Source organism: Aulostomus chinensis, chromosome 5 (genome assembly GCF_037954235.1).
Source record: "Aulostomus chinensis isolate RoL2024-O1b breed Wild chromosome 5, RoL_Achi_v1.0, whole genome shotgun sequence".
Lineage (NCBI taxonomy): Eukaryota > Metazoa > Chordata > Actinopteri > Syngnathiformes > Aulostomidae > Aulostomus > Aulostomus chinensis.
This window is the reverse complement of record NC_141324.1, coordinates 9,275,051-9,418,585: the sequence shown is the minus strand read 5'-3', so window position 1 is coordinate 9,418,585 and position 143,535 is coordinate 9,275,051. Positions and strand designations below refer to the sequence as shown.

General features: G+C 46.9%; 5 protein-coding genes across 7 annotated transcripts in view; 2 read left to right on the top strand and 3 right to left on the bottom strand.

The window, feature by feature from the left end:
• LOC147261117 (amyloid beta A4 precursor protein-binding family B member 1-interacting protein-like) overlaps window positions 1-15,591 on the bottom strand; it is a 22,906-nt gene extending 7,315 nt beyond the window's left edge. Inside the window, exons 1-11 of the mRNA XM_086204853.1 lie at window positions 15,503-15,591; window positions 10,782-10,841; window positions 10,658-10,729; window positions 9,610-9,700; window positions 7,430-7,593; window positions 7,281-7,352; window positions 7,052-7,211; window positions 5,311-5,432; window positions 5,168-5,242; window positions 4,952-5,095; window positions 3,638-3,748 (exon numbers count right to left, since the gene is read on the bottom strand). Coding sequence (XP_086060979.1) covers window positions 3,638-3,748; window positions 4,952-5,095; window positions 5,168-5,242; window positions 5,311-5,432; window positions 7,052-7,211; window positions 7,281-7,352; window positions 7,430-7,593; window positions 9,610-9,700; window positions 10,658-10,729; window positions 10,782-10,841; window positions 15,503-15,523 — 1,092 coding nt within the window. The 5' untranslated portion in view covers window positions 15,524-15,591. The remainder of the gene's footprint in view (window positions 1-3,637; window positions 3,749-4,951; window positions 5,096-5,167; window positions 5,243-5,310; window positions 5,433-7,051; window positions 7,212-7,280; window positions 7,353-7,429; window positions 7,594-9,609; window positions 9,701-10,657; window positions 10,730-10,781; window positions 10,842-15,502) is intronic.
• A 1,983-nt stretch (window positions 15,592-17,574) lies between these two features.
• Window positions 17,575-24,987, top strand: LOC147261116 (uncharacterized). The gene is made up of 6 exons (XM_086203002.1): window positions 17,575-18,544; window positions 18,631-18,836; window positions 18,977-19,147; window positions 20,067-20,219; window positions 20,404-20,470; window positions 21,561-24,987. The coding sequence occupies exons 1-6, from the start codon at window positions 17,890-17,892 to the stop codon at window positions 23,132-23,134; spliced, it is 2,826 nt and encodes a 941-aa protein (XP_086059128.1). The 5' UTR covers window positions 17,575-17,889; the 3' UTR covers window positions 23,135-24,987.
• A 3,537-nt stretch (window positions 24,988-28,524) lies between these two features.
• On the bottom strand, window positions 28,525-37,157 carry LOC147261115 (annexin A13-like). Its single transcript, XM_086203001.1, has 11 exons — window positions 37,006-37,157; window positions 36,522-36,597; window positions 35,319-35,413; window positions 35,071-35,241; window positions 33,255-33,288; window positions 32,905-32,984; window positions 31,763-31,831; window positions 30,028-30,129; window positions 29,829-29,904; window positions 29,562-29,674; window positions 28,525-28,836 (listed from the first exon to the last, which is right to left on the bottom strand). The coding sequence occupies exons 1-11, from the start codon at window positions 37,018-37,020 to the stop codon at window positions 28,717-28,719; spliced, it is 951 nt and encodes a 316-aa protein (XP_086059127.1). The 5' UTR covers window positions 37,021-37,157; the 3' UTR covers window positions 28,525-28,716.
• A 4,239-nt stretch (window positions 37,158-41,396) lies between these two features.
• gpr158b (G protein-coupled receptor 158b) lies at window positions 41,397-121,831 on the bottom strand. The gene is made up of 13 exons (XM_086203000.1): window positions 120,577-121,831; window positions 116,306-116,411; window positions 92,948-93,050; window positions 90,200-90,411; window positions 86,491-86,559; window positions 70,958-71,067; window positions 69,281-69,519; window positions 58,200-58,338; window positions 51,283-51,388; window positions 47,208-47,354; window positions 46,770-47,013; window positions 45,758-46,317; window positions 41,397-44,814 (listed from the first exon to the last, which is right to left on the bottom strand). Exons 1-13 carry the CDS (start codon window positions 121,479-121,481, stop codon window positions 43,879-43,881), a joined length of 3,876 nt encoding a protein of 1,291 aa, XP_086059126.1. The 5' UTR covers window positions 121,482-121,831; the 3' UTR covers window positions 41,397-43,878.
• A 4,229-nt stretch (window positions 121,832-126,060) lies between these two features.
• Window positions 126,061-140,518, top strand: dis3l2 (DIS3 like 3'-5' exoribonuclease 2). 3 transcript variants are annotated; one of them, XM_086202998.1, is made up of 21 exons: window positions 126,061-126,166; window positions 127,561-128,345; window positions 128,457-128,587; window positions 128,971-129,024; window positions 129,123-129,224; window positions 130,416-130,593; window positions 130,686-130,750; window positions 130,910-131,139; window positions 131,239-131,412; window positions 131,758-131,837; window positions 131,972-132,084; window positions 132,280-132,387; window positions 132,933-133,166; window positions 134,361-134,440; window positions 134,561-134,744; window positions 134,982-135,068; window positions 135,307-135,454; window positions 135,638-135,768; window positions 137,336-137,440; window positions 138,096-138,200; window positions 138,377-140,518. In XM_086202998.1, the coding sequence occupies exons 2-21, from the start codon at window positions 127,586-127,588 to the stop codon at window positions 138,476-138,478; spliced, it is 3,171 nt and encodes a 1,056-aa protein (XP_086059124.1). In that variant the 5' UTR covers window positions 126,061-126,166; window positions 127,561-127,585; the 3' UTR covers window positions 138,479-140,518. The 3 variants fall into 3 exon arrangements, with proteins under 3 accessions (XP_086059124.1, XP_086059123.1, XP_086059125.1); XM_086202997.1 differs by lacking the exon at window positions 126,061-126,166 and adding an exon at window positions 126,222-126,707; XM_086202999.1 differs by lacking the exon at window positions 126,061-126,166 and adding an exon at window positions 127,129-127,477.
• Window positions 140,519-143,535: the final 3,017 nt, after the last annotated feature.

Sequence of the window (143,535 nt, the reverse complement as noted above, 5' to 3'; positions counted from 1 at the left end):
ACCCTGAAACACCAGTAACATTTGAAGTGTCACCTGGACCGCCCGTTTGGATATCACAATATCCACCTAAGCCCGGTGCTGTCGGGCCCATCACTCAGATTATCAAGGACCTTGAACAAAAAGGTGTTCTGGAGGCTTCCACCTCTACTTGGAACACTCCTGTTCTACCAGAAGGGAAACCCAACGGAGATTGGAGAACGGCTCATGACTTGAGAGCTGTTAATGCACGTGTAATCACGCCTCCTATCCCGGTTCCAAATCCGCACACTGCCCTGTCTCAACTGTCTCCAACACTACAGTTTTTCACAGTGACTGATCAAGCAAACACATTCTTTTCAATACCTCTGCCAGTTGAACTGCGCAAGTACTTTGCATTCACGTGGAACGGACACAGATATCAGTACACTGTTCTACCTCAGGGATTCTCTCTCTCACCTGGCCTGTTCAATCGTGCGCTACATGAACATTTATCTAAAACCCTCCACCTCCCGCCAGGTTGCATGTTACTACAGTATGTAGATGATCTTCTCATTGCCGCACCCACTGAATCTGAGTGTCTACAAGCCACCCAGGCGTGCCTGAAATCCAAAATCCAAATTACAATGTGCGCGCTCCCAAGTAACATTTTTGGGAAGATTAGTCGCCGGTAACGCCACTTCCATTTCTGCAGAGCATCGTAACACCATTCTGAGATATCCCAAGCCTCAAACAGTTCGTGACATGATGTAATTTCTGGGCCTCACAGGCTACAGCCGTCATCATATTAGCGACTACACCCACAAGACGACCCCGCTTCGCCGGCTAGTTAACGAACAAGGACTGTGACTGAGTTGATTGAGTTACAAGACAAAGCTGCACCAGAGGAGAAGTCAATGTGGTTGGCTAGAGGAGCCAGGAAAGGTACAGACAAAACGTACGGACAGGAAAATGGTCAGGAATGATCAAGAGTGTCATATTTGGAGTATTGGTAGCATTGACAGTGTTGATCCTGGTTGGTTGTTGTTGTGTCCCACTCATCAGATCTATGTGTGAGCGTGTGATTTCAGCAGCAGTGGAGAAGAAAGTTAAGATGCAGAATGGGCCTCCGCCAGCATACCAGATGCTGTCCACCACTGAACCCTCAGCTCCTCCCCTGGATGAGGATGGACCTGAGCTCGTCTGGGTAGATGAGTACACTGACGAGACCCCACAATTGGACACTCAAATATAAATTTATCGGGCCCATCAAAAGGTGAGCACTTAGTAGTGCTCAACAGGGGTAAATGTAGATCAATGTATTGATAGATTTGCTTCAACTAGAGTGCAGGAAACACAAGGCAGTGAAGCACAGACCAGATTGTATAAGAGTGGACAGGTGAAAGGTCACCACAGGGACTAGCAGGAGTGTAGCTCATGCTAGCATCACTCCCTCAAGCTAATGAGGTCAGAACAGAGTCCCCAGAATTTCTACGGTAGCATGAAGTAGATAAGAGCAAGGTCATGAATCAGGACAAGAGAGGTTTTGATCTTCACAGCTGCAACAAGAAGTCTACGATGGGAACAGATGGTGCTGGCACGCGGGCAGACAGAAGAATCTGCAAAATAGCACGAAGATCAAAAATACACACTTGAAGCAGAAGCGATCACGTAAGCACCTCCTTGTAACACATAAAACTGGAGAGAGAGTGACATCATTGGACTTCTTGCCCCAACGCCAGAGACGACGCATCTGCGTATGCTGACTCCAGCATAGGGAGACAATCTCCAGAGCTCTGGACTTTCTGTAGATCTGAATAAATTCTTTTGAACTAACTGGAAGGTGTCCTCTCCAGATTTAGAACAGCGCAATATAGACTCTGTGGGTCCTTCTGATTGATTAATGATGACTTGTTGAAAAATTCCTACAACAGAGAGACAGAAGGAAAGAGAGGGACAGAGATAAAGAGGGAGAGAAAGGAGGAGAGACTGATGGATAGACAGGGACGTGAGCAGGTGGAGCTACGGGTGGCAGCTGGAGCCTCTTCAGGTCTGGAGCCTCCTCCAGAAGCACCAGGATCTAGGATGTGGGGAGCCCGAAGGCTCCGGAAAAGAAGAGGAGTTAGTCACACGTATGAGGACAGGAGGAGGAGAGAGAAGCCCAGTGCATCATGGGAGATCCCAGCAGTCTGAGCCTATGGCAGCAGATCTAAGGGCCAGCCTAAGCAGTCCTGACTATAAGCCTGATCAACAAGGAAGGTCTAAAGTCTGCTCTTAAACCTAGAGGGGGTCTGGGTCCTGGACTGAAACTGGGAGACGGTTCCACAGGAGGGGAGCCTGATAGCTGAAGGTTCTGGCTCCATTCTACTGTTAGAACTCTAGGAACCAGCAGGAACCCTGCATCCTGGGAGTGAAGGGTTCTAGCTGGATCATAGGGGACTAGGAGCTCTGTCAGGGATGAAGGAGCCTGAGGAGCCTGGTTTGGATGTTAATACTGTACATACATATAAACCATAGGCCTACATATATAAACCTAACCAGTACAATCAGAAAATCAACGTACTTCTGATGTGACGTGGCCTGAGGGATTTAGTAGGGGAGGGACTGAGCACCCTAAGGCCTGGTCCCAGAGCGGAACTCTCGGCTTAGCTGCAGTGCTCGAATCCTCCAGCAGATGGCGGTAAACATCCAGCGGTGGTGTGGCTGTGGTTCAAGAAGCTGGACCACCGCATTTCAGCCTTCATGTAAAGCAGGACAGTGAACAAGCAAGACGAGTGCTTTCACTGCAGACGTCACTTCTGCTGGCTCTTCTTCTTCTTCTTCTATCACCCCGCAAACATGACTCAGCACTCTCTGACCTCAACACTGGCGTTCTGGTGTTGTGTAGAACCGAACCCTCTCGGTTTATCCTCAGCTTGGTGTAGAAGACTTAGGGGGGTACGTACCAGAGCAGATAAGGATGCATTGATAATGGTTACTTAATGCTTAATTAACTATTAATTAGCGTGACTCCTAATCACTCAGTGGATGTGTTGGCGTTTGCTGGGGTCAGGGGGAAGGTGGTGAACGTTGAGCATTAATAAAGGCTTCATAATTCTTAAGTAATGCTTGTTGAACATTTCTTGATGTAACCGAGCATGAATACACCCTCACTATCAGGTTTCACCGCTGAACCTCCCCGCTTCAGTGAGAGCACTCAGTTCAGTACGTTGCTAAAAATAATGATCGTTGGAGTTCAATAAAAATGAGAAGGTCGATCTGATAAAAGCCTGCGTTGACCAATGGCTTCGTTGCCGCTGGTAATTACTTTTACATGTTCGTTTTCTGGCAAAATATGTTTCTATTTCATGATAGGCTGAATCTGATTTGGTCAAAAGCTAACAAGGGGGAATAAATCCAGCAGTTACTGGAAAATAATACGATCATTATCATGCGCCATGTTATAACATAACAAGAGGCAACGTTTTCATGACAGTTACATCCGTTGTCTGGACGCTCATCATCCAGTTTACATCTCCAGCTGGTCGCTCTTGTTGTTCGTTTATTTGTATTGTCTGTGTGGTTGTTTTTCATTTTAATTGTAATTGGGAGCAGTTTGACTCAAGAATTTGCTCTGTGATAAAATTCCGTCTCATGTTAATCATCTCCTCTCCTCGTCGGCTCCCTCGGCCTCGTTTCTTACCTTCAGGACGAAGCAGAAGTTGCTGGGAGCTCTGTATCTCTGCTTGTAGTTGCTGGTGGTGTAGATGTTGACTTTGTCAAAACGGAGGAAGCAGGCGAGGTTACTGGAAGTCTGATGGATGAAAAAAAACAGCCGAGTCAGCGTGACAGGCGTGACTGTGCTGAACGCTGCCTGTGTGTATGTGTGTGTGTGTGTGTGTGTGTGTGTGTGTGTGTGTGTGTGTGTGCGCGTGCGCAGCAGAGAGTGAAGGTTGGTTTTACAAACTAAGACATTCTACTTTTGTTTCAGTTCACAGTCTCCAGCATTTTTCTAGCAGACAAACCTGGTGCTCACACATGAAAGCCAATGTTTCTGACTGGAGGACCTCCACCTGTGCTTCCAGGAAGTGGATGGAGGTGATCCACGTTTGATTCTTTTCAGGTGTCTGGCTGACTTGCTCTCACCCTGTCATCCTTCATCCTCTGCAGCTCTGCAGGCTCCACGCTGGCAGCTGCTCCCCTCTGGATACAGTAGCCTTTGTCTCTCTTCATCCCATCCTTCAGCTGCATGTGGACGCGCGCGCCTGCTCAGATCCTCCTCTGTTCTGCTCTGATTTGTCCCTGACCTCAGATGATTCCTGCAGCTCCTTCTGATGTGCACATCTGCCTCACACAACTCTCCTCCCTCCCTCCTTTTTCTCCCTCGGACCTTTTTCTTCTTCTCAGAGTTCACGGGACAGCATTCTTCTGCTCCGTCTCAGTGACAAAACAACATGTTCCTCTCTAATAGCGGCCAGACCTCCGCTCACACTGTCTGTCTTCATTTCTGCAGCTCTTCCGCTGCCCCAGCTGCTGCAAGCTCTCACGTTTAAGTCATCGGCAACTTGGAAAAAATATCTCTCGTCTGTTAAAGAGAAGCTGCCATGTTTTCTCAGTGTTCTCATGAACTGGATAGTTGTTAATGTTCTAGGTGGGAAAAACAGCATGTATCCAAGTAAAAAGTGTGATGAAATGGTTGTTAAATATTAGCATTAACTAGCGCTCGAACAGCAGGGGGCCACAGGTCCTGCTGGGCCACCATCCTCAGAGCCTAAAAACATCCTAAAATGGGGCTTAAATCATAAACTGTAGCTTGTGCCCTCACAATATCCTTTTTTCTTTCTTTGCTCGACCAAAAACCAAAGCCGTTTCCGTGATCCTCCAGTTCATCGTGTGCTGACGTGGCTCTGCGTGCTAACATCTCCTCTTCCTGCCGTGACTTCAGCACATCAGTCATCTTTTTCATTGTTTTATTGATATTCGATCTCATGATGCAATAATTATTGCTGTTTCATACCTTTGTCTTTCCTTTGGGGACATAGTAGAGGCCCGAGGCTCTGAGCACAAAGTACCGAGGTTTCCAAAACTTCCTTCCATCCTCCTTCAGGTACAGCGTGCCCTCGAGGTCGGGGACGATCAGCGTGGAACCACAGAAATGTTCCTGCATCATCGGCACAGAAGCTGAAGCAGCAGTTTTGATCTTGGTAGTCATGATGCGGAGTCTGAGACTGACCTGGAGCAAGAGTTCCTTGGCCTCCTGGGAAATCTCTCCAGGGGACGGCGTCTTCTTCGTCCACAGGAAGAGCAACTGCAGGGTGAGAGAGGTGTTAACGTCACGGATCAAACCAGGGCGCGACCTCATGACCTGCTGCTCACCTGAGGCTCTGTGAACATCACGTACTTCTGAGGTCGGGACACAAAGTAGATCTTGTTCTCACTGTGGCAAGTCCACTCCGCCAGAGGCTCCACCAAAAGCTCGTGGTCCTCAAAGCTCCTCTCTGAGAGGACAGAGACTCACTCAGCTCTGAGCTCCTGATGTTCTCAGGTCCTCTGACATCGGACCGAAGCAAACTTACAAAGGGTTGCTCAATGGAAGCAAAGCCTCTGAAATGGACTCAGATCACATGAGCCAGGCTCAGCTTGGATGCTGATCACAGCATCCAAGCTGAGCCCAGCTGGAGGGAGGATTCAGGGGGAAACACAGCTTCAAGCACTGGCAAACCAAACTTCTGCATCAAGTAGTTCACACAAACTTAAATGTTGCACTTGATCTGTTGAGACTGAAGAAGTAGAGAGGTAATAAAGGGGAAATAAAGCTGCAGATTAACCCCTTAAACACAGCTTGAAAGACACATACATACATACATGCAAAAATACAAATACATACATGTAAAATACACAAATACAAACATGCAAAAATACAAATACATACATGTAAAATACACAAATACATACATGCAAAAATACACAAATACATACACGTAAAATGCACAAATACGAACATGAAAAATACACAAATACATACATGCAAAAATACAAATACATACATGCAAAAATACAAATACATACATGCAAAATACACAAATACATACATGTAAAATACACAAATACAAACATGTAAAATACACAAATACATACATGCAAAAATACAAATACATACATGCAAAATACACAAATACATACATGTAAAATACACAAATACAAACATGTAAAATACACAAATACATACATGCAAAAATACAAATACATACATGCAAAATACACAAATACATACATGTAAAGTACACAAATACATACATGTAAAATACAAATACAAACATGTAAAAATACAAATACATACATGTAAAATACACAAATACATACATGCAAAAATACAAATACATACATGTAAAATACAAATACATACGTGTAAAATACACAAATACATACATGTAAAATACACAAATACATGCATGTTGAATACACAAATACATGCATGTTGAATACACAAATACATACATGCAAAAATACAAATACATACATGTAAAATACACAAATACATACATGCAAAAATACAAAAATACATACATGCAAAAATACAAATACATGCAAAAATACAAATACATACGTGCAAAAATACAAATACAGACGTGCAAAAACACACAAATACATAAATAAAAAACACAAATGCAGACTTGCATATGGGGATGTTTGTAGGTGTTATATATTTGTCCTCTTGTGTTATTGATTGTTTTATCTTCCCTTCAGAATAAAAGCTCTCAAGTCTTCACTGGGACTTGATTTGATGGCTTTAGGGTTCTTTTTTGTTAGCTTGTTTCTGCATCAGAGTGATCCAATCCAGTATTGCTTTGATAGACTGCATACAAATTAGATGGATTAACTGATCCTGGATTACCAAAACTGGGATTTATGAATCCGGATCATCCTGATTCAGATTCTGTGTTTTTGAACAACAGCTTTGAAACATGTGTGTCCACTTACCATGATGATTGTCTGCATATGATTTGTGTGTGCGTGTGTGCGTGTATGTGAGTATGTGCATGTAGGTGTGTGCGTGTGTGTGTACATGTGTTTGTGTACGTGTGTGTGTGTGTGTATGTGTGTGTGTGGCTCTCACCTGTGTGCAGCTCAGGGTTCATTTCACACAGGCTCCAGCTGATGCTGCAGTCACAGTGTGTCTTCTCAAACAGTTTGTCCAGCACGTCTCGGACGGTCTGCCTCCCGTCCACCATCAGAGTCTTAAAGCCGCCGTCGGCCATCAGCACCTTGACGATCAGCTGGAGGAAGAGCTCACCTCAGCTGGACGCTTCACCTGGATATCTGCACACCTGCATGTTTGACTTTACCTTCCTCACATTGGCCTCCTTCAGCTTCTCCAGTGCCAGTTTGATCTTGTCTGTCTTGGTCTGAGGTTCACTCTGGAGGCACGACAGGACAAGGAGGTCACTTCCTGCTCATGACTTTGCTTCTGTCAACACTTATAGATTCTAGTTACCATCGGTGGGCCTCCAGAGGAGCCCGGCAGGTGGGTCTGGGCAGGCTGGTGGTTTGTGGGGCTGCTCTGCTTCTGTGGTGTCACCTCTGAAATGGCAGTGGACTCTGATCTCAGATCAGCCACCAGAGCATCCAGGTCCTGCTCCTCCAGTTCATTAAGAGACTCTGACAGGAGATGAGGAGCAGATGGTGTCACCCGGTCTGAGACTACCAGGACCTTATTAAATCTGCTGAAGCATCCAACAGACAACACTGAGAAAACACTGAGACAAAAATACTATATACATGACTTATTAACAGAATATACTGTATATATTCTTGGTGTTGAAAAAAGAAGTGATTTAACAACGTTCCTCTGCTCTGTTGTTGACTAGAAGCTAGTGTTATTATTTCTTCACTTCTGCTGACGTGGTTGTTTTCACCTCTGTTGTTTAGTGCGAGCTTCCGTCAGCAGGCTGAGGTCGAGACAGCCGCACCAGTCAGGGGAAACCTGGGAATGTGGCGTGGGTTTGAATGGGTTTGATTCATTTCAGGTTTTACTGATTTTGCTGATTGACCAATAAGATCCTACAGGAGAGGAAACTCAGCCTTCTAAAAATGCTGAATGTTTAAAGCTTCCAACCTTAACAAGAGAGTTTGCCATGGCCCCCTGGGAACTCTGCCGTGCTGCTGCTCTAAAGTTTATTTTAAGCACTGATGAAGTAACAGGTAATAAGGCCCCTATTATTTGTCACTAAACCATTTATTATGCTAGATTTAAAGTGAGAGCAGGGACATGTTAAGGTTAATAGACCATTTATTATACACTTGTTAACAACTCACTAATCTTTTAGTTGCTGTTGGATCTAGATGAGCAGATGTCTTGAGGACTCACGAACACTTAAATAGGCTCAAACATCTGGAAGAAACGTTACTTGTCGTTCGTCAGGTCAAGTCAGTACCAACAATTCTCCATCAGCAGCACATCCTGCAACAGCAGCCACCAGAACCTTCCTTTACCAGCAGGAAGGTGGAGCAGATCCAGGATCAGTGGGGACGGAGAGAGAGCAGGAGAGCAGGACAGAGACAAAGACAGAGAATGGCGGAAGACAGAGAGACAGAAGGAAAGAGAGGAACAGAGATAAAGAGAGAGAGACAGGAGGAGAGACTGATGGACAGAGACAAAGACAGAGAATGGAGGAACACAGAGAGACAGAAGGAAAGAGAGGGACAGAGATAAAGAGAGAGAGAAAGGGAAGAGACTGATGGACAGAGACAAAGACAGAGAATGAAGGAACACAGAGAGACAGAAGGAAAGAGAGGGACAGAGATAAAGAGAGAGAGAAAGGAGGAGAGACTGATGGACAGAGACAAAGACAGAGAATGGAGGAAGACAGAGAGACAGAAGGAAAGAGAGGGACAGAGATGAAGAGAGAGAGAAAGGAGGAGAGACTGATGGACAGACGTGGGGTTAGTCTTAACCATTAATTAATAGGTAACTAATGGATAATAACTACCCATTGATTAATGGTTATTAGGCCCCTAAACAAGCTCCTTAATATGAGGTGTTCCCATTTATTCAGTCTGCCCTGCTGCCAAAGGCTGGTTCGTATCTGAGCAGCTGGTTGTGTTCCGGCAGCCCAGAGGGGGAACCACACCCTGGTGGCCCCTTCCCATCCACGCTCATGGACAATTACTATCAAAAAAACACAGGAACAAACCAGGACCAGAGGCTGACCCTCTGACCAACGCGCCTCTGAACTTTTCACATATTCATTTGGTGAAATGTGGAATTTGCATTTCAAAGTGAGAGGTTCTGTGCTGGATGTTCTCATGGGACTTGGTGCAGACAGTACAGTGGTTCTACCTGAACTTTCCCTGCCCTTCGAAGCTAAAGCTTTACTCGGCCCGGAGCTGCTCTCAGGTCAGCGTGTCAGACACTCACCGGTCCAACCATTTGGTTTTCCTTAGAGAAGCATGAGCCCCCCCCCCCCCCCCCCCCACACACACACACACACATCCCACAGGGGACTAATTATCCTCAGTCTTACTCCTCCCCGATTTTAGGGGTTGCAGCGACCGTCTGACTCCCCCAGCCACCCAGCAGATGGTGGGGCCTTGACTCTTGGATGGGCACTTTGAACCTTTGCAGTGTAACCTTGCTATCTGAATTTATCTGTGTGGATGTGGACCTGTGCTCACCATCCAGGTCCCTGAAGCCAATGGAGAAGGGGGTTTCAGGGGGGGAGGTGGCGGGCTGCACCTCCTGAGGGTCCGCTGCAGGCCCCAGGGTCTGCGGGGAGAACATGTGACGTCTGAGAACTTCTCCTACTGGCTGTGCTCAGTATTAAACAGCTGAGATGAATCAAATGAGTTGCGTCCTAATCAAAGCGCAGGCGCTAAACGAAGAGCGCCATGTGTGTCTTTGAACTGCGGCGAGTTGCCTCTAATTGCGCTACTCGAGCCTGGCATTTATCAGACGTGGTTTCCGTGCACTTCATCAGACTCCTTTTTTAAAACTGTACCAGTAATGAAGAACACATTGCTCTCCGCCGCGGCTCCAACTATAAATCACGCGTCGGTTCGTTTAGAGTAACTTATTTGTCAGAGCTGCTGTGTTGTCATCTCGTTTCTCTTCAGTTTCCTTCAAAACATCTTTCTCTTTGCAACAAGGAAATGTCACTTGTGTGTTTCCATCACTGGGAGCTACACAAGGGGAGCGAGTGGAAGGTCTGTCTGGGCCGCCAGCTCCAGGAACAGCTGGGTTCCCGGTGCTGCGGGGAGGAGAAGCGTGCCGCGACCCCCCCCCCCCCCCCCCCCAGGTGTGATTAGCTGCATCAAGGTGGGAAGAGTTTGTGTAGACGTCACTGTGATGACGATCCAAGCAGACGGGTGCCTAAATCAGGTATTGGCCCATGTTCTGGTCCAGGTGTGACGTAATGCGGATGATTGATCCCTTGCATACATGGGCAGTGACGACCAGGCCCCGGGCCGCGGCTGCGTCAGCTCAGTCAGTGTAATGTTTCTCTTGGCGGGCTACACGTGTATGATGAGCAGCTTATGCGGGCTACACCAAGCAGCCGTGACCTCCTCTCGGTCCCGACCAGATGCAATGACGTCCTACCAGAGCGTCGTTTTACAGTAAAGCAAAGACCGCCATGTGTAACCAGATCAGTGCAGATTAGCGCGGCGAGCAACACAGATTCACTTCTCCTGACCCGCTTCTCCCTCCTAAGGGGGACCAGCTCACCTGGCCAGTTCTCAGAAAGAACGTGACCAAAGACGTGTCAGATCGTGCTGTACCTGCCTGTTTCACCTCCAACTGACATGCAAGAGAAACGTTTGTGTGAGGTTTCGATGAGGGAGCGACTCACCTGAGACAGGTGATCTATCTCTCCCAGGAGGTGACTGAACACAGCGTCTATGTCCTCCATCTGAGAACACACAGGAAGTCAAGAGACACGCTGATAAGAGTCTGGATCTCTGATGAAAAGTGTTTGTCCCTCCTGCATCACTTCTCTGTGAGTCCAGGATGCAGGAAGAGCCGGCCACGTGTTTGTAGCATGAGGCTAATGAGGCTAACAACAGCAAAGAGTCCAACAGTGAGTTTAAAAGCTAACGTTACACTTCCAGGCTGCTGCCATGTACAAACGCAGGAGCAGAGTGTTTGTTTGAGCTCAAATCAAAGTGTCAGTGGACTACAGAGCATCCAGCTGGATTAAGAAAGAGGACTACACCCATGATGCACCTAAGAATTCATTAAACTGAAACTTCGGGGCAGTTTTTGTGCTGTGAGCAATCAGCTGCAATTTTCTACAAGCTAAATAAATGTAGCTGGCTGTGGTCAGTCATACAGTAATGTCATTTGTAAATACATGAAAGGAAAAATATACTTTTATGGAGACGTATTGCTTTAATGATGTATTTTAAGTTTCCAGCCCCCCCCCCCCAGAACAGAGAGTTTGAACTCCATGAATTCATCTTTTTTTCAAACATCAACCATATAATGTTATGTTCTAATGTATTGACAGGGCTCCTGTCAGTTAGGGTTTCCTCACGTTTATGGTCCTGCGGCTCAAATACAGACTAAACATTCAATATTTCCATCTTCATGGGCTCAAGACACTTTCTGGGTGAAGTTGTGTTGATCAAAAATTAAATAAATATGGAAAGTATAAAAGATACAATCGAGCAAACAGCAGCAGCAACAGGAACTGAAAACTTGAGCCTAACTTCAGTTTCTAACAGCGAGAGGAGAGGTTTGAACACAAAGCCTGTGAAAGGCTCACAAAACAATGTGCATTCTTGTGGTATGGAATATGTAAAGACACACACACACACACACACACACACACACACACACACACACACACACACACACACACACACTGAGAGTTTGGATATGAGTGTCAAAGCCATAAAAACAGATCCAAAAATGGAAAGCTTGTGTTTTATCGTGCCGTAGAAAGCAGTAGAAATACGGCCCCGTCTCTCCGTGCTCATGCACACACGCCTGCGCACACACGCCTGCGCACACATGCCTGCACACACACATGCCTGCACACACACACACTTCCCAGTTACAAAACCACTGTTCAATCATTTTAAATAGGTCAAGAGAGCAAAAATGCAGAGTCCTAATCAGCTGTGCAACACGCAGCCATGAATTTCATGCAGCTTCAAGTGTCAAACCTGCTTCTTCTTGTTTTGCTGAGGCATCATGAGAGGCGACGACAGTCTGACACCCCTCAGTTTAAATTTAGCTGCTGAGAATCCCAGTTGATCCTAAATCACTGGATCATCTGAGCATGATGGAGCAGCCGAGACCAAACCTATCACATTCCTTATTAATAGCTGATCATTCCTTCAAAATTAAAAAAAAGCTCCATCCAGATCAAAGTCTTTCATCAGGCTCTGCATCTGAGTTTGTCCATATGGAGGCGGCATCCTGCCAACTATAGGGTCAAAAATACATCTGGCATGTGGAGCGCAAACGGAAGAATGAGGCGGGAGCTGCTCGCCAGCGCGGCGAGGCTGCTGCAGCGCCTGGTTATCGATGATACATGAGCAGAAGCTCCCACTCTGCTGAGCCTGGTCCTGGAACTTCAGCTCAGTTTTCTACACTGAACACCAGGGTTGCAGCGGTGCTATGCAGCGTTCACCAGTGCATCACCAGTGCTTCACCAGTGCGTCCCCAGTATTTCACCAGTGCTTCACCAGCGCTTCATCAGTGCTTCACCAGCGCTTCACCAGCGCTTCACCAGTGTGTCACCAGTGCTTCACCAGTGCGTCCCCAGTGCTTCACCAGTGCTTCACCAGCGCTTCACCAGTATTTCACCAGTGCTTCACCAGCGCTTCACCAGTGTGTCACCAGTGCTTCACCAGTGCGTCCCCAGTATTTCACCAGTGCTTCACCAGCGCTTCACCAGTACTTCACCAGCGCTTCACCAGTGCGTCCCCGGTGCTTCACCAGTGCGTCCCCAGTACTTCACCAGTGCTTCACCAGTGTGTCCCCAGTACTTCACCAATGGTTCACCAGTGCGTCCCCAGTGCTTCACCAGTACTTCACCAGTGCGTCACCAGTGTGTCCCCAGTGCTTCACCAGTGCGTCCCCAGTGCTTCACCAGTGCTTCACCAGTGCGTCCCCAGTGCTTCACCAGTGCGTCCCCAGTGCTTCACCAGTGCTTCACCAGTGCGTCCCCAGTGCTTCACCAGTTCCATAAAGTAGTAAATGTAAAGAACGCTAGAAGAGCAGCAGTACTTCATTGATCTCATCATCTCCGACCACTTTTGTTTTCTCCACGCAACGACAGTCAGAGCTGGAAGTTGGAGCGCGGCCTGGCTGAGCGGACGCTGATGGGACGGAGTCCTGATGAGGAGCAGTCGGTTCCTGTTCCTCGCTGATTCAAATGTCTGCAGGTCTTCTGAGTCCTGCCAACGGATTGTTGTTTGATGTAATCTCAGTTTTCATACTGTAGATGTTCTGTTTTTGTTGTTTTCCATCTTGCTGTTCTTAAATTCCAGCAGTCCACTTTGATTTTCCGTTTGCTGGCGACATCTTCGAGCGACTCATGCACACGTGTGTTTCTATCTGCTCAGTCCTGGTAGCTACGAGTATTGCCGTGTACCTCCATGGACGTTGTCTCTGTGTCTAACAATTGAAGCTTCAGCCGTCCCCCTGGTGCTTCCTCTTATCTACGCTCATGATGTTTTCCTGGGATCACTTTTATCCTGCTGGTTTGTATCTTCAGTCTTGAATCAAGAAATCTGAGGCCTGCGAGGTTGCAGCCGACATTTGTTCGTCTGTGTTTCATTTGACACTGAAGTGTTTTTAAGAACAAAATTGCAGCTGGAGCTGTGCTGAGGAGTGTTCACTCGACACACACACACACACACACACACACACACACACACACACATGCTCTAATCCTAATCCTAACCTCAACCTAAACTCAATTCACACTTAAACACTTTAACCAGGAACTCAGAAGAACGTTGTGCTGCATCAGGACGGGGTGTTGGTCCTCACTGGGACGAGAGTTCTGTTTCATTTATTTACTTAATCGTTTATTTAATTTATTGACAAAAGAAAAAAAAGAACAACATAGAATAAACACAAAAGTTTCTAAATCTTGAATCAAAGGAACAGAAAGACAAAAATACTTATGTTCTCTGACCTTTTAAACAAAGAAACCAACTGAGAGCAAAACAGAAACCCGACAGGGCTCGTGGTTACACCAGAAACAGTCCTCACTAGGTGAGAAAAAACAAGATGCACACACACACACACACATATATATATGCACATGTACAAATGCACGCACACACACACACACACACACACACACATCCTTTTAATTATAGCCTTGTAAGAACCTTCATCGATGTTCTGCATTCCCTGGACTCTTACCCAAACTTTAACCATCTCAACTAAATGACTGACCCTAACCCTGACCCTGACCCTGACTCTTGACCCTGACCCTGACCCTGACCCTTGACCCTGACGTATTTCTAACTCCACCCCTAAAAACAATTTTAACAGCAGTTTGATGTTGGAGGAGGACCAGCCCCAATGTCCTCACAAGTCAAGATGTCCTCACTAAGCTGTTAAAAATGCATTCACCTCCTCACTATGTAGCAAGTACAAGAACGCACACACACCGACACACGCTCACACACACACACACACACACACACACACACACACACACACACACACACACACACACACACACACACACACACTCCATACAGCTCTGTTCAGTCTCACTCTGTGTTTATGCTCAACAGTAAACAGACGATCCATTAAAGTGTAATGAGGTAAAAGGGGAAGGGGGAGAGGACGGTAGTGACTAACTATCGTTTCCATATGAAAGAGACATTTTTGGATCCAGAAATTGAACTTGTGGCATCTTTGGCTTCTGCGTTTCACGAGTGAAGGTCAGGCTCAACTTCTGTTTTCTTTGACTCATAAAACAAACTCAGCGACTTCCTTTTTGTCTGAATCTGAGAGTGCAGAAGGGGATGCGCCTCCATGGGGCAGTGGCTGGTGCCGATGGGTTGAGGGTGATGGAGCAGGGGCGCTGCAGCCTTCGGATCCACCATGGCGCCCCGGAGCTGCACCTTATTAAGACGTTTATGTTTTGCTGTAATTTGTCACCCGTCAATAACTTGCAGACCCATAAATGCATACATCCAAAACCACATTTGTTTCTAACTCGGCCTCATCACGCAGGTCCGCTCGCCGCTGCCGTCTCCCGCTGTGGTCTCGCACATCAACAAACACAGAGACAGACAGACGGACGAATGGGGGCCCAGCCAAAGCCTGAGTAAGAGGCCCGTTTATTGAGACTTCGATGCATGAAAGGAATCAGAGAGCTTCGCCTGCTGACACTAAACCAACATGTTTCCCTTTTCTGCTGGTTGAGCTTCTTACTGTTTTCTAATTACTTGCACAACCGTCCACTGGCTGCTGTGAGCCGACATGTGTTTGTCCTAAACAAAGCTGATGCGACTGCTCAAATATTTAACTCTTCCACAGACGCACACTTACATGTTGGATTCATAAGCGCGAGCATCGGAGACGCATTCTTACCTCCTCTGTGCCGAGCATCATGGAGTGGCGATGGTCAAACTCAGAGGTCACATTAACAGTAACCACTTCCAAATGTGGCCTTATCTCGCCGTGTACTGTGTTCTGAGCTTCCTGTGAAATCAGGAAGTAGATCGTGGTTCTTCTGGAGCAGCAGGTTGATGTGTCAGATCTGTGTTGTCGATTTATTCTTCTGAGCTCTGGTGCGGCTGCACGAGAGCACACCGGGAAGTGAAGCCCATTATGACACGAGCAGCAGTGAATGCAGGTGCTGGCGCTCATCGGGCTTTTAATCAAAAACGCGACACAACAGTAAATCTTAACTCTCTATTTTGAATTTGACAGTTATCAAAACATCTTTTACTTCACGCGATGTCTCAGGAAAACCTCGAGAGAATGTCTTTGAAGAAGAACTTAAACCTCTCTGGTGGGTCAAAGGTCAGTGTGATCTGGCAGAGGCATACAGTCGAGGTGCAGTACTTCAAGCTCCCCTATACTACTAAATATATTCATGACTCAGGATACATCGAAAAGCAAAAAATCTCCACTGGTTCCTTCAAAAAAGACGCAGATGTGTGCCAACATCAAACCATCACAGCGGCAAAAGAGAGAGAAAACTAATCGTGTGTTGCACATATTTCATAAAACGCTCCTGTCTATGCTGCTAAATGGCTTCATCCACTCTAAATTCAACACAGATAAAGTTGAGCAAAGCAGTGAAGACTTCCCTGCAGGAAACCACTCGCCTCGCCTGTCATCAATCAAACGTGCGCGTTACTGTCCGGGTGTTTACGACAACTTGAGAACGAGCTGTGAGCCGACGGCCGCTGGTTCAGCCGTCCTCTCCCTCCGCCATCTGCTGATGCCCAGTCGGACTTCTTAAGCAGCACAGAGGTGGTTCAGTTCTGGACTCGTGTGGTCTGGTCTCACTCTGGTCTGACTGTGAAAATTAGGACCTGAGTCCAGCCGGCTGCCACATGCTGCACACTGAGGCCCCCAACTGTCCTCAAAAACAAATCTACCCGCTGGATATTTCTGCCATGGCAGTAATAATTTCGGAGTGATTTATAATAAATTACTGCTGGGGGAGGATTTACTGACTGAGAGCGGGGGGGGGGGGGGGGGGGTGAGAAGGAAGTCCTGGCAGTACAGGACAGTAAATCACTCCACCTGAGGGTGAAGACCTGGTTTAGGTTTAAAGTAAGGTCAGGCGAGCAGTGGTTATTGTTAGTGTTATGTGTGTGTGTGTGTGTGTGTGTGTGTGTGTGTGTGTGTGTGTGTGTGTGTGTGTGTGTGTGTGTGTGTGCCCTTACTTAAACTGATACTTGTGTGGTCTGACATGCTTTGTGGGGCTACAATTCTGGGCCTCACAAGTTTAAAGATGTTTTTTTTTAGGGATTTGGTTTTTGTGTTAGAGTTGGGTTCTGGTTCGGTTCAGGGTCAGGATTAGGCCTGGTTCTGTGATGGTTCAGGGTCAGGATCTAGGGATGACAGTGACAGGGCTGAGTGGAACTGTTTTCCCTCTTTCCTTTCTCTGCCTGCCTGCCTGCCTGCCTGGGTGCGTGCGTGTGTGTGTGTGTGTGTGTCCGTTCATAGACTTGCCATGAAAAAGCAAAGCAGGAGAAACCCTCCAGTAAAGCTTTAATCAGAGCCATGTGGGGTCAGGCGGAGGAAGCCAGAGTGGCAATAAGCAGTAATAAAGTTTAGCTTTTCCAGGCGCGGCGGTTCTGGCTTCTCCTCGGGATCAGGGTCCAGTCCTGCTGCTGCTCGGCTGCTCCGGGCCACATCAAAGTGCTGGTGGCACCTCAGTCCGACACTTGGAGAGATTCTAATTCTGTCGGGGCTTGTTAAGAAGTCTGATCCTGTCATCAAAATGTGGGCCAAAAGAAAAAGAGCGAGCGGGAGCTCTTTGAGTAGAGACGCTTCACATCTGAAACGTCTTAAAGAAAATCTCTGAAATTCCTCTGGAGCGTTCGGGACTTGTCGTGATGGGGACGCGTCTCCTCTCAAAGCATAAATCCTGCCTGAGCGAACAGAGATATGAGAAGTAAATGCATAGATCGAGCAGAAATGGTGTGACTCGGCCGAGTGGTATGTCCGGGAAAGCTACGGGTTAATTTAAGACCAGCAGCGAAACCTGTTGCCAATTAGGAGCCGTGAGCGCCACATGTGGGCTACACGTAGCATCCGCGGAGGGGCAGAGGGGGCAGAAACCGCAGCGAGCGCTATGGAGACAGCTGAGGGCCTGCGCCGTTGCTCGCTCATCAGTCGGGAGTAGCTGCACGCATGCTGAGAGCTCAGCAGACGGATTCTCTCTGGAAGTCATGCTCAGCCTGGTGCAGGATTAACGCGGATACTTTCACTCCAGTTGCAGCCTCCGGCGTCGCACCATGGCTCGAGTCTCCGTGATATTCAGCCTCACATGTATTCTCAGCGGACTAGGGAGCGCATCCGAGACGTGCCGGGGGACGCGGTGCTTCCCTGAGCGGGACTGGAGCCCACCGTGCGTCGGAGCGCACTGTCAGCCCGCAGCAGCCGCTGCGCCCCGGCGGCAGCTTCACCGCGCAGCGCAACCCAGACAAGGGCAAGTCCAGCAGAGCTTCCAGCAGGACGCTCATTCCGGCCACAGCCTGGCCCAGAGCGCACCGCTGCCCCCCTACGCCTTCGTCCAGCCTCAGCACGGAGGCTTTGCCCAACACGCGGGTGCTGAAGGCACCAGACGGACGAACCCGAGGACCATCACGGCCGAGGTGTTCCACCCCGGCTGCGCCGGCGGGACCTGCCCGACCACCGTCTCTCATCACCCGACGAACGACGACAGCTCGGCGCGGGAGTGCAAAGGAATCGGATGCAAACTGCCGCGGACGCGCCAGAGGTCGAAGCCGTGTGTTGGAGACGCTTGTGGGACGCACGGAGGAGACGACGGGAAAAGCAGCTCCTCGCCGGTGCACGTCACCGACAGAGCGGCGCAGTTCCTAGATGAGCGTCAGGACTTCGGTCCCGAGCGAGGCGCGTGGATTCAGTTGACGTGCGACATGAAACCAGGTCAGTAGCGACGTTCTAGTCCGACTGAAACCCGCTCGGTGGCACGTGATCGGCACTGTTTGATGGATTTTTTGAATTTGCTGCAGGAACGAATGAGGTGCCCTCGGAGGATGCTGTCGTACTGCAGCTGCAGCTGTCCAGGAACCAGGAGAAGCTTGTTGAGGCCCTCAGGGGCCAGCAGGACGAGGTCCGAGAGCTGCAGAGGCTCCTGAGTGAGCAGCAGGGGACGCTGGTGAGCCAGCAGAGAGAAATCCTGGAGCAACAGAGGAGGATGTACGAGCACATGGAGCAAGTAAGACTGCTGGGAGGATGGTGAGGATGGATGAGTGCACGTCTCACCTCCATCTGACCTCCTAGAGCCGTCACACGTTCATTCAGCTACTATATGACGTCATCACGAGGAAGGACAAACACTGTTATTCTGTGTTCCAGGTGAAGGCTCAGTACAACATACTGATGGACACCGTCAAGCAAACGTCCCCCCAGAACTTTCAGCGGGGGCCGGACAGTCACATGGAGTCCTTGAGTGAGCAGGTTCGAGCCCACCAAGCTCAGCAGGCCCTCTCTCTGCACAAGGTGGACATGGAGGCCAGCGTCATGGAGGTGAAACCATCCTGCATGAACATCCACACCGTCTGTCCCACGTCAATGTGTCCTCTCAGCTAGTTTGACTATCTCTGCCACATTTTTGCTAGTTTTTAATTATAAAATTCGACCTCAGATGTTCTAAGGCATACAAAAACACTTGGTTTGAATGCAGATGTGTCAGGTTTTCATGAGGAGAAGCTGTGAATGTTATTCATTACTGAAGTTTTAACTGCTGGACGCAAGCTGCTGCGCTTCACTGTATCAAGATCGCACACATCACCAGCAGGATTCATGACAGCCCAACTCCTCCTCTGGAGCCCTGGAGTGGCCTGAGAGACGTATACATTTATGCTGCACACACATTCACGGTGAGAAACATCCAATTTCGGGGGGCACGGTGCTGGGAGGCCACAGTGCTGACCACTGTGGCCTCCCAGCAAGAAGGTTGTGGGTGGAGCCCCAGCTGGAGCACGGGGTCTTTCTGGGTAAGTCTCCATGTTCTCCCTGTTCCTGCTGGGTTCTCTCTGGTACTCCAGCTTCCTCCACAGTCCAAAGACATCAAGAGGGGACCAGGTTAATCCAGACTCTAAATTGACCGTAGGTGTGGCTGGGAGAGCCAATGGTTGTCTGTCTCTGTATGTTGGCCCTGCCATGGACTGGTGACCCATCCAGGGTGAACCCCGCCTCTCACCCGTAGCTGTTGGGATAGGCTCCACCCCCCACCCCCTTAACAGGATAAGAAGTAGAAAATGGATGGATGGAAACATCCCAGTTCCTGCTGATGTGAAACGTATTAACACAGTCTTCTAAAAGCGCTTCACAAACAGAAGAAGTCACTTTATTGAGAACCACATGGGCAGTTTGAGGAGTCCTCCTGTGGCCACTGGCCGGGTTACGAGTAACAATATCACTGCGATGTGTTTGATGCCCCCAGTTGGGCAGGTCCCTGCTGGCCTGTGGGAGCTGCGGTCCCGAGGAGTACTGTGGCTTCAGCAGTGGTCACCCTCGCTGCGAGAGGTGCACCATCTGCCCCCCCGGCTTCTTCCTGGTGGCCCAGTGTTCTGTCCACGCTGACAGAATCTGCCAGGTAAGCATTTAGAGGTGGTGGGGTGGGGTGGGGTGGGGGGTGGTCTCTAGGGGTTTGTAACCAGAAACAGGAAGAGCATACAGAAACAAATGATCTTTAACCATGGAGATGAAGAGAGGAGAAATGCAATCTGGTTTAAGTTTGAACCCCTTTAGGTAACCTTAGTTCCTGTTTGCTATTCCAGGACAGAGATGAATGCCTGGAAATACCTGACCTCTGTGGAGATCAGCAAAGATGTCTCAACACACCAGGTAACATGACGAGAACCGTTGTCAAAATGTTTTGCAAATGATAAATTGTAGCTGCTGGCGCCAGCTGACTGAATGTTAGACTAAACTACTGAGCACCGTCGTGGTGATAAATGTTTTTGAACCACGAGATTCTTTTGAACGGCTGATCTGCATTTCACCAGGGCCTCAAAATCTATGCAAACCTGCAGACACATCGGGAGTAGCAAGTGAGCGCTGAGTGCAAGGTCCCAGAGAGCCATGAGGATCTGGAGGGCACCTCCGTGGTCGGGTGCCCGCTATGTTCTGGAGGCTCATCACTCAGGATAATTGTGCCAAAAAATGCAAATGAACCCAAATTCAGATAAAAAAAAGTGTCTTGAACTTCTCCCTAACATCCATCTGCCATCAAAGAGCCCTATGTCTCGTCACCATAGCAGTTTGGGCCCAAGACGAACCTCTTCAGGTTTTGGGCAGATCCTTTTCACACAGTGAAATCAGCTTTTCACCTTTACATTGGCTTCAGTCTCTTAGACAGTACGTGGTCAGCAATGACCTGGTGATACTGCTCGTGTGCTGGTGGCCCGTACAGTAACATTGTCTGTGGTTCAACAACATCTCATGTGGTGACTGTTATTAAAGGTCACGGAAGTCCAGATCAGGGGCCTGGAGGTTGGTACCGTCAAACATGGGACTTTGCAGACGGATGTTCATGTCTTGTTTACAGCTATACGCACCACAACCAACGTTCCCCAAACCTTAAGCCACCAGTTTTTTTCTTCCTAAATGTAACCTAATTAAATAGAATGTTTCCTACCAACAAAAGACCATCAACCACCTCTTATTGCAGAGACTTCGCATGCCCACTATGAAATGATCCCATTTGAATTTCACTGGCATTGTTGCTTTGGTTTTATTGTGTCACCACCACATAAAACAGTGCGCTGGTCACGGTTCCTGACTTGATCATTACAAGTATATCCGTGAGGTGTGCTTGGCCTTGGTGGACGTACGCGCCCGACTGATGTAGATTCTATTCAGGCAGGACGTGCACATCTACGAACTGACATAAGATTTGGGTCTTGTTGTGCTTCCTCCACTGTGGTGTCACCAGGTGGATTCAGGTGTCAGGACATGACAGAGCAAGACGCCAGGTCAGGAATGTGTGGCCATGGCTACTTCTACAACGTGGACATGGATGAATGTCAGGCCTGTACTGAGTGCGATGGAGAACCTGTCACCTCGCCATGTACATATACAACAGACACCCTCTGCTCTGGGACTGCAGCCAGCGGTGGTGCTCTCTCTCAGTCCTGGGCTGGGCGTGTGAGTCTACCTGGTGCTAAGGGCCACTTTGAGACTCACACCTTTTCCAATGTGCTGCTCCACATTCAGGGAAGGGGCGACGCTAGCCTGGTGTCGGCTGAGGATGGACACTTGCTGCTGAGGCAGCACGGCCTGGTCTGGCTGGATGAGAATCTCTCGGTGAACCACGGATGCCGCAGCTTCATCCAGGTGGGTTTGCGTATGAATGACACCAGTGGCTCTGATGGTCGGGACCTCAGCGGTGTCAGGATCGAGCAACGGGAGATGAGGTCACTTCAGAGCATCAGCATCAGTGGAGTAGCAGAGGTCTCCCCAGGTCACATGATCTCCCTGTACCTTCGCAGTGCCAGCCTCCACTGCAACCAAAGCAACGAAGGTCTCCAACTCTATGACCCTTCGGCAGCCCCACTTAGTCTCCTCTGGCTCTCCCATGACACTGGGGCTGTTGCCATGACAGCACAGGCGACAGTGTCTGCACAGTACCATACCAACTATCGTCCGGTCTTTCGCACCACCTCCACCTCTGACCCCTACGTCGTGGGGATGACTCACGATGGCCGTGGGGTACGATTTGCAGAAAGTGGCACTGTGCGCTTCGTATTTCAGCAGGCGTTGTACTCCATGGGTCAGGCATGTGTGAGTGAGGGCTTCCAAATGTTGGCGTACCTCAACCGTAATGGAACCAGCATGGAGCTCTGCCGGTCCTTCAAACCTGGTGTCCACTACCGAGACACATCCATCTCTGTCTCTGGAGCGGCCAGGGTCGGCTCTGGAGACACACTGGGCTTTGAGATCCTCTCTCCTGCCCAGTGCAACGTACGCTTCTTTGGTGATGAGACAGGCATCAGCATCCTCAGCTTGGTGTGGGTCCCTGCCGGTATCTCCTCCTCTCTCTCTGCCGCCTTGGCTCAAACTGGGCTTCCCTCAGGAGCCATTAGAAACAAGCCACTGTTCTTCCACCAGACCAGTCCTCAGGTACCCCAGATGGGGCTGCCAGGGAGGGCGTCTACAGAACCGAGCCGAGAGTTTGTCTTCAGGGAGAGCGGGACAGCCAGTGTAGCTCTGGACCTCAAGCTCATTCACTCCTGCAACCTAGTCAAGGTGACTCTGCTCAGGCGAAGTGATCCAGGGAGGCTGAAAGCAGGCAGAGAGGCTGAGAGAGCGCAGTCGGTCCCCCTGGCCCAGCAGGTGGGTGGCCAGATACCTGAGGGTAGCCAGTGGGCCAGCGTGAGCCTGCGAGTGTCCTTCCAGGTACATAACGGCACGACAGTGTTCTTCACACTGGACTGCGTACGTGGCCGGGTCAACCAGATCAGCCACCACACAGGAAGCGGCGTGTCAATCCTTTGGGTGGCGGCATAAAAGGAAAAATAAAACTGTTTATTCTTCATTCCAGCTCAAGACCAGATGTTAAGCCTTTCACAGACCAGACTAATTTCATTGGTTTGATTCTTTTTTTTTTGGTGAACTACACTTCTTTGCTTTCCTGCCAATAGTAGAGGGGAAGACATATAGCATGGCATATCATCTCGTACGTGTTCTACATTGAGCTAGAGCCTCTGACATTTAGCTTAGCATTAAGACTGAGAGCAGCAGGGAACATTTAACCTGGTATGAAAACACAGCCATCATTTTACACTTCCTCACATAGTAAGCAAATGAAGGTGGTCACTTGTGAGATTTAACAGCACTGGCAAGAGAGCTCGTTTTGCCCCTCCTGCCAGTCTCATTGCTATGCTAGTGTAGGGTTGGGTACCAAACATTGCTGCAGATTTCTGTTTCACATCAAATCAATCACTGCCACATTTCGGTGTGTGACAGCACATCTGGTAGGACGGTGAACTACCACATGATGTTTCCAGCCATCTGCCTCCCTTTCAACATGAACTGAGACAAAGTGATGGGACCTGCACAGCAGTGTAGCAGAGGTCTCCTCCCACCTGGGGATGAATCGCAGGTCCAGGCAGCAGCACAGGGTGAAACCGATTGCGAAGCCAGATTTGAGCGGTCGTTTGTGTCCGTACCTTCTGCTGTCGCACCAAGCTTTGCCTGCCGGCCAAGGTTCGGAGAACAGCGGCACCTCCCAGGAGCACGCACAATGAAAGCAGAAGCTAAATACTGCTTATAAAAGACATCGTCTCCTTTCTTCGGTTGATTGGAGAAGGTAAAACATCTGAAGTCTATAGAGAATGAATGTTAGGAGTCATCGCTCTAACCTCATCTCCCTTTATGTAAGACGTTGAACTGTGCCGTGTTCTTTATCCTTGTCCTTTTAGGTGTTTGTGTTCTAAATCTACAGCTAGTAGGGCGGTAAAAAGAATCACGAAAATGAAGAAGTATATCCAGGAATTACCATTCCAGCCACAGTGGATGTCTGTGTCTGCAAATCAGACACATTTGTCTCTTTGTCATGTGGAACATGTTGAAAATGCGGAAACACCTGGTCCCCCTGGAACACCTTAAAACTGAAGTGTTAATCGTCTCATCTGGATATTGGGATGTTTGCACTGTTTTTTAGGACTGAAATTACATTTTGTTCATAAGGAGAAAGTAAAGTACTAAAAAAACCAACCCTCCCATCCGAGCTCTCATCTGTTCAGCTGCTAATGGTACCCAACCCAGCTAAGCCACACCAAAAAGAGAGATATGATCCGTTCTGTTTATTGTGTTCGTAATTTGACTTTTTAAAAATGCTATTTTGTGTATAAAAACTGAAACATTGACCTTTATTTAAAAAGTGGCATTAAATCAGATGTTAATTGATTACTGCAAAGGGAAAGATGGCTTCTTGCAGGCATGAGTTGAGCTTGTTTAGCTAGTTTTCTGTGTTCTTGTGTCTGTCATTTATTTAAAGTAATGTAGTTACTCTGTTGACGCCAAAGGACTTTTGTATCATTCCTGCAACATTTCTGCTGTCACAAAAAGTGGATAGCTGGTGCTGGTTTTGTTCAGGAGTGTGTTTTTCTTTAAGAGCATGTGTTTCATGTTAGCCACCATTTTCTAATGTGAATATCTACTGCATGCCTTGTTTAATGACCACGTTCTGCATCTTAAAGAGACTCATGTGTTTCACGAAGGCCTCAATAACATCCAACTGTCCTGGAGAGACATTCTAAATATTACACCCTTAAGATACAGTTGTTGTTAACGCAAACTAAACCGTAATAAGTGTATATTTGATATTGATGTAAATCAAATAAAAGCCCTTTGTGTTGCCAGTGTACTCATCTCTTCATGAGCTTTTTGGTAGCGAGTCAGAGAGGCAGGGACTGTTTGCTCTTGGCAGAAGCTGCCAGGTGTCTCCTATTACCTAACCATGAAAGAACAGGGGTCTTTTTCATGAATTTCAAACCGTTGAAATTATATTAGCAGAATCGTTAACCCGCTAGTGGCCTCCCCCTGCACCTCTGCCACAACCTTCTCATTTCCAGTGTGCTAACCTGCGTTGGCACGAGATCAAAAGATCACGCTTGTATTTCTTTGAAAACCAGTTCACCAGTTGATGTGATTATTGGAATCTTTCCAGTTATGACCCCTCAGATTAGTGTTTGGCTGCCATAATTTATGAGTTAAAAGACATGAGTGCCATTGATTAACAGGTTTGTGCGCTCTGCCTTGAGGATGATATTTCCCCTCTTCAACAGTTGAACTTCCCGTAGTTCATGTTTTTTAACCGCACTCTTCCCATGAATAAATCATTTATAGCACCGCGACCTCTGACAGCAGCCAGGCGCGAGTCGAGGAACGGAAGAGAAACAGAAACCACTCCTGAGCTCATGATGGCTGACCAGGTGACTTCTGGTAGACTGCAGGTGAGCAAACTGAAGGAAAGAAGTCAGAACCCCCAGTAGAGAGCAGCTGGACTCTTAGCTGGCTAGACCAGTAGCATGCTGGGTAATAGAGTCCAGCAGGTGCGAATCTGTCAAGGGTGTGAGGGAGCTTTCATGTCTTTGTGCAGACAGCAATTTGATTTTGGTTAAAGTTGAATTTCATGTAAATGAATGACACTAAAAACTAAAGAATAGTAAACTTCTTATTGCTGTGACATAGAACCACCTATTGGCTTTTATTTAGAAATGAATCAGGAAATCATGCAAAACGACCCTGCCTTACTTCGACGCCCCCCACCCTGACACACACACTTGTGCGCATGCACACACCCAAGCACCACACACACACACACACACACACACACACACACACACACACACTTCTCCTATTGTTATTTGAGCCAAAGAGAAGTGCTGCCACAAGGCTGCCCACCATAAGGTTTATTATTGTTGTTGTTGTTTTTCATAATAATAATAAGAAGAAGAAGAAGAAGAAGAAGAAGAAGAAGAATTTACTCACCCTCTCACCACTGGAAGGTAAAAAGTTTGTTTTCCTCACAACATTGCTGGAGTTTCACCGGAAAAGGTTGTTGTAATAGTCGCTACACAATTAAAGTGATTGGAGGCCAATTTTCATCGTTAGAAAAGGAATGAGAGGGTAAATTACCTCCATACTGCTGTCCGAAGTCATCCAAGTATCCTGGGCCCTTGACATGCCAAGTTTTTTTTCTGAAAACTCCCCTGCCGCCATGTTTGCGACTCACTGTAACACCAACCACCTCAACTGTCTGGGAGCTACTGCGACACGTCTTTGAGGGAAACTTCAGTGTTTTATTGGCTACAAAACTTCACCTGAGCTGCAGGAAGGTGAGTCGACGATGACCTCTTGACCCTGTGGCACCTGGAGAAACACACTTGATTCGTGCATGAGTTGGCATCAACTCGTAGTGAAGTTTTGATGTTTAAATCAAAATCCTGTGACCAGTAAACTGAACTGAAACTCCAGATGTAACAGGAAGGATGCAAAGCCAAGCTCATGTTGGTCTTAATCGTCTCTATTTTTTGGTCAGGAGATCCAATTCACGCAGCAGTTTGAAAACATGTCAAATTCCTGTCAGTTATCTGGTGGCCCAGGATTTACAAGGTTAAACTGAATCCTTAATAATCGCGTTTTCATGGATTTATCCAGAGTCAGACTTTGAGCAGGTCTTCAGTTTTGCACAAATGAAGACTCACAAGGGTTGGGGTTACACTGACGAAAGAAGCATTTTAAACAGGACAACATGTGGTTGCTTTACAGCGCTCAGTCTGAGACAGGCAGACGTGTACTTAGCCGAGCGTGACTAATAGTACTGTTACAAACCTTCAGAGCTCATGAAAACACTGGAACAGAGAACCAGAAGAATCCCGCTGTAGTCTGTCTCTTATCTTGAACCAGATCACAGACACAAGGTTGCTGTCATGTTCACCTCCAACCATCAACCTCCCCTGAAGCGCCTGGAGGCCTCCCAGAACGAAGTACACTGAAAACCATCACACTGAATAAATGTGATCCACCATCTTCGTCTTGTGCTGAAGGGAAAGTTGGGGCCGATTTCTGAGGGTTGTTGTAGGTTCGTCTGGGCACAGGCGGCAGGAACGCACAGAGAGCTCTAACGAACAGACTCGATATGGAGGCAGGAGACACGGGAGAGTAAAACAGAGAGCCGAAGACGAAGCTGGTGAAGATGCAAGAGCCTGGGAAAGAATATTGTGTTGGTGCATCTGGAAGCGGTTCCCACTTTTTTTGAACCTCTCTTCTGTCTCCCCCCCGGAGGCATCCCACAGTCTGTGTGCTTGGTAGTGAGTCACACTGTTGGAGGGGTGAGGTTGTTAAAACTAACTGTTGTGGGACTTTAAATCACAGACCATCAAAACAAACTTTACGACATCGTAACCAACCGAAACTTTCTTTCTCTGAAGCGTCTGATCAACGGCTCCTTAATCAAACACATCCTGATGTTAAATGCAGGGTCTGTTCAACCACACTAAAAAATATTGCTTCATAAATCAGATGAAGTATCTACTCATACATCCTATTAACATGTTTAATCACTGATTTCACTTCAACTACACACAGCGCCGCGTGCTTCCCCCTCAGAGAAACCAGGTGCAATACTGCCCTCTAGAGGAAATGAAGAGAACACAACCATCTTTTAATTGGGTTAAAATTTATTATCTCTATGTATGGATGCCACATTTTGTATGCAAGTACAACAGCTTAACAGTTTCTTTTATAGTTTAGTGCCTCACGTTGCTATATGAATTCTACCTACAATCAGAGATCGTTTCTCAGCGGGTGAAGTCAAACATCGTTGGCGGCATCGTCTAACGTTCCTAAACCAGGAGTTTACCCTGATACGTGAATAGAAGTGTGGAAACCCGGAGAAGGTTCAAGCTCTAATCAAGTGTGGATGTGAGAAAAAGGCAACTGTGATTAAAGTAAGCAGTTAAAAATCCCACATGGCATTCAGGGATCTGACTACAAAAAACACCGCACTGCAAAGAGTTTGATATCAGAGTAAAAATACTGTGGTGTCGCGTTTATCCTGGAGGCATTCAGATGTCAGAGATCAGGTGTGGCAGTCGGGCACTTACGTGTTGAGTGTTGCTGCTTAAAGGAATTTGTATCGCTCGTATCTTAATAAAGACGTCTGAGAGGCAAAGAGGAGGGACGGGGACGCTGGACAGCTGCAGCCTTGCAGTTAAAGCTCAGTGGATTATCTCACGCTGTCAAGCTGCTGATTACCAATAAATGACTACATGAGAGGAATACGTTACACACCGCTGCTATAATATTGTCACACAGACGCACCTCTGATATGTAAACAGGATATAATATTCTTGGAGAACTGTAGGCTTTAGAAGTCGGGTACCACTGTGAACAACGACTTGTTTTATTGGTCCACACAGCCGAGACGACTGCCTGTAAAAGAGGAGGGAGGTTATGGATACATGAAAGGCAGGAAGACGCCTAATCCAGTAACAGTGAAGGAGTGAGACAGATGGGTGGAGGAGGTAGACAGAAGGACAGGTGAGGAGGTCAAGAGGTGGCAAATAAGCAGTTGAAGTGTTTTAGTGCAGGATCGCGATGAGGAGGCGTTTGAAGTCTCCGCCGCACTCGGAATCCAGGGCGTCTTTCAGGGTCACGTCGTACTTCTCCAGGTACATTTCCTTCACCGTCTCCAGGTCCATCTGTTGGACAAAGCTGCCGTCAGCATGAATTCCTGCAATTTTCTGGTTAATTTCTGAATTTGAAAAAAATAAATAAATTATGCTGCATTTTTCAACTAGTTGAAACCAGGAAATACAGTAAAATAATACTTTACCCAGAAAAGTCTTCTTTGCCTTTCAGGTACTCGTTATTTGGTGCCTTGAGCTCACAAATGTGGTTTCCCTCCTGCTGTTCTTCTGTGTGACTCCAGCCTGCAGAGAGCAGCCATGTCCACATCAGCTTGCAGCTAAACACGCGTGGCTGGCTCTCTGCAGGCTAGAGATGAGCGACGCAGGAGGAAAAACACCTCCTGAGCCCGAGCAGTGAGTACTTAAGAAACACAGCTCACTTTCTGGGGAAGTACTGCTTTACCTCATTTCCTGGTTGTAGCTCATTGGTCTGTTTATTTTGTGCATTTCAGTGTCGCTGTTAACGTTTTTATTCAGTAGCAGCTCTATGTTAACATGATTTGAAATCCATCCATCCCTTCATCCATTTTCTGTCACGCTTATTTGGGAGGGGGGGTGGAGCCTAACCCAGATGACATTGGGTGAGAGGCGGGGTTCACCCTGGACGGGTCACCAGTCCATGGCAGGGCCATCAGGAGCAATTAGGGCTTCAGTATCTTGCTCAAGGACCCTTTGACATGGTCACCAGGGAGGTCTCAAGCACACACACACACACACACAGACACAGACACACACACCTCTGAACGGGTTATGATGATGCGGATCAGTGTATCCTCGTCAGTGCCCAGTCCCTTCATAGCAGCATTGAGGCGCCGGGCAAAATACAGCTGCGGGTTCTTTGCACACCTTACTACAAATCACACACACACACACACACACACACACACACACACACACACACACACACACACACACACACACACACACACACACAGAGGCATCAGCTGTTATGAAAAAGGGTTTGACTGATTATATGTGAAGGATCTGTGTGTAAGCGAACCTACCCAGAGTGATGTAACAGTCCTTCAGCGTTCCTGTGGCCTCAGAGCCGATGGTGTCCAAGATGTCCGTCCCTGAAAGCTGCAAAACCACATCAGATTCATCGCATCAGATATGACACCAAAAACATTAAGAACAGTTTAATTCTGGGCCACTGGTACTGTTGAAGCTGTGTATTCCTGCAGGCTTGAGCACAGCACTCACCGACTCGTAGGCCTTGAAGGTGGCCTGAAGCTGCAGGTAGTTCCTGTGAGAGAGGATGTAGCTGAAGGTCGACTCATCGGTGCCAAACCTGCCTTCCCCTGCCTGGTGGTTCCCGAGCGAGAAGGAACAATGAGGGGCATTAGTGAGCTCTGACACAAGCAGCCAGACCAGGGGTAGTTACAGGTGGGGGGATAAGGTGCTGGTCCAGTGAAAACACCGGACCTTCTTCCAACCACCAGCCCACATAAGACTGACGGACTGAGTGGAGACAGTGTTTCTACAAACGTGTCTCGGGCGTTCAAACAGGATTTCATTGGGTCTTTTATGTCACTTGAGCCTAAAAAACGGGCTTACAGGTTGAGGATGTCTGGACACAATAATCCTGATTGAATCACCTTCAAATAGCAGCATGGAAGATCTGATTTGAGATAAATCTGATTTGAGAGAACAAATCAGATTTGCCGCCCTCCAAACGAGGCCACAAGACATGAGTGTAAGAGGACGTGGCTGGAAACTGGGACAATACCAGAGCAACAATGTTCCTTTATCTAGTAGAAGGGCGGCAGCAGACCAGAAGCTCAGAGCTGGGACTCTTTCAGCCACTAACTCGGCCTCGTGCTCGTAGCTGAGGGCTGGAATGTCTCTGCGGCGCTCTGGCGATACGCTGCCCCCGCAGTGCCCATTTGGAGCGCAAGACAAACAGACTAGTTTGCTGAAATCTCCTTCAAATCCATCCATTGTTTTCCGCTTATTCTTGTTAACGGTAGCGGGGGGCTGGAGCCTATCCCAGCGACTACGGCCGAGAGGCGGGGTTCACCCTGGACAGGTCACCAGTCCATTGCAGGGCCAACACATAGAGACAGACAATCATTGGCTCTCACAGTCACACCTACGGTCAATTTAGAGTATCAATCAGCCTCGTCCCTAAATTGATGTCTTTGGACTGTGGGAGGAAGCTGGAGTACCAGAGAGAACCCACACAGGTACAGGGAGAACACGGAGACTCACACAGAAAGATCCCGTGATGGAGCCCAGAACCTTCTTGCTGTGAGGCCACAGTGCTGACCACTGCACCAACTTTATGAGCTGTTGGCAAATCATTTTTCATTAATAACAACCTCGATCCTAAAAGACCAGCGAAGTGATCCATCGTCAGGCCTCACCTCCCACGCTGACCACGTCTACACACCTATGAGCAAGACCCCGAGCAGCTGGTCGCCATCGAGTGTGAACGAGGCAACACTGTTCAGCACTTTTGAGTACCAGCACCAGAGAAAGAGGCTACATAGAAACGGTTCCTTTACTTTTCTCTCAACACACTAATGAACAACATTCCTTACCCTCGGCGCCGGTGAGTGCTGAGTTCCAGAGGTACAACGTTATCATGACCAGTGCTGGTGGACCGAGACTGTTCAAATACAACTACGTTAGCCGGCAGCGTTAGCTTTGAGCTAAATGTAAGTGTCTGGCTCTTTATGCATTCTGGACTCACAAAGTAAGGAAGGACGGGAAAAAATATTTCTGTTAGTACTTGAAAGACAAAATATACTTTCTGGTTGAAGTAAATTAGTTTAGTATGTGAGTTGACGTGAACATCCACTCAGCATAGCAAGTTCACTTCGGTGGTTCTGAGGTGGAACAGGAGACTCCCCAGTCGTCCTGGACCACATTACCGTGTGATTTCAAGAGCAAATTGTGAATAAGAGCTGTAATTTGACCACATTTAAGAACGTACCTCAAACAAAGCTGTGGCGTCCTGCTCAGCTAAACCCTCATCCACCTCAAAGCCCTCGTCTCTGCTCGCCTGTGGATGACGACAGATACAGGAGAAGGTGCGAGGGTGAGAATGAGAGGAAAGGTTTAAGAGCAAGTGAGGGAAGCGTTTTAGGAAGTGCAGACAAGGTCAAAGAGATGGATTACAAAAGTAATCTCTGGCTTTTGGTGGGATAACAATCATCTGCAGCACATTAAGAGGAATATTTGTGGCTTAGCTCTCTGGATGGGTGTTGCTCTAGAACGTGAGTCACACTGTGTTTGTCTTGTCTTTACAGGAGAAGGAAACCAAAAAGGGTGGGGGCACTGAAAGGGCCAGAGCTGGTACCAGGCCCAAGAATGCCAAACAATGATGTCATGTGTCAAAAATGTCTCAGCAGGCGGATTAAACTGTGTAGAAGAATTCTGTGGAAGTGATCAGTTCGGAAAACACTTCTTCTATTGTCATGGCAGCCCGACATCCTCGCCACCGACTGTACAGACCTGGGTGTTGCCAGTGTGATGTCACACAGTGGTTTGGGGACACCGGGTCTGAAGTGAGTCATCTAGGCCATCTTGTTTTTTTCAACAGGAGGTGACCATATTTAGATGGTTTGGTGGAATTGTAGAGGAGGAAACATCGTTGGGTCACCATGGTAGCAGCTCTGAGTCACAGGGTAGCCCCGCCCTAAACCACACCCTGCTTCTTCTTCGTCTGTTTGACACTAAATGTGACCATGTTACAAAATGAACATTGAGCAGCATTTAAGATGTGAAACCACGCCTCGAATGTGAAGTGGCGCACTGAGGTGATGAATCCAGGGCAGTTGGGTCATTCTCCAGACGGCAGCGAGCAAACCGCAAACAAAAGAATTATATGCATGATTTTGTGATATCAAAATAAAAGGTGCTTGATTGACGTGGTCGAAGTTCATCGGGCCCCTGAGAACTTCCATCAGAAAGGAAGTAAAATAAAGGAACTTCATGAAGCTCTGTCCACTTGTTTCTACTCTCTACGATCCTCATTAAATCTGAGGTCAAGCTTACATGTGGTCCTGGTCTAACTCTGGATCTTTGGAATTCTCACCTTCACGCGAGTTTTGTGGTTAAATCAACAGTGTTTACCTGCAGCAGTGACATCAGCAGGTTCCTCACATCGCCACTGGTGTCGTCCTCGATGTCTGCCTCCAGGTCTCGCTCATTCACTGTAAGCCACAAGCAGGAACTTTCAAAGCCTTCCCAAAACGTCTACACATCCACAGTATCTGCCTTGAATTCAGTTCTTTTCAATATGACAGGAAAGGTGGTGATACAGAAGATTTGACAGCAAGATGGATGAATCCAGGCTGTGTGTCAGGACAGAGAGAGAATCCTCCCCCACACCATGACAAAGGCTGCTCCATGAACTGGTTAAACAGTTCCACCCTCCAGTTCGAGAGCCCCTTCAAACATGAGCCCCATGGATGAAAACCTACCCTGAGCGTAAGCCTCCTTGTAGCTGACGATATCCTGTTGAGGAGAGGCAGACGAGACTCCGTTAGCTAGATAGATTGTAATAATAATGATCCCTGATGAATGAATGGTGTCCCTCTTTTGACAACAATGATTTGATGATGTGCCAGTGCCATGAATGAGGTCTGACTGGAGCTCCACACAGAAATCACCTGGACGAGTCCAGCGAGGGGTTCAGAGTTCCTCCTTCAACACCAGCATCACATTACCTTTACATGTTGTCTTGCCTTCTGTGCTTTGTGTTACATTGAGTTACATTTGATGAGGTTACATTATAGTCAGTTATGTTATTTTAGGCTACATTACATCATGTTACGTTATCTTAGTGGTTACATTATGCTACATTACGCTCTGCTACATTCAGTCACTTCACATGACGTTGCACTCTATCGCTACTAGAGGAGGGTTAAAAATGTCTATATACCAATATTTTATCGATATACATTTGTAGGAAAGATTATCGATACATAAATCCCAGTATCGATCTTTTAAAATGCATTAGATTTTACCCGTTTATATTTTGTTCTTGTTTGCCCCTTTAGACTGGCGTGATTTAGTGCGTAGTGCAACGTTACTGCAGTCAGATGACCAGATCTCGCCAGATCCAGGCCATGTGCCTCCGATCAGAGAACAACAAGATGGCGGAAGCGCAACTTTAATCTCCGGCAAATTTAAGAGCCGATGTCTGGCAGCACTTCGGCTTTAAGAAGCAAGAAAACGGCGCCCAACTTGACAAAAATAATGCTGTGCGCAAAATGTGCAAAGTAGAGTTTAAGTACAACAGAAATACAACTAATCTCTGGGGCCATTTGACGAGGCATCACCCAGAGGACACTCAGCAACCAGGAAACTACAAGTCACTGCAACAACCCTCGCTGGAGAAAGCATTCGCTACATGATGTCACGCTACATGATGTCACACTACATGATGTCACGCTACATGATGTCACGCTACATGATGTCACACTACATGATGTCACGCTACATGATGTCACGCTACATGATGTCACGCTACATGATGTCACACTACATGATGTCACACCATTATGTTCCATAACATTCCACTATGCCTCACTACATTATGCTATGCTACCTTACCTTAGCTTTCCCGATGTTACATCACATTATATACGACAGTAATTTCTGACCACCACCCAGCTGGGATTCTCTGGATGTCATGAACTCTCTTTAGTGGACATCTGCCCGTTGGCACCATAAGAATCAGTAGAGACCTCAAGTAAAACAACAAAGCCAAAGTGTGGTGAGACTTGTCCTCACACGTGAAACGACTTGAGGAATCGGTTCACTGTAACTGCACTCATCAGTGGAAAACTTTCAGATCAAAACAATGCTTGCAGCTGCCTGGCAAGCGCAGACCTTGTTTCCTGATCTAATTGTAGAGTGTGATGGCCTTCACAAAGCCTTCCCTGCAGACGTTTGAGCGAATACTTTCATTATGTGTTCAGAAAATAACTCAGAATGAATGCTAATGTGGCTCAGCGCCTCCTGGGTGCATAAACAGGCAACAGCAGTCTTGCTGACACATAGTTTTTTAAATGATACATTATAAAATATTATAAATATATATATATATATATATATATATATATATATGGTTAGGGTTAGCCTGAAACACTTCAAGGGACTGGTCAGGAACATGCTCGTACTGAACACGTCAGATTCTTATATCTTTAGTGGGACTAGAGAACCTCCCCACAAACATCAGAACGGTTCGGGTAACCTTAACATGAAGTTCAGTCCCGAGGGCTTCAGACAAACCTCGTTGGTAGCTGTGCATAGGATCTCCACCAGCACGGCTTCATCTGTGCCCGCCCCCTTCATGGCCTTTCTCAGCTCCTTGGCGAAGAAAATATGAGGAGGATCCAACATGGCAATGACGGCTTTCTCAAAACTACCTGTCAGCTCCTTCTTCAGGACCTCCTCCAACTCCTGAACAGATCCAGAAGTGACAGATTGCAGGTTTGTTGGCTCAGACAGGTGATGACAGCGAGGCGGCAGCTACTTACATCGTCGTACTTTTCAAAGTAAGCCTGCTTGATCTCCACGCGCTGGGCACCGGAGCGATTGGCCAGGATCTGAATGATGGCCTCTTCATCGGTGCCTGAGAGTGAACAGCAAGACACGAGTAAAACAACCCTTGACACCACTGCTAGAACACAGCTACACTGGAAAATACGGCATTTTTTAAACGAGGAGAAATATTTCTTGTGGAAAAGTGAGTAAAATCTGCTTTTTACAACCAGTGTGTGATTTAGATAAATATATAAAATATATATAAATATAGTAAAATATTGTATTTACACTTAAAAACAACTTTAGAGGATAATTTCATTTTTATATTTCATTTTGTGGTTTAAAACTACATAAATAAAGAAATAAACAAAACACACAAACACAAGATGGGGGACGGTTGTGCAGTATGGTAGGAGGGGCAGACAACGGAACCGTACACCCCAATGGGGTCAGGGTTATGGAGGTGGTAGAGGGGGGATGGCGTCTTTTACCTCCTACGGGAGGAGGGACAGGGTCCCTAACTTTTACCCCTAACCCTTAAAGGAAATGGCTGAATGTGTTGCAACAATAGCCTACCAACATGAATAGCGACTATATGAAGAATGAAACTGTTACACACTGTGAAGCATCAACCAACCTTATGGCGACCACAGCATGTACACCAGGTCATACTCATGATGGCATCAGAACGTGATGTCATCATGAAAGGCCACGAGACTCCGTTGGGTTTTTAAGGGTTATTTCTGCGTATGTGAATAATGTCATGAAGCACAACAGCCTGTCTGTATTACTTGGGCTTCTAGAGTTCTTAGTTCTGTTTCCACCTCCATGAAGCTCATATTGACCATAACTGAAGCGCAAAGGAAGGGAAGCCTGGTTGTGTAGCACATCCCAGTGGACGCACGTCACCTCCAGCTTTTACTGTAAAATACACAACAGGAGACTCTGTTTTCCTCACAGAAGAGAATCTTGAAAAAGAAGTGTACATCTGAGAGGAGCCCAGAGGCTGAGAAGGACGTCGCTGCCTGAATCCTCAGAACATTTCAAGTCAGAGCGTTGGGGAGTCATTGGTGAGAGTGGTTTCCTGACCTGGGGAGGGAGTGTGGGTGTGTACCCACCATCAGCACATACAAACAGAGAGGTTTCTAAACACAAATGCAGGAATAACACACACACACACACACACACACACTCACCTAATCCTTTACATGCTTTCCTTATAGCCTTGATATCAGCTGTTACATCAAAGTCCTCACATGGGACGATGGTGGGCTGCAGAGGGGGGGGGGGGGGGGTTGGTGAGATTATACACACTTTTAGATGACGTGCACAATGCGATCGTTACTAAGAGCAAAAAACAGACGAGCAGGAGTGACATCAGGCCCGCAGGAAAAGGGCGCAGTCCGCGTGAGTCCGCTGAGTCACGGCGCCGCAGCCGCAGCAGCTCTCCGGCGGCCTTATTGAACCCCCCCCCCCCCCCCCAAACATTCTTCATCCTGGGGCCCGGCAGCACACAACCCCTCTTCCCAAGTACACTACGCAACTTCGGCCTTCTCTCAGACACAACACCGCTGAGTGGCAAATGTAGGTGACAACTTTGACAAATGCCCCCCCCTCCCTCGCCTCCCCGAACTGCCAGCATTGTCGACCCCCCAGCACAGACGAAACGGGGTCTCCTACCTGCACGTTGCCCATGTTGGTCCACAGCAGCGCGGTTTCCGTCCAGCGACGAGGAAGCAGAGCAGGGAGCTGAGAGCGTGGCGGTGCGGTGCGGGGCGGTGGAGGAGTCGGATGGGCTGCTCCTGCGGGACTGTCCGCTGCTGCAGGGATGACGTCACTGCCGCTTGCTCGGTCGTCTCACCCAAGTATTATTGATTAAATACGTATTATATTTTAAATGTGGTTCATTCCATTTGTTTGATGTCACTTATGTTCAACGGTTGTAAAAGTGTGTTGTTTAAAAAAAACAAAACGACTTTCTGACTCGCACTTCCCCTCCGTGGCGGCCCATCAGCGCTGCTCCTCTGCCTGGAGTTACCGCACCCCGCTGCTTCGAGGAGGAATGAATGATGTGTAACTGTCACTTCACACACTATGATGCATTATAGTGAATAACAGTCCAGGCAGAGTCACTCGGTTTGGAGTTGTTGTTGTTTTTTCAAAAAATAGAAGTAATTGTAAAAGTTTTTTTGCCGATCAGATCATGTCTGAGGGGTCCAGAACAACAAAGTCCTAAGAAATCCTACTTGAAGAAATAAAAATAAAATAAAAAGGTGTGCAATTCTCATCAACCCGAGATGTGCGCCCATGGGGCCAGGCTACAGTTCAGCCCAATGGGGCCTGACCTCAAAATCTCCCCCAAACGTCAACAGCTGTAAAGTTCCCTATCATCAGGTCTTTTACCGAATGATGGAGTGGAAAGGGGGAAGTGAACGTGTGGACCCAAAAGACTGGGGGTGGCATGTTTTGGATGGGAGACTGATGCCAATAATGACAGATGAGCCTGCGGCACCAGCAGAAATACCAGAGGTAGTCCCTGTAGTCGCAAGAAAGACTGCAGCACAAAGAGATGCACATGCAGCAAACATGGACTCCCTTGCACTGCCATTTGCAGAGATGTGGTGGTACGAGCTGCGCAAACTCACAGTCGCCTGATTTATCAGATGAGTATGACCCAGAGGGGACGATCTAAGCAAAGAACCACCAGGAGCTGATATGGGGTCGCCAGAACCCGAATGACTGAAAGAACGAGATCCTGAATCCAAGCGGCTGAAATGAGTTTCCTCCTCAGGGAGGCTGGGCTCTCCCTTAGAGACAGGGTGAGAAGCTCAGTCCTTCAGGAGGGACTCAGAGTAGAGCTGCTGCTCCTCCAGGTAGAGGAGTCAGTGGAGGTGGTTCAGGTATCTGGTGAGGACGCCTCCCTCAGGAGGTGTTCCATGTCCAACTGGGAGGAGGCCTCGGGGCCGACCCAGGACACACTGGAGGTATTATATCTCTCGGCTGGCCTAGGAACGCCTCAGGATTCCCCCGGAAGAGCTGGGGGAAGTGGCTGGGAGAGGACAGTCTGGGCTTCCTTGCTGAGGCTGCTGCCCCCACGACCCGGACCCACCGGATAAGAAGAGGACGACGGAGACAAAGACAAAGAACCAAGAGCCACAGAGAAGGAGTTGAGGACCCAGGCTGGATTTTAAAAAAAGCACAAACAACTTTAAAAAGAAAAACAAACCCAAAAAATAAATCAAAGACACCAAAAAACCTCCCCTGTCATGGCTTGTGTCTTGGCTCGTGGCCCTGAAGACTAGGACGGCGGGGCTTTACCCCCGGCAGGTTCTACCAAGCCAGGCAGTTCCCAGAGGCCAGTCGAAAAGCAGCATTGGCCTGCGGACGATTGGATGAAGATTGGGACGAAGTGCTGGTCGTCACATGAATGGTGGTTCTGCTTATGCATCATTATGGTCATGTGCATAATCAAGTTCATTTTAAAAGAAACATGTTGTGCTAAAAATGTGTCATGGGTACTTTCATTGTATAAAGTTTCATTTTGATAGGAGTAAAGGAAAAAAATGGCCCCACTGGGCTTTACTGGCCTCAGTGGCACACATCTGGGATTGATGAGGACTGAACACGTTTCCTCACCGAGGATTTCCTAGGACTTTTAGTGTGTTGCTCTGGACCCCTCATAGAAATGAGCTGAGCTGCCAAAAACTCTTTTGTACACACACACACACACGCACACACACACACACACAACACACACACACACACACACACACACACATGCACATAAATGTACATATACATACATACGTGTGTATGTACATATATAATATATGTACATACACACGTATATATGCACACATATGTATATGTGTGTGTGTGTGTGTGTATGTGTATGTGTGTATGTGTATGTGTGTGTGTGTGTGTGTGTACAGTGGCGAGAAAAACTATGTGAACCCTTTGGGATTTCTTGGGTTTCTGCATATATTTGGCATAACACGTGGCCTGATCTTCATGTAAGTCACCACGATAGATAAACAACTTCTGTTTTAACTAATGCAGCACAAAATTTTGTCTTGTCATCTTTTCACTGAACGCATCATGTAAAAAACTCACAGTGCAGGGTGGAAAAAGTACGTGAACCCATAGGTCAATGACTTCTACAAGAGCTAATTTGAGTCAGGTGTCATCCAACATGGAGTTCAATTCGTGTGACAAGTTTGCAGGAGTCGATTCAAGCTGCCCTGCCTTGTAAAAACTCACACTAGTTTTGAAATAGGTGTTCAGAAGAAGCACTGTCTGATGGGAACCATTCCCCGCACCAAAGAGCTCTCTGAAGACCTGCGAGCAAGAATTGTTAAGCTACATGAGGCTGGTAGGGGATACAAAAGTATCTCTAAAAGCCTTGGTGTCCATGTCTCAGCAGTTAGACAGGTCATCTACAAATGGAGGGAGTTCAAGACAGTTGCCACTCTCTCCAGGCGTGGTCGTCCTGCAAAGATGACCGCAAGAGCACAGTGCAGAATGGTCAGTGAGGTGAGAAGGACTCCTCGAGCATCAGCCGAAGCCTTACAAACATCTCTGGCACATGCAAACCTTTCGGTTCATACCTCCACAATACGTAAAAGTTTGAGCAAGAGTGGAGTTCATGGGAGGACACCGGGAGGAAACCTCTGCTGACAAAAAAGAACATTGCTGCACGTCTAAAGTTTGCAAAAGACCACCTTGATGTTCCACAGCTGCTCTGGGACAACATTCTTTGGACAGATGAAACAAAAACTGAGTTATTTGGAAGGAACACACAACGCTACGTGTGGAGGAAAAGTGGCACAGCACACCAGCATCAGAGCATCATCCCAACTGTGAAATATGGTGGAGGGAGCATCATGGTCTGGGGCTGTTTTGCAGCCTCAGGGCCTGCACGGATTACTGTCATCAATGGAAAAATGAATTCCAAAATGTACCAAGACATTTTGCAGGAAAACACGAGACCATCGGTCCTCCAGCTGAAGCTCAAACGAGGATGGGTGATGCAACAAGACAACGACCCCAAACACGCAAGTAAATCAACAACAGGATGGTTCAAACAGAAGAAATTACGCCTTCTTGAGTGGCCAAGTCAGAGTCCGGACCTCAACCCCATTGAGATGCTGTGGCATGACCTCAAGAGAGCCATACACACCAACAACCAACAAATATTGCTGAACTGAAACAATTCAGTGAGGAGGATTGGTCCAAAGTTCCTCCTGGCCGTTGTGCAGGTCTGATCTGCAACGATAGGAAACCTTTGGTTGAGGATGCTTCTGCAAAAGGAGGGTCAACCAGTTACTAAATGTTAAGGTTCACATACTTTTTCCACCCTGTAATGTGAATGTTAACATCTTATGTTCAATAAACAAGAATCAAAACTTTTTTTTTGTGGAGTATTACTTTAGGAGAATGTACGATTGTGTTGCTGTGACTTAAATTAAAATCAGAACACATTTTATGACCAATTTATGCAGAAAGACCAAAGGGTTCACATACTTTTTCTTGCCACTGTATAGTGTATGATATATGTATATATATATATATATATATATATATATATATATATATATATATATATATATATATAGTGTATATATATATATATAGTGTATATATATATATATAGTGTATATGATCCTGCAGAAGCGTTTTGTTTCATCTTCATAAAAAAAAACACATTTTATTCAATTAATGAGATTATGTTAATACAGAAAAATGGGGCATTCTTCATGAAAATCCTTTCTCATTAATCCAGAACGACCCAGCAGAACTGAATGATTAATGAACTAATTACTCACATCAAACATCATCATCAGCATAACTATTGGGGGACTTTCCTGCCTGCTAAATGCAAGACACATCCCAGGGAGGGAACCACAGACAGGTGCCGTGACGAGCATTCTCCACATGGTGGCAGTCTTGTACAACCAGCTGGAAGCCATGATTTACAGAATTGTAACATAATTCATTTGAAAGTGCAGGTGATGAAGATATGTAGGTCACAGATGTAAATATGAAGCAAACGGGGAGCCAGATCAGTGGTGGTGGGCTTTAATAGAAATATTTAATTCAGAACAAAGAACAAGGTTTTTCTTGTATGTACATGCAACACAACATGAATGTAGAATATAGAAATACTCTCATGTGGATGCTACAACAGTTTGGAACTTTAAAACAAGCAAAAATATGCACTCACTTGCCAGTTTATGACACCAAGATCAGTGTAACACAAAACAACGCAGGAGCCCTGTCACGACTCATTACAGCTTTGATTGGATTAGCTCATCAGCTTTGGGTATTGTAGTAGTGGTGATGTTTAAACTGGGTTATACTGGGAGGTGTCTTCCACCCACATATGTATAAACTGGCAAGAGTGCATGAAGTCGGCAAGATACAACGTTTCATTTCAAACGACGTAAAATCCATCTGTTAGAAAAATGATAGTGAGAGTTGAAGCCGGTATGAATAAAGTGAAGACATGAATATTTATCAGGCTTCTCTCGCTGTACGGAAGCTGTTTCCCGAATGCTTGATGAGCAAAACAAATCAACTTGATAAGTACATCTGACATCATGTGTAGCATTTGGCTCGTCTTCTTTGAGTCTTTCACAGTTTATTAATGGTTTTTAAATACCTTCAGGTGAAACGTAGCATACCCTAACCCCTGCAGTTCCCCACACACATACACACACACACACACACACACACACACACACATAATGAAGCAGAAATGTGAGTTTTATTGTTGGTGGATGCCTCATCACAAAAGCTTGACAACTGGAGATGGAAGAAAAAGTGTTATAGCAATTGAAGATGTGCAGAAATTGAAAGACTGTACTTCCCAGCAAATGTAAAATGAGCAATTAAGTGATTAAAAATGCATTATTCACATCATCCACTCTTGTTTTTGTACCAAAAACCTGCGTAAAGCATAGTTCATAAAACATGTGGCGACACTGTGTTGCAGTAAAAGGAAGTTTGGGGCAGGAAAGGAATAAATGTGCCTCATAAAACTGCTAAACTGAAATGGCAAGCTGTTGGAAATATCTGTGTACATCAGTTCAGAAGCATCATGTGGTACATCAGGACACAAACACAGACAACATCAATAGTCCCACTGGAATATCTGAGTAGAAAGTAAACCAAGAAACATTCAGTCACTGGATGTTTGATTGCCACGTGCAAAATGTATATCTACTGCATAAGTTGTAAAAGTGAGTCTGGACGGCAGTCCTAGGACCTCCAGAGTTCCTCGAGCCAACCCTGGAGCTGCGGCCGCGCAGCAGTGCGTCAGCGTACGTTTTGTCACACTTCTGCATCAATATTCCAGCTCCTCATATCAATACGTGAAAAAAGCCTCTGCAATGTCGGTTGCCTCTCTTCACTGCTTCAGGTCCCATCACTATTTTACCACTACGCCCTAAAGTCTTCCTCGAGCTGCGCACTCGTGTGACATTGAGGACGCGTGCAATTTGGGGGTGCGAGTTCTCCAGACACCAAAGTGTTTGGAGTCAGACCTGGGACACATCTCTATGTTCTCTGACCTACGCCGCCTTTGTTTTGATCACAGGAAAAAACTGATCTGCTGTTTTCCTTCCCCATTGGTCGGCTTTTGGAAACATCATGACAGTACAGGGATTTGGGGTATTTTCGTTGAGCCTTGAGCATGAGGTGAGAGATTTGGGACACCCTTCGATCTTGCACTCCAAACAAGAACAAGACTGAGGGGCGCAAGTGTAGAAATGAGAGCAGGACCTCAGTAGAAAGGACAACTGTCATGGTGGACAACATTCGGGCAGCGGCAGCAGCTTTGATACATCCTACACATACAGTAACAGCCAGGTGAGACACAGCAATTGAATTTATGTAGAGTTTCACAATACGTATCATATCGTAACATATCGTCAAAAGAGCGTGCTGTGGCACGCATCGTATCGTGGGGTCCTTGCCAGGCTGAGCCCTGCCAAACACTTCAGCATCATCATCATGCCAGTGGATAGTACTACAGGTAAGGCCTCACAGCTGTGTCTGGGACTTCACATCCCATGTTTCCTTGCTGTCTTTTTGTGCATGATCAGCGTCTGACATAGCGAAACCCACCGGATCTAACAGTGACACTCTGAGCTCCGTCGGCCCCCCAGGGACAGGTTAGCAGTGCTCGTAAGCTGAGCGGGTGTAGCATTCATGGTGTTTGGAGACAAACCATCTGCTGGTACATTTTTTTTGTTACCTTGAGAACTCAATGTGATCAAAACATACAAGTGTGCAAGCAAAAGTGCAGACGAGAAATTCCTTTAAAGTGACTTCAAGGTTGCATTCACTGCAACTCAACCCCCAGAACTTCAGCACATATCGAGGTTTGGATTGCATCAATGGACAGCAGAAGAAATGTTCCTCCTCGCCAGGGTGACTCGGCAAAAATAAAGTCACATCTTTATCTTTCGGTTGTCCTTAGAGAGACGTTTCAACCTTCGCTCTGTCCTCTGTGCTGGCAGAATACAAAAAGTACAATTGACACAGCAGTCATCACGCTGTCTCCCCGGGGTCTTGGTCAGGGAAGTCCCACGGACAAACATCGGACATTTTTGCGCCAGTGATGGCTGCAGGTTTGAGAGCAGTGCTCTCTTTCTTCCTGTCTGCGGAGGGTTTAGTCTGACCAACGCTGGCATGTGACGGCTCCCTCCTGATCTCGGGTCCCTCTGGGTCTCTGGTGGAGCTCCTCCGCTGCTCGGAAACCAGCCCGCTGCACTCGGACGACTGGCTAACACGCCTCCTCTCTGATGGCTGCTTGCTGGAGGAGCTACGCCTCTCTCTGCTTTTCTCCTTCACCTTCTCCTTCTCTGTTTTGTGGTTGGATGAGCAGGAGCCTTTCCGTTTCTTCTTGTGTGTGGTGGGGCTGTTGCAGCTCTTCTCCTGCTTTGGAGAGGGTGGGCTGGTGTAATCCCACGGGCAAATCTCCACCATCAGTGAGGGAGGCTGAAGAAGGCTTCCGGTGGACTTTGAGTGGTCTGAGCGGAGCGCCTTGGGTTTCCCATCGGTGGGCGTGACGCTCTTTTTACGCCTGATTCTCTCTGGGGAGATAGAATCAAAATCTCCACCGAGCATCGGCTGCTTGTCAAATTCCCAGGGGCACACATCCGGCTTCAGAGGCAGAGGTGACCTGGGAGGACGAGACTTCTGCATTTCCCTGCCCTCCTCCCTTTCTCCTGCCTTATCTTTGGAGCGGCGTCTGTTGGACGGAGACTGCCCTGTTTTCTGCCTCTGCTGGGACCGACTGCACTTGCCGACTCCAGAGCTGCTGCCCCTCCGGCCTGCAGTTGTGTCCGGGGCGATGGAAACATGTTTCTGGGTTTTTGCTTCAGAAGGTGTCTGAGGTTCCTCCAGCTCCCATGGACAAACCTCGGACACGTCATATAGGTTCCTCCCAGTCTCCGAGCAAATGGACGGCTGGCTGCCGCTCACCTGGTACAACCAAACAACAAAATAGTTACAGAAATAGTCCTGACATAAGGTCCACACACATTTAGATATAAAAACATCAAGAAAAACTCTTAGAAAAAGAGAAGCATCCAGATTGACGGCTAGAGAGACCAATGGCATTTCTGTGAACAACCTAAACCTGAGGGTTGTTTCTGAAATTCTGACAGAATCCTTTCCTGTATTTGTGTCTGTAGATAGAACCAACAGATAGAAACATGACATACAAACGCTTGGACCTTGGGCTTCTATATAAAGTGACTTGCCCTTTTCCTACTGCTCCTTCTGTTCAGAAAATATTGGTAAATACCATTCAGCAACCCCTGGAGGAGAACAGCCCATATGTTCTTGTGTATCTGTATCTTACCACCAGCCTCATTCACGCTAGCGCCAAAGCCTCATTCACGCTAGTGCCAAAGCCTCATTCACGCTAGCGCCAAAGCGGAAGGGTTTTCAATAGTTTCAGCTCAAATACAACGGGATTGATAAAATGTGGATCATACTGAACAAGGAGGCTTTGTAAACTACATTTTTGTGCAGTTTAGCTGTTGTTAGCTCTCAGTGTCCATTAGCTCTGGGCTAAATATACATGGCTGGCTCTTTCTGCAGCCTGGAGTCCCAAAGAAGTAATGGAGGAGGGAAAATGTCTGTGACACCTACGAGTGAGACAGCCTCTGATCTCATATCAAGATTTCCACAAGTAAAACATGTTTAATTTGCACTGGCAGATTATTACAAAAACACCCTCCTGAGACAGTCTTTGCTCGCCAGTTATTTAATTCCACATGCAGTGACAATGTGACACACTCAGAGACTAATATCTGTTGGAAAATCTCGTACCAGTACAGACCGGTTTAGCAGAGACTGTACTTTATCGAGAGATGCATTGTGCCGGATGGATGTGAAGAGTAACCCTCTGAGAAGGTACCTGTTGTTTCATGATGCCCATCTTCATGGGGGTCTTGGAGTACTCCACTGACTGGCTGATGATCATCTTGGGATAATGTTCTGGGGTCTCATCCACCTCTGACAGCATCCTCCCCTCCTGTCCCTTCACACCTTTCTTACTGGCGTCTTCCACGCTCTGCGTCTTGTTGGTGAGTCCCGGCATCTTCTCCTTGGCACTGGCGATCACGCTGAGAGACTTCTGCATGATGGATGTCCGCAGGTGGACTGGTTTCTTTTCATGTGTCAAGTTGTGAACGCTAGCTGATTTCCAGAACAGTGGGACGGACTCGGTGGACTCGGCTGGTTCCAGTCTTGGAGGGGTGGAAGCCGGTTCCAGCTGCTTCTTGGAATGTTTTCGGCCAATGAGGGAACCCAGAAGAGACCCCTCCCCGCCTCCTCCAACAGGAGGAATTTTGTCAGCTGCGGTCATGGAGCCAGTTTGGCTTGCTGCTTCCTCATCCTGGTCACAGACGTGGTCGTAGCTGAGGGACTTCTTCAGGCCCATGACTTTGTTCTTCAGGGAATCGTCCCGAGCTTTGCCTGAGAGGGGAATGAATGAGAAGACTTGAGCTCAAGTATGACAAAGACTTTTCCTTTTCATTCTGAATATGTTGCTTCGCTACTTTTCTCTGCTCACCTGTGTCTAGTGTGTTTTAATAGGCCTGTCATTCCGGTATCACTCACTGGAATGTTGATCAAGTGAGCCTGCTGGCCAAGACCTGGTGTTCTCGGTGTGATTCATTAGTTTCCTAGTGAAAGTTTTCCTGCTGCGACTTCCTGGACCATCTTTGGATTTTTGCTCTCAGCGTTTGTGCAACCTCATGAGTGTCAAATACAGACTCTGGTGGTTTCCCTGTTGAACTAAATCTTGCACTGTAGGCGCCACAGTAAATTCTCTAACAACTCAAGTCTTTCATTTCAATTCGAGAGGAAATCCAGTGAAGCGCTCTCTTAATTTTCACGCCCATTAAGTCATGCCCCGTGGATCTTACCGTGATGGCCGGGTTCAAACGGATTCCTCCTCAAAGTGCTGCGGTTGCTGCCATGCTCACTGCCATCTTCCCGACTGCACTGGCGGTGGATGTGCATGGTCTCCGGGATCTCCGTAATTCGTTTCATCAGGGAGCGACCCAGGCCTTTCTTGGAGTTGCGCTTCTTTTGAAGATGAGGGTTGTTGGCGAGCATCTTCTTGCGTTTGTAGACTTCCAGCTGGGCGTAGAGCTTTTTCAGCTCATCCTAAAATAGAAAGGGGACTGGAAGTCATTGGCAGCTCTTCTGTATGCTGTACACAGTGTGTCTAAGTTTAAATACCAGACAAGTTATGCAGCGTGTTTGGATTGCTCAACCCTCCATTTTAAGTGTTTGTCTTCTAAGGGATCTGAGACAGTCAGAATAAAGCTTGTGAAACCAGATGCCAAACGCTACTTCACCCGTATATCCTCAGGATCCAAGCTGTGCTCGCTCCAGGCCGAGGTGATGCTGTTGTTCAGGTAAGAGCCCGATCGTCCCATGTCCAGCTCCTCCTCATAGGCCTCGGTAGTAATATCATCCCTCGCCTGAGTCCCTTTGGACAAGAACTGCGACGGGTGGAGAGCAACGTTAAACAATAGCACTGCTAACTCAAAGACAGGGAGAGAAGGATTGGAAATGCAATAGTATTTTATCTGCCCTATATACAGACGATTTTGATTAAATTTCAAATGAATATGCTGGCCAGGAGGGTCATTTGAGGTGTGTGTGTGTGTGTGTGTGTGTGTGTATGTGTGTGTGTGGGTGGAGGGGGGGGCAGTATAATCTTTTCCAGCAGAATAAAAGATATAGATCTTAATGAAATGAAACTGTTGCTTTTCTGCCTGAAATTGAATTTGTGGAACTTGGATAAATGATCCATCCCTGCCAATTAATATCTACAGCCCAGTAAGGCAAGCACAGAGAAGGAAGGCAAGCACAGAGGGAGTTCATTTCAGAATGAATAATCTCTGCCAAGGAGGATCTGTTTGTACCCTTGTCTGTGGAAGGAGAGAGAATCTTAGTGGACGTGGGCCAAGGAGGACACTCTGGGCCAGACCCTGTTTGTCTGTTAGCAGCATAATATGTAAAAACGAAGAGGCTGATTTCACCACACTTGGTAGAAGGTTGTAGAATGAGCCAAGGAGGAATCCAGTAGAGGCAGATTGGTTCTAGCACCACCTGGTGGAGACAGTTGAGGTTGTGGGCTATTAACGCCTCCTAGTGGGTCGACTACATCCACCTTTAATTTGGTAAGAAACACTCTAAACCCAAGTGATGTGTTACTGCAAGGACTTATTTGGGGGGTAAATGGCATTGCCATAGGGCGGCCCGGTGGAGCAGTGGTCCTCACCGTGGCCCCCCCAGCAAGAAGGTTGTGGGTGGAGCCCCGGCTGGAGCACGGGGTCTTTCTGGGTGAGTCTCCATGTTCTCCCTGTTCCTGCTGGGTTCTCTCTGGTACTCCAGCTTCCTCCACAGTCCAAAGACATCAAGAGGGACCAGGTTAATCCAGACTCTAAATTGACCGTAGGTGTGACTGGGAGAGCCAATGGTTGTCTGTCTCTATGTGTTGGCCCTGCCATGGACTGGTGACCTGTCCAGGGGGAAGGCTGCTGGGATAGGCTCCACCCCCACCACCCTCAACAGGAGAAGAGGGAGAACATGGAATGATGGATGATGGATGGATGATGGATGATGGATGGATGGTGTTACCAACTTTGCCACAGAACACAGAGCTGTTGTAACTGGACTCCACATGGTCACATCGTTGGTTTGATGAGGGTCTTGAAGTCGCAGTCATGGTGCCACTCGTTCGTTGGTACGGGAGGTGATATTTGCAACAGTGTGCAGCTTCATCTGCTCCTTCATGCTAAATCCAAATATTATCAGGCCCCTCTGACTGCAGCTGTTAGGGAGGCCCCTGCTGTACCGGGGGGCCAGGGGCCGACAGCGCTCCCCAGCGGTGTCTGGACTCTCTGTACTCTTTCTTGTTGTGCATGTTTCACTCAATGAACCTTAAGATTGTAGAATGGAGATGTTGATGGAGCTGATGACAAGCAATACAACATATCATGTTGAACTGGGGAACACAACACATACAATGAGGAGCATGCAGGCTTCCATAGAACACCAGAGAAGGGCCCCGGGCCCCTCCAGCCCAGTGCAAGTAGATTTTTTGGATATATGTGATATATTGTATGCTGTCCCTAACTAGGACGGATGCATGGGGACTGAATGTGTCCTGTGAAGGGTTAATTGCTCTTGAACGGTTAAGGACGCGTCAGCTCTGCCCTACAGGGCAACAACATGGATGTGGTGACCATCTTCAGCCATGTCATGCTCTACTCGTGCATTCCTGATCACACGGGCTGACTGATGTACCGTCTGGATGCTGGAAAAACAAATGCATTGTCTCACTTCCCTAAACACAGAATTAAACTGTGACATGATTACGATAACAACACACCATGTGATTCATAAGGAGCGCTTGATTTTGACTGCTTTATTATGACCAAATTATTTAGCTTTGTTTGAACAACAAATCTGGAACCACAGGGAGACCCAATATTTAGCCCTGATTCGGGAACAGACGCTGTGTAGAAGCTTAACTTCCTCCCATTGTGCTTAATTATCCAGAGTAATTCGGAGGTGCCTAATTAAGGAAGAATGAAAGAACGGGGAGCGTTGATGGTGTGTTGCATTTCTCACACAGTAGGAGAGTGAAATGTTTTCCATCAGACATGAGAGAGCGCTCATAAAGACACCCGGGGGAGAGTTTAGCTGAATTATAATAATGACTAACACAGTTTGAATGAGTTTAAGGCAACAGTAGCAAATGAGCCTCTGAACATCTGTGTTTGAATGTGTGTGTTCCACACTGCTAACGTCAACTGAACTTCAGACTATTAATGAATTGTTGTGTGTGTGTGAACCAGTGCAGCAGGAACTGCTGTGCATACAAGTCATTATGAAAATGTCCCCAGCGTAATGGAACCTGCAACTGCAGGAATTGTTAAAGGGGATCTTCCGTTGACAGGAATCTTTGTACTCGTTCCATCTGAATCTCCAGGTCAACAACCTCGTCTCGCTGCTGCATGGAAAGCAGTTTGTGTGTTCGGGTGCACCACCAATCATGTCTGCACAGAGATTCCAGGACGGCCCTTTTGTCATGGATACCTCACGAAAGCTGAATTTACTGCCACTGCTCACAACCCAAAGACTTCCAAATGCTTGTTTAAGCTGAGAAGGCTGATGGACAGTTTGAGTGTGTCTAGGAGACGTGCGTAGGGGAGGAGGGTCCTGTCCCTGTCCACTGTCCCTCTGCAACCGATGTAATACAGATCTTTTACTTCTATTCAGACCTGCTCTCAACAAGACATACTTCAGCTATCCAACCACACGCCGGCCCTCATTCATCAAAGGAACGTGTAACAGGAAATCCACAGTAAATCAATATGGATGTGAGAGGAGGTCACTATCAAGTGTCCCGTCAGCTCTGAGATGGTGGAAGCACATTCCAGCTCAGTCTGACCTGGAGAACGGTTGCTATGGGACCGTGTCTGTGAGGTTCTGCACAGTATTGCACTGCTCGGGGTCTCATTGGAGGTTCTGATGTGCACAGTGGAGCTTCTGTGTCTCCTCAGCACTCACTGACGTGTACAAGTGCAGCCACGCCCCGTCAGACTACCTAATTATCATCTGTCAATGATGATCGCCATCTGCTGGCGTTCGACTGATGAGGGCAGCCCTGTTATAGCGGTGATTTCAGTCTAAACCTCCGTTTATTTCACGTTTCGGTCGTAACACGTGAAACTAGTTGGTTCAGCTTAAGGTTTCAGTCTCCGGGGCAGAGAAGTTCCTCCTCTCGGACGGATTTTGCTTCTCTGTGCCATAAAATCGAGGGGCGGGACTTTCAAAACCAGAGATTATGGTGATGTGATGATCGTTTTCAGCCGACACATTTCTCCAAGGCAGGTCATTGGTACGTTATGCTCAACGAGGGAGGACCGGTTTAATAAAGCAGTTTGGTCTGGTTCCTGCACTCAGATCAGCGCTGTTTCTTATGCTTGATGGATGAATGAGGGCGATTAATCTCATGTCAATGTCAACAAATAATCTCTCCATCTAGATCTGTCTCTGTCTAGCGCAATACCGAGATACTAGCTCTGGGTGGTATTACTGCCCTACAATAGTGCAGCTGTACACGTGCTGCAACCTCCCCTGCAAGCTTGGTCATGAATCTCGGGTGTAAAAGGGCCACTAGAGGGTTTTCTTGTGTTGTGTTTTCATTGTAAAGTACTGTGTGACTGTGTTTTTGACAGGAGCCATTAAAGTAATGTTATTATGATTAAACATCTCCCAGGTCAGAGGAGGGGCTCCTCCTCTTGTCATTAACAGACTCCAGAGCCCTGATGACTGCCTCCGGGAAGGCAGACCAGTTACTCTAAATGTTAACCAGGCACAGGTGAATCATTAATTACAGAAACGGAGAGTTACCTTTGGAACGAGCAGCAGACCCAGGGTCACAGTCACAGTCAGATGAGTGTGAGCAAAGAAGAGCATGAGCATCCAGTCAGGGTGCAGCCCGGGCACCAGGGAGAACCTGCAGGGACACAGCAGCAGCAGAGACTCTCCTCATTCACCTCAACAAGTGTGAGATCTGAAAGCCAGTTGAACAGAACATTTCTGCCTGTGAAAAATGTTGAGACGGACCAACAGAGAGATTTAGAGCGAGCACGTAGCGATTCTCTGGATGAGGAAGGCAGAATGAAGCGTACCATTATCCACAGGCACTTCCAGCTTCACGAGCAGCAACTGTAAACAGCCATAAACGTCTGGAGATGACTAAAGTGGAGCTGCACTGCAGCAGTTTGCCCCTGTTTGAAGAGTAAGTAAGTCAAGATTTGTTTAACTGGGTTGTTTGTAGTGCTTTTACAGTGTTGAGGCGCGACACAGTTTGAATGTTGAATGAAGGTGGCAGCAAGAATAAAGGAAACACTGACAGAGAACCAGAGAGAAGACAGACATCCCCCAGTCTGAGGGTCCTCAGTGTCTCTAGAATGTACAGTTTTGGTTATTGATGCTGTACCTGATGTGTCTGTTATAGGTGATGCTGCTTCTGTACAGTATTTAGCTCTCACACTCCTCACATCACAAAGTTAGCATGGATACAAGTAAGGCGCTGTCAGGTCCCACCAGCGTCAGCGAGCTGGAGGCTACTGAAGCTACGTGGCGGGCTGAAGGAGGACGGGCCCTACGGAGCCCAGCGCTCAGTGCGTTTACACCATGTTAGAAAAGTCAAATTATTGGGCTGGTGTCACTAAAGCTGGACTTTCAAAATACATGGAAGTGTATGTCAGGATTACACGAAGAAGAAGTATACGTATATCAGAATTCACAGTACATTTACAGAATTAACAGTAGGTCCACCGTACGACCAGGACATTTGGTTTGTGACACTAAAGGTGAACTGGATGAAAGAGTGATTGCAGCCAGCTGTAAGGGGACATACTGTCCCCTCGTGTTCCAGAGGTGGAAATGCTTTAGGGAGGAGATGAACTCCATGTAGACTGGGACATTGCCAGCTGTGTGACGGACCACTGGGGCTGCAGCTGGACTGCAACTGTGGTGGCAGACGGGGAAATCGGTTCATGTCCTCCATGTAGTTGATTAGCAGCCATGACAATGCAAGCAGCTTGCTGCTTTCTGATCCTGTAGAGGCCTAAAGTCAGTAGATCAACTTGGTTTCAGGAAATATATCTTTCAGTAGCGACCTCATAGAGGACAACTACACTACCCATAATTCTAAAGTGTATCTGTGACATTTCCAATTTGGTGGAGCACGCTGTTACCATGGAGATTCCCTGAGCTCGCGGCATGAGATTCTATGTCCATTTGAGAGGATCCTGGCAACAGATAATACTTATTCATCACCGACATCAGTAACAAGTTAATTCACAATGAAGTAAATGTACTCAAAACAGCCTTCGGTGAGAAATATTGTTAGTAGTTCCTTGATCTTGTATCCTTGCCATTTTGCACCAGATCAAGTATCAGGTGACCACACGAACTAAAGTTGTGTCATACCAGCAGATCCCTGTGGATCCACACGCTGGCCCTTTCATGCTGCTGGGGTGTATCCACCGTGTAATCCGTAACCGCAGCAGGAGTGTTTTCTTCCACAAAATCGGTCCTTTTTACACAGAAGAATCGTGTCTGTCTTCAGTCACCGCCGACTCCATCAGGACAGCCGAGGAACACTTAGCTATCTGGATGAGATTATTGCTGTTATTGTAGCCTTTTTGACAACACGGTTTATATTCTCAAGGATCAACTCAGGTATTTACTCTGCTGCTGCTGGAGGATGTGAAAACCACACTAAATCCTAAATAGGCTTGAACATGGCGCTGCATTTAGGAGACGATTTCCCACACAGCCTGACAGATCAATCAGTGGAATTATTTGTCTGAGTGTATTTTGTCCAAGTCAGTGAAAAGATTTGCCAAAGTACAGCAGCACCACGTGTGCCGGGCGGCAGCACGGAGCCCTGCAGACAAAGTGGTCCCGAGCTAGAACTCGTTCCTTCAATGTTATTATTTTGAGGCCACAAGATATTTCCTGTTCTCTCAGTTTGATCCATTTATGGCCGAAGATATAACACCTTCCCTCAATACAGTTTTTGAGGCCACAATTTAATCAAAGCAGGAACGAGTCATCTCCTTTCTCATGGCCTCAAAACAATTGGAATGAAGGCAGTTAGAATGTGTGGCCACAACTTAATAGATTGCAGGAACAAGTCAAGTCATTTGGCAACAAATAAATCAAACAACAAGTTGCAGCTCGAGGCCTGAACCTATGCATGCTCCCTCTGCACGGCGTCTCCAGGGCTCTGGAACACGCAGATGTGGAGCTGTTGTGGTGTGAGGTCAGCCAGACACACCCTCTCACAGATCATTTACATCAGACATTCAAAAAACACAATTTGTGTGTGTGTCCACACCCCTTCTGCCACACACACGCTCACCACGTCCTGACATCACCCGTCCTTATCTCTGGACAGCAGCAGCAGCGCCGCCGCCGCCGCCGCCGCAGCAGCCTGAGTCTGTTATCCTCCCAGAAACACATTCTGATGTTTTATTCCAGAGCGAGTGAGAACAGCTTGATTTATAGCTGTTTCACACCACTGATGAAGGTGAACCCACTGGGTCCTCCAGTCTGGCAACAGATTAAAAGAATGTGATATTTTTCTTGTTGTCCCACTGCGTACAATAGACCGCTGCACAAATGATATTCAATCACAAACAGTTTTATCGGAGAAAGTGTGACAAATGGAATTGTTTGCCCCAGGCTCCTGCAGGCGCTCTATAAAACTCACCTGACCAGTTTCAGTCTGCAGCACGGATCAGTGGGCTGTCAGGATGCTGAAGGACGGATATTTATTTTAACCAAACGAAAAATACAGAATCAGTGTCCCAGGGACCGGAGACAACAGGCAAAGGAAGGACAGAACTCTACTGATTGAACAGACTTGTGGCGTTTCAGCTCCGCTGCACTGTGTGTTCACCAGCTACTTGCTAACTTTGTGTCTGTCTGCTGATCTGCAGCCGCACGTTCACTGGGGTCTTAAAGCTCCTCAGGGAAGCAACCTTCCACAAAACGATGCTAACCAGAGAACGCGCCGTAGCAGGAGGCACTGAGGGTTTGTCTCTGAGACAAAGTGGCTTCCTGTTTCCTGGCTGTGGCGTCAGCTCCGTGCCACAGTGAGAGGACTCTGCACACGGGAGGAAGTCAACCTTGTTGGCTGGTTGCTGCGTCTCAAAGCTCAGGATATTTCTGATCAGGTTTTTGGGTAAATGCCTACAAACGGGTACTGTAGTTTAATATATTTTTACATCTTGTACAATGTAATAAAGTACATCAGTTAATACCACAACGAGAATTTCGCCAGTTGAACTCAAGTCGTCACAAGTTCTCGACTTCTAACGACTGCTCCAAACATTAAGCTTCAAAAATCTTTATCGTATCAGCATCATGAACAAAATGTGTCTCATCAACAGAGAAACTGTTGGACGCAGAGCTTATTTTTGCCAACTATTAAAAAACCAATAGAAAAATGGAGGGAACCTGTGGTGGCGCTGCCGTCCTGGTTGGCCTACGCAGTCCTACGTCATCCCTGCAAGGCTCTGGTTGCAAGAGCATTAAACCGGCATACCAACCTATGAACGCACTGCTGACATGTTCCCACCTCAGACGTGAGTCAGTCACCTGTCACCTGACGTGACGGATCAGGGAGGGTCATGACTGACAGAATCACTCAGGATGCTGATGCTGGTGAGCCTGCTCTCCTAGTCAGAGCTCTACAATATCCACACAACAAAGCAACTGTGGAGTTTTCAAACTGATCCGGGGTCAGAAAAGCTTTGTGAGGTCTCAGTTTTCACCAGCTGTGTGAATGCCAGGTGCGACTGAGAGTAAAATCCTTTATACGTACATAAACGCACCACACATTCAGACATCGAGGTATTGTGTGCACCTAAACTTTTAGAAAGACCATGGCGTATCAACAGTTAACTTCCACCCTTTCTGCTAGTCAAAGGTCACTTCTGACCTCTGGAAGACCAACATCCCACCTTACAGGTAACAAATGTTCTACCCAGGTAACATTCTTGAAATCAAGGCTCACACCTCCTCCAGTCGCCAGTTAGTCGTTAAATGTGACCCTACTCTGAGATCATGAGATCATGTGAGGATCCACTTCGCCAGAATTGTGTGCTTGTGTTCGTACCAAACACGGCCGGTCAGAGTCCACGGGACACTTCTGTCAGCTGCCACCTGTCACGACATGGAAGCGGCTCAATCAATAACGAGGCGGTGGATACGAATGGAGCATCAGCTGGAGAGCATCTCCTCTTTGAAAGAAGAGCAAAGAGCAGCGTAGACAGCCTCCCTTCACGGAGGAGCTTTCGCTCGTCCAATGAGTGTCTTCGGCTCCTGTGTCATGGTTCTTCCTGACACTTGTGTGTGGAAAGAGCCTGACCTTTTCTAGGCGCCACCTCTGAGATGGCCATGTGAAATGAACCATGTGATGCGTCAGGTTTGTTGGGTACAGGTGGCTAATGGTGAATTAATTAAACAGCAAATCTTTATTCAGAAGGCTAATATCATCCCTCACACTGGACGGCCTTCTGTCAGGTGCCTGAGTCGGAGCGCAGTGGAAACAGATTTCATATCTTTGGTGTCAAGTCAGCGTGATTGCCATGTTTACACGGCAGCCATGATATTTGAGCCAATAATCCTGGAGGGCCACAAGATATAAATGCACTTGAAAGAAAAACAGAAGTGTATTCCCACACGCCTGTCCCTTCTGTATGGATTTAATGAATGTGCCGATCTCACGCGGCTGCAGGCAGCAGACGCTGCCTCACCCCCCACAGCCCCTCCCACTGAACAACCAAGGAAATCACCAAGTCAACGCCTTAATTGTCATCTGTGTTTGTTTATAGGATACACTGACCAACAGCCTGGCAATGGAACCAGGCACTCAGTACCCCAAAATGAGCCCTCGCGGGTCTTCTCATGCTGCCTCGTTTGAACCCAGCAGCTGGCCTGGATGTTCACTTGGGAGGGGCTCTGCTCACTGTTGGCGTTTCCTGTGGCCAGACGTCTCAGTCCGAGCCTCCCATTTCCAGTGGATATAAAACTGGAAGGACAGCAGCTTTTAAATAACACAGTGGAAGTGTGGCACAGTTTGGCCATGGAGGAACAGGCTTTGGACGGTCGTCACATCCTTGACACGTTTGCCTCAAAGCACAACTGACGTACTATGCTCCTGTGTTTCAATAACTTGGACATTTAATCTTTAAATTTCCATATGAGTCAGTCTCTCTGTGCCTCTTTCTCATTTTGTATTTGAGGAGCATGACTTGATTTTGAATGTTAGGAGGTTTGTGCAGTCTGACCGCGTCTCACACTGTTAAAAGACCGTCGAAGCAGAAGAAGAGGAGCCTGACGCGTTTCCCTCCAGTGGATGGGAGGTTGGTTTCACTGTTTGATGGGATCGTATTGAAATGCTGACTGCTTTTAGGCCCATCAGTGTATGGATTTGCTCCACCTTCATAGAACCACCACCACTGGTACCGATGGTTCAGTCAAAATTCCCTCCTGCAGACACGATGGTCTGGAGGTTTGGACTCCCTGAACTCAGCAAGCAGAAAGATGCCAGGCAAACGGTGCATGTTGTCTCCTGCTCATCAACAGGATGTTGTTTTTGCGATCTTTCCTACCCATTATTGGAAATTAATCACTGTACTGTGTAGTCGCTCTACTGAGTCAGTGGCTGGGAGATGATGACTCTCCCCAGTTCTCACTCAGGGAACAATGAGGAGGAGGAGGAGGAGGAGGAGGCATCGTGCTTCAGCGCTAGAGAGGCAGATGCCTGAGCTGACATCTCTCGAAGCTCTGCAGCCTGTACGGTTCTGTGTTAACTTCCTCCGTCAAAGAACATAAAGACACCTTGGATTTCAGTCATTGTTCAGTCAGCATGAGGATGTTCTCTGCATTTTCTTACTGAAGATTGTTTCTACTTCCTGCGGAAAACAGAAGCGTTTCTCTTTTTCTGGTCCATTTTGTCACTTTTTCTTGGCGTTCTCCCTGAATGCACATCGTCAATTCACCAGGTGCTTCCTCCTTCACATGTGGCGTCATCGAACGCATCGTTTCACCTGGTGAACAGGAGTTTCTCCAGGGGGGACGCTATAGTGTGTGGGAGGATCAGGATCAGATCAGTGTGGTGCTGTAAAGGCCACCAGCTGCATCCTCCTGTTCAAACCCCGCCCTCGTCAGGCCTGTATGCCAGTACGGATGGTCTCATTGGTTGAAGGGGTACAGACGACGAGGTCTCAGAGCGCCTCTAAGTTTAGCTTGTACTTGTAGGTATCATCTTGAGAATACTGAACAAAAGCTCAATTAAAAAAGTTGTCGAATGTGTAGTTGCTTTCAGTAGACGAGTTCCTTTCCTCTTCCTGGATCAGAGGCTGACAGAGACAGAGCGAGTCGGAGACGTGGCAGAGTTTATTCTGGGCTCCTGCACTCGTCTGCTTGACAAAGACATTTTCTTTTCACCTCCTTTCATGTGGTGCACCCAGAAACTCTGCTGATGCCGTTCATCTTCTGGTGAGGGGGGCGGATGAACTCTCTGCCTTGTCTGACATGTTCACTACTTGTAATACTCGTGCTAACAGCTGGAATGTTCAATAATCACAGTCAGACAAGTGCTGTTAAGGTGGGGGGGGGGGGTCTGAATGCTTCGCCATTGTTCACACTGCTTCCTTATCACTGTAATATTAGGCATCCACTTGTTACCTCCCCCCTCTTCTGTCCACACCCACTCATCTGTTGTTGTTGTCTCCACCCACCTGATGATGTGGAAGATGGCGGATATGAGCAGCTCATTGTAGATGGCCACCGCCATGTAACGTGGCTCATGGAAAGCTGAGTGTACTGTTCGGACGGCGTAGCAGAGGTACACGCCCCACAGCAGGAACAGGAACTCCGCTGGTCACAGAAACACACAAAGTCAAAGTAAGCGTGAGATCATCCACAACATGTAACGTCCTCATTGCTTCTAATGACTTTATTGCCTAATTTCTGTTGTCTTTAAGTCAGTGTGTATTTCCCCCTCAGGCAGGGCAAGTCTCCTCCAAACTGCAGGATTTATTTACAATTTAATTCAATTTATTGCATGACATGCGTTAGCACGAAGCATTAATGGCGCCTGCTAACGGTGCCTGCTAACGGTGCCTGCTAACGGCGCCTGCTAACGGCGCCTGCTAACGGCGCCTGCTAACGGCGCCTGCTAACAGTATGAACCGCAGGTACAAGCGGATGTCCTGTGAGGAGTTCAGCTTTTTATTTTCGCTGTGCTGAACTCAGTGTTTCTCTGTCTGTGACACTGAAATTGTGTTGAAGTAGTTAATTATTCCTAACTGCTCCTGATGGCCCTGCCATGGACTGGTGACCCGTCCAGGGTGAACCCCGCCTCTCGCCCAATGTCAGCTGGGATAGACTCCACCCCCCGACCCTTAATGGCTAAGCGGTACGGAAAATGGATGGATGGATGGATGTTGATAAACTAGTCCCTGAAGCTCCAAATAGGTTTTCATAGAAATCCAAACATGAGTTTTTAGGGTTGATCTGATGCTGAGTAAACGGATGCTCGTGTGTATGTGGTCAGGAGGCTCGGTCTGAAACACCCTCATGACCACCAGGGGATTTCTTTAGGTGATCTAAAAGTCTCTGGACATGTGTAGTCCCATGCACGTTAAACAACAGGATGGCGTTCAGCATTCACAGCAAAGTCAAGTCAGTTCCATTTGTGTAACAGCACCAGTAGCACAAGTAGAACAGTTCCGGAACCACAGGCTTTAGAGCTGACAGTCCCAGAGCGAGCACACAACGGCACAGCGGCGACAAAAAACATCCCTCTAACTGGCAGAAATGTGAAGGAAGGAAAGAGGGAGATGGAGGGAGAGACAGAGACAGGCAGAGGGACAGACAGCTCCATCAGTGCTGTTATTCTGTGTCTTGGAAGAAACCAGGGACTGGAGAGACTCTGCAGGCTGCCATGTTGACAGCAGCATTTCAAATCTTCACCTTCCCTGTGCAGGCGGAAGCGTCTTCCTGGACAGACGCACGACAGAACTTCTCAGCTGGTCTCAGCCCTCCGTCACACAGCCACGTAGAGCCGGGTGCTCCGATGGCAGCTGCCGTGTGCCGCAGGTGTAAAAGTCAGGCCATTCCTTCACAGTTGCTGCTTTTAAAAGCCCAAATTAAAACAAGACATCCGTAGTTTCTGCTCTGTCATATGTGATAACGATGTTTCTCTTACTGCCTAACAGAAATAGATGGAAAAAACATGCTTCCAAACATGTTGTTTCCTCTCATCTTGAAATATACAGGACGTATTTAAAAACTCCAAAAGAGCGTCACTCAGTCTGAGGCTTCTCCTGACGCTAACTGTGTTTATGCCAAGAGTTCTGTTGGCATATGAGTCCATAAAGTCTTTGCGGTGATTAGAGGCCATTAATATTCATGAATGAGTCGAGTCTATAAATCATCATTAATTACACGGTACTTAGCCTCTGAATTGGGATGCATGGAGAGCTGCGCGTGTGAGGGAGGATAACAATGCCAGCTAATGCAGATTAATCACTGATTCAGATGAAGTGTTTGTTGTTCAATATTGTTTTGCTCTGCATTTCTGTCCCAAAAAGGATGATTTATTCATTTGCAGTCGTGTTCTCTCGTCAGACAAAACAGGCAAAACACAGAAAAGCAATTAATTAATTTTCATGAGCATGACAGGCGCAGCTGCTTGAGCGTTGTGACACGATCCAGAGCAGCTTAGTGGGAGGCTTCCCGTCCCTCCGCCTAGCCGCGCTGCACCGGCGAGGCTGTCACAGACACCGCAGGGCTCCGTCATGTCTCGTCTAGCTCCCTGTGTTCAATGTTGTTAATTTGTGGGACGCTCCCGCTGCTTCCCACAAAGACACACTAACGCTCCCTCTGAAGAGGTCTTCCTCCGTCCTTAGCTGCTCTCCCTCTTCTTCCTCGCCTGTCAAGATCTCCCTCTTCTCAGACAGTGGTGGGGAACTTCTTGCATCGCTGCCCACATCCCTTCATACTTCACAGGCTCCACTCTCCTGCTGTCCCCTCCACTTCCATCTCTCTCCTTCCCTCCATCTGCCAGTCTACCCAGCGTCTCTCAGGGAGCCGTCCTCTCTTTGCAAAGAGGATTTGTCTCCCTGCTGCCAGACTGGCTTCAGAGAGGTGCCCATCATTTCATCCTGTCAGCAGGTCACGCACACACACACAAATACACACACACACAAATATACACACACAAATATACATGCACACACACACACACACACACACATAAATATGCACACACATAAAAATATACATGCACAAATATACACACACACACAGCTTTGGTTGCAGCTGCCCTTGTGTGTGCAGGTTTTTATGGGAATAACAACCAAAAAGAAAAAGAGAGGAAGAAAAGGGTTCTAAAACTCTGAAGTTCCGTTGTTGAGCCTCTCGTGACTCAAGAGTTTTTGTGGGGGATGAAATGAGGTCTGCGGTGAACATGATCCTGCAGTACATGAAGGTTCTGCTCTACAGCACAAAATAATTCAGGAAATGCAACACTCCAGCCTTTCAAGGACTTTTATGTGCCTTTAAACAGCGGTTGGTGAGAACGGAGACTCCTGAGGTCGTTGAGGACTGTTGACGTGAGACGCAGCAGAGCGAGCCAGCTGGTGGCGCATCAGGTTAGCTCGGCACTTCTGCGTCCACGCACCATCCAGTGGTTCAAAGTTCACTGGCGAAAATGACCCGATGAAAATGACCCGATGAAAACGACGTGAGTCTGATAACCCTCTGTTCACCACAGAGCTGAGGGAGCCCATGGAGATGCTAACTCCCAGGCTAGCTGCAAAAACCCAGCCGTAGCATCAAGTGACACCACAAAGACCCGTGATGACCACATGAGTGAATGATTTTATTCCAACATCAAATGTGTTCTTGCAGGGAAATAAAAATGTCAACTCAAAATGGAAAAGAATTAACTTTGGTGATAAATATCTGAGAGGAAGATTTGACTTTCTAAAGAACTGTGTACGCTTTCAGTCTTAAAAGTCCTGCTTTGCAGATGCTCCAAAGTTTCCCTCCACAGGTTCCGATCTGCTTTTACAGCAGAATTCTGGAATATCTGACCCGAGCCTGGATCTCATGGATGCACCACCAGCTTCTGGCTGAATATAAAGTCATCAGCCAACAAGGGATCATAAAAGTTCAACCCTCTTGAATGAGTGTGAATCAGGATGGGAGCTGCAGCGGTGGCAGCTGCCGCCCCGGGACAGACGCAGCCTCCTCTTGTTTATTACAGCATCCTCTTGTTAATGTAGAGTTCAGCATCAACGACCAGAGAACCGAGGGAGCAACACCGGCTGCTGACACCAAGTTCTCCGCTGACGTTTTTCCACCGTCAAGAATGGCCGGACTGTCTGTAACTCTACTGATGTGGAACAAAACATGTCAAAGCTGAGGATGTGATCATATTTACATCAGCTAGATTCCTGGCTGCTGGCATAGTTTGTCACCACGGCAACAGCGGATGACTTGTGCTAGAGATTCACAGGAATATTCATGACGGCTCTATTCAGGCTGAGTCAGAGACAAGGCCGCCACCGCCGAGGCAAAACCTCGCCAGCGCATCTCATCTCAGTTACAGTGCAACATGGCCGCTCTGGGGACTCTGGTCACAACGGTCCAACCGACTGGTCCTCGCCACTCCAGCATGAATGAGAACTTGCTTCATATTTGCCTTGCAAAATGTGTTCAGAAACATCCTTCAGTGCTGTTTGGTTTTACCGCTGGATCGTTAGCTGCTCAGAACGGGTCAGCGACGTCTCGCCGATGATCCTACACAAATGTGTTGCTACCAAACACGGACAGCAGCAGTTTCATGGAGTTAGTTAAGTGCATGCTTGCATTTCTGCATCTGTGTGTTCTTGTGGCCCGTGTTAAGTGATCGATGGTGTGTGTGTGTGTGTGTGTGTGTGTGTGCGCCATGTGAGTTGTGTTGCTCACTGGCAGGATATGCAGACGTCTCTGATTTCTACATGGACCCCTCAAGGTCTCAGCCTTGTTTGGTCAATATTGTTGAAGTATTCAGTGAGATAATTGGCTTGCTGCAGCTTCCTTCACTGAAATGGCAGCAGCAGACGCTCAGGCGCGGCCAGCTCTGACCACCCACTCCTGGACACATTTATCCTCGTCCCTCCTGGGTAGACATGGCAGCTACACAGCAACAACGCTGATAGCTTACATTTGGTTTTGATCCAAAGCTAATTAACATGGAATGTTATGACACAACATTCCGATGCTCTCCCTTTTAAATATCCTTGTGGTTTTATTGGTTGTTTGCTGGAAATCAAATTTATAGTGAAAGAGACTGAACTGAAGGTAAAAGAACAAGGTGAAAGAAAGCCAAGGTGAAAACTATGTACACATCCCACAAAGTAGAAGGACTTGAAGCGCATGGAGGCGTCCCAAGATATTACACAACCAGTCTAGGACTGACAAACAGGAGTGACATTTAACATTTAACACATTTAAACCCAAGCAAGCTGGCATATAAAGATTCTGACTTCCTTGTGATGATTCTCTCATTGCAATTCCAGAGCATCGCTCTGGAAATCAAGTCTGCCTAGAAAAAGTCTCTTGTATTGCAGTCTCCAGGTTTGTGTGAGGAACTTTTAAGTGTCCAGCAAATACAGAACGTTTGATCAGGGTTCTTTGTTCAGGCTGTGCAGACCCCCGAGGGCCACGGAGGAGAGCCGCGACTTGGCTGCCTGGAACTGGGATCCCAACCACAACCCCAGAAAAACTCCTCCACCTACAGCTGGTAGGGAGTCGGGGTACCAGAGGCCTGGCGTGAGTACGAGCTTGATACTGGGCAGCTGTTACTGGGCAACTATTACTGAGGTGCTATTACTGGGCAACTATTACTGAGGTGCTATTACTGGGCAACTATTACTGAAGTGCTAATACTGGGCAACTATTACTGAGGTGCTATTACTGGGCAAGTATTACTGAGGTGCTAATACTGGGCAACTATTACTGAGGTGCTAATACTGGGCTACTATTACTGAGGTGCTAATACCTGGCAACTATTACTGAGGTGCTAATACTGGTCAACTATTACTGAGGTGCTATTACTGGGCTACTATTACTGAGGTGCTATTACTAGGCAACTATTACTGAGGTGCTAATACTGGGCAACTATTACTGAGGTGCTATTACTGGGCAACTATTACTGAGGTGCTATTACTAGGCAACTGTTACTGGGAAACTGTTAGTGGGCAACTGTTACTGGGTTGCTAGTATTGGGCAACATTTACTGGTCAACTATTACTGAGGTGCTAATACTGGGCAACTATTACTGAGGTGCTATTACTGGGCAACTGTTACTGGGAAACTGTAAGTGGGCAACTGTTACTGGGTTGCTAGTATTGGGCAACATTTACTGGTCAACTATTACTGAGGTGCTAATACTGGGCGTGAGTACGAGCTTGATACTGGGCAGCTGTTACTGGGCAACTATTACTGAGTTGCTAATACTGGGCAACTATTACTGAGGTGCTATTACTGGGCAACTATTACTGAAGTGCTAATACTGGGCTACTATTACTGAGGTGCTAATACTGGGCTACTATTACTGAGGTGCTAATACTGGGCAACTATTACTGAGGTGCTATTACTGGGCAACTATTACTGAGGTGCTAATACTGGGCAACTATTACTGAGGTGCTATTACTGGGCAACTATTACTGAGGTGCTATTACTGGGCAACTATTACTGAGGTGCTAATACTGGGCAACTATTACTGAGGTGCTATCACTGGGCTACTATTACTGAGGTGCTATTACTGGGCTACTATTACTGAGGTGCTAATACTGGGCTACTATTACTAGGTGCTAATACTGGGCAACTATTACTGAGGTGCTATTACTGGGCTACTGTTACTGGGAAACTGTTAGTGGGCAACTGTTACTGGGTTGCTAGTATTGGGCAACATTTACTGGTCAACTATTACTGAGGTGCTAATACTGGGCAACTATTACTGAGGTGCTATTACTGGGCAACTGTTACTGGGAAACTGTAAGTGGGCAACTGTTACTGGGTTGCTAGTATTGGGCAACATTTACTGGTCAACTATTACTGAGGTGCTAATACTGGGCGTGAGTACGAGCTTGATACTGGGCAGCTGTTACTGGGCAACTATTACTGAGTTGCTAATACTGGGCAACTATTACTGAGGTGCTATTACTGGGCAACTATTACTGAGGTGCTAATACTGGGCTACTATTACTGAGGTGCTAATACTGGGCTACTATTACTGAGGTGCTAATACTGGGCAACTATTACTGAGGTGCTATTACTGGGCAACTATTACTGAGGTGCTAATACTGGGCAACTATTACTGAGGTGCTATTACTGGGCAACTATTACTGAGGTGCTATTACTGGGCAACTATTACTGAGGTGCTAATACTGGGCAACTATTACTGAGGTGCTATCACTGGGCTACTATTACTGAGGTGCTATTACTGGGCTACTATTACTGAGGTGCTAATACTGGGCTACTATTACTAGGTGCTAATACTGGGCAACTATTACTGAGGTGCTATTACTGGGCTACTGTTACTGGGAAACTGTTAGTGGGCAACTGTTACTGGGTTGCTAGTATTGGGCAACATTTACTGGGCAACTATTACTGAGGTGCTAATACTGGGCTACTATTACTGAGGTGCTAATACTGGGCTACTATTACTGAGGTGCTATTACTGGGCAACTATTACTGAGGTGCTATTACTGGGCAAGTATTACTGAGGTGCTAATACTGGGCAACTATTACTGAGGTGCTATTACTGGGCAACTATTACTGGGAAACTGTTAGTGGGCAACTGTTACTGGGTTGCTAGTATTGGGCAACATTAACTGGGCAACTATTACTGAGGTGCTAATACTGGGCTACTATTACTGAGGTGCTAATACTGGGCAACTATTACTGAGGTGCTAATACTGGGCAACTATTACTGAGGTGCTATGACTGGGCAACTATTACTGAGGTGCTAATACTGGGCAACTATTACTGAGGTGCTATTACTGGGCAACTATTACTGAGGTGCTAATACTGGGCAACTATTACTGAGGTGCTATGACTGGGCAACTATTACTGAGGTGCTAATACTGGGCAACTATTACTGAGGTGCTAATACTGGGCAACTATTACTGAGGTGCTATGACTGGGCAACTATTACTGAGGTGCTAATACTGGGCAACTATTACTGAGGTGCTATTACTGGGCAACTATTACTGAGGTGCTAATACTGGGCAACTATTACTGAGGTGCTATGACTGGGCAACTATTACTGAGGTGCTAATACTGGGCAACTATTACTGAGGTGCTATTACTGGGCAACTATTACTGAGGTGCTAATACTGGGCAACTATTACTGAGGTGCTAATACTGGGCAACTATAACTGAGGTGCTCAGACTGGGCTACTATTACTGAGGTGCTAATACTGGGCTACTATTACTGAGGTGCTAATACTGGGCTACTATTACTGAGATGCTAATACTGGGCAACTATAACTGAGGTGCTATTGCTGGGCAACTATTACTGAGGTGCTAATACTGGGCAACTATTACTGAGGTGATATTACTGGGCAACTGTTACTGGGAAACTGTTAGTGGGCAACTGTTAGTGGGTTGCTAGTATTGGGCAACATTTACTGGGCAGCTATTACTGAGGTGCTAATACTGGGCAACTATTACTGAGGTGCTATGACTGGGCAACTATTACTGAGGTGCTAATACTGGGCAACTATTACTGAGGTGCTATTACTGGGCAACTATTACTGAGGTGCTAATACTGGGCAACTATTACTGAGGTGCTATTACTGGGCAACTATAACTGAGGTGCTAATACTGGGCTACTATTACTGAGGTGCTAATACTGGGCTACTATTACTGAGGCGCTAATACTGGGCTACTATTACTGAGATGCTAATACTGGGCTACTATTACTGAGGCGCTAATACTGGGCAAGTATTACTGAGGTGCTAATACTGGGCAAGTATTACTGAGGTGCTAATACTGGGCAACTATTACTGAGGTGCTAATACTGGGCAAGTATTACTGAGGTGCTAATACTGGGCAAGTATTACTGAGGTGCTAATACTGGGCAACTATTACTGAGGTGCTATTACTGGGCAACTATTACTGAGGTGCTATTACTGGGCAACTGTTACTGGGAAACTGTTAGTGGGCAACTGTTACTGGGTTGCTAGTATTGGGCAACATTTACTGGTCAACTATTACTGAGGTGCTAATACTGGGCAACTATTACTGAGGTGCTATTACTGGGCAACTATTACTGAGGTGCTAATACTGGGCAACTATTACTGAGGTGCTATTACTGGGCAACTATTACTGAGGTGCTAATGCTGGGCAAATGTTACTGGGAAACTGTTAGTGGGTTGCTAGTATTGGGCAACATTTACTGGGCAACTATTACTGAGGTGCTAATACTGGGCAACTATTACTGAGGTGCTATGACTGGGCAACTATTACTGAGGTGCTAATACTGGGCAACTATTACTGAGGTGCTATTACTGGGCAACTATTACTGAGGTGCTAATACTGGGCAACTATTACTGAGGTGCTATTACTGGGCAACTATAACTGAGGTGCTAATACTGGGCTACTATTACTGAGGTGCTAATACTGGGCTACTATTACTGAGGCGCTAATACTGGGCTACTATTACTGAGATGCTAATACTGGGCTACTATTACTGAGGCGCTAATACTTGGCAAGTATTACTGAGGTGCTAATACTGGGCAAGTATTACTGAGGTGCTAATACTGGGCAACTATTACTGAGGTGCTAATACTGGGCAAGTATTACTGAGGTGCTAATACTGGGCAAGTATTACTGAGGTGCTAATACTGGGCAACTATTACTGAGGTGCTATTACTGGGCAACTATTACTGAGGTGCTATTACTGGGCAACTGTTACTGGGAAACTGTTAGTGGGCAACTGTTACTGGGTTGCTAGTATTGGGCAACATTTACTGGTCAACTATTACTGAGGTGCTAATACTGGGCAACTATTACTGAGGTGCTATTACTGGGCAACTATTACTGAGGTGCTAATACTGGGCAACTATTACTGAGGTGCTATTACTGGGCAACTATTACTGAGGTGCTAATGCTAGGCAAATGTTACTGGGAAACTGTTAGTGGGCAACTGTTACTGGGTTGCTAGTATTGGGCAACATTTACTGGTCAACTATTACTGAGGTGCTAATACTGGGCAACTATTACTGAGGTGCTATGACTGGGCAACTATTACTGAGGTGCTAATACTGGGCAACTATTACTGAGGTGCTATTACTGGGCAACTATTACTGAGGTGCTAATACTGGGCAACTATTACTGAGGTGCTATTACTGGGCAACTATAACTGAGGTGCTAATACTGGGCTACTATTACTGAGGTGCTAATACTGGGCTACTATTACTGAGGCGCTAATACTGGGCTACTATTACTGAGATGCTAATACTGGGCTACTATTACTGAGGCGCTAATACTGGGCAAGTATTACTGAGGTGCTAATACTGGGCAAGTATTACTGAGGTGCTAATACTGGGCAACTATTACTGAGGTGCTAATACTGGGCAAGTATTACTGAGGTGCTAATACTGGGCAAGTATTACTGAGGTGCTAATACTGGGCAACTATTACTGAGGTGCTATTACTGGGCAACTATTACTGAGGTGCTATTACTGGGCAACTGTTACTGGGAAACTGTTAGTGGGCAACTGTTACTGGGTTGCTAGTATTGGGCAACATTTACTGGTCAACTATTACTGAGGTGCTAATACTGGGCAACTATTACTGAGGTGCTATTACTGGGCAACTATTACTGAGGTGCTAATACTGGGCAACTATTACTGAGGTGCTATTACTGGGCAACTATTACTGAGGTGCTAATGCTGGGCAAATGTTACTGGGAAACTGTTAGTGGGCAACTGTTACTGGGTTGCTAGTATTGGGCAACATTTACTGGTCAACTATTACTGAGGTGCTAATACTGGGCAACTATTACTGAGGTGCTATTACTGGGCAACTATTACTGAGGTGCTAATACTGGGCAACTATTACTGAGGTGCTAATACTGGGCAACTATTACTGAGGTGCTAATACTGGTCAACTATTACTGAGGTGCTATTACTGGGCAACTATTACTGAGGTGCTATTACTGGGCAACTGTTACTTGGAAACTGTTACTGGGAAACTGTTACTGGTTTGCTACCATTGGGCAACATTTACTGGGTAACTTTTAATGAGGTGCTAATACTGGGCACCTATTACTGAGGTGCTAATACTGGGCAACTATTACTGAGGTGCTAATACTGGGCAGCTGTTTCTGGGCAACTGTTACTGGGCAACTGTTACTGTGAAACTGTTAGTGGGCAACTGTTACTGGGTTGCTACTATTGGGCAACATTTACTGGGTAACTATTCATGGGCGGCTGTTACTGGGCAAGTATTCCTGGGTGGCTAATACTGGGCAACTGTTAGTGGATGGCTATGACTGGGCAACTGTTACTAGGCAACTGTTACTGGGCAACTGTTTCTGGGCAACCGTTACTAGGCAACCGTTCTTGCCTAGTAACGTGTGATGCTGTTTTCAAAGTCCCAGAGTTTAGCACCGCCATATCGATCATGATTGGCTTACAGAGACAGCAGAATATTGATGGGTGGAGCCAGACGTTTCTTGTGAGTGTTGGAGAAACGTCAAACTCCAAATTGTGACGTCTCTGCACATCGTCTATTTGTGAATTAAAACACTCACCGACTGCCATCATGTAGTCCCATCGGTCCAGCAGACACATGCTGAACTGCAGCCCCTCTGGGGTTACACCTGCAGTGATTAATGCGCGACTCAGCTCGGGGTTCTGACAAACAGCCGACGTCCAGGCCACCAAGAACCACAACACCACTAGCAGAATCACCGCTAGCAGCCACAGCACTCGCCAGCTGGTCATGTACGGCGTCCTCTGGGCCGTGCGGGACAGGAACACCTTTAACACCCTGGAAGCAGAGAGGACGAGAGAGAAATGAGCCTAGCTGGCTGAAATCCTCCTGAGCAACTTTAACAAGAGCTGCTCTGGGCACACTTGAGTTCCACGCAGGAGAAAACCCGTTATTCTAGTTTCATTCATGGATGTTGGGAGTAATTCACAGTAAAAAAAACTAAAACAAAAAGGTAAGGCAATGAGGAACTAAATAATAGAACAAGGACAGATGTTTGTGTGTTTCTTATAATTAGAAGAATTATCTACTTTTCTTAGGGGGGGCCGACTTTTCTTTTTTGAGCCTTTGCAGACATTTATTTACTAGTTACACAGTATTTTCTGTTTGCACTTCAAACACGAGACAGCATCACTGGAAAGGGAATAAACAATGAAACACATCAGTCAGAATAGCTGTGAACGATCTGATGTGAGAAAAGAGGAGCCATATGGGGACAGAGATAAGAGGTTATTTAATAAAGTTCAACATCTACAGAAGACTGCATACCAACAGAGAGCTCTCTGTTTACTCCCGTCTATTCGCTGCACTTCATCTGCTCTCTCCCAAGCAGACAGTGACAAATCTATTGAGTCTTTGGTATGTTGAGCTGGACCGGGCTGTTAGAGTTGGCCGTCGAGGCCAACTTAACACCCTGCCAGCGGGGAAAAAAATCAAATCGGTAATTTTGCCAAGGGAACACTCCAACTAGCCTTTAACCCGTCCTTCTCCCGCCTCAGAAACACTTGTGCAGGAAGTGTGAGTGTGAACAGACACTTGGGTATGCAGGAGCAGACCCTGCAGTCCTGATGTGAAATTCAAATATGCTTATTGGCCAACCTGCATGTATGTGTGCGCACAAATGTGCAGCGAGAGAGACAGAGCTGAATTATTGAAATGGAGAAAATCTAGCTCCTAAATTATCAAAATGTTTTGCTTTTAACCTCAGTATTCCATTAATCAAATACAAATAATTCAGATGTATTTCAAGCAAGTATTGAGGAGCTCATAGAGATGCCCCCCCCCCCCCCCCCCCCGGCGAATGTAGAAAGAGCCGGCCAGCACTTGGTCCAGTAGAATCCAGGACCTCTTTATCAGTATGACGCTCAGGAATCCACGAGCAGCTGGCACGGTCGTTCACAAAAGTACACACATTGCATTGGATGATGCATTTGATGCTTTTAAACACTGTCATTTTTGGGCTGTTTCACTGTTGTTACCTGTCAGCTACTATTAGCCTCATGCTAAATATATGTGACTGGTTCTTTCTGCGTTCTGGACTTACAAATAAGTGACACAGAAAAGAAGAAACGTCTTTGTGAGCTAAAAACCTATGAAGAATGATAAGGGAAAAAAAAATTGGGGGGTTAAGTAGCATGCAGCACAGGCAAAAATACAGCCCTTAGCAGTATCAGTACTGTATTAATACGGTGAATACCTCAACTTCAAACCACTGTACCTGAACAGCTTGAGGATGACGGTGCCGTACATGATAGCAAAACCCAGCAGACGAACCCACCTCAGGAGGACACAGCGGAACACACTGGGATGGAAGTATAGGATCATCACCTACAGAGAGGGAGAGAGAGAGAGAGAGAGAGAGAGAGAGACAGACACACACACACACACACACTTATTTCCTTGCAAGTAGCCAATGACACCTTCCACTACACTACTAAATAATCACACTGAAGGAATCAGAAAAGAAAGTGGTGAGTTTCCAGCATGTGAAAGTGAGATGGTGGCAGATGTGACTTTGCAGATATCTTACCCCCCCCCCCCCCCCCCCCCAGTTGTATGTGTGTGGTCAGAATACCAGAACCCGTTAGATGTGAGAGATTGAAGGGTGCCCAACTCTGTGGTGATGCACTCAACCTGTGTGCACCCATTTCAAGTCTTTGTCTCCCTGTGCACTCAACCTGTCGCTCTGGTCCTCCAGTTTGGGTGTAGGGGCTGACTGCTGCTCTACATGGCAGAAAGCAAAGCTGTGGCAGGAAGAGCTGCATGATCCAAGAGGCCAAGCTGGAGCCAGTGTAACAGTGCCCAGCAGGTGGTGGAGGTACGTCTCCCTCCTCAACACCTTAACAGACAGTGCGCTTTAACATGTGTTTTCTTTTTCAAGTACTCGTGAATAAATGTCTGGACCTAACAAACATGCTTCTGCCTTCCTGCATTGTGTCTTTATGTCTCCAGATTGCAGAAATAGCCAGCCATGCATACTTAGCTTGAAGCTAACGGAGACTAATAACAGTGAAGCTGTCCAAAAGTGTCCATTTACAAACACTCGAGCACATCATCTGTAGAATCCACATCTTCTTTATACATTGGTTTGTTCAACATTCCACAAGCGCTTTGACCAGCACCTCCAGTTGTGAGCTGGCAATTTTTTTTTTTTTAGCTCAATTCAAAATGTTTGTGGATTAAGAGATTTGTTGCTCCAGCTGCTGTTGACAGGCAGTCAGCATCAGCATCCAGCTGAAAACACGTGACTGCCTCTGAAACACAAAATACAAAGAACAATTACACCAGACAACCTCTAGGAGAAGAGCTCTGAAAGGAAGAAGACATCAGTGGCACCATCAAGATAGAGCCACCAGAGCGAGAGGAAGAGGTGGTCTATGGTCCTGGCCTTCAGCGCCTGAGGCCACCATGAGGACCGAGCTGAGCGGAGCAGCCTATCACCTCTATTTGGTGTGAGGTTTATTTCCACCTATTATTTTTGAGGACAAGCCTGTCTCTGAGGCAAAATGAGAGCCTCCATTTGCACTTCTATTCCAAATGCATGAGTGTGGATCTCAGCAGGACTCCATACGTCACATCGGCACTAAAGCTCCTTCACAGTCACTCCTCTCACTCCCACTGCAGCAAAGAACCTGCTTCAACCACCCTGCAGATACGCGTGAACCTGGTTGCTGAAGTAATTCACACGAACCAGTTTGTACTCTGATGATGGCAAGCTCTTAAAAACTGATACAATCATAACAACAATAATAATGATAATAGTAATAATAATAAATACAAACCTGCATGAGGAACATTTGCATACCAGCAGGTCCAAAATGATTTCTAAAAATTTGAATTCTCTGAAGTAGCAAGAGAATGAAGCTATCGTATTTGCACAGCACAATGAGAATATTGAGCCGACAGCATGAATTTAGGCTTTAGAGGGTACAACAGCCCCTGGATATGTGGCGTAGCTGACCGAAAGGTTTCAGAGGAATGGAGGTGCACTCCAGAGGAATGGTGGTCCTCCGCCCCGAGGCGGTCCATGAAGATCCATGTCACACCTGAAATAATGTCATTTCACAGTTGGGTATTTTCTTTTGTTTGTAATGATGCTGATTATCCCGGGGATCTCATTTTGTCTGTTTTTAAAAAAAACCTACCAGTTTGGAATATCTGCATTGAACCCAAAGAAAAAGCATGTTATGTAGCTCACCTGTAGCCCGTTAGCTCGTTTCATCTTTCTGATCGCTGCAGCCAAATTTCTTTTTTTTTTGTTAACATACTGTACTTGAGGCAAATGGAAGCAGTCGGCGAAACCTTGAGGGTAAATAAAACAAAAGTAAACAGTGAGATGTTTAAATTGTTAAAATGATAGGAAGGTAATCTAAAGATACTGGTAAGAGCAACTTTCGGAGGGCGAACATCCTTCATATCCACAGCTGGAATAATATTTTGTGGTGCGATGATTTGCGTTCATGCAGCTGTGCTGGTCAAATACGTGATTCACCCAACTTGGCAGCTTAAGGCGAGTCTGAGGGATACAGCTAGTTTTCTCATGCTGCAGACGTCCCACTTAATCACAGTTCCACACATTAATTGTCTTCACAGGGAAGATAAATACTTACATTTTGTCACCTGACTGGGTAAAAAGATACTAACAAAACCGGTGAAAAACATCTCCTGCTGCTTTTAGGGAATTTAAAAGGATATCACGGAATGTGCAGTGAATTATTAGGACTCTTCTGTTTTTGTGATTGCATCTTTACCATCCTTTCTGAATTATCAGCAAGTGTTTCCTTCCATCCACAATCCTCATCAAAACCTCGCAGTGCCACAGTCTGTCATTGGTATTCTGGTCGTGAGAGAGCAGGAAGCCAAGTCCATTTTATAACCGAGAGGAGGAATTATAGCTGTTCCTTCTTAGCGCTCCACCACGGGCTGTGAATCACTGATGCAGCTCAGGAACTGATAAATTAGTCGGTAAAAGGAGGACAAAGAAGTGAGCTTGAAAATAAGTTTCATTTTGTAAATCAATTTTCACAACAATAAGAAAAAAAGAATTCCAAAACAAGGGGCCTGATTCATGAAAGGTTTTTAAGAACACATTCTGTTCAGTTGGGCCTGAATCGCATCTTAGAGACAGGAAGAAAAGCACCCCACAACAGGTCCTTTTTTGAGCAGCTTTGCTGTTTTGTTGCTGTAGCTGTTGTTCGCCTCTATTAAATACAAAATATTCGTAGCTGGCTCTTTCCGCTTTCTGGAGTCAAAGAGGTAAAGCAAAACATTAAATATTGATGAAAAACATCCTTGTGAGCTCAAGACTCCCGTTAGTGTGCACTTGAAGGACGAAAAACTTCACTTTGAAGCCTTGACGTGAGATTTGATGTCAGCCTCTGCTCACATCGGAAGCAGAGCTTTGTGTGGAAATGATCGCACACCCAAGTTCTGTTTGATATTTGTCTGATAAATGAGGGCCACTGTCTGAAAAGGCTAATTAACACTATTCATAAATTTCATACCAATGAAGTGCTTTATTTATCTATTTAAGTAACTTGATTATAGACTATTATTTCCGTCCCTCTATCCATGTTCTCCCTCTTCTCCTGTTCAGGGTGGTGGGGGTGGAGCCTATCCCATTCTACAATCTTAAGGTTCATTGAGTGAAACATGCACAACAAGAAAGAGTACAGAGAGTCCAGACACTGCTGGGGAGCGCTGTCAGCCCCTGGCCCCCCGGTACAGCAGGGGCCTCCCTAACAGCTGCAGTCAGAGGGGCCTGATAATATTTGGATTTAGCATGAAGGAGCAGATGAAGCTGCACACTGTTGCAAATATCACCTCCCGTACCAACGAACGAGTGGCACCATGACTGCGACTTCAAGACCCTCATCAAACCAACGATGTGACCATGTGGAGTCCAGTTACAACAGCTCTGTGTTCTGTGGCAAAGTTGGTAACGCCATCCATCCATCATCCATCCATCATCCATCATTCCATGTTCTCCCTCTTCTCCTGTTGAGGGTGGTGGGGGTGGAGCCTATCCCAGCAGCCTTCCCCCTGGACAGGTCACCAGTCCATGGCAGGGCCAACACATAGAGACAGACAACCATTGGCTCTCCCAGCCACGCCTACGGTCAATTTAGAGTCTGGATTAACCTGGTCCCCTCTTGATGTCTTTGGACTGTGGAGGAAGCTGGAGTACCAGAGAGAACCCAGCAGGAACAGGGAGAACATGGAGACTCACCCAGAAAGACCCCGTGCTGCAGCAGGGGCTCCACCCACAACCTTCTTGCTGGGGGGCCACCGTGAGGACCACTGCTCCACCGGGCTGCCTTATTATTTTCAAATAGATCTACCCTGCAGCCAGTGCATGGGTCTTCCCCACGCTGGGAATCATGGAGGTCAATGACACAGAGAGACAAGACACAGAGCAAGTGAAGGAGGATGTGAAACATGTCCTTGCAATGCCAAACAAATACGTGATGACCTGCGCATGCATTTTGGGAGGGTCGACCTTGCTGACATCATTCTGGTCTGCTCCATGCTGGGCCTGTACAAGCCGGTCCCTTCGCCATCAATACACTAGCCGTACATGAAGGTCAACCACTGGTTTCTGAAGTGTGTGACTGGCCACAACTTTTTGCTGTCCTTGGTAGCATTAAGCTCTATGAAGAAATGGCTGAAAAATCTGTTAAGATACAGCCAAAGACGCATTAAGTCAAAGAAACACACCGAGACAAAGACACACTGAACCAAAGGCAGAGAAGGAACAGAAAGAGGAAAACAAGCCACTGGAAGAGAAGACCAAGATCCAGAATGGATCCAGGCTTCACTGCACAAGACACAGACAGTGTAAAACACAGACGAGTAATTGCTGGAGACCAGAGGCAGTTCTCGTAGAAGGAGCGCCTTTATTAACTGGCAACAGCAATAGAGACGTTTTTTGGTGTGAGCTGGAAAAGGCCAGGAAGGATGTCTGGAGGCCTCACTGTGGCGATACCCGTCCTAAATGCGGGGTGATTGATTTGGCCATCTTACTTTGTGTCCTCCTCCACCGTAGGGGTGCTGCCGCATCCAACTCCACCTCATTGGGTCAGCAGACTGTGGATCCCGAGCCAATGCAGTTGAGTTGCACCTCCCTCTCCCTGAAGGAGAGGGAGCACCATCGCAAATCCAATCTCTGCCTCTATTGTGGGGCAGTGGAACAATACGTCTCCAGCTGTTCAGCATAAGCCAGAAGCTCACCAGTAGTTGGGGAGGCCCTGGTGAGCTCAACTGCCCTGTCACCTCCCCAAAGTCAGAGACGTCTGTTCTAGGGCTGTCTCCTTCTTCCAGATGGCCCTTCCACTTTGGCTATCTTCATTGACTTTGGGGCTAATGCCTGTATTATTGATTAGGAGGTGGTCCTTCAGCTAGGGTTCCTTTGTCTCATCCGGTGCCTGCTAGAGCCTTAGACACATCTTGGGCAGTTTCACTCAGCAGACCTCTGATGTCCACCTTCAGCTTTTACGTAATCACCACAAAACAGTCCAGTTCCATATCCTGAGCTCTTCCCGCCTGCCACTTATCCAGGGGTATCCATGGTTCCGTCATCATAACCTCATATCGACTTGGTCACTGGGGCCGTTCTGGAGTGGAGCTCCTCCTGTCATCTAAGGTGCCTGCACCAAGCCTTAGCTCCACTTTATTCCTCCACCTCCAGCTTCAGATCCAGCCCTTCATCCAACCTCTCCAGGGTGCCACCTGAATACCATGACTTCCACCAAGTCCTCAGTAAAGCCAGGGCCATGTTTCTGCCCCCACAAAGCCCCTACAACTGCGCCATAGATCCCCTGCCTGGTATGTCTCCTCCCAAGGGGCGCCTGTACTCTCTGTCTGAGTCCGAGAGAGGAGTCATGGAGATGTACATCCAGGACTCCTTGGCATCATTCGCCCTTCTTCCCTCTCCTGCTGGAGCGGGTCTACTTTGAGCCGCTGCCCAAGCTCCCCTCTGTTAAAGAGACTGCTAAGTTGGTCTTGCTTCATGTATTCCACCTGCATGACCTTCCTGTTGATGGGGTGATGCATCGTGGTTCCCAGTTTTCTTTAGAGGGCGTTTTGCAGTCTGCTGGGTGCCACCGCCAGTCCGTCCTCTGGGTTCATCCCCAGACCAATGGACAGACAGACCACATGAACCAAGAACAGCCCTATGGTGCACGGCTTCCCCGAACTCCTGTCACAGCTGTTGTGGGTGGAATATGCTCACAACTCCCTTGTCTGATCTGCCACCGACCTCGCTGCATGTCAGTGTGCATACGGCCATCAACCACCACTGTTCCCAGCCCAAGAGAAGGAAGTTTCCAGCCCATCTCTCCAAACTGTTGTCCACCGCTACTGCAGAACATGACTCCAAGCTCGCTCCACCTTCCTCTGTGGGTTGCTATACTGCCGCTGCCAATCGGCACTGTACACCTGCAATTACCTGCCAAACAGGCCAACAAGAGTGGCTCTCCACACAAGACTGCAAAAGATGGCACCCAAGTTCGTCAGGTCTTTCAAGATCCAGAAGGTCATCAATCCTGTGGCACCCAAACTTCCATGTCTCCAAGATCAAACCAGTCCACAAGAGTCCCTTGGTCCCTGCACCACCACCACTTCCCTCTCCACGTATCGTCAATGGCGGTCCAGTGCATCGCCTGATCCACTGTCATTGAGGTCAGATACAGGTCTCCAGCACCAATGATGTGTTTTTATGAAGTTCATTGACTGCGATACATCCATCAATCAAAAATGATTTATACTGTATAATATCAAACCCTATAAAAAAGAAGGCTGAGTCCAAACCTGCCGCCCTGTGGGTGAGATGCAAGTTGATCCATACAGGACATTTTGCAGAGACTCATTCAGGCATCAGAAACTTCTCAGCCTCTTTTAATTTTGACAGGACTTCTTGTTGTCATGATACTTAACACTTCCTCTTTGGAATGCAACATAACTTTGTTCAAAACTTTTGCAATTTTTAGGGTTACCAATTTTCCTTTCGTAACTTCTCATCTCCAGTGGATGCATTATGTGTAAAATGTTTGTGTCCAAAATGTGCAAGCAACCAAGGAGTTTGAAAAAGTTAAGTTATACATTTTTTCATAATTTTTTTGTTACGTTGTCAGTGGTTCTTGTCAACTGATTGGCACTAAATTTGACAAAGACATTCAGGGGCACATGACAAAAACTGAGGGTTTCTAATTAATCAGGCACACTTTTGCCAAGATACAGAGCCCTTTTGCTCTTGAGTGTTGCACTGTTATCTGAAACGTATCGTTTCATCAATGGTGTATACACATTTTATAAACATCTAAACATAATTCTGGTTTTTGGCATCACTTAGTGCCTAAAAATTGCCAAATGTGGCAAAAAAAAATCAGAGGAGCATGAAGACTAAGAATCCAAAGTTTGGCGTTGAATAGAACTTTGTGTTACCAAGATGCTGCACCACTTCCTGTTTGGACTGCATCCCCAGCTGCCTGGAACAGTGGCGACATGACACAGGAGGTCTTTTTACATAGAAACAGGCTTGTTTGTCATCATTCACACTGAGGCTTCACCATTCCAGTCATATATGATATAAAGAACTGACAATATCCCTTACAGCCCGAAATTTTTTTTTTGGGGGGGGGGGGGGGGTGGGAATGCCACATTCCTCACAATTCCAAGATTGCGGGGTGTCATTCGTGTGTAAGCAAATGCACCCTGAGCTACAGGGCCCCTCATCAGCTGATGCCCAAGGTTTGAGTAGAAATACACACTGCTGAGTGGGCTAACATGGCCTATTATTACAACACCTGACCAGGACAGACAGACGGACAGACAGACAGGTTACCTTATTAATCCCTTTTGGACGTTCCGCCAGGGAAATTGCAATCTCCTACACAGTCACAGCACTGTTACCATAAAGGTAAAAAGAACAGACATAAATAGAACTGTATAGAAAAGTAGAAAAGAAAACAAAGACTATATATACTGTATATACAGTATGTGCGTGTGCCGTTGTGTACCTGAATGTGACTTTGTATATGTGCATAGTAACAGGAATAATAATGATTATAATATTAATTATTATTATTATAACAATAATAATGATGATATAATATAATATAATATAATAAAATCACCTGGAAAGCCTGGAAAGAAATATCATCATGGCTGACACAAACATCTGTGGCGGTTTGCTTTCTTCTGCTTTCAATCTTCTACTGATAAACAACATGTGCCACGCGCTCTCTTATCAAAGAGTGAATGTATCTCGCTGTCCCAGTGTGAGTAACGCTTGTGTACCCATGTTCCTTCAGAACAGTGATACACTGTGCACAAATAAAACGGCCATTCATGAGGATCCTCTTTTAAACAAAATGTATTCCAAACTTAGCCTATATTGTTAATTCTACATCAGCTTTGTGATGGGTGCTTCAGAGGCAGTACGCCAGAGTTCCTTCAACGGTACGCAGAGTGAAGCCCGCAGCGCCCAACACCCACTATCGTAGGGGGCGGATTCCTAGCTGGGACTTGACATGAATTTTCTAAATGCAGTAAGTCAGCTAATCACTCTGTATTGTTTCCTCTACATGTAGACACCAGATTATGACATAAGATGTTTGAAATATCTGCAGCAACAAAACATAACATACAGGGTTGTGACTGCTTCAAGTTTTGATGCTAAGCTAGGCTTGTGGCTCCATTTCTACAAAAACAAAAAAAAAACAAGTTTGTATATACAGTCATTTTTGTGTTCAAGTAGGGATTTGTAGGCCCAGTATTACCTCTCCTGTTAGCCCTGAGGAAAATATATGCCATCTCCTGTGTGTCCGCTGACAAGTCAAATCAACTTCTGTGGATTCGTTACAGACGCAGAGGGAAAAACAATTTCACACACAGGCATTAAACTCTCTGAGAACACACCATGACTCTTCAACATACAAAAAAATCAAAAGAGAACTCCCAGTCGTTATTTTTTAGGTTGTGAAGGTTATTTCACTCTTAATTTCATTCTTTGTCAGTTCACCAAATTGATTTGTGCTAATATCTTCTTATCAGCTTTGTCTGAAGTAGAAGGCCTCATTTGTCTTTCTCCTAAGAACATTCACTTGCAAAAACAAAGACTGAGAGGGTTAGATATCCTCTAATGATTTGACTCAACTCCAACCTGTCGGCACTGCAGAGAAAGCGCACTGTCACCAATTAATCATTCAAAACATCAAATTGGAACACTGTGGAACACCAAGCTGCCGGGGTTATTCTCCCGTCTGGTTGGAACCGATGCATTCTTCCCTGCACGTTTCCTCTCCTTTGATAACCAGCTGCAGTGTTTTGAAGAAACTCTTACTGTTTCTATAATCCATTACAAAAACACTGCCAGTCTGACATTAGGGATGTGGACGGCACAACGCCCTAAATACCCGCCCTTTCCACCAGTAGTTTGCTGCTATGAGCAACTTCTTTCAAATATTTCTATGAATATGGAGACTTAAAGTAATACTTCAGCCATCAAGTTTATCTTCCATTTCAAGAATTTGCAAATGTCTGATGCTCACATCAACGTTTTTTGGAATGCAGAGAGAGCCAGCCACACATTTAAGATGGAGCTGATGGTGACTGGCATCTAACACCTCCACATCTTCCTCATCAAACCCTGTGCTCAGAAACCAACCTGTCGTTTGATTTGAGCTAAATTGAGACTCACTGCACCTCTAGTTCAGTTGAACCAACTCACTTTCTGGTTTGTTTTTATCTCTCATCAAAATGTTTGTGGATTACTGAGCATGCAACTGAATAAAGAAGACTTGGATTCTACCAGACGACTTGGAGAGTTTGTAAAGGGATGTTCTTTGAACAGTTTTGCTGTTGTTAGCTGTCAATCCCCATTAGCTTGAAAGTTAATACATGTGTAGTCACAAAGAAGAGATACTGGAAAGAAAAAATACCCGTGAGCCTGGGAGACCTGTTTGTTAGTATCTGGATAGCCAAGTAAAGCCACTGGGTGAAGGATCACATTCACACTTTTCTTTAGCTTGAGAAGTCTAATTTACACCTTTGACGTTCCTCCTCTGCGTTCCTGTGAAACCTCAGCATGTTTGAATTAAAGGATTTCAACTCAGTAGTATTGTGCAGAAAGAGGCCAACAGGAAAGACAAACCAAATGTGAACAAGCCCTGCAAGTTCAATTATTCACCTGCTTCTTTTTTCTTGCAAATTTCGTGTCTTACTCCTTTTGTCCTCTCTCTCTCTCCATCCCTGTCTTTGTCACGCTAACCTGTGGTTAGGATTTGTCTCCCACCTGGCCCCTTCATCTTTGTCTCCAGGGCAAACATCCAGCCCTCAAGCTCTCTGACCAAAACAATAAATCACCTCTGCAAATACGAGGTAAAAATAGGCCATGCTGTCTCCTACACCCACATGCACACATGCAAAAATGCAAATCCACACAAATCCACACAGGAAAATGTCAAGCTGTAAAGCCTCTTACACACTATCACAATCCATCCTGCCTAAACACAAACATACACAGAGACAGTGAGACGGTGTCACGCCCTTTTGCAGTGAGTACTACTCTGTCACAGAGGCTGCACAAGAAAATATCCACATTTTTATATCACCCAGAAGAGAGGGTTGGCCTCCTAGTTTGCATCCAAACCACCATGCCTCCTCCATCAATTAATCAGCAGATGTATTTTTAAAACAAGTTGTGCTAGAACTTGATGGACTGTTTAAAAATGCATTGAGCAGCAGACCGGAGCAGCTGCGCTCAGCTGAGGAAGCTTGTGGTGGCAGCAAAAGAAGGAAACTGCAGCAGCAACAAACGTAAGATTACAGACACAAAGGTGAGATGGAGGGAGAGGACGTAGAGGTACGCAGGAGAGGAAAACACGAGGGACGGAGGGACAGGGACAGGGAGTGAGGGATGATAAGATATGCAGATCCAGTACATCCAAGTGTGTGAACATAAGCGAGAGGCAGGATATTTCTGGGGAGCTATTTTAGGTGCTTGAATTATCCTTGGTGTGACTGGGGACCAGAGTGGATGGATGCAAAATCACATCCATTTTGAGCATAACATGAGGATGTGGTCACATAGCTTTATCAGCTGCAACAAGAATTCCAAGTTTCGTGCAAATGCAAATATCTTACATCAGGTATGATTCCAGCAAATTGAAAAAGAAGAACAAAACCTTCATCCCAAGAGTCGGCTGAGTGCTCTAAAGCTCCTTCCTTCTTTTTTGTGCTTAAAAATAGCAAACACCAAGCCAGCAGGCTTTACGTTTGAGGAGAGCTCTGCTCACTGTTGGCAGACTGCTCAAGTATTTGAAGGCAGTGAATTCCCCGGTTACATTAGATCTCCTCGTTTCATGGCGCTCAGGTTTCTTCCATCTGTTTCCATGCTAAAGATGGCTCCGAACACGGCACTCCAGGTGCACTGTGAGTGTTGTGCATGCTCAAGTTTAAATCCACAGATAAACAATGCACACTGGCACCCACCCACATGGACCTGATCACACACACAGAAAAGACAAAGGCTGGCAAACGCAGGCGGACACACACACACACACACACACACACACACACGCACTCACACACAAACTCGTACTGTACATGCTCACCAACTGTGATGTCCAACTGTTATCGTCCACACGATTGTCAGAAGTACACTACTGCAACAGCTTGTAGCTGCAACTGAAGCTTTTATTAAGCAATGCGGGCTATTACCACATACACTGACTTCCTTTAGCTGGTACAATTATCATTTTCTCTGAAAAATACATTCATGACCAAAACTGACTTCTTTAATCTAATATACTCTCCTGATCAAAATCTTCAGACCAGTTAAAAAACTGCAAGAATTTACATTTTGCGCTGTTGGATCTTAAGAAGGTTCTAAGTGGAGCTTCAAAATGCAAAAAGAAGAAATGGGAACAACAGACCAAAAGTTGTGAGCAGGCCATTTATTGATAACAACAATTTAACTGAAACAGGCTGCTGATCAGCTGATCAAACGTTTAAGACCACAGCTCAAAAACCCTGAAAACCTCCTAGAACAGAAGTTGAAGCGTCAGAAACGCCTCAGCAGTCAGCAGCTCCACCAGGACTGCTGAGCCCCTCAACACTGGTTTGGCCTGCTTGATGCAGGCATTTCCAAGAGGCTCCAAGTGGTGAGGACGGCTTCACCGAGGGTCCCACTGTCTGGGACTGATGTCCATTTTTGTAAACTTCCCTCGCCATCCATCCCCAAATGTTCTCAACAGGATTCAGATCGGGGGAACACGCAGGATGGTCCAAAAGAGTGACATTACTCTCCTGGAAAAGCTGTCGGTCAGACGGCGTTGTGAATTGTAGCGTTGTCCTGCTGATAACCCAGTCATGACCTCACAGATGAGGGTCTCCGTCCTGAGGGATGCCGCTGCAGCATCTCCACATAGCCTGTTGCTGTGTGACGCCCCTGCACAGCCTGGAGCTCCATTGTTCCACTGAAGGAAAAAGCACCCAGATCATGATGGCGCCCCCCACTGTGCTGCCTGGAAAACATCTCAGGTGGCATCTCCTCGTCATGCCAGTGACGTTGGAAGCCATCAGGACCGTCAAGGTTACATTTTTTCTCATCAAAGAATAAAACTTTCTTCCACCTTGAATGTCCCATGTTTGGTGCTGCCTTGCAGAGTCCAAACGGGCAATTCAGAAGGAGGCGTGGCCTTTGACAAGGTTTTTGTTTTTGAAGCCCCTCCCTCTCAGATGCCGTCTGATGGTTATTGGGCTGCAGTCAGCACCAGGAATGGCCTTCATTTGGGACGAGGATCGTCCTGTCTCCGGCTCAGCGCCGGGGAGATTTTTTTGGCTCTACCACTTGATTTTTTTGTTCCATGACCCTCAGGATCTTTTAAGAAATGTAAAATGAGTGTCTTACTGCGTCCAACCTCAGCAGCGATGGCACGTAGTGAGAGGCCTTTGCCATCAGGAGATCTTTACAGTGTGATGACAGGAAATGACGTGGAATCCACATGTTTGCACAGATTTTGGCTTTTAAAGGCTGTGGTCTTAAATGTTTGATCAGCTGATCAGCAGCCTGTTTCAGTTCAATCGTTGTTTTCAATAAATCGCCTGCTCACAACTTTTGGTCTCTTGTTCCCATTTCTTCTTTTTGCATTTTGAAGCTCCACTTAGAACCTCCCTAAGATCCAACAGTGCAAAATGCAAATTCATGCAATTTTTTAACTGGTCTGAAGATTTTGATCAGGAGTGTATTTACATTTATTATAGTCTTAGTTTTCATTATTGGTGGCATGTGTCCAGCAGTGGGCCTCATTCATGAATTGTTCTTTGGCACAAGTTTGTCGGTCTTTTTTAGCTCTAAACTTAGTCGGATGGCTTCATGTTTTCCATGATACTTCATCCAATAAATGTATTTTGCCTTTCAAATACTCACTAATAGGTATCTTGAGCTCACAAAAATCCATTTTCCCCCCTGCTTTATTTTTTGTGACTTCAAAGTACAGAAAGAGCCAGTCGTATATTTTCATCTTGAAACTTAAAATAACAGCAAATCGGACAAAAAATTCCCCATCTGGTATAAATCACACGTTCTTTATCTTTTTATTCTTTATGCTCAGTAACTCACACACACTCTGATTTGAGCCAACAGCTATTTATGATAGCAGCTATCTATGGTAGCAGCTATCTATGATAGCAGCTAGCTATGGTAGCAGCTATCTATGATAGCAGCTATCTATGGTAGCAGCTATCTATGATAGCACAACCAGCTGGTGCATTCCGTTGAACCAACCTGCTGGTGTTCATTTCCAGTGGCGTAGCTGTGGGTTTGTGGATGACTGGATAAAGAAGACGTGGATTATACAGGACGATGTGTTCGAGTTTTTCAACAGCCAGTTTCCAGGCACCTTTGCTTTTGTTAGCAGTCAGTGGCTAGTAGATTCAAGCTAAATTTACATGGCTGGCTCTTTCTGCATTCTGGAGTCCCCAAAAAATTGTAGGGAAGAAAAATTTATTGTTGAGCTCAATACACCCAAGTATAAGTACCTGAAAGGCAAAGTGAAGCACTGGACTCATTTTAGGGAAATTCAGCCATTTTTCTATTTAAGCCCATGAGTTGAAAATTCCTGAAGGGAGAAACAAGAACACCAAGACCAAGCAACCACTGCAGTGTGATGATCCAGGGTTGTTACACCCGTCAAAGTCCGTCCCATAAAAGTCTTAACTTTCAATGTCTGACAGCGAGCCTGGTAAACCAGACCCATTACTCACTGGGTGAAGAGGGTGTGGCCACGTTCCACTGGGGGTGTTTGGTATCAGCTGAAGTGTAAAACTAACTGAGCAGTTTGAAACCACCAACAGTGCAGCGAGTACAGTCAATGAAAGTTTCCCAAACCCTGTTCGCAGGAGAGCACCCACATCTTTACCTTCAAATAAAGTGCCAACAACTACTCATCTCGCTTCATCCGACTCCAACATGGCCGCCGTGAAAACAAGCCCATTACTTCTACGTCACTGAACTCCACCACTCCTACTTGTAGCCAGCTGGTCCAGCCAAAACTTTGGCTTGTGGAATCCTTGGGACCCTGGATGCCAGTCTGAATCTCAGAGAAATCTGAGGAGGGCAGAGCCAGGCTGTCTGACGTCATCGAGCGTCCTCTGTTTAATTTTCACTGTTGTTCTCTGTGGCGCAGTGGTCGGGCGCCTGATTCGACATGCATAACTCCTGCAGATACTTGGCTGCACAATTTTGAAAATAAACACATAATTGCAAAACTTAAGTCTAAAATAATGGATGAATCATCAGCAGATTGCAATATTAGAATGTGATGGCCATATTTACTCATGCAGGAGTGGAGAGACCAGTCTATATACATGGAAGAATATCATTCTGGTGATTCCAGGACGGATGAGAATGTAGCACATGCAAGCATTCAAATGTGGGATACATGTGGGTTCAAAATGGGATGCAGTAAGGGCCCCAAATCCCATTCCCAGGTATCCTCCATATATCCCTTATGGGGCCCCAAAATTAATGTGAGATCAATGTTTCTGGATCCATACGGGCCCCACAGTTCAAAGCCGCAGCCAACTTGGTACCCAAGTATCCCAAACACATCCCACATGAGCTGTGCATTTCAGCGCTGGCGGGAACATCAGTGTATTTCTGTGCTTGAGACATTCTTTCAGACAGCTGAGAGACCAGAGGGACACGTTTCAGTGTGGAGGAGAGATTTCAGAGTGAGACTTCAGCTACATGTTCGACAAACGTCTGTCTCTGGAGGACCCTCTCAATGATGTTGTCAGACACTGATGACAACATTCCGAGTCCGTCAGAGGCAACAACAAGCACGTTTGGTAGATGGTCTTTGATGCAGATAATTGCCCCGTATGCTGCTTGCAGCTTTTTATGATGAGGCAGTAGAAAGCAGGTTAGAACTGATTGTGACTGTTTATCAAAGATGTATCTTAGCATTATTTGAAGACCATGGTTCTCCTCCTCCGAGCTAATCTGCCTCCACAGGCATGTGGGTGTGGTTCGGTTTGATGTGGTTGATTGATTGTCCTGGAAAATACATGTGTGTGCATAAATCTGTCATTAGCTTGAACTGTTTGATCCTGATGGGTGCAAAGACGTGAGTGACATCACCGAGCCCAGCCCACCACGTATCTCTCATGTTATTACATGCATACATGAACTGATGGAGGAATTACAAGAGGCTGAATGAGTGACAGCTCAGTGACAACAAGACTTACTGGGAAGTAGAGCAGTAACGCCCCGACCAAAATGGTTTCCAGCAGAATTAGACCAGACGTACGGATGCTCTGTGAATGAGGAAGCAGCAGACACATGCGTCAGTCAATGAACCGATTGAAAAATGATCAGTTATCATTGGTGTTATCGGTTGAATCTAACACAGGGGTGGGCAACCATGTGCCATGGAGGGCCGTGTGTATGCAGGTTTTCCTTCCAACCAAACACTTTAACAGGTGATTCCACTGATTAATACTCTTCTGTGGCTGAAGGTGTGTTAATCAGTGGAATCACCTGTTGAAGTGTTTGGTTGGAAGGAAAACCTGCATACACACGGCCCTCCATGGCACAGGATTGCCCACCCCTGATCTAACAGATGTGTTCAGAATGATACATCACATCTCTGCGGAGAATCATTTGTATTTGTTGTAGCTGGAACCTTTGCAGCTTTATTGTTATAATGTGTTGTTTCTGCTCTGCATTGAATCTCATTACCAAAATTACACCCTACATCCTTTTTTATGTCTTTAATGTCAAATTAAAGAGGCTCCAGGGACATTCCTCGTGAGGCAACAGCACAACTGTCTATTAATAGCACCCAGTGAAAGATTCACCTCTGCTTTGCTTGAGGACTGGTTCTAATTATCCCCCAAGATGAGGATCTCATACGTGTATTACGCAACAAATCTGTGTGCATTCCAATGGAGGCTTCAGGTTCATGTGTGGTGAACATGTACGACTTAAACACACGTAAGTACAAATTAAGTCTGTGCGCATTGAGCTTGAACAACTGGAAGTATTCACCAAACCACTGACTGCAGCAGTTTTATTTTTATGGCCACAGAAACCAGGGAGCAAACATTGAATGAGTGGAGCTCTCACATCGCAGGACTTTACTCTTCAAACACAAAATACCTGCAAGAATGACGGACTGCAGGTGGGAGTTTACTGATGAACAAAAACAGGGCGAGGGAGCTAACAGCTTTTCTTTCATATGACCCACGTTTGCTCCCAAAAACAAGAAAAAGAGAAAGAAATGAATTTGGGTGAAGTGGTAGAGCGGTAGCTGTGTGTGTGTGTGTGGGGGGGGGGGTATTGAAGTGAGGTGAGTGAATCAAACACCTTTTGTTTATTTTTAGACTGAAGACAGGAGTACACGACTGTATGTAGGCTAATGCTAGGCTATGTAGGCTAATGCTAGGTGCAACAGATATGGTGGTAGAGATAACCTTGCTACAGGCTCATGGACTACAATATTCCATGGATTTTCACCTCTTTTCATTGGCTATTGATGGTTCACATTCATGGGGAGGTTGGTAGCGGCTGCAGCTGTCTGCTCTCCTGATATACTCACAGATTCCAGTCCGCACCCTTCACTTACTTCCAATTTACCAGTCCGACTGGCCGGAGCCAGAGCAGACCAGGACGTGGTTGGAATAACTGAGAGTTCTGAATGACAGCAGATTCCCAGCTTTGAGTAAAATAATACAAGTTGAAACAACAGTGGGCTGTATTGAATTTTGCTGCAGTCAGTAATGACATACCCTGGACGATGGACCATATAATGGTGTGATACGTGATGTGTAAAACCAGGGATGCAGTTCTACTTGTGTTAGTACCTGAGCACACCTCTGTGTGCACACGCATGATTAGCATGTGGCTCCCCTCAGGACCAGGCCTCCCTATAAACCAGCTAAGCCTGCTCAGGTCTCTGAGGCTGCCAGGGGGCGCCCACACTCACGAAACATTTGCTGTTTTAAATCAAAGTACGTCTTAATCCCAATCTGCAGCCCAACAGACTCCCAGACTCCCAGACTCAGGGAGTCCGCCAGGGCTTGAGGGCAGCCCCAGTGACTTATCACTGACGTGTGAGGGTTGTACCGCTGGCATTTTGAGCCCACACTGACCCCTGGCCATAAGCCCACCTTCCTGCAGGCTTCGCCTCAGGGAATAAGCCTGCCAGAGATGTGGCACAATATACTGGTTACTGTGGTTACCACAGGGTTTCCAGGAAGTGTGGAGATAACAATGAATATGATGCTGAGCTGGAAAATGTGCTTCATGGTTTCTTATTGATGACACACCCGTCTGAGAAAGATACTCTATCATCAATTTCATTATACCCATCTATCCCACTGAAACTTGCTAGAGTAAAGCTTTATTGTTGGAATTGTAAATGAGAGTAAATGTTAGATTGTAGCCCAGTATCATAGCGGGAACGACTGATCCCAGTTTAATATTTGAATTTCTGTTTCATTTTCATGGTGACCCCTGGCTTCTTTGGTGCTACCTTTTTATTTTTCCTATATGTCATTTTGAACTAACCTTTTAACTTTCATGTCGTTCTGTAATGTCTTCAGAGGTTTATTTTTATATTTTTTCAGGGTAGGTCAGCCTCCACACTCCCGTTATCAGTTTAGAATTAATTACTAATCACAATTTTACTCCCGAGCTCCTCACCTTTCTCTGTTGAAATGGCAGAGGCGAGGAGATGCGGACGTCTCAAACTGCTTCTAATACCTCACTGCTATGAAGGTGCAGAATATGAAAAAGAGTCCAAAAACAGCTGCAATGTGAGTCAGTTGGAGAATAGCTTTCCTCGCTCAGTCTGATTCTAAGAATGAGCCTCCACTAAAAGCTACAGAGGATGGAGGAGTGTTGAAGGGGCTCAGTTTACCAGGATTCAGAACAGAAGAGAATTTCCTGTTTGTCAGCACCATCTGTGTCATGAATATGAGTCTGCTGGGAGGCGGACAGCGACCCCTCTGGTGCTAGAACCTGTTCTTAAAGGCTGACAATATTTGATGAGACCTGGAGAGAAGCCAGGCGTGGATCTGACATGCAGGTATCGACTGTGACTTGGTGATTGATGATGATGACATGGAAATCAAAGGCATCACTTTAAGCCTTCATCTACCAATCAAAACAATGTAGTTGTGTAAAAATTCAACCCCTGCAGCTTCCATGAAAGGAGAAGGAAGCTTGAGAGAGTTGCAGAGTTCAAAGAGACTGGCTCAGGTGAGGAGTCAGCCTCCAGTGGCCCCTCAAGGGACAGCAGTTTTCCATACTTGGGTCTTCTCTCCTCAGGCCCGGAGGTCGCTGCTTGGTGTCACATCAGAGTCTAACCCTTGGTCAGCAAGTGTGCTTCGATGTAGCTGCCGACAGTCGCGCAACGGTTAACTGATACTAGAGGACACATCATGCAATTAAGTGTGAGATCCAGCTTGCTGCTTTGTCAAATTTGAGTCATTTCCTGATGTTGTGCGTTATTCACAAAAATGTGTGTTGATGGTAAAGCTAAAAAAAACCAACAACCTTTGTCTCTAAATGCACAGCCGTCATTTTGTGGAGGCTCTGTAGTGTGAGGAACTGATGAAGACGGCCAGACACCAAAAAAATCAGCAGAAAAAGAGAAATGCACCCAAACAAGCTTGATGTAACCATGGCAACAGCCTCTTTGGTATTAGCAGGGAGCTTTGTAATTGTGTCCCAAAGCTGTTACACCCTAACCCTTAACAAGGGGAACTCCATAGTTGTGTGTGACCCTGGGTGTGAAGGGCGAGTGGATCGGGGTCGACGAGGAATGAGCTGAGGTCGGCCATCTTGGACAACTACTTCTTGTCTCTCCATTATGAAGAAGTCCCTGTCATGCATGCACATGCATGTTCTTTTAGTTGACTCAAATCGTGGTGACCTCTGACCCCGGGTTACCTTATTTCTCCTGAAGTGGTAGACCACCACCATGCTGCCCAGGTCCAGCACCATGCACAGACCCTGGAAGGAGGCCACAGCAAGTCGCAGCACGCCGTCCTCCATGACGAGGCAGGGCGTGTTGTCCCGGCAGTAGGGGCAGCCCTCGTGACACGGTAGGCACTTACTGGAGACGTCGGTGGTCTCCTCTCTGTCGGAGCTCTGCTCCTTACCTGAGGACAGAATGAGAAGTTTGCTGACAATCAGAAAACTAAACACTGGGTGTGTATGCAGAATTGAAAAAAGCCTCCTGAGAGTTGGAAGCAATCAGGAGACGGATCTGATTTACGGTGTTGTTTTCAAGGATCATCAGTGTCACCCATTGGTGTTTAACAGTCAGACACCAACTTCACATTAAATGCTCAGTTAATCAATATGAGGGAGCAGAAATCTTCATCAATCAAAAAGACCTCGGGGGTGCTAATTACAAGATTACAACATTTAATTAAGCAGATGAAGGAATAATGAAGAAGAGAGGGGGACAGAACACAGTGACTCTGCACCCTTCAGCACTGGGCTGTGAATTATTGTTTTCAAACCAGCGTGTTTCGCCACGCTCAGATACGGTTTATCAAATCTGTTCCCCTGATTGCTTTTCCCAACATCTCATTGGGGAGGGCACATAACCTTTTTCCTCAAAACCAGAGTGTAATCATTTTTCAGTACATGACTGCGACACGTCTGCCGTTGCGAGATTTAGATTCAATTTGTAGACACTTTGCAGTTGCATAGGCGTGTCATTCCCCTGTAGGTCCCAGAGCTCATGAGATAAAGTTGCACAATATTTCAGGAGAAGCTGGCAGGAATGTGTTCAATGTGCTGGGATAATGGGATAACGGGTTTTAGTTCCAGTGGTGTAACACAGCGTTTGCCATGTCAGAATACCTAGAATATTGATCCCGCTCTCTATAACCTGACACTCAGGTAAAATGTCATGTTTGATGAGCTTCTCCTGCACGTTTCCAATCACTTCACTTGTGATTGCAGCCTGTGTCTTTTTCTTTCCGTCTCTTCCGTTTTGATTCTCGTCCTCTTCGCCTGTTGCTAGGGAACAATACAAATTCTGGTCCGGTTTTACAGGGGTGCAAAAAGAATATCTGACATTTTCCTGGAGGGAAGCTATCAGGGTCACCACCTACTGCGACCCAATCTGAACCACGGTGAGATTTTTAATGACCGGTGCACCGGCGGGGCTGGAGGAGGAATCTCTTAATAGACAAGCTTCATCACGCTGCATTTCAATAAAGCTCCTGCTTCACCCCCCCACCCCCGGGTGTGCTGTTGGACTCAGGGATGACGAGCGCTGCAGCTGCTTGATGATGTCACTCATCATAAGGACACTGCTGTGCTCTCAGACCAGGAAGCAAAACGGAACCATTCAAGATCCCCTCCACTCCTGGAAGGAGGCACATACAAATACGACCACATGTGCACGACAAGGTTTGTGCAGAAATCAGCCTCTTTAACCTCATCAACATCCTTGAAATGCCACCTTCACTGCTCCCTCATTGAAAAAACAAAAACAAATTAAAATTACATGAATTAAAACTTTTCTTTTCTTTCATGTTCCGGAGTGGCTGAAGAGACAAAATTAAACTTTTTTTGTGGGCATAGAGAAAAAATATAAATATTTTGATGACATAAAAATAGAACTTGTTCCCTCAGTTTGATTATTTCATTGCCACACAAGATAATTAGTTAAAAACGATAAACTTAGAGAATCACCGGAACAAACCAATCTTGTGGCCACAAATGAATTAAATAGGAGAAACAAGTGATATCTTGCGGCCTCAAAATATGTATTTTCCTCTCTGAGGCCTCGTTTGAACCTCTGCATGACCCCTGCTTCTCTCCCTGCGTCCATTCTCACTGTTTTTGACGTGGAGTCTGCAAAGTTCTTCATTGTGGACCAGGAGCAGCTCGTGTCACCAATCCTCCTTTTAGGACTGCTTCTTAAAATCCGGTTCTCCCTGAGCCCAGAGGACATTCGACTTTCCCCAGTGAAAGCTTGAACAGCCTTCCACGGCCAGATTCATGCATCATCATTCATCATTTTACAGAGTGAAAATTGGATGGAAATAAGGAGAAACCTTTTTGACAAGAGGGAGCTCGTAAGATGCAAAGTCCGTACATGTTGAGGTGTGTTTGTTTATTTGTGACTCTCACGCATGAACAGGGAAGGTAAGAGAGACGGACGGCACGTGCACATCATGGCTTTTTGTCACAGGTGACACTGGAACGACGCTGTGGCTGCTGCAGCGTCGTTCCAGTGCTTCAGAGATACAGGAGTGTCAGCAGCTCCGTCCTGCCGCACAGACGGCTCCAAAATTCAAAACTGTACAAAGACGAACAGCAACTGATGAGCATGGAGCTCAGAAAAAGGATAAATTAAACTGTGACTAAACCTTTTTTTCAAGCCTCCTCCTCCAAGTGCTCTGTGACTACTATGACTCATCAAGCAACAGGTCTGTGAATCAGCTGCCACCTGTGTCTCCCACCAGAGCTCAGCACAGAAACAGCCGTCAGTTGCTTGAGATCTCACAACCTCACAGGCCCCAGGATAACATCCAAAGACAGAGGAACACCCCTCCCCTCCAATAAGAAGGTGTTTGTTTTTAATCCTGAAAGTGTCTTTTGAAAGATTCAAGTTTTGATCTGACATCTTGCTGCAATATGTGTTTTAATACCACGGAGGGATTTGTAACCTACTTTTAAAGCCATTGAGCGCCACTCGACTCGGATGGTAAAATCCTCTCTTGCACTGGCACTTGTACTTGTCCAACACAAATCCATGGCCACCGATGGGCGTGCACTGGGAGAAGAAAGGGCAGAGACAGACAGACAGAAGATTAAAGGCGTTTTCACATGAGGTCCGATTGCTTCATACCATGCTGGAGCACAATTTCTTCCGTCTGCATTCCCCTGCTGGTCAGCTTTCTTCTTATGTTGTGAATGCAAGTGAAGGGTAGATCAAAGTGATTGACCAAAAAAAGAGTAGAAGGAGAGATTTTACCAGCAGTGTCACAGTACTGCAGCGTTCACAGTGAGGGCAGAACGAGAGCATGGACCAAGCAGACGACCTTGGAAAGCAGCACACCGTCTACTCAAGTCAGGTTGAGTCAGTTTTATTTGTATTAGTTCTGTCCTGACTCTGTCCAAGTAGAGCAGGTCCAGCACCTCCCTCCTTCAATGAACCTCCACCCAACAATTCTCCATCAGCAGCACATCCTGCAACAGCAGCCACCAGAACCTTCCTTTACCAGCAGGAAGGTGGAGCAGATCCAGGATCAGTGGGGACGGAGAGAGAGCAGGAGAGCAGGACAGAGACAAAGACAGAGAATGGAGGAAGACAGAGAGACAGAAGGAGAGAGAGAGACAGAGATAAAGAGGGAGAGAAAGGAGGAGAGACTGATGGACAGAGACAAAGAGAGAGAATGGAGGAAGACAGAGAGACAGAAGGAAAGAGGGACAGAGATAAAGAGAGAGAGAAAGGAGGACAGACTGATGGACAGAGACAAAGACAGAGAATGGAGGAAGACAGAGAGACAGAAGGAAAGAGAGGGACAGAGATAAAGAGGGAGAGAAAGGAGGAGAGACTGATGGACAGAGACAAAGACAGAGAATGAAGGAAGACAGAGAGACAGAAGGAAAGAGGGACAGAGATAAAGAGAGAGAGAAAGGAGGACAGACTGATGGACAGGTTTGGTACACAGAGGTTCAATTTGGATAAATCACAAAATTCTGAATTGCTTATAAAAGGGATTAAACTGTGTTTTGGGTGACCAGAGTGCAATGGGACAGTGGATGTGATTGGCCAGGGGGTTTAGACCACATTGTCACCGCAGTGAACTCAAGTGTAAATGTTTTCAGTCCACATGCAACAACCACGTGAGCTGAAGTGTGGCTGAGCGCATCTCCTCTTTTCAACATCGGCTGCAGTTTGACAGCATGTACGAGGCTCTGACTGCCAGTCTGTCTGTGTAAGGGCCCCCGTCACGCGTGTTGTGCTGCTAAACTATCGCTCCTTTAAGAATAGTTTAGTGCGTGTAACGTGTGAGGTGAGTGGGCGAGAGAGAGAAGCTGCAGCTGGTGAGAGGGCGAGCTGGAGGTTTGCTATCCACACAGGTTAGCACCAGGTGGAAATATCCATCCATCCATCCATCCATCCATCCATCCATTTATCCATCCATTTATCCATCCATCCATCCATTTATCCATCCATCCATCCATCCATCCATCCATTTATCCATCCATCCATCCATTTATCCATCCATCCATCCATCCATCCATCCATCCATCCATCCATCCATTTATCCATCCATCCATCCATTTATCCATCCATCCATCCATCCATCCATCCATCCATTTATCCATCCATCCATCCATTTATCCATCCATCCATCCGTCCATCATCCATCCAACCATCCATCCATCCATCCATCCATCCATCCATCCATCCATCCATTTATCATCCATCCATCCATCTATCCATCCATCCGTCCATCCATCCATCCATCCATCTATCCATCCATCCATCCATTTATCCATCCATCCATCCATTTCTCCATCCATCCATCCGTCCATCCATGCATGCATCCATCCATCCATCCATTTATCCATCCATCCATCCGTCCATCCATCCATGCATCCATCCATCCATCCATTTATCCATCCATCCATTCATCCATCCATCCATTCATCCATCCGTCCATCCATCCATCCATCCATTTATCCATTTATCCATCCATGCATCTGTCCATCCATCCATCCATTTATCTATCTGTCCATCCATGCATCCATCCATCCATCCATTTCTCCATCCATCCATCCGTCCATCCATGCATGCATCCATCCATCCATCCATCCATTTATCCATCCATCCATCCATGCATCCATCCATCCATCCATTTATCCATCCATCCATTCATCCATCCGTCCATCCATGCATCCATCCATCCGTCCATCCATCCATCCATTTATCCATCCATCCATCCATCCATCCATTTATCCATCCATTCATCCATCCATCCATCCATTTATCCATCCATCCATCCATCTATCCGTCCATCCATGCATCCATCCATCCGTCCGTCCATTCATCCATCCATCCTTCCATCCATCCATCCGTCCGTCCATCCATCCATCCATCCTTCCATCCATCCATCCGTCCGTCCGTCCATCCATCTATCCATCTGTCCGTCCGTCCATCCATCCATCCATCCATCCATCCATCCGTCCATCCATCCATTTTCCCTACTGTTAATCCGTTAAGGGTCGCAGGGGGCTGGATTAGATTAGATTAGATTTATTGGTCCTTGTAGGGAAACTTGTTTCTGTACACGTCAAGAACACAGAATGGATACAAAATACATCAACCCATCACCAGCACAGTCACACAGAAAAAGCCTATCCCAGCTGACTATGGGTGAGAGGCGGGGTTCACGCTGGACGGGTCGCCAGTCCATCGCAGGCCAGGTGTAAATGTCATCAGGTGGAACTGCATCCAGACGTAATCTGGACAAAGACACACTATAACGGCGGTGCTGCCTGTCAGTTGATGAGACGCATGCGTACACCCCTCAGGTGATGGGTTACTTCTACTGAGCCTCCTTACATCGTCTTCAGACTTGGAAACGCTAAAATAGTCGAGTTGATGATGAAAATATGGAACAGCCAAACAGAAAACTGATCAAGAAACAATATGTGGCAAAGCAGAGTTGATTATGGGCATCAATACATTCTCATCAATCCCCACATGATCTCTGTGTTATGGAGAGTTGGTGCAATAAGAAACCATGAGAGAGCAAAGGAATAACTGATCAATCCAAAACTCCTTCATCAGACCGATCAACCACGACGTAGAACAAACAGCTGCAGCGATGTCGCCGAATGCTTCCTACTTCAGTTGCTAACGAGCTAAAGAAAATGCTCCATCCGGGAATAAAAATGAACCGATCTCTTCATGAAATGAGCTCCAGCAGTGTTCATTATTTTGTTTGCACTACAGCATCCGTACGTCCCAGAATGTCCTCCATAAACACAAGCAATCAAGTGTTAGAGCCTCAAAACAATTAAAGGAAAATGGTGGAACTCAAGTAACAGCAGTATTGTATAAATATGCAGTACTGAACGTTTCCACTGTCTTGCCCACGATCACCACAATATATCGATAGTCAGACTCAAACATTGTTTGGTCTCTTACGTGTGCTGTGAGCTGGTCCAGGTCTTACCTGTGAACAGTGCCAGTGTCGTATTGAGAGCTGCCTTCCAACAACATGTGGAGCCTCACAAGGTTGCATTCCTGTACCTCTCATCATTTAATCTTTACATGCTCCTTTGAGCTAATATCACAAAAATCAGATCAAAACAAAAGTCGCTCCAGTTGAACAAGAAGTTATTGTTTTAGGTGCAGAGACGCAAAGTCAGTCCACACCTCAACAGTCTATCATTCAAAAGTAAAAATGACATGAAGTAAATGATACAATCTTTAAATGATACAACCCTTCTATGGCCTCAGAAATGTCGCTGGGCTCAAGGGTCTGATGCCAAGGTGGGATCTACGGGAAGGTGTACATGTGTTCATCTCAAGCAGGCTTCCTTCCTGGACCCTTCATCTGCTCCCAGGTCTGTCATCGATGAGACAAGTTCAGCTGCTAAAGAGGACTGAAAAAGCTCAGGACGTAACTCATCCTTCATCATTTCATGGGCTAGTGTTAAAAATTGCTGTGAGAAATGTGCTACCAATCACTGGAGGGCTTCAGTCCCCCACGAGTGCAGTCTCCTGATCCATGAGCCAATCACTCAGGTGGAATTTTTTCCCAGGGTTACTCAGTGTTCTCAGGGTTAAACTGCCTGTGTGTGTGTGTGTGTGTGTGTGTGTGTGTGTGTGTGTGTGTGTGTGTGTGTTTTCACTGGCTGCTGATGGCTGTGCTCCCTCCCACCCCCACTGTAGTTTGGTCTTTGTTAATGAACTTGCTTCAATCATGTTTCTGAGACTTCAACATCGTCTGCAAGCTCTTCAGCAGCAGGAAACAGCAGACGGCCCAGTTCTAAACATGCCTGATGTCAGGGGAAATCACAGGGCTTTGCCAAGTAACAGGGAAACTAATTAATATCTAAATTAGGAATTAAGGCTTGTTTGCAGAATGTAAGCGCCTGCATAATTGCAGCTTGCATTGATAACTGTGGGAGCAACACAGGCTTACATACCATCTGGGCCTGACAGACAGCACTATGGATACACACACGTGGATGCACATACTTGCACTAATTAAAGCTGCAATAAATTTGACATGAATTTCATAAATAGTGCAGTAGAAGTCCCCTCTAGGAGGACTTCTGTGGAGAACTAGATTTATACCTCATGGTATGAATAAGTGACAATCACTGTTGAAGTCTTTTCTTAGATTTATGATATCATTCAAAATGGAGTCCATGTTGAAGGAGCAGTTGTACACTCTAGGATATGCGCTTCTCTTGTAGATAAGAACGTGGAGACATTACTCTCATGTTTGCCTTTACATAGCCAGATCCTGCTAGCTTAGCTTAGCTTCAGAGGAAGACTAAGAATAGAAAAACGAATACCTGTTGCTGGGGTCCAAATTGCTGGATTTATCATTGCTCGCTCAGCTCCACCGCTGTCTTTGTCTGTAGCTGTACTTTGGAACCTAGGATTGAGCCAGGAAAGCACTTTCTTCCTGCATCCAAACGTTATGCTGAGCTAAACCATGTCACACTTTTAGAAAAATTTGCAAAGCGGACAGCAGTAGAGAGTTTGGTACTGAAGTGGTTCAACACAGCATTTTTGCCAGTATTCATTCTGTTTGTATCTTTTGTATGATTTATTAAACAAAAGAAATGCTCGCCAAGCTAAAGCTTCCCCCTGAACAAGATGAGTCGTGTTTCAAAGCTGACAAACAGTCTCAGATCTCTAAACTGGCAAAGACCAGCAGAGAGTAGCTGTCGATGGTACGTGTGAAGTGAGGAAGGCTGACAGAATAAATAGATGCAGGGAATTGTTGCTGCAGAGTTACGGCTGAAGACACGTCTCCACTGTCCAGACAACAGACGACTCAAACGGCGGCGCAGTGGGACTGAACCAATATTTATCAGCCTTCTGTTTTGAAGCAGCTACTCATGCTACACATCAATTGAACGCTTTCGTTCTTGTGAATACATCTACATAAATCAGATACAAACACAACAGCAGGTGCAATCAGCACATTTATCAGATAATTGAACACGCAATCATGCAACTATGTCAATTATTCTTAGCACCAAGAAGGCAGAAAAATCAATCCACTGCTCATCAAAGTCCCTCAGAAATGGACTTGTTACATTGTCAAAGACCCAGGAAATCCAGATCCAGTCAAACATCCAGCCTATAAGATGTTATTTCATCCTTACACACCCACAGACCGATGACTCAGCATTGTCATAAGCCTCAGCTGTGATGGAATGTGAAGAATGGGTGGAGTTCAGGAAAGTAAATCACAGTAAAACAAAGATAAAATCCCAAATGTGTTGTTTGCGCACCATGTACAACTTCACAAGTAGTTCTAGACTTTTCATGCTTGGTATTTGACAATGAGTGTTTGCAAATGGCCATGATCGTTTTAGACAAGTGTTTCAAGTATTCATTTTCCATGATATTTTCATGAAATGTGAACTTGAACGAGGGAAGTCGATGCTTTGGGCCCTTTGTGAGCCTCAGCTATTATCTCCCTCCTCTATTCATCTGCTGGCACCTGTTTTTCTCAGGCATAAAAGAGTAAAAACTTTCTATTTCTCAAACTTTTGCTCCTCACAGTGTCAGTGCTACATTGATTCCAGTGAGGCCAATACCACACAGAAGGCTCCAGAAGTGCTTCCAGATCCCTACGCCTTTGGAAGGCGCTTTCAGCTGACCCGACCCTCTCGTCTGTTACACACAGGCATGAGTGAGGTTTTAAAATATGAACGGGGCCGAATGGGCAGCATCACTTGAACTCCTCATCTGCCCCCGTCATGAAAAGAATTGATTTCAAAACACTTCTTGTTTCTGGATCAATGAATGGCGTTCTACATTGCTGACATGCTCAGCGACTCCACAGCGCGTCCATCCCACACGATGAAGCAGGAGTCTCATGACTATACAGAGAGTGTATCTCCATTCAGGATGGAGAACAAATTGCTGGACCAAACAGCGTTGGCATTCCTACAAAAATAGCCATGACACTTCTGTGGTTAGAGATGGGTCAGCAGTTAGGTCAAAATAACCAATGAGCCTCCTGAACTGGCCGCACTCATCCAGGGAACGTCACACAGTCTACCAGGTCTATTTCTCTGACAATTACAGCAAACCTGCGTTGCTACCCGATACACCAACATGCAGCTTTAAAAATGAATAAACCTTTTAGAATTTTTCTGTCATCTCCGTGCAAACTCTCTGATTTGCAGCTAGACAGAATTTGGGTCTTGGCAAGGATGGTTCATCCTGTCTGACTGGTGGAGATGATATAAAACTGTGGGTAGGTAGTCAGGTAGGCAGGTAGGTAGGTAGGTAGTCAGGTAGGTGGGCAGGTAGGCAGATAGGTGGGCAGGTAGTCAGGTAGGTAGGCGAGCAGGTAGGCGGGCAGGTAGGTAGGCAGGTAGGCGGGTAGGCAAGCAGGTAGGCAGGTAGGTGGGCAGGTAGGCGATTGGTGGGCAGGTAGGCGGGTAGGTGGGCAGGTAGGCGGGTATGCGGGCAGGTTGTTGGGCAGGTAGTTGGGTAGGTAGGTAGGTAGGTAGTCAGGTAGGTGGGCAGGTAGGTGGGTAGGTAGTCAGGTAGTCTGGTAGGTAGGCAGGTAGGTGGGCAGGTGGGCGGGTAGGCGAGCAGGTAGGCAGGTAGGTGGGCAGGTAGGCAGCTGGTGGACAGGTAGTCAGGTAGATGGGCAGGTAGGCAGGGAGGTGGGCAGGTAGGTGGGCAGGTAGTCAGGTAGGTGGGCAGGTAGGCAGCTGGTGGACAGGTAGTCAGGTAGGTGGGCAGGGAGGTAGGGAGGTAGTCAGGTAGATGGGCAGGTAGGCAGGGAGGTGGGCAGGGAGGTGGGCAGGTAGGTGGGCAGGTAGTCAGGTAGGTGGGCAGGTAGGCAGCTGGTGGACAGGTAGTCAGGTAGGTGGGCAGGGAGGTAGGGAGGTAGTCAGGTAGATGGGCAGGTAGGCAGGGAGGTGGGCAGGTAGGTGGGCAGGTAGTCAGGTAGGTGGGCAGGTAGGCAGCTGGTGGACAGGTAGTCAGGTAGGTGGGCAGGTAGGCAGCTGGTGGACAGGTAGTCAGGTAGGTGGGCAGGTAGTCAGGTAGGTGGGCAGGTAGGTGGGCAGGTAGTCAGGTAGGTGAGTAGGTAGGTAGGTCGGGAGGTAGGTGGGTAGGTAGGTAGGTAGGTAGATAATACCTACATTTACACACTACCAGTCTTCGTTATGAAGCAGCTTCTGCTCACACCAGAGAAACTCAGTCAGGGCCATGGAGGGAGGAAAGATGTAATAAGGTGCTTATTCTAGTCTTTTATCAGCCTCTGTGCAGCTAAATTGTTGCATATATTAATGAGTTTAAGTCGGTACCCAACACTATTCTCACCAACGCAAAGAAGAGGGTTAGCAAGATTTTAGTCCAGTTTCAACACTGTATGAGAGGGTTATTAGCTGGTATTTCCAAAAAGATGAAATAAAATCAACATAATTAAAAAGCGGGAGCTGAATAGGCCAAACATTTGTGAAATAATTAATGTTCACACAGAGAAATGCAACAACAAGGACTGTAAGTAGAGGTCCCAGCAGGATGACGCTGCCAATGTTGCAGATGAGTAGCGCATCAAAGCAGGATTAATGTCACCAAACCTCTGAACTGCCTCGCTGATTGTCAGTGGTGCCACTTTCTCCATCTAGATTATACACAACACACACACACACACACACACACACACACACACACACACACACACACACACACACACACACCTTAAAAGAACGTTCGCGGTGCCAAGGCCAGCCTCGTTTCTCCTCCGCCAGAATGAAGGAGCTATGAAATGGTCGTTTGACACGTCTCCGTTTGATGAATCGCCTTCATCAGACTGCAGGCTGAAAGTTGGAATCTATTTTATAATTGCGCCTTGCAGTTGAAACAGTCAGGGCTTTTAGTTCAACACTTTTCTAACACCCAGTTGTCAGGGTTCAGGGTTGCTTTGTCAATCACAGAAAGAGAAAAACACTTGTGAAGGGGACGTATACGATCCTTGCTGCTCCTCAAAATGTGGGCATTTTAACAACAGCCTGGCAGGCTTAAAATACACATGGGAGGTAAAAATATTTCATACCTGCATTTACATTGACATAAGAGGAATAAATCAGACCCAAAAGATGTTTTTTTCGTGTTTAATTTCCCTCTGAAAAACCTTGGAGAATTGTTCAGACATAAACTGTACAAATATTGAAACTCGAAGGCACTTGGAGCCAGGGCCAGCGCGGCACAACCCAATGCAAAAGAGAAGAACAAGAAGAAGCAATTTTTCACTGAATCAAATGGATCTGCCCCCAAACATCATGAGTTTTCCCCTCCACCAGTGTTTGTTGAAAATTAGCCTCCATTTTTGTGTAATATCTCTAACAAACAAACCAAATGAAAACAAACAGTGGATGGACGCCTCCTTTATGTGTGATGTCATAGTGACCTCAAACCTTTGATGACCAAAATCCTGTCACTCCATCCTTGAGTCCTTGTGGAAATTTGTGCAAAGCTTGAAGAAATTCTCTCAAGGCGTTCCTGATATGGCATCAACAGGACTGGGACAGACGGATGGACCAACAACCTGAAACACGGCGGCATAGAAAAGACCAGCACAGTTTCTGACATGCCTCGATCACGTGAGCTAACACATGCAACTTCACATGTCTCAAAACTGAATTATTTGAGCCACCCCCAGGTTTGGACCGAGGTTTACATGCTTCAGTTTCCTGCAGAAGTGTGTGGTTTGATAAAAAGCTGTGAACAGGCCGCCAAAATGGCAGTTGGCAAAAGCAAGAGCGGGAGAAAGACAGCACTCTGTGTCCCTCGGAGATCTATAAATACACTGAAAGCATTAAACCCTAAAAGCATTACAATCACTCTGTCCCTTGGGGTTAGGAATCTGCCTGCTGCTCTTTCACAAGACAACCAGCCACTGAAACAGTGGATGTCTGAGAAGGGAGATTGTCTGGACAAGTTAAGACAAACACTGGATATTTAGGTTCTGTATTAGTGTCTGTGGTGGTTAAAGTGCTGCGTGACTCCTTTCTCTGGTTCTCTTTTGCTTTTTGCTCCTGAAAGGATATTTACCACGCCGGAACGATGAGGAGAGGTGAATTCAGAAAGGACCCGTCATGAGTGCACGTCTCTCTTGCCACTTTAAGACTTTTTAGATGAGTTCTCCACAAAGACATCTGGATGGGTGGTCCCCAGCTCTCCACACTGACTCGACTGGGAGGCCTCAGTCAATTAGGATCCGACTGCTTCAGCAGACTTGACAAGCTCTTACATTTTGCCACGGCAGCCGCTGAGCTGCAGGCAACAGATTAGAGCGTGAACAGTTTTTCCCTGCAGAGGACGAATCCTCCCTGATGACCGTCCCTCTCTGTTGTCACTGCTTATCGCTCCTGTCTGCTCTGAACGCATCAGCGTCCTTTCGCTCTCCTTCGACACAATGCACGTCATCAGCCTAATTAAAGATTAGAGGGCTGATGTGAAGATGCTATGCCACCGATTCTGGTATTCCATCTTGTTAAAGAGACACCCATAATCGTGAGTCAAGAGAGGGATTTTCCAGAAACAGAGGTGTACTAGAACCCTGCGTCACAGTCGTGTGCTACAACAACGCGTGTCTGTCTCTGTAACATTGACCTTTGACCAACAAAAATGTGTTCAGGTCGTCCTTGACCCCATAGGTGTTCCCTCAAGGTGTTCCTGAGATATCGACTTCAAGTAAGGTAACAATAACTTTGACCTTTGACCTTTAAAGTCATCTGAGTTCATCCCAGTGGACTCTTGTTCAGATTCAAAGTCTCGAGGTGATCCTCAGATGTCGTGTGAATGACAACAATGTTGCCAGCACGTTGCTTTGGTCCAAGTCAGAGCAAAAGAAGTATTTCAGTCCACCACATTGCTTGAGCTTCAGAAATACTGGCCCTACATTTCCCATAATGCAACTCAATATCACTACTTTATCAGACCCTCTCTAACAACTGTGTGTCAGACTCAAAACCCTTGTTTCATATGAGACCAGAGTACAGGGTCTTTCTGTGTGAGTCTCCATGTTCTCCCTGTTCCTGCTGGGTTCTCTCTGGTACTCCAGCTTCCTCCACAGTCCAAAGACATCAAGAGGGACCAGGTTAATCCAGACTCTAAATTGACCGTAGGCGTGGCTGGGAGAGCCAATGGTTGTCTGTCTCTATGTGTTGGCCCTGCCATGGACTGGTGACCTGTCCAGGGGAAAGGCTGCTGGGATAGGCTCCACCCCCACCACCCTGAACAGGAGAAGAGGGGGAACATGGAGGGATGATGGATGATGGATGGTGGGATGGATGGACAATAAACTTGTGCCTGCTGATACAAGTATTTGTGAATGTTAAAGTTTGAGAATTCCAGTGATTCTTGACTTTGCTCCAGGTACAGAATCCAACTCAGGTTCAAAACTGATGCTGATGCTGTTTCAAACTGATACGATCCAAAGTCCTTTTCCTCCAGAAAAGATGGTTGCCCTGCCAAAAGGCCTGGCAAAGAATGAATGAATGAATCCTTACAAATTCCAAGGTCCAAATCAACATCCTGGTCTGGTTGTTTCAGCACCGCTTTGGTCCATTTATTACAGTCAAGGAACAAAGACAGGGCGAAGCAGCTGTCATCCAGAGGCAGCTGGTGCCTTGGAATGGAGCAGCGTTTGCTTGTCTGACATATCTGGGACTTCGACAGGTACGAGACAGGAAGGAGGTCATTTCCCCTTCAGTTGGTGACTGAAACGCAATCCCAAAAATCCAACCCAGACTATCCTGATGACATCATCAGAGTAATGAGTCTCCAGAGCCTTGGACAACCTAAATCCACTTTGCACTTATCAAACGTATTATAAATGGAGTGGTATTTCCAGTTGTTTGTAAACTGGTCTTAAACTAGAGTTACTGTCGATCAAATGTGATTCATATGTTTTCCCTTTTCTTGTTTCGTTGAATGTTTCACTACAGAAAAGAATATTGCATCGTCCATTTTTAGTAAAAACCAAACATTGTCAGTGTCCAAGCCTGAATAAACCCTGACTCGGTTGGAGGCGGAGGGCGACAGCCATGTGCTGCCCTGTATTATTGATCAGTTTTCATGAAGTCCAGTGATAAAATTTGCATGAAGAATAATGTGAGCACCAGTTTCCAGTCGAACTGCGCCTGTGTGACCCCTGACTCTCTTGGTGGAGTCGTCAGGGGAACAAACAACGCATAGAGGAGTAGGTTCCCTCCAGAAGGCAGTACTGTTTGATGACACGTAGTATTCATGTGACCCCCCCAGCCATGTTCCCTGCAGCCCCCCAGCAGAGAAGGCTTTATGATATAGACTCCAGTACTCTGCACTCCATTGAAGTCAGAGCTTTTTTTGTGCATTGTTTTTAAAAAGCCGCAGCTTTGAGTACATCATCATGGTGTCTTTGATGATCAACAACACACACACACACACACACACATACACACACACACACACACACACACACACACACACACACACACACACATTTCTAACCGGTATATAGATGCACTAAAAGCCACTTTTCCAGTGCACCATACTGGCTGTTTAAATTTTCATGACTCCACAGTATGTGGTCCCTCTCGAGCTGCAGGGTCAGGGTCACGCTTCACCTTTGGACTCCGGTGACGATTCTTTCTGACCAGTCAGAAGCCTGCACCGTGCTTATGTCACCTTTTAGTGTCAGCTTGCTCGGAGGAGTTAGTGCTGAAAAAAAGGTACCAGGTATCAAGTACAAGCCAGTAGAGTTTCACCTGATTGTCACTGAAAACAGGTCTTTCTGATGAATGCAACATTCCATCCACCGCCAGCCTGGAGGTTCCTTACATGCTCACTGCTCCATGGGCTGTGCAGCACCTTATTCAGCTGCACATCTCTCCCCGGAATCAGTACTGCTACATTATGAAGCTTAAACCTTCCCTCTTTACGGTCACAGTGATGGGAATTCTAGCTCACTTTGGTGAGCCAGTTCATTTGGCTCAGCTCAGTGGTGACATCCAGCTCTTTCTGACTACATTTTAAAATTATTATTCATACATTACAACTTCTGTCTTTTGTCATTTGGCAGGAATTGGCAGTGTTTCGTTCTATGATTGGTATGGTTCAGTGGAACTACATTAACACTATTTCAGATTTGTATTTTTGAATTTAAAAATGTAAATACATCAAACATAAATGCAAACTTGCACTGAACCTTCTATCTAAGCTCCAAAGTAAAAAAAAAAAAAGAATTAAACAAAATATTATAAGGTGCGATGTAGCAGCATCTGCCTCATGGCACCACCCACTCCCCCGCCTGCTACCTGATGGTATGATCCATCTTCTGTGGTCACGCAGCACATGAACACAACATTCATGTGCATGATTCGTGTGGTGAAAAGATCATCCAATTCTCCTGTCTAGTATTGATTCACAAAAATCGGCTGTCAGACAGAAGGCAGCTCCAGTCGTTCACTCACAGTTGGTTCACACAGCCCACTCGTTCACACACCACCCAACACCCAAGTCTGATTTTGTCGTCCTCAAATAATTGAAACTGCAGATCCACTCCGTTTTCCTGCAGCAGGGCAGGTGAGGGTCACATGTGGACAGGTAATTATCTCAAATGGCAGGGGCGCCCGTCAGTGTTCGCACAGGCAGACTGAGTGGTTCTAGTGGTCAGAGCTCTGTTTCCTCTCCTATCCACACGTTGTGCCTGGAATGTTTCTAAGTGTGAACACTTGAGCGATCAGTGAGCCGAGGAGGTTTGCTGCAGTATTAGTTCTCACTTAAGAGCTGGCCGGTTCATGTGATGATTTAATGTGTTACCCTGGCAAAAGTGGGAACTGTTCCAGGGAATGACATGTTGACAGATGAACGGATCATTTCTGGCTTGTCTTTCCTCAGAGGAGTTAATTGGCTGTAAGGAGACAGGAAGAAAGGAGAGGAGTTGGTTGTGAAGGCCAAATGGAAAGGAGGGCGTGATTACAGAGATAAAGAGAGCAGAGAGCAATCCGAGCGCTAACAGTCTTCGGAACAGAAAGTGTGTTAGCGAGAGGGAAGCAGAGGTGTGTGTCTGATTGAGAGGAGAGAGCGAGAGGAGAAACAGAGGAGGTAACCCTCCTTGGCTGTCACAGCAGTTTACACTCATTAGCAGAGCTCTGCTTTTGAAGCTCTTTATCTCCAGCGGCACGTTTCACAGTGTGGGCCAAACACACTCGTGCAGACACGCACAGGAAAAGACTTTCATCCACAGAAAAAGAAAAACCACGTTACCCGACTTAGATGTGTCCAGTCACAAATCGCCTACAATAATCATGAAGTCCTCATCTAAATGTGCAAGTAATTATGTAAGATGCTTCCTCTACCACTCACTATCCATAATGTATGAAGTGGTGTATTTGGTTGATGCTACCATGTACTACTGTAACTCCACATCATCGCTGAATGGGAGCAGCTGCATATATACGGCTGCACCACAGCTGAAGGACTTGCTAGGTATTTCAGGTCATTCCAGAACTGTAATGTCAGATCTAAAACTGGATCCAGTAAATGGAAGAGCCTCCCCCGCCCCTGCGTCCTCAGCAAACATGACTAGTAGCTCCTTGTCTTTCTTGCTAAACTCTCTACTAACCAGTTACCAGCCTCAGCTGCCTCCTACCTGCCCTGCCAGGTTTGCAACTTGGGGGGGAGCTATGAGCAGATTAGGTGCTCTCCTCTAGAGATGGTGGGACCCAACAGGGGGAGTCGCATGCTCTACGAACAGTCTCATAAAGGGTGCTGGCAAAAATAAACCACAAAATCAACAAATGAAAACGGCAGCACTTGTGATGAAGAGTAAAACACTTCCTGTAATGATGCCCAGCAGCAGACAGACACAGAAGTGGATAACACTTGCATAATATATTTGAATGCTCTGTTCTATGAAATAAAACTCCTCTGTAAATACTGCACTTGTGCAATTCAAAGTTTATTTCCTCTTATAAGCCAAAATCCCCGGTAAAATCTCACCGGTTGTAAGTGGAGGGAACCGCGGTCGTGCTGACTTCCCTCAGCACTACGGGAATCCCTGATCACCAGATCTAGGGCCCTTTTTATTTCTGATCCATGCTGTTGCAAGTGGTCGAGTCAGGTGGTTCTGCATGTGTGTGACCTGCATAAACAGTAGCATAGATGTTTATCAGTGAGTTTGGTGTGGCTGCAGCCACAGGATGTGGGGCTTCCTCTGAGACAACAGTTCTGCCCGGCTGTGATTTGTGTCCCTTGTGATGAGGAATTTCATCTGGTGTCCTCTGTTTTAACTTTCCTAGGCCTCATCCCTGTACTTCGTCTGTAAGGTTAAGAGGTGATCTGACCTCCAGGCCTTGACCTGGGGGTCAGATCTCCTCTGGTGCCTTTCAGAATTCTTTTATAATCTTAATTTTGTCTTGCCGTTGTCTGACGCCTGGCTGTGATTGGACTGCCTGAAGGTCACATCTGACTAGAAGGTTCTAGTTTGGTGTTGCTGGCAGTGCCTGACATCACCAGTACCACTGTTTAGGAGGGAGGAACTGGGACGTTCTGGGGGCCTCCTACGCCTGAGGTGGACGTCCAGTAAAGTGACCAGTGGAAGCGTCTCTGAGTCTCCAGCCTGGTTCTGGTGGCTGACGGACTCCTTCATCTACAACAGTCCTCCACAACTTGCTGCAGCAGATCTCTGGCCGCTGCTAGATGAGTGTCACACTCACAACATTCCAGTGGCGCTGAGGAAAGCCGAGGGCTGAAATGTCATGATTTAAAGAGCTTTAGTTTTCATGTGTTGGTGGCTGGGACCAAACATCGCTGGGAGGTGAAACCTAACAACGTGTGGGTGAATATCGCCGTTGTGGCCTGGAAGTGGGACTGTGGAGTTCACTGCACATATCAGCTTTGTGTACTGTAGTGTACTATTACTGTGCACAAATTAATATATCAATTTTTACAAATATACAAATTTTTTAGTGCAGGTGGCTAGTTAGTTTTCTTGCAGCTGATTTAATGTTAGCCTTTTGGCTAGCAGGTTAAGTCAATAATCCCTATCCGTAGACCTGTGGTAGCTAATGTCTCGCAATCCCAGCATGCAGCAGTCCAAATCAGAACAACGGCCCACTGGCGGGAAATGGCTGCAGGAATACCATCCTGGCAGCGAACTTGTCTCATCACATTCATAAACTCTGGCTGTGGTGGATGGCTGTTGTGCCTCCAGGCGCTGGAACACTTGATTTTTAGACACAACAGAACCGGATTACAGCCATGAAACACGCTAGAGACTCAGAGCTAGAGACTCAGAGCTAGAGACTCAGAGCTAGAGACTCAGCTGAAGGGACACTTGTTGTCCAGTGAAGACGGTGCGATTTTCAGACTCAAAATGTGATATTAATCCCAAAAGCTCATTGTTTCCATTTGAATTCCTCCCAGCATCTGTGGGCTTTCAGAGACTCTGGCGTGAGATGAGGGACGCTGGTCAGGTGACTGTGGATGTCCGGATCCTGCAGGTCTGAATCCTGTCTGCTCCAACTGTTTCAGTACTCAGGAAAGCGCCACAGTCACATCATAAGGAATGTTTCATTTATCAACTTGTTTAATGTTCTGTTCCTTGGATTTAAAGCTTGCAGAGAATTCTGAGAGCTTGAAAGAGATGCTGGCGCCGTTCATTTTTGCTCATGCTTTTCCTGCCGACACCCCGCTGTAAACGAATGAGTCACATGACACCTGGAGCTGTATGGTGTCACAATGATTCTGTATTCCAGCAGCAGAATGGGCCTCTGTGCTCACCTGCCACTGGAGTGTCCTGTGACATGGAATTTGACCAAAACAGAAGCAGAGAGAGTGAAAACACTTCCTGGGAGCAAAAACACCGTGTATTTGTTGTCGATGTGATGTTCCCAAAAGAAAAGTTTCCCAATTTTCCGTTTCCTGAATGCACGATAAAAGTTGGACACACATTATATCATGAGGCCACATGACGCTACTCTTTCTGGCTGTAAACCAGCTAGCTAGCATGCTTGAGCTAACTCTAAAACTTTTCATATCGAGGACCCGAAGGACCATTTAGTCAACATGAGAGCCATGGACCCCCATTTGATGAGATTTAGTCTCTCAGACTCAAATCCTAGAATATTTGGTTTGGGAATCCATGTCGTGTTGATTTGATGATGGATGACAGAACAGAAATGATTCTTAAAACGTGTGACGTGCTTGTAAATGAAACCAGGCCGTGCGTGCGTTCAGCAGGGCCCCTCCTGGAACCTCCCACTGTGAGTCGCGTGCTGTGTTCACAAGTTGCTGTGCTGCCTTTAATTTGCCAAAAAAATTCATTCACACGTAGTTTTCTGCTTTCACTTCAATGAGACAGAGAGTTGGAGGGATGCACTGCCAGGCATTACTGTGGTATCTCTGAGCTGCCCTTAACAAAGGAGAGCGTGCCTCTGAAAACACGCCGCTCTGCTTTGCACAGAATAAACAAAGAAGAAAAATGTGCGTTGGCATAATAAGTTGTTGAGCTCCACAGCAACTGAAGCATCATATCACGGTAATAATGAGCAGAGAACTAAAGTAGTAACTGCACACTGTGCAGAACACGCCGCTCGGTCACATTACTGGAGACTTGGTCGTTATTATCTCTCCCCGGGAGTGTGAGCCTCAGGGTGTGTTTCAGCTCAATTGGGAAAAGCAATGAGCCTGACATTGGACTCTCCACAGACCATTTCCACAAAAAAATTTATTCAGTGCGACTGAGAAATGAACTTTATTAATGAGGACTTTTCAACTCATGAGGTCCTTCTTCGAAAAAAGAAACTTGGTGTGAAAAGCTCGTATCGTAGCAGCGTGGGAGCTTCGGGCTGCACACTTTGATTTCAACAGAGGTAAGCAGAACACCAAAGTGTGGGTACTGCATGTCTGAGCAACAGCACAATGCAATTGGTTACAGCAAGAAGGAAGCCGAGGAAGAAGAGAAGCAGTGAGAGAGAAATAACACACAATAGGAAACAACAAAGGAAACCAGAGACGGGATATTGAACACATCCACAAATCTGCATCGGCACTGTGACGATAAGCTGAAACAGACAAAATAATTGGAGCTGTACAATTCTTCTCAGATGAATCCATAAAGTATAGTTGGGTGGGGGAGCAGCTGGGTCGGTGCCGTCTCTGGATCCTGGTGAGATGTCGCATTTATAACCAAGAAAAGGAAATAACCCTTAGCATGTCAGCCCATTGCTTCTTGTTTTACAGCTCTCTTTCCATTCACACTTGTTTCAGACTCATTATCCTTAACAAGGTTATGTCAAGTCTGCGTCACGTCCCCCTGCACACTGGTATTTTCATTCTCACCTTTCTTTCCATATCAGAGATATGATTGACAGTCTGGAGAAATTACACACACTTGAATCATGTTAAAGCTCTAATGCTTCCTATTTCTTCGTTACTTTGAAGCCCTCACCAAATGGCCTGGTAATTCTCTGTATTTCTCACCAAATGTATGCGTGCCTGGTCCATCCGCAGCGCTAGCTACTGCCAGGCAGCTGTCTGCTAACTGCTGTGCGGATGAATACGTTAATGCGGGGGTCGTATGTGGTTCTCATCCCAATGTATGGAGCGCTAACATGGCGGTAGCCCACAGCGGAATCTCTCACGCCATGTTCTTCCCTACAGCTCCAAGAGGACTGCGAGTGTCCGTATCTCGCCACAACCTCTCGAGTCAAAGACACGTTTTCGCCTCACTTTGAGTTTCATTAGTTTAGAAAGAGAAACGTGCAATGATCTCTGCAATCAGAGGCTCTAACCTCCTCTCAGCTGTTACCCTCCTGAGAGATGACCCTTCAAACCACCGACGGCTGTCGTACATCTCTATTGATCCTCCAGAAAAAAGTCTGGGTATGTTTTGATTACATGAGTAATTAAATGATCCCTAGAAGGATGAGAGTGATGAGACTGTCATAAATCCATGGAGATGATCAATAACCATCCCCTCAGACAAAATACTTGTAATGAACGTAGTTTGCAGCCTTGACTCGTGTGTCCCACATTCCTACTGTTCAAAAAGTGGTAGATAAACAGCAGTGCTGACTCAAAATGGCACTGAATCATTGGCTGCAGCTTAGCTGGGTAGTGAAGGCAAATCATCTTCATCATCAGAGGAAGAGGAGGAGGAGGAGGATAACGACCAATGATCCTCAAAAAGTTTCCGTTTCAATTACAGCAACTGCAGCATTTTAAAAACAGAACTTTGCAAAATGTGCAGGACTCTGACTTCTGACCATCCAGAGCCATCCAGGTGGTTGGGGTGGGCAGGCTGGCTCAGCCCCATAAAGGTGACGGTCGCAGAAGACGTCACGCATTGCACACACCATCCACACGCTCGGCCCGTGATCGTTCCACCAGCAGGACCCCTCACCAGACAGCAGCCGTGAGGAACAGTGAACTCAGCACAATGGGTCAAAGCAGACCTGCTGTATCTCCTCCAGCACAGAGCAACAGACAGGGAGGGACACACACAAAGAGCACGGTCAATTATTCACCACATCTTGCTGCAATCCATTACACTGCATTTATTATACATCATATGGCCAGCGACATGCTATGCCTGCCTGAACAGCCACTCTCCCCAGTTGGAGGCAGGGAAGCTTCCCACAATCCATCAGACACAACTCAATGGCGGTGGCAGTGAACCCAACCCACACACCGACACATGCAAACAGGAGGCTGTAACAGCTCTCTGTCCCTCTGTCACGCTAAAGAGTTCCAAAACATGATGTATGGCTGCAGCCACGTCGATCAGCGCCTGTGGTCACACGTGTAACAGACTGAACATGCAGTATACTGCACAGAAATACCACGCAAACGACACGCCATCACAAAGCAGCACCCAGCGGCTTAGTGACTGGGTGTCCCTGGCTAGACTTTGGTATGATTGGATCATTCAAAACATCCTGGTGAGAAATCAAGATCAATCTGTCCAGCAACCGCTGTGGATGGAGCTTAAAGAAACAGCCTTGACTGTCTGACAAGAGGGTTGTTGTCCATCCTCGCCAGAGCCACACAAGAAGGACAACAGCCCTCTCTGAGGACCGCCTGGCTCGCTCTGCCCGGTAACTGGTGGCGGACGGGCAGGCTAGCACACCTCTATCAAAAGTCATTTAACAGCTCAGGTTCAGGATCTTGCTTTGTCCAGCAGCATCGTCCTCACGCCCTCCCACCAAGTCAGCTATGATGAGTAGCAGCGGCTGCTCCTCTCGTCGGCAACAAACCTTTGGCCAAAGTTAAAATGAGGCTTTTTAGGTGCTGCGTGAAATCACTGCGCCCAGGGGGTTTGTCAAGAAAGTAGTTCCAATTATGTGACTGATTCTAGAATTACAAAACATAAAAAAGGTTAGTGGATGATTTATGGCAGAAGTATGCTAACACTTCCCATACACTACAATTCATTGTGCTAAGCTAACAAGCAGTCAGCTGGTTTCTGAGGGTCTCAGCTCCCCAGAGCAGCGGAGGGGATCTTTCTTCTTGTCTGATTCTGGGGACAATGTTGCAGGTTCCTACAAATACCGTATTTTCCGCACTGTAAGGCGCATCGGATTATAAGGCGCACCTTCAATGAACAGCCTATTTTCTGTTTTCATATACAGGGCGCACCGCATCATAAGGCGCATAGAATAGAAACTACTGTAGTGGCTGGGGTTGCGTTATGCATCCACTAGATGGAGCTGCGCTAAAGGGAATGTCAACAAAACAGTCAGATAAGCCAGTCAGCCAGACTTTATTAATAGAATACAAACCAACGTTCTGACAACTCCGTTCACTCCCAAAACAAGTTGGTGCATTCACAATAGGGTACCATACGTACCGGTAGCTCTTACTGGTATTTGTGCCGCCTTCGTTGAAAACAATGTACTTCCAACTCCATTTGTCACTCTGTTACAAGGCTCGTGTTTGTCCGCTGTTACTTCTGCGACGCCCCCTGACTACGGTAGCCATAATTAACCAATATTGATCCATATATAAGGCGCATTGTCGGTTTTTGAGAAAAGTAAAGGCTTTTAGGTGAGTCTTATAGTGCGGAAAATACGGTACAAACATCTCTTTTCCCGACATGGAGCTCCTCTGACTGCTCCTGTCTTGCCTGCAACAGATTAAAGCGCTCGCGTATGCAGGGAAGTAACTCATCATCTACTCATACCAACGTTTATTGTTCACAGGCAATGACTTCTAATGACTTTGATTGTTTCCTGACTTTTCCTCCTGCACCTCCAGCGGTTCACATTAGTGAAATGTCTGAACCACTCCTAGATGGACTGCCATTAAACTTGTTTCCAACATTCACGCGTCCCAATTAACCATAAAAGCCTCAGCGATCCCTTCAACTAATCATGCAGCCAACACATTCTCAGCATGCTTGGTCACGCTGCTGCGACGCTGTAGGTTCCCCTCAGGCGCCCGGTTTGAACTTGCATGTTCACTTCAAAGTAGGAGGCTGTAGAAAACACCTGCAGCCTCCAAAATAAAAGAAAGGAATCTTCAAAAGTAATAATGTTTTATTCTAAAATACAAGGCCAATTAAGTTTAGTGACAAAAACACAAGCTTGGGTTTGGGAAACCTTGTGAACTGGAATCTTTTCTAAGCAGCTGAACAAGTGAGCCACCTTTTCTCTTCTAATATCACTTTATTCTTTAAGAAACCATGATTGCAACAGGAAGAAGCCGTGGCACCCAGACGGCTGTGCCTGTACTCATTAAACCTGTATTCATGGTATGTGACTGATGACGTCACTCTTTGGAGCTCAATCTATCAGCGCCGCCAGCCTTTTGGACTGAATCACCTGCAGAACAACAGAAATCACCATGAAGAACGTGAGGAGTCAAAAGTTATCATTCCATCATTTTTATTAACTTCCTGGACAAGTTACAGAATATTTGCACATACGTCTCGTAAGTTCCACTGTCCAAAATGGAGGACAGTGCTACTCGCCAATGCTGCAGCAAAGCAACAACGACTCACTGCCGACAGAGAGTCAATGTGCGAGGGACCCCTCCCTCGAGGAGACACTCAGCCCGTATTTTGTCATCTCATTCTTCCAGTCACCACCTAAAGCTGGTGAACATTGTCTCCTTGGAACGTCTCTGAACTGGTAAATGGAGGCGTCACCGTCCGGCTCGTTCTGTTCCTCTGACAATAGGAGCAGATGCTGTAGGCGTCAGAGGAAGAATTCTATCTCGCGTTGCATGCATTATTTTATCCTGTTCTGTAAAGCCCTTTGTAACTTTGTTTTGAAAATGCTATACAAGTAAAGTTTATTATTATTATTATTGTTATTATCAGAGCAGCGTGACCCAGAAGTGTGGCCACCATATTTACAGCGGTCCAACTTCTCCAAAGCGCTTCCTCTTTTAGCTCCTATCCAGCAGACTGGAATGCTGTTCCACAGTCTGACGATCAATCAACGCGATCGGCAGTGGGAACACGGATCCTCAGGTTACCTTTCCATCTAAAGATCTGCTGCGCTCCTTTGCTGAAACAGCTTCAGCAAATATTCGTTATTGATGTTTGACTTTTTTTCTTGTGAATCATCAAACGTGCATCTACGTTCTGTTCATCGGTGACTGGAACAGAAATGAAGCTAAAGTTTGAGCAGAGTTTCCTCTGGAGAGTTTACAGCTGCAGCTTTCAGTCCTGCTGTTCACGACGTTCCTAAACACACCGACTCATCGTGACGGACTTCAGCAGCCTCTCTGATCTTGTGATGACATCACCAGATAAAAAACAAGCATCGATAGAACATACAGTAAATAAAGAAGGACCTCTGCCCCACGCCGACGTGTTGGAGGTTTAAATCATCGATGAAGCCTAGCGTGCGAATGTTCTTGGTGCACTGAGGAGACGCGCCTGCTGCTGGAGCTGTTTACCACAGATGAGAATCAAATGTTTGTTCACCTCTTATAATCTGCAACAATGCTTCTACGTTTTAGCTTTCAACTTCTTCAACTCTCAAGTGACCTGTGAAGGTGACGCTGCTGCTGTGAAATGATCAGATGTTACCACGGCAACCAGATGATGCTGAATCTTAAAATGTCTGTCTGATGTCACAGTAGATTTGTGGACTAACACACCTGTCAGTCATTACTATGGCAGTCACTGATTGATAGCTGGGAGTCAGGTGACAAATATGCTGGCCAGGGTGAGGCGTGTGAACCCACATTCACAATGTGACGATCAGTTCGTCCACGTTTGTGTCTGACAGCTTTTATTTCAAGCTCAACTTCAGTAATAATGTTATATTTTTACTACAAACAAGGTGATGAATCTAAGAAGTGCACTCTGTAGTCCATTAATGGAACATTGTAGTTTCATGAGGCAGACACACGCCACAAACACGGTTGTGACTTCACGGCGTTAGTCAGCAACAGTGCAGTCAGATTCTCTCGGCACCACCACAGTCATTTTCTCCTCTCTCCTCCAATCCACTTTCACTTGACCCCGTGACCTTTTCCGTCAGGGTCGGGGGATGGTGGGGAGGACTGGGAGATGGGAGGGTCTATTCAAATCCACTGCTGTGGCTCTGCAAACCCACCCGTTCATCTGACGTTCTAAATCGGAGCGCCGTGAAGACGAGCCGCACAAGCACACCTTGATGTGGAGCAAAGTTTTGAGAGGAACCTGGGGGCACATCTTGTCTCCGCTGAGGTTTACGGTTCCATTTGAGGGTCAAAGTTAGCAAACTTGAATGAATACATAATTTGATTACATAGGGAGGAAGCAGCCCATGCCATCTCTATTCCTGACTGGTGATCATGAGGGTACTCACCTCCATACTGGTGAGGTTACAGCGGTGAGTCCCAGCAAACCAGCCGCTGTTGGAGCACTGGTCAATGTCCACATCCTGCAGGTTCACGTCCACACGGACGACACCCCTGCCACCGAGACAGAAGGGAGAGAGGATGTGAGGACGAGGGAGGAGGAAGGCCAAGACAAAGGAAGACGGAATAATGAAGGACAATAAGGTTGTGGGGGTGAGACAAGGCAGAGAGGCAGAGAGAGGGGAAAGGTGAAAAAGTCACGCGGGGTTAATCAAATCAGTTTGAAGGGAAGAAGCATGGAAGAAGAAAATTAAAAAGTAGAAGGAGAGGGATTCTCGAGGGAGGAATGGTCAAGGGTGGAATAGTCTGGGAGAGGAGGAGGCTCAGAGAGCGGTGAATGAAATAGAAAATAAATTAGGAGTGAAGGAGGCAGCAAAGACAGTGAGGGAGGGAGATAAAGAATTAAATGACGCCAGGCTGAAATTTTGAGAAAAAAAAATGTACAAAACAAATTCATGCTGCATCTTAAAGATGCTCTGATGGCTGCCACCTTTATCAAGTTATAGGAAACCCTGCCTGCTGCCTGCTTACAGTCTCAATAAAACAAGGAAAACAGTAATTATTTCCCTGTTTTACAGTTTTCCGCCTTTCCTGTCATCCTTTACTCGAGGTGTCTCCTGTCTCTGTGTTTCGATGCTGTTGAGGCTGATCCGCTCCTGGAGAGTTTCACAAGCAGCAGGTTTGAGTTTCCTCCTGACAGAGGCTGATCCCAGCAGCCATTTCTCTCTCTTGCTAAGCTAACTATATCTTCTTATATCCTGGCTGCAGCGTCACCAGACCTGACTGTACGCATCACTCCTTATGATGGCGCTAGCATCGTGAGCACAGCCTGCTAAGTATCACATGTTAGCAAGTCAAGCATGCTAGTTCACATTAGACTTTAGCAGAAAGCACCAGTGAGTCTTCAGCGTCTCAGCGCTGCTAGCATGGCTGGATAAACATCACCGACGCCATGTTTGTAGTCTCACTGCTCACAGTGACCTGGAGCTCCCATCCGTGACGCCATGTTTGTAGCAACTAAAACAGTGTTCATCAGAACAACTTGGCAAAGAGGCTTCAGGACACCTGATTACTTTGGATGAACAAAATGGAGGCAAGTTATGATCCAATTATGTATTTTTTTCCAATTGAAAGTTGGTCTCCATTCGTTTTGATTGCTTGGGAGATTTTGTAACACCTGTGAAACTCCAGCAGTTTTTCATGGACTACAAAATCCGACTGAGTCTGATTCGTCAATATGCCTTAGGAAGGATCCAATATGGCCGACCTGACCCAGAGGTATTCAGAGGAGATCATGACTGAATTCTCATTGTTTCATTGGTTGTTGTAGCCACTGGGTGTTTTCCTGCCACAGTCTGGAGATCAGTATCTGTGCAGCATTGAGGCATAAACAACAGGAAAGAAACGCTGATCAGGGATGTGACTTCTTCACCGTGTCAGAGGAAACCTGGGCCTGATGCAGCTTCAGCTGCTGCTGCACAGACAGCCGTTTCCTCCACATTGCTGCCCATACATACATCCTTTGTGATTTGGCAATTAAATACCTAACGCCAACCTGGGCGCGACACTGAACCTGCCTCGGAACCAAGTCTGACCCCCACAGCTCACTGGTGCTGCATCGGAGGAGGAGGAGGTGGCGCCTCACTCTCCAAAAATGCCACCATGTTCTCCACACACACACACACACACACACACACACACACACACACACACACACACACACACACACACACACACACACACACACACACACACAGATGGACATGCGAGACAATCACAGGAACACTCTCTCTCCTTTTAGTCTTTTGTGGATGAGCCTGATTCCCGTTGTCTCCATCTGCCTGCTGGGAAGTGGAACAAACAACCATGAAGGGAAGCGTTGACCGCCACTCCTCAGGTACAGCAGCGAGACATGCCCATTATCGTGTGTGTGTGTGCGTGTGTGAGTGTGTGTGTGTGTGTGTGTGTGTGTGTGTGTGTGTTACAGTCTCCTCTGATTCTCCATCTCGTGATTCTGATTCAAAGATAAACCAACATTTCCATTTGGTTCAGAAACTATCGATGTTGAAATCGTGAATTTATGAGAGCAATGAGAAGAAGGAGGTGGAAGGAAGTCCACTGTCTACAGTGGTTCATGCTGCTGTGTCCAACACGTTGCTATTTTTAGAAATATCATCGCACGACTGACATGAGTGGAAGAAGCAGCAGAAAACATTTAAATGACACTTTACATTAGGAAGTACAGAGTCAGGAGGAAGCAACTCATCTTTCTGAGGCCACTCCACTCAGACTTGACCTCAGACTTCTGTCTCAATGCCAAACGTCCCAATCACTTGTCACATATGTCAATCATTCTGATATTTATACAAAAACGATGGCGCTTGAGCTCGAACAATCAGTGGAGTAATAACAAACTGATACATTTAATTATGCTGTAAGATGCCAAACCTCCCTCATCATGGCAGCTTCTAAGATACGCAAGTGACATTTGCAGAAAGTACAGACTCAAACAGTACCCTTAAACCAGTAACCAGTACCCTGAAACCAGTAACCTTAAACCAGTAACCAGTAACCTTAAACCAGTAACCAGTACCCTTAAACCAGTAACCTTCAACCAGTAACCAGTACCCTTACACCAGTAACCAGTACCCTTCAACCAGTAACCAGTAACCTTAAACCAGTACCCTTAAACCAGTAACCTTCAACCAGTAACCAGTACCCTTCAACCAGTAACCAGTACCCTTAAACCAGTAACCAGTACCCTTCAACCAGTAACCAGTACCCTTCCACAGATTGTCGTTGTAATGAAATGTGTCATGACACTGGATTTATTTAGAAAAGAATTCAGATCTGCTGATATCCATTCAACTCATTTGTGTGTGCATCAGTTTCAGTATCAGAATAAAAACAAATTCATGTGATATTGAAGTTTAAACTCACTGGAAAGGAAACGCATGTGAATGAAGTGGTGAATTTCTGTTTCTGGAACATCTGGAGTTCATCACTTCATCACCATGAACAACACATGAGCAGAGGTGAAGAGAGCGGGTATGAATACTTCATTAATAAATACCAGCCAGTATTTTTCACTACTGGTGGCTGGGTAAATGAAATCCATATCCTTTCTAAATGTTTCATGAAAACTAAGATTAAATGTTCCAGTAGGAATCAGTGATTACGTCATCACATCGTCGCTATCGGCAGATATCGTCACCAGTGAAATAAATCAGTATCGGCTGAATGGACGGTATTTACATTGAACCAGTTATTTTTAAGTTTGTCCTCCTTTGTTCGTCACCACTGGTGAGGAAATGACCATAAAGAGGAATGATGGGCTTTTCTGAATATTTTTAGACAGTAAAGGAAACGTTACTTTTCAGTCTGTGAAAAGGAAGTGACGACAACCTCGTCATCAGATCAAATCACCATCATGTGGCTGTGGATCATCCCTGGACTCTGCTATCATGAGGTCATCTTTGGGATGTTGCGCGGCATAAAAATCTTCTCAAAAAGCCCGGGCTGGTAAGTGACGGTGCTCGCGCCCGCCGGGCCGGGCCGCCGTCACCCCGGTGTCCCGAGAGCAGCTGAGGGAGGCTGCCCTCTGCTGCTGTCCGCAGGGTGGACGCTCGCCAGCTGAAGGCCCGACTCACGCGAGACACACCACTGCCACTTACTGAGGAACGCTCATTTCTGACTGTCCATCCTTGTTGTTGTGCGTGCGTGTGTGTGTGTGTGGGGGGGGGGGGGGGGGCAGAAGGAGGAGCAGCCTTTTGTTAACAGCTCTTCTTTAATATATTAAACTGCGTCGGGTTGTGTGCTTCAGCCGCGGTTGACGTGAATGTTAAGTGAATTCCGAGGCTCCTCTTATTGCAGTTGGACCTCATTGTTTATCCGAGGTTTCATTGATTTTTCTACGCTCTTGGATACGAGTCTGAAGGCAGAGAGCCTCGGGGGTTTTAGTGCCTCTCACTGCTCCACACACATGCAGAGCGCTGATTCGACTGTAGGCTGCAGGAGCGACACGCAGCTGTGCTGACAGGACGGCATGTTAACTGAGAGGAGTCTACCTGGTGGGTGACGCTCCTCCGCCATCTGCTCCTGCTGTCAAAGCTGCTGCATCAAACGCGACTGTTCAAGCTTCTAAAGTGAACTTCCTGGCTGCAACTTCTCCCAACAGCAAATCACTCCCCCACCTCCGCCTCGCACTCCCTCCTCTCACCTGAACTCTGGTGCTGAGTTCCTCTTCAGCCCATAGAAGCCGGCAGACAAGGTGAGCAGCCAGTAGGGCACGAACGCCCCGTGTTCACACTCCAGGTACGGCGCCGACCACTTGATCTGGTTTTTGTCTAGAAGGAAAATTCCAGTCTTGGTGCCAGATGCGTCTGGGGCCCTCCTGTGCGCGTGTGGTCTCCTCCCGTCCCTAAACTCCTGAAACCAGTCGGACTCCGGGCTCCTGCTCTTCAGGTGGCGGTGCGCAGAGGTGGAGAGGTCCTGTAGCACCACCTCCTTCTCGGTCCTCGTTGCCTGGAGAAAGACCTGCGGGCCCTGGGTCTGCGCGTCCACGTGGAAGGTCACCACAGCCCTGTGGATTTTGGGGTCCCCCTCAAGGATGCTCTGAACCAGCGCGTGATACCAGTGGATGTCCCTCTGGATGCTCTGCTCCCGGGACCTGTTGGTCTGCAGGATCATGTTCAGGAAGTTGGTGGCGTGCGCTACCGTGTCCAGGATGCCGTGGAGGGAGTAGTGGGAGGCGACGTGGAGGCCGCCTCGCAGGCTGCTCAGCTCGTACCTCCGCGAGCAGTTGACCTGCCTGAGCGCCGAGGAGTCGCCGCTGTGCAGGAACGCGGTCACCACCCTGGGGAGGTCCTCCTCGATTTTGTGCGCCACCACCGTGCGCTCGGTGGTCGGTGGCGAGTAAAAAGTCGGGTGGTGGGGCGGCTCCCGGTTGACGTTCTGCGTGCTTAAGATGAGCGGGTTCCTCTCGTCCCTGTCACTGTCCGACCACTCCACATAGCCGTAGTTGGAGCCCAGGACGAGCCCCGCGTGCAGGAGCAGCGGGACGACCAGGAGAGCCATGAGGCACCGAGAAGAAACCGTGGACCCTGGGCGAAGAAAGGTGAGCATCCCGGAGGCTCGCGCTCTCCTCCGCTGCCTCACCGGATCTCTCTCAGAGGAGGGAACCGCGCGTGCTGGAGCTGAAAGAAGCTTCTCGCTCCCCGCATCATGTGTACGCGCCACGTTAAACACTCACTTTCTTGGTCGTCACTCTACTAACTCACATGATTTCCATCAATCCGCCATCCATTCATCCCCGCGCCGACATCAGTCCTCCTCCTCCTGCTCTTCCTCGGAGAAATCCATGAGAGCTGCGGGCTGACGAGCGAGGGAGCAAATTGTTCTCCAAGTTCCGTCCCTCCCCGAAAAAATCCCAATAGGCCACCTGAAGTGTCGCCCGCTGCTGCGTGTGGTTGCTTCTCACTGCCAGTCTGTCGGAGGTGGGCGGAGCGTGTGCGACCGACGGGAGCTGTCCGGTGCTGAGAGTAGCCCCGGAAGGAAGAGGAAGAGAGGAGGCAGCCAGGTGGTGCTGAAGATGAAGGATGAGGATGTGGGATGATGATGAAGGATGAGGGATGAAGATGAGGATGTGGGATGAAGGGTGAAGGGTGAAGGATGTCGGATAAAGGATGAGCATAATGATGGAGATGAGGAGGGGGATGAAGATGAAGGATGAGCATGATGATTGAGGAGGTGATGAGGATGATGATGAAGGATGAGCATGATGATTGAGGAGGTGATGAGGATGATGATGAAGGATGAGCATGATGATTGAGGAGGTGATGAGGATGTTGATGAAGGATGAGCATGATGATTGAGGAGGTGATGAGGATGATGATGAAGGATGAGCATGATGATTGAGGAGGTGATGAGGATGATGATGAAGGATGAGCATGATGATTGAGGAGGTGATGAGGATGTTGATGAAGGATGAGCATGATGATTGAGGAGGTGATGAGGATGATGATGAAGGATGAGGATGAAGGAGCAGCCTGCCAATCAGGCTCCAGAATATGAAGAGACCAAAACCACACAGGTGTGTTCTCTAGACTGGATCAGCGGTGGTCCAGTATGGATCAGGTCGTTAGGTTAGGGTTGATGTCTGTATCAGTGGCTGCTGATATCTGACACATCTGCACCCGTTGGTGCCAACTCAGGTTCCACATTTCATTTAGCAACATGTAAATGTTGGTGTGTGTGGTGCAGGTCCCTGTCGCCGTGTACGCTGTCATGGCTCAGAGACGCAGACGGGCGGCAGGAAGCACAGGCAGAGGGATTCAGCCAGACATGGACCTTGATATTGTACCCAAATAAGAGACTCTCCTCGTGTGTTCAGGTTCTGACTGCGCCGCCTGCTCTCTCAGAAGCTCTTCAGTGGTTGAGCCCCACAAACACCATGATGGTGCCCGCCTGCTGAGCCCAGGTACCAAGGCGTCTGTGAGGCGGGTCATGTCGCCGGGTGCCACGTTCCTTCTTGCTGAGTTGACAGAGACAACATGTATGTTCGTTTGCAGTAGAGAGGGAGCCTGATGGTTGTCTGACAGCTAGTTAGGTATCAATATCCACGCCGGGGGGGGGGGGGGGGGGGCTACATCGGTGTGGTTCCTGGACTCCCACATGCCCCTGGTGTGAGAGGCCAGCTAGAGAACAAAGAAGAAGAAAGAACAAAAAATGAATATGATGATCCAGAATGAGCGCTTGATCTACTTGGTGTTTCCCAACAGTTTCTGTCTCCAACTTGTAGTCCAGTACATGCAGGACCACAAGTCCCATGATTCTGGGTCAGAGTGGCTCTGCTGATTCAAACAGGTGTTCTGCACCGAGTCAAATCAACCAAATACTCACTTTCTCCCTGCTCATGCAGATTGAATGATTTTTGTTCCGATTTGAGCAGAAATGAGGCCCAGTGTTGGAGTTTTACCACCCTGAGTGGAAGTGAAGGCTCCTGGGAGGCCGCCGGGGTGACCGCTGCACAGGCGCGTGCGTTTGCCACGAGGAAGACCAGCTTTGTTAGGTGGCCGATGCTTTGTCAGCTGCTTGCATGTGAAAAGGTTGTCAGATTTAGTTTGAGCTGCAGTAGAGAACAAGACCTGGTTCTGGCCTCACACTTACGCCAGACTTCATGGACGTTCCTCTGTGGTTTTCTTTCAACGATCGTCTTTCCTTTTCAACCCAGCCAGAGTGGAACGTCCACAGGTGGCTTTCCTGCATCTTTTCAACTTCAGCTTTTTACTTGGGAACCATGAAGTAGAACTGTAACTGTGTACCTGCCACATGTTTGTACTGCAGTTGGATAACTCCCTCAAGGCGTCCCTGACGTCCTGTGTTCCGGTGAGATCATGGCGACCTTTGACCATCACAACCTCCTCGGTTCATTCAAGAGCAGAATGACGGACGGACGGACGACACAGAAACACAAAGCCTCCAACTTCAGACCTGGAGGACAGGCAGTCACAGGCGACCACACTCTTCTGACCACACAGCCTTTGACTCACATGACAGCTCACACGTCATTGAATATGACAGCACATGAATGCAGCCATCGACAGGAACAGGCTGCTTTGTACTGTTGGACGAGTGCTATTGATTATTCTTCTGCTATTGATTATTCTTCTGTTATTGATTATTCTTCTGCTATTGATTAGACCCACAAGTCCTTCTGCTATTGATTAGAGTGCCGTGGCAGGACCATAGCTGTTGTTCTGGGTGAACTCATCTGTCCACGTCTTCCTTGACACCCTTCAGGAGTCAACCTCAGACAGTAACTCGGTGTTGTAGAGTGCAGCTCGCCAGGGTGGCTCTGGGCCGTTGCCATAGCAGTAGAAGGTGGCGACTGTGAGATCGTGCTGGCCACTGCAGCCAGTAATGAAGACAGTAACCTGTGTGGACGTGCAGCATCTGCGTCACCTACCGAGCTCTAACACGCTTACGCTCACACTGGTTACCCTGCAGCCTGTCTGACCTGTAAGGACATAAAAGACACCGACAAGCACATGCAGGATGTGACAGCAAATACTAACAAAAAGGACTTGTAAGTCACATCAGTCACTACCGACGCGTTCATGTAACGTGGAGTAAATGTGGCCTCCAGACCCCGTTTGTGTTAAGATGGTGAAGAAGCAGAGGAAGCATCTGAGCGAAGGAGGGAGGCTATGAGGAGGGACTGCTCCTGCCCCCTCTATTTCATCCTCCTTTATAAGCTACACTGCCTCCCCTGGCCTGATGAATATTTGATGGGCATTTGCTGCTTCATCTGCATGCTTTACAACTTGGATCCATGCAACCGCATCGGCAGCAGAGACTGCTGTAGCAGGCGTTCTTTCACCCACGCGCTCCCTTCGCTCAGAGGTTTCTTTAGATTTCCTCAGAACACACGAGTGGAGAGAAAATGGTTCGTTCTTTTTTTTTTTCTCCAGCTTTGCTCCTGCAGCCATGCAGTCAGCAGAAAAGGACAATTTGGAAAGTGGGAAAGTTAGCAGGGATCAATGGGCGGTCTACCAGAGAATTTTTTATGATTTATATGTGAATGAAAATCAATCACCAAATGCTCACTTGAGAGACACCTGAAAAGACATCATGATAACCCCTCACAAGCGTGGAATACTGAGTGCCTGATGCTGGAAGACAGACAAATCACTGAGAGTTGAAGATATCTTCAGTCTCTTAAAGACAAGGCAGGCAGGCAAGGACCGCGTGATACCATACATGTCACAATACATACATGCTACTCTACATGATTTACAGAAAACTCCAGAATAGCCCTGTCCAATGGTATTTCACAAGACGTTGCAAGGACACCTCAAAAGACAAATGAAGTCCCAACTATTTCATTCAGAAGTTTAATTCCAATTTATTTGAATGGTATTTGCCCCACTGCACAGTTGTAAAACATTACTCAACACACTTAATGTTGCTGTCGAAAGATCATTTTGAAAAAGATTACAAACTGTGTTTGTGCTGAGTAACTGTGCTGTAATCCTGAAGAGCTTCACTCCTCGTCCTGGCTGGATCAAATACCTGGAGACATCCCGCTCCCTCTGTGCTGACATCCATCCATTCTCATCCATGAGCCGCAAGTCTGAGAATCTTCACACGCTATTGAAGTGTGAACAGACAAGTGTGACATCAGCGGTGGAGAAGCGCCTCCAGCAACTATGGACAACGACTTAGTATCACAGTGTATGAATTCATTCATTCACCATCACATGCGTGCGCAGGGAGAAGCACGTAGTTTATCGTCTGTCTGGAGGACAGACACACTTAAAGGTCTTTGCTGCTCTCTACAGGATTTTACGGGCATGTGTCAGTGTCAATCAGATTCCCTCAGCGGAGTTCGCAGATGACGGCAGCCCCAATTTTAGTAAAAAGTCTGGCTGTATTATATCACATCAAAGTGTAGAAGCTAATAAAATTGACTATTGAAAAAAAAAGCCATCTGATGACACTAGCACGTCATTGGAGGGCTTGTTTTTACTCATTTCCAACTTTGAGGGAGAGACGACGTGAGTCTGAAGTGCATAAAAAATGATTTTAATTTTATTTTAAATCAAATAAAGCTGGGCTAGCTTACGTTTCATCACACAGGTTCCTTCAGCCCCGGGTTTCACTCCCGCCGCTAAACTGTGGCAGAAACGGCTCAGCTAAATCTAAAATATCCCACACAACAACGGTAACCTGAACGCGACCTTTCATGACGACAGAGGAAGTGATTGTATCAGCTAAGCTAACAGTTCCCTCTGAAATCTGAACAGCTGGTAAGTTCTATAATGGTCCATAAGCTGGTGTGTATAAAACCTGGTGTTTTTCAGCCCGTGTGTACCCCGTGGAAGCGCCTGTCATGGTCGGTGTGGTGGTGTGTCAGCCCCACAGGCAGCTGAATGGACGCCTGCCGTTAGCTGCCCGGCTAACTTTAGCTGCTAACTTTAGCTTTGTTGGACATGATTTGGCGTTACTTGACGATTTGTTTAACTAGCAGAGACGGGGAAACAAACTACAGGGCTGAGCGCCTGCATGCTGTTGTTTTTCCCACTGAATTCCAGTTTCTTTGGCTGGATGTGAACGATAAATGAACTTAGCCGACGTTGGTCGGTTGAGGCGAGCGCGTACGGGGCGACATTGTCCACTGTACTTTGCGATCCTCGGCAAGGTGTGTCGATGTAAGCCAGCATCTACTGCACTGTCATGTAACCATTTTGGAGGGTTTCTTTCTAAAATGACGTCAAGTCATTGCGTAAATTGCGTGATGCGTTGTTGCAAGGTGCCTCCGAAGCATCAAAGGTCAGTTTTCGAGGGCAGGTAAGTTATTATTATTATTATTATTATTATTATTGGAAACGATCAGAATCAGGAGCTCAGTAACATAAGAATCAGAACGAGAACCTGACACCTGCTCTGACACTTTGCTCCCACAGCAAACTGAGTAAAAGTCATTGTCAGGGATTCTTGTTTAAGAGAATTGCTACGTCATACAAAAGCTAACACTGATTTTACAGTTCGGTTTTGGTGCCGGAGGCCAGAAAAAGCACATTTAAGGAGATTCAGATACTCACTGAGGGGCGGAGCCAAGTGTAGACTGAGGAAGCTTTGTGAGTGAATGTCAGAGATGACATCCAGACCACATCCACATTACTAACAACCAACCACACGACCTGTTCTAACCAGGGTTGTCAGTTTAGTTACTGACATTTCAAGCGCTGTTTGATTATTCATTTTTGAGGTGGCTGCACGGTGGTGCAGTGGTCAGCACTGTCGCCTCACAGCAAGAAGGTTCTGGGTTTGAGTCCTGGCTCGGGCACGGGGTCTTTCTGGATGAGTCTCCATGTTCTCCCTGTTCCTGCTGGGTTCTCTCTGGTACTCCAGCTTCCTCCACAGTCCAAAGACATCAAGAGGGGACCAGGTTAATCCAGACTCTAAATTGACCGTAGGTGTGAATGTGAGTGTGAATGGTTGTTGGTTGTTCGTCTCTCTATGTTGGTCCTGTGATGGACTGGCGACCTGTCCAGGGTGAACCCCGCCTCTCGCCCGTAGATGCTGGGATAGGCTCCAGCCCCCCACGAAACTTACTAGTAAGGAATAAGCGGAAGACGATGGATGGATGGATTTTTGAGGTGTTACACTTGCAGGGTTAAGTTGTATTTTCTGTCCTCAGAGACTTCATCATCAAGGATTTGGATATGGATTCTCCTCAGCAACCTAAGAAAGTAAACTCTAAAAAAGATGCAAAGGGATGCCAGAATCAGTCCAGCGCTCCTCTCCAGAAAGATGCCTACGCCCGGCTGCTCAGCCAGCACCGCAGCAGCAAGTTCAGCATGTATCTAGAACAATATGCAAAAGAGTCATCATTTCAGAGGGAAGGGAACGGGCCAAGCACGCTGCTGAAGGCTCAGAGCGACAGGCTGAACATACCGCAGCGAGAAAGGGATCTAGTGTCAAATGATTTCTCTGATTCAAGTGACTTTTCTCCCTCTTCCATGAAAAGTAAAGGAGAGGAGAGCACATTGTCTCTGTACATGGAGAAACTCAGCACTCGTGAGGCTCAGCAGGACTGTGACAGGAAGCAGGGCGTGTCTGTGAGGCAGCGACAGGGACAGAGGAGGGACACCGCCACCAGCCAGGACGGCGACATTGAGTCAGGAGAGGAGCTTGCTAATTTAGCACAGAACAATGACTCAAAGAAACACCAGAAGCAGCTGAAGAAAAATAAAGATGCAAACAGAGACGTCGCCTCAAAGGAAATGGACTTGTTTGTTGGACCTGGCCAAAAGCCTGCCAGTGCAAGTAGACAGGAACAAGATAAAAATAAGAAGACGAAGAAAAAGAGTCTCTCGAAGCATCCAGAGGAGGAGATGGGAAGGGAGGCGGTGTTAAAATCTGGGACGGACATGCAGATGTCAAGACCCAAGTCTCCTCACAGTAAAGACAAACACCCCAAAGGTGATTTGTAGTTTTCCACTCTCATGACTGTCCACCAATGTATTCATCATTTAAATGCTTTTTTTATACATGTGCACGGTCACATGACTGATTTTGTTCATTTGTTTTCAGCTTCCAGTGTTGGTTCTCCCGCTAACAAGAGTAAGAGCAAAGGAGGCCGAGGATCAAAGAAACAGGTCTTTGAGTCCTACATGACCTCTGAGGAGGTCTCCCATGGCCTCAAACGAGGAGAACTGATCCAGGTACTGAGCTACAGGTCTGAGCCGGGCGAAGAGCCCAGAGCAAACCTCAGCTGCCCCCCCCCCCCCGTAGCCTGATCCTCTCCCCGCCGTGTGCGTTCATTTGTTGTGGTACTGGGCTTGTACATGGTAATTTAACTAGACAATCACTGACGTACACACCACCAACATAGAAGCCTGCATGGGGAGCAATGAAGTTTCTCAATATAAACGTTGACATATGACTCCTGCTGAGCTGTTCAGTCCTATTAAACCCACTAAAGTCAGTTGGTAATCCAGCTTTGATGACGTGTGATGTTGAGTTCTGAAGCAGCAGCCTGGTACAGTCAGCAGCGGCCGAGCAGTGGGGGTCCCTTACGACGAAATTCTGCTTGTTTTCTTTTCAGGGACAGTTGAGAATCAACCCCAAGAAATACCACGAGGCCTTCATCCCGTCTCCAGTAAGTCGCTGTAGCCTACTCTCAGGCAGCCCCCCCCCATGTTAGCTGCCTCATGAACTCTCCATCTTGAAACCACAGTATCTCTTTTGTGTTTACAGGACGACAGGCGTGATATATTCCTGGACGGGATTGTAGCTCGCAACAGAGCGCTGAATGGAGACATAGTGGTGGTGCAGGTTCTGCCTCGGGAGCAGTGGAAGGTGAAGTGATAGGGCTGCACCGAGGTGTTCTGATGCCGTCTGGCGTGGAATATGGAAAATATGTACTTTGTAGAACATTGGGTAAACGGCAGTATTACAGCTCTTCTTCCCTCAGTTGAGAATTAGAAGCAACATTCTGCTTATGAAAGCCAAAGTCCAGCAAACTCAGCGTAGACCAGCTCACAGGAGCAGTGCCGTCTGATGTCTGTGTGACATCACAGGTGTGCGGCCACCCTTCTTTCGACAGTCAGGCATAATAATTTCAAGCCTTGTGTCCTTCAACCTGAAGTCAGAAGCTTTCAGATGACATGTTTTTGTAGAAGGCACTTTTTTCCCCAGGACACTAAAACGCACCACTGGAGGACTCGTGAGTTTCCAATTGCACGAGCCCGTTACTTTCAAACCATTTTACCCCGAGACAGCTGACATCCCAGGCATGACTAAGGCCTAAGTCCAAGTCTAGCCTGTACACTTTAAGGGTTAATAACTGAAACTTTAATAGCCGAGTCACTCGCAAAGTCAGCTCAAGAGTGTGAGTGAGGATGAGCCGTGCAGGTGCAGCGAGGGACCGGCCTGACAATGTAGAGATGATTTCATGTAGATGCGCGTTTGTAGACGTTATTGGAACTTCTTATGTGCAGATTTGCCCTACTAGACGTCTACAAGTGTGTTCGGCCGTGTGCAACTGTGCCAATGATGATGACAATTCTGGTTGGATGTTCATTAGTTTGGATGTACAATATTTTAGTTGTGTGTTTACATAGATTTGTTTCACTAGTCCAGCCTAGTGGTCCACACATGCAGACTACCGGTCCAGCCTAGTGGTCCACACATGCAGACTACCGGTCTGCATGTGTGGACCACTGTGTGAGTGTAGCTCACCACAATATACGCATCTGTGCCTGTGAATTTATTTTTCATCTACAGTTCTTGCCACTGTTAGTTGATTCTTGTAAATATTCTTAATGAATATTTCCCGCCAATTGCCCGTGTTGTCTGCTACAGAAGTCGCACAAATTGTAGACGCGAAATTTGGTGTGATTCAAGATGGCTGCGCCCATGGGATCCATAATGTAAAAACGTGCATCAACCTCTCAGTCTGGCTGTAGAACATCTGAATTCACTGCTTGCTGCCAGGACGAGCGTGATGGAGCCCCGTCTAGGATGATGGATGTTGCTCTGTCTGTGTAGGTGCTGAGGTCTGACACTGACTGTGAGGGCTGCAGCGAGCCAGAGACCCAGCGTGACAACCAGGGCCCACTGGCACAGAGGAATCCAGAACCAAGACCTGATGTTGTTGTGGAAGATCAGTGCAGTGACCAGGATGACCTCACTGTCAAACTTCAGAATATGACCCTCACTCACGCAGGTACTGTGATGGAGGAATGTTCCAGAAGCCATTGCTGTTGATACAGACTGTGTTTGGGAGTAATTCACTGTTTATTCATTTGGTGGCACCAGGTGAACCTACCTCAAACCCCTCAACACCGCGGCCCAATGGAGAAGTCCTCCAGATGACTGCCAAAGTGAGCTTCCCTTTGACCCGCATCCAGTTTGTCATTCTTTTTTTAATCTTTTAACCATACAGTAGCACACCTGCAGGGTTTTCCTGGGTGAAGCCACAGCTGGGTCATGAGCAGATGCGGGCTTGTTAAGTTTCAAAGTATCTCTGCATCGTCTGCCAGGTGGTCTACATCGTTGAGAGGAAACACTCCAGAGCTGTGACAGGCTTCCTGAAGTTTCTACCAGAGAAGCCCTTTGCCATGTTCTCCCCTGTGGACCATCGCGTGCCACGGATTAACATTCCCCTAACTGACTGTCCTGAAGACTTTCGTTCCCGCCCATGTGACTACACCAGCACCTTGTTCATCTGCCGTATAACCGACTGGGCAGCCGACAGCAACTTTGCAGAAGGGTGAGTCTTGCAGGCTATCTGGACATGATCCTGGAAGGTGTTTAAGCAGCACTCCAGTTGTCACGTGGATTGGACAACAGTTTCTCATTGTTCCACCAGGCAACTGGCTAAGACTCTGGGTCAAGCTGGGGAGATCGAGCCAGAGACAGAGGGCATCCTGACCGAGTACGACATTGATTTTTCTGAGTTCTCAGATGAAGTCTTTGACTGTTTACCCAAGAATCTACCTTGGAGCATCCCTGCTGAGGAGATGAGCAAGAGGAGAGACCTGAGGTGGGCTCTTGGTTCCCCCAACAACCCTGGGGTTTGCTTCATCTGTATGACGTGTTTAGACCTGGCTTTAGCACAAGTCTTGTGGGATCTGATCATAGGTGCCTGTACTTAAAGATGTGAACTTGCAATCAGCTCATCCTGGAGGTGTGTGAACACCAGTTCTGAACAGGACCTCTGATGGCTAACAATAAAGAGTGACTGGAACTCACAGAAGTCACAGTTCTGTCTATTAACTGTCTGATTGTTTCAGGTGCTGTAATCAGCGTTGGTAAGGAAGAGTGCAGTACGGAGACCTTTTCAGGTCATATATGTATGGGACTGACAAAGCACTGTTATCCTGTTTAGGAGGGAGTGTATCTTCACGATCGACCCTTCTACCGCGAGAGATCTGGACGATGCCCTGTCCTGTAAACTGCTTCCAGACGGTAAGTCGCTTACATGCTGAAGATGTTGGCATCCCACGCCAGGTGACTGATATCCAGGATCCTGTTGTTGACGGGATGCATTTATTTGGGGATGGAAGGTTTCTAGTCTCCATTTTTTTTTATCTGTAATCCAGGTAACTTTGAAGTGGGAGTCCATATCGCTGATGTCAGTTATTTTGTGGAGGAGGGCAACGCTCTGGATGCTGTTGCCAGCCAACGAGCCACGAGTGTGTACCTCGTTCAGAAAGTGAGTGCTGCCTGACACATAACTCTCAATAACTAAATGGCACCTCACCCCAGCCACTACATGACACTCAGCTTTTAATTAAAACAGGGCTTTTGCTTGACCAAATGTGTTGCACATTGTTGTAGACGAGGGATCATTTCTGTAGTTGCTGACACCCCCATTCCTAAGCTGTTCTTGTGGTCTGACGCTGTCCAGGTGATCCCCATGTTGCCGCGGCTGCTTTGTGAGGAGCTCTGCAGTCTGAATCCTCTCGTCGACAGACTCACTTTCTCTGTCATTTGGAAAATCACACCCGAGGGAAAGGTACGCACATCCATCGAGCAGAGCCCCTGTCAAACAATTAGAAACATAACTTGCTGACATCCATACACCTACACTGTGTAGCAGATATATATTTGGATGTCAAAACTTGCTGTCACTTTAAAGTAGGCCTTATTCTAAGCCCGGTCTGAGTGGACACCCGTCCTGAGACTGTGTAAGCCCTGCGTCTCTCCCCCGGGAGATGAGGTGGTTGAGCATTCGTCTAATCTGTTTTCTTAGTGATTTTATTTAATGCTTTTGAACGGACTGGGGGGCCTGCACTTGAAGTCACCGGGTGTTTACAGCAGCGTCTGCCACAGGCATGAGGCACACGCTGTCTTCGTTGGTCTTCAGCCATGTTTTTCTGAGGTCGGTTTAAGCCGTATTAATTCCAGAGGTCTATAAATTTGTTTGTTTGTTTTTTCTTCAGTGAGATAAAATGGATGTGGAGTTTTAAATTCTCTCCCAAAGCCGATAAAATAAAAGATCCAGCCATTTAATTCCTATGTTCTTCTTCATCTTCATCTTCATCTGCCCCCCCCCCCCAGATTCTGAGCGAATGGTTTGGCCGCTCAGTGATCCGCTCCTGTGTGAAGTTGGCGTACGACCACGCTCAGAGCATGATTGAGGCTCCTGAGAAGATGTTCCCTGCTGAAGAACTGCCCCCCATAGACCCCGAGCACCCCATTGATGAGATCCACCAGGCTGTGCTGAACCTACACTCCATCGCCAAGAACCTCAGAGCTCAGCGTTTCTCTGGAGGAGCTCTCAGACTAGACCAGGTCCGTCCTGTAACCTATCATAGGTCATCGTCAAGTCACGCGCGCTGGGTGGTGAGAGTGTTTGAGAGGGAACTCCTCACCTTTGACCCAAGGAACAATAACAACTAAATAGCATCCGAGAAGATTTAGCAGACCAAATGATCAGTTTAGACCCGATTGTTCCACTTCTAGATGCACTTCACCAACGTGAGCACTTGTCAGTGTCAGCACGTCCTTATCTGGTCCATGACGCTCCATTCCATGATTTCACTGCTCCTTTGCACTCAGATCTCTCACCACTTACACAGGAGTGCTGCTGATGCTAAGCTGTTAATCATACACAGTCACCGCGTTGCTAAGCTCAAAGTCAAAGCTCGGCATTCAACTATTAAATCTTTTTCCTGGCCTGCTGCTCATAGCCTTTGTGTTTCGTTGCACACTTTTCATCGTGACTGACAGCATCCCCGCTCGTGGGCTCACTGACTGTTAAGAAGCACCAATGTTAGCATTGACGGCAGAGTCAAATTTGTGTGTGCTTCACTTGATGAAGCAACAATCATAGATTGGAAAACAAGGGACTTAATTCATGGTGCATTCAAATGCACCACGTAAACTCTATGATTTACACCTAAATGGACAGGCAGGAGGTTACATTTTCTTCCCTGTTGTTGAAATATATCCATCCGTCAGCACTTTGCTCTGTTTTCACATCAGCACATTTTATCGTGGTGCAGAAATTCAAGCCTTCAAAATTACAAAAGAAAGTTTGAATGAAATTGTTGGCTCTGAACACTCTTGTCTCTGGGGAGCTTTGGGAATATTAATTTTCCTCTTCTGTGTGCCGACCACGCCCTTATGCTTTTGAGCAAGTTTGAGAGATTGATTGTTTATGAGGGTGTTGAACTTCCGCAGCTTGAGATCAGCGAAGTCTGGGAATTTTCCTGGTCTTGTAACAACTGAGATGTTGAGATGGTCTCCTGCTTTAATAATACAGAACATGAACTTACTACCTTTCCACCTTTGGCAGTATTGTTGTCCTCTTGGTATGTAGCTACGATGTCCAAATGTATTTGAACCAGAAAAGAATAAAAGCAGAATGATTCCCTCAGCGTCCCCACTTGAACCCCTGGGATGGGTTTCTGAGATACTGGCTTGAGCTGCTTCATCTTTTGCCATTTCTATTGCCACTAATGTACATTTGATGTTTTGTTCCAGCTGAAATTGTCTTTCACCCTGGACAAAGAGACCATGATGCCTCAAGGCTGCTACATTTACCAGTACAAAGATAGTAACAAGTAAGTGATAAACTGTCTGTGTCCCCCCCACAGTGAGTGTTCATTCTCTGCGACGGATGGAAAACGTGTTTGTCTGAATCCTGCTTGAATGTCCTCTCTCCTGTACACTTTGTTCTCTAGGTTGATTGAGGAGTTCATGCTGCTGGCTAACATCGCCACGGCCCACCACATTTACCGCCACTTTCCTGAGCTGGCGTTACTCAGACGCCACCCTCCACCCAAGGCCAAGATGGTGGATGAGCTGCAGGAGCTGTGTGACCAGCTGGGCGTTGACATCGACCTGTCCTCTGCTGGAGCATTGCATGTTGGTACTCATCAAACAGTTTTATCCCCAAGCAGACATCCTCTGACTAGCATAGCTCCAGTTAGCTCCTCCAGAAGGAACATTTACATGAACAGTTTTTCATCACTGTTGTTGTGAATATCAGTTAGCAGCTGGCAGCCGTTCAGTCTGTGCGACGAATCAAAGCGATGTAAAAGAAGACAAACTTGTGGAACTTGTTGATAATGATTTAATGTTTGTTTGTGTCCAAACCTGCAGAAGAGTCTCAGTACCGCTCTTGGTAATGATGAATATTCCCTCGCCAGGAAAGAGGTCCTCACCCACATGTGCTCCCGACCCATGCAGGTTAGCGCTCCGCAGCCGTGATCCTCACAGCTCAGTGTGGCACGTTCATTCTCTCCTGCATAAATTGAAAAATCAAAGGTCTAGAAAAGAGGAAAATGTGAAACTTGCTGTTGATAAATGTAACTTTTACCTCAATAGTTACCATGGAAATGTTGACTAGAGGGACTTATTTATTTATATGCAACCTCTACCTGTGGGATTAGCTTCTGTGCTAATCTGTGATATCGGTTTGTCCTAGATGGCGCTGTACTTCTGTACAGGCGTGCTTAAGGATCAGCAGTTTTTCAAGCACTACGCACTCAACGTTCCCCTCTACACACACTTCACATCACCCATCAGACGCTATGCTGACATCATCGTGCACCGGCTGCTGGCGTGGTCACTGAGTACGTTCCTGTGCTGCATGAGCATTTACTTAGACAAACACCAGAATGTCTGTGTTTGAGTTTGGGTGCTGCTTTCAGTCCAGAAAAACAACCCTCTTTTGATTTGAATTGTTCGACTGAGCGACTGATTTGCCTTCACACGCTCTCTGTCGGTTTCTCTGTCCTGTGAATCTTCTCATGCAGGCTGTGGGTCTAAGTTAGGGCTGTCAACAGAAGAAGTCCAGAAACAGGCGTCGCACTGTAACGATAAGAAGACGGTGTCCAAACGAGCGCAGGAGCTCAGCACGGAGCTCTTCTTCGGAGTCTTTGTGAAGGTGAGCAACCAATAGTCTCTGATATTTGTCTCATGTCCAAATGATGGACACCAGCGGGTATTTAAAACTGAACTCAAAATAAAAAAAACACATAACCATATTGTAAAATGTGAGGTTTTCACCGTGCAACAGTGACGCAGTGACCAAGAATTGATCAATGCACGTGTGCCTGAGACCGGGGTTCATGAAAAACCAGGGCAGTCTTGAAGAACCAGGGCAGTCATGAAGAACCAGGGCAGTCTTGAAGAACCAGGGCAGTCATGAAGAACCAGGGCAGTCTTGAAGAACCAGGGCAGTCTTGAAGAACCAGGGCAGTCTTGAAGAACCAGGGCAGTCATGAAGAACCAGGGCAGTCTTGAAGAACCAGGGCAGTCTTGAAGAACCAGGGCAGTCTTGAAGAACCAGGGCAGTCTTGAAGAACCAGGGCAGTCTTGAAGAACCAGGGCAGTCTTGAAGAACCAGGGCAGTCATGAAGAACCAGGGCAGTCATGAAGAACCAGGGCAGTCATGAAGAACCAGGGCAGTCTTGAAGAATCAGGCCAGTCATGAAGAACCAGGGCAGTCTTGAAGAATCAGGCCAGTCATGAAGAACCAGGGCAGTCATGGAATTTGAAAAAGGGAATTCCCAGGCTTAGAAAAGAGCGTGAAAAATCAATAAAGCTTGATGCTTTCTGGAGTTCTGGATATTTGTTCCTAAAATAACCCGTGGAAGGGTTTATGTGTGTTGGCCAAGATCACCTGAGGACAGTGTGCTTTTACTGCAATACATGCTTTAACAAGTGCAGTTTCCTCATAGGTGTGATGGAGTCATGGAAACGCCTTGGTTCAAATGTGGATGAGTGTAATGAATCAAATACCAACCCAGGAAGTTTCTAGTGTGACATCTGTGTCCGCGGATGGAAGGTAGTAGGGTTCTGTCACGTGGTGGAACAGCTCTGCCTCACAGCTTGTTTGGATGAAACGCTCTTCACCCAGCGCAAGAAGAAAATACTTCCATAGAACGTCAGATGACACCTTTTAGGTGACATGCAGTCCGCCATGAAAGCACAAGAGTGCCAAGTCTGGTAGCCTGACTCCGCTGTCAGCAGGTGTCTTCCCTCCCTGGCTCGTCCGCAGCGCAGCACATCCCCTGATGGAGCAGCGAGCTACGAGTCCAGCAGCAAGCGGCCAATCGTGGTGCTGCAGCGACCACAATGAGAGCAACATATGGAGGGAGAGCATGAGGGCAGGTGCTGGTAATTGTTGGTCGTCAGGTGGATGTCGTGGTTGAATTCGACCTGTTTTCTCCTGAATTTGATTTGGGCCAATTCAAAGATGATCAACAACAAGCTGTACTGACTGGAATGAAACATTTTAATCCTGATGATGATCTGTTTAGCTTTCCCACCAAACAGGTTTTTAAAAGCTAACCTTCAAAGTGGAGCAACTTTCTCTTCCTGTCCTGGTGTTGTGCGGCTGAATTATTGTCCTGGAGTGTGGAGGTGGAGTAGCTCGTGTGTGGCTGTAACGAGCTCCTCCAACACTCGGCGTGCAGCAGGGTTCTTACGTCCAGATCTGTGCTCAACAGGACTGCGGCCCCCTGGACTCTGAAGCCATGGTGATGGGGGTGCTGGATCAGTCCTTCGATGTGCTGGTCCTCCGCTATGGAGTACAGAAACGCATCTACTGCAAGGTAGGCACCAATGGCCTCCAGTTCCCTGAGCTGTCACACAATCGTGGAGCCTGCCTGTGTAACTCCACAGTCACGTATTCTAGCCTGTGGTGTTGAACGTAGTGCAGCGCTCTGGTAGTCATAAAGGCCTCATTGACAGGCGATATCAAAGGACTCTAATGCACCTTCACACTCAAACACGCTGGAAATCCCCCGAAATCAAGAGAGAGGAGAGGCTAAGTCACAGGCAGCCTGTCAGCCGCTACACCACCGCCACTAAAGGGCTCACCTCAAAACGCCAAACGACCAGAAGGGTCTTCCAACGCGCAGTCTGCGATGTAGTGAGGCCTGCAGGCCTCTGAACACCACGATGATGTCAGTCGCAGCAGTAGTTTGTGTGGGCGAGTGACGTTTGTATTCCTCACCTGAAGGGTAGGAATGGTGGACGACCCGACAAGTCGTTTCCGTCATCGCACCATCCTCCTCCCACCAAACATCCATTGCGCCACTGTGTGAGTGAGTGAGTGTGAGTGTGTGAGAGAGACCTACATTCCCGGATGGTGTTCAGACTCATGAGCCGACAGAGAATGTGCATCGTTTTTAGTTTTGGAGGAAACCAGGGTGGCTGCTGCCTTGCTCGGCGGTTGAGTTTGAAAGCTCTTGTTTTCACCTTCAGTCTGTGGCAGACCTGGCCTCCTTCCACCATCGCAAGGTGGGCAAGAAATCAGAACTGACTCTGGTCTGGATACCAGAGGACCTGGAGGAGGCGCCGGTAGAGCAGGTGAGCCCTGAACCTCTGTAATCTTATCACATGGAATGTCTCTGCCATTTTAGGAGATTTAACAACATGGGAGTGAAATTACGAGATTACTAACTACTAGTCACACCAGCTGGATGTGGTACAGGTGATGATGAGGATGAAGGTCTCTGACGGTCTTCATCATCTTTCCTCTCCAGGTCATTTCCATCTTCACGCTGGTGGAGGTGCAGCTCAAAGCCGACAACGCACCCATGAAGTACAGCGCCGTGCTGAGGAGGCCCGGCGGGAGAGCTTCCTAAACGCTCCCGTTTACAAAGACGCATTTGCAGCTCGTGTTTGCCGACCACAGGACCGATGTGCCACTTGGCTTGTAGTTGAGAAGAAAACGGTGAACACACTGGAGTTGGACTGCGGCGCCACAGAGTTTCCATCTGGTGTGCGACTTCACCTTCATGTTCGAGTGTTGGTAACAGAGCAGTGACTTCCTTAAAAGCAACAATAACACGACACGACTAAACAACCGTAACCGTCTGAAACACGCATTATTTCTGCTGAGTGGACTAAACATGTCCACTGCTATTAAATGTATTCTGTGTGCGTTCAGTGGAATTTGGCCCGGTCAGACCAGAAGTTTTATGTTGTTAATTTATTGGCCCTAATGAGGTCACTTTTGGTGGGTGAATCAATTGTACAGTCTAATGTGTTAAAAAGCAATGTTTTTGTCAGTTTCCTGTGACAGGCTGATAGATTCTGGATCAGGAGACCTGAATTGTGTCTGCAAGGTTGTACCACTTGATTATACTTTGTTTAATATTTGATGGGGTTGCAGTGAAGCTGCGGGGGGGCCAGCAGTAAAATTGTAGCGATTTCAAATGCTTTTACTACATCAGATTCACAGAGGAGGTAGCAGAGCTCCGCCGCACGCCAACCTCGACCTTTTAGATTGTGGTGATGTACTCATTGAGTTTGCAGGAATTATTCTCTGTGCCATCTTGTGACGTCGGGCTCACCAGGCTTGATTCAAATTCATGACAGGAAGCTTGAATCCGTGAGCGTCGGCGCGTGTTTCCTGTGTTGCTTGTGCGCGTCAGGCCAAAGCAGGGTTCTTTATCAGCCTTGGTGTTTTTAATGCAGGATATAGGAATGACTTGAATGTAAACGGCTGCTGGCTTGACCGCTTCATCATTTTTGCGTTGGCTCGTGTGCTCGGCGCGCTTCCAGCTCCTCTGCTTTTTATGTACAGACTTGATTTGAGCAGCACAAATGCTGTCGACCTCAGAATCGACTCGGAATTTCAGCCTTAATTTAAACGAGCGCAGCTGTACGTTTGTAAAACTCGTCTCACGCAATCGGCTGCAATGCCTTTTTGTCCTTTTCTTTTTCATGGGATATGTAAATTGTTCGAGATTTTTGACAAGCCAGCGCTATTTTTAGTTCAGTTTTCCGTGTGTGGAAGGTTGGAGACGAGCGTCCATGCGTTCTTAACAGCTGGTGTTTACCTGCCGATTTGACTTGATCCCTTTTTGTGTTGTAGAGGAAAGAAAATGCAGTTACCTGTGAATGAGGTTAACTCAAAAGAAAATCTAAGTGGGACTTGTAGAATTCTTTTGCTGCTGCCTTGTCACAGGGGACGTTTATTTTTGGTCAGTATTCAAAGTGCTCTTAGCGCACGGAGCAATAGAACCTGTCATTGTCTCAATAAATCGACGTTGTTGCTGTGTTGTTGTGTTGTTTCTCCTGAATGTGCTGATGAAGGTGGGCCGGCGCCCTGCGGGGGCCCATATCCTTACAAGCCAGTTCATCTGTGAGTGGAGCCAATAACAGGTGGTGTTTACCACCAGGGAGTGGCTTGTTATCGCAGATAAACTGATGCCACCAGCAGCAGTCAGTATACTGTAGTCCAGGGTTGGCCGACTCCACCAACAGAAACTCTAGCCATTGTATCGTCTCCACCCTCTCACGCTGATGTCTCCTCAGTGTCTGTTTTTATCTCGAGGGCCGAGTCCAATAATCTGTATCGGACGCAGGAATGATCCCAGACTAGAGCTGATAATCATGAGGCAGCCAGCACATGCACGCATGCACTGGCTCTCAGTGTAAAGACCTGCTGCTCTTCTAAACAGAAAATCAGGAGAAGAGCTCGGGACGTCCGTCTCCGTCTCGTTCTTCTGTCCTGCTCGGCGGACAAATCGACCAAAACAAATGAAGCACGTGTTCATTTTATAAGTAAAATTTTAGTCTGTGACTTCATGATGAACGTTTCAAGACGGCAGAAGTGATTTAGTGTTGCTTATGTACGTTTGTATGCTTCTACTCAGGCTGTTAGTTTAATCAGGGTCATCAGCCTTTCATTAGAGAGGTAATGAGCATAATTCATGGCACATCATAAAGGTATTAGTGCAGTTATCAACATCTGCCTGTTTTGAAATATTTCAAATGCCTGTTGGGTCCAAACTTGATGCATGCAGTTAATTTGGATGAATGAATTAAAGACCAAACCCATCGTCCTTTATATTCTTCTTTGAAAGGATTGACAGCCCCGTTTAAGTGAAAATGACTGCAATAAACCAAGAAGCAGCTTCTGAGCTGGGTTAGTGAACGCCTGCTGCCACCAGCTCCCAGTCACGCTTGCATAAATCAGCACAGTTTCATTCCTCATTTACGATCCTTGCTTTGTGATAAGCAGAACAGAAAGTTGATGTTTGCATCACGTCCTCCTGCTGCGGGGACCTTTTGCCATGGCCACGCCTGGCGCCACCGCGATCTTTTACCCAGTGGCACCAAGAGCTTTTGTTTTGGTTCTCTGGACTAGCTGGTGCGCAGGTGCCCCGCCCGGGATGAGTGTTTTTATCAGCGTGCTGAATAAGCAGCAGTGACCCTGGCCTCCAGGTGTGATCCCTGACACTCACTGAAGCAGCACAGCAAGGTTTTACTGAACTGCAGAAACTCTCAGCAGTAGCAGTTCCACTGACGTGCGCCTTCACACCCTGATTCGAACCTGAGCTGTGAACACAGACGAGCTGCTGTGGAGTCACCAGGCCGGCTGCTGCCTCCGTGATCGCTATCATGATTATCATTAAGTCAAGTAAGTTTTATTCATATAGCACCAAATATAAACCAAAGTTCTGTCCTGACTCTGTCCAAGTAGAGCAGGTCCAGCACCTCCCTCCTTCAATGAACCACCACCCAACAATTCTCCATCAGCAAGCACATCCTGCAACAGCAGCCACCAGAACCTTCCTTTACCAGCAGGAAGGTGGAGCAGATCCAGGATCAGTGGGGACGGAGAGAGAGCAGGAGAGCAGGACAGAGACAAAGACAGAGAATGGAGGAAGACAGAGAGACAGAAGGAGAGAGAGGGACAGAGATAAAGAGGGAGAGAAAGGAGGAGAGACTGATGGACAGAGACTAAGAGAGAATGGAGGAAGACAGAGACAGAAGGAGAGAGAGGGACAGAGATAAAGAGAGAAAGGAGGAGAGACTGATGGACAGAGACTAAGAGAGAATGGAGGAAGACAGACAGGAGGAAAGAGGGACAGAGATAAAGAGAGAGAGAAAGGCGGAGAGACTGATGGACAGAGACAAAGACAGAGACACAGGAGGAAAGAGGGACAGAGATAAAGAGAGGGAGGAGGAGAGACTGATGGACAGAGACAAAGACAGAGAATGGAGGAAGACAGAGACAGAAGGAAAGAGAGGGACAGAGATAAAGAGAGAGAGAAAGGAGGAGAGACTGATGGACAGAGACAAAGACAGGGAATGGAGGAGGACAGAGAGACAGAAGGAAAGAGAGGGACAGAGATAAAGAGAGTGAAAGGGAAGAGACTGATAGACAGACAGGGACGTGAGCAGGTGGAGCTACGGGTGGCAGCTGGAGCCTCTTCAGGTCTGGAGCCTCCTCCAGCAGCACCAGGATCTAGGATGAGGGGAGAAGAAGAGGAGTTAGTCACACGTATGAGGACAGGAGGAGAAGAGAGAAGCCCAGTGCATCATGGGAGATCCCAGCAGTCTGAGCCTATAGCAGCAGATCTAAGGGCCAGCCTAAGCAGTCCTGACTATAAGCCTGATCAACAAGGAGGTCTTAAGTCTGCTCTTAAACATAGAGAGGGGGGTCTGGGTCCTGGACTGAAACTGGGAGACGGTTCCACAGGAGGGGAGCCTGATAGCTGAAGGTTCTGGCTCCATTCTACTGTTAGAACTCTAGGAACCAGCAGGAATCCTGCATCCTGGGAGTGAAGGGTTCTAGCTGGATCATAGGGGACTAGGAGCTCTGTCAGGGATGAAGGAGCCTGACTGTTGAGGACTTTGATGGTAGAAGAAGAATTTTAAATTCTGAATCTGACAGGGAGCCATGCAGAGAAGCAGTCCAGGAGAGACCTGGTCTCTGCTACCAGTTCTAGTCAACACGCAGCAGCAGCGTTCTGGACCAGCTGGAGAGTCTTTAGGGACTTATTAGTCCAGCCTGGTAGGAGGGAGGTGCAGTGATCCAGCCTGGAAGTGACAAAAGCAGGGACTAGTTTTTCTGCATCTTCTTGAGCCAGGATGTGTCTGATCTTAGCGATGTTACGTAGATGGAAGAAGGCGTCCTGGAGATTTGATGAATGTGGGAGTTAAAGGGTCCTGGTCAAAGAGAACTCCTAGGTTCCTACGGTGGTGCTGGGGGCCAGGGTGGTGCCATCCAGGGTACCTGTCTCATCAGATCAGGTGGTCCTCAGGTGTTTGGGCCCAGCACAAGAACTTCAGTTTATCAGAGTTTAATAAAGGAAATGATGGGTCATCCAAGTTTAATCTCCTTTATTATATTTGTTCTTATGAGACGCTCCTCAGCAGTTTACTCAGCAGGCTCACCATGGGAGCAGCGTGGAACTCCTCCAGTTCCCACATGATCAGTTTTATCTGCCATTCTGATCTTTACTGCAAGGACGGTCAGAGATGCCCAGCAGAGTCGCCTCTCGATTACACAGTCCAAAGTCAGCATATGAATTCCTTACAGCAGCCTGGAGCATTTATTCTAAGTCTGAGTCTAAGTTGATATTAATGAGTCAGTCTGAGCTGAACGGGACAGGAGCCGCCTGGATTAGCAGGATCATATTGTTTCCTTGAAAGGGTTACCTGTCGGATCTGTTAGTACGAACGGAGCAGGGGTCTGATCAGAGCAGAGATCAACAGCACCTTCTCCTACGTAACTTACCAGATTCTCCTCTTCCTGCTCTGCAGTCAGTCCAAAGTCAAAGTGCCATAAACTCGGTGTCGTGAGAGCAGCGTTTCCTGCTTCCTCATAGGGTGACCCATTAAAGACCACAGCAGGCTGAGGGAGCAGATGAATGAAGCTCTCTGAGGACAGGATCCTTGGACA

What these genes read in the sequence shown, in the direction of transcription:
- LOC147261116 (XM_086203002.1), top strand. Translation starts at nt 17,890, where the DNA reads ATGGCTCGAGTCTCCGTGATATTCAGCCTCACATGTATTCTCAGCGGA. An exon ending in ACGCTGACAGAATCTGCCAG is followed by an intron (nt 20,220 to 20,403) that starts GTAAGCATTTAG and finishes TTGCTATTCCAG; the next exon opens with GACAGAGATGAATGCCTGGA. An exon ending in AAGATGTCTCAACACACCAG is followed by an intron (nt 20,471 to 21,560) that starts GTAACATGACGA and finishes TGGTGTCACCAG; the next exon opens with GTGGATTCAGGTGTCAGGAC.
- LOC147261115 (XM_086203001.1), bottom strand. An exon ending in TGCTGATGTCACTGCTGCAG is followed by an intron (nt 31,832 to 32,904) that starts GTAAACACTGTT and finishes CGTCATCCACAG; the next exon opens with GCGAGCAGAGACGAGGGCTT. An exon ending in ACGCCACAGCTTTGTTTGAG is followed by an intron (nt 30,130 to 31,762) that starts GTACGTTCTTAA and finishes GGGAACCACCAG; the next exon opens with GCAGGGGAAGGCAGGTTTGG.
- gpr158b (XM_086203000.1), bottom strand. Translation starts at nt 121,481, where the DNA reads ATGCTCACCTTTCTTCGCCCAGGGTCCACGGTTTCTTCTCGGTGCCTC. An exon ending in GTAACCTCACCAGTATGGAG is followed by an intron (nt 93,051 to 116,305) that starts GTGAGTACCCTC and finishes TTCTTCTCCCAG; the next exon opens with TGCACGCCCATCGGTGGCCA. An exon ending in ACCACTTCAGGAGAAATAAG is followed by an intron (nt 86,560 to 90,199) that starts GTAACCCGGGGT and finishes CCTCATTCACAG; the next exon opens with AGCATCCGTACGTCTGGTCT.
- dis3l2 (XM_086202997.1), top strand. Translation starts at nt 126,478, where the DNA reads ATGAACTTAGCCGACGTTGGTCGGTTGAGGCGAGCGCGTACGGGGCGA. An exon ending in AGGTCAGTTTTCGAGGGCAG is followed by an intron (nt 126,708 to 127,560) that starts GTAAGTTATTAT and finishes TTCTGTCCTCAG; the next exon opens with AGACTTCATCATCAAGGATT. An exon ending in CAGTACAAAGATAGTAACAA is followed by an intron (nt 134,441 to 134,560) that starts GTAAGTGATAAA and finishes TTTGTTCTCTAG; the next exon opens with GTTGATTGAGGAGTTCATGC.